Genomic DNA, 139,568 nt, shown 5'->3' with positions numbered 1-139,568 from the left:
TTGAGGAAATTACGGCCTAGAGAAGTTATCTTTCCCATCATCAATGAACCAGTAGCAGAGCAAGTATTAGAAAACCGGATTTGGGATGACTAAATTGGCTCTTTAGCATGTTGAGTGCCAAGGAATTATAATTCTTTAGGAATGTTTCCTTTTACCTTAGAAGATTGTATATTAATCTCATGAACTCCCTTGAGTGTTTAATATAGGTAAAATCTGAGGATTAACTAAACTTCAGTGGCTTCCTACTGCCATTGGGATGCATTAACTCTTTAGCTTTGATTTTTAGGACACTTCACAACATGGCCCAACCTAGCCTTGTCCCAACATCTTTCTGTCATAAACTCGCTCTAGCCCAAAGACTCTACTTTCATTTTTCAGATGCCTTGTGCCTTGTGCTTTTTTTTTTTTTTTAATGCTTACTTCCTTTATTTGTATAATTCACAATAAGGTTCTTGTACCTCAGTTTTTTCAGATTCAGCATTCCAGACATGGTAACTAATTCTTTTCATTTATGTGGAAAAAGAACAAACACAGAATTGACCTTAAATAGAGATATAAAATGGCGATTTGCCTACACACTCTGACTTGAGGGAAGTTATAAAAGCGAAAACAACTAAAACGTATTCTTTAACTCTTGGTTTTTGGCTCAAAATTTACCATTTTGAGTACTGTCTTCTCCCTGGGGTTCTGTTAAGATCACAAGTACGTGAAAGGCTCATATTATCCAGGTTCAATGTACATGAGCTCTATTGCATTACTTTTATTTTGACTAGTGGAATTGGTTAGCATTAAAATCTTTTTTTTTTTCATCTAGAAGGAAGAATGAACTTCAAGAGAAAACTGATCCCCATATACAAGCAAACCTCAGAGATAATGCGGGTTCAGTTCCAGACCACCACAATAAAGTGAATATCGCAATACAGCGAGTCACAGGAATTGTCCGATTTCCCAGTGCATATAAAAGTTATGTTTACACTACACTGTAGTCTATTAAGTGTGCAATAGCATTAGGTCTTTAAAAAATGAATATACCTTAATTAAAAAATACTTTATTGGGACTTCCCTGGTGGTCCAATGGCTAAGACTCTGAGCTCCCAATGCAGGTGGCCTGGGTTCAATCCCTGGTCAGGGAACTAGATCCCACATGCCTCAACTAAGAGTTCGCATGCCACAACTAAAGATCCCACGTGCCGCAACTAACACCCGGTGCAGCAAAATAAATAAGTAAATAAATAAATATTTTTTTAAAATGATAACAATCATCTAACAATGCAGGGTTGCCACAAAAACTCAATCTGTCTTTTAAAAAAAAAAAAAAAAAAGCAGACTTCCCTAGTGGTGCAGTGGTTAAGAATCTGCCTGCCAATATGCAGGGGACACGAGTTTGAGCCCTGGTCTGGGAAGATTCCACATGCCGTGGAGCAACTAAGTCTGTGCACCACAACTACTGAGCCTGCACTCTAGAGCCCACGAGCCACAACTACTGAGCCCGTGTGCCACTACTGAAGCCCACGCATCTACAGCCTGTGCTCCGCAACAAGAGAAGCCACCGCAATGAGAAGCCTGTGCACCACAACGAAGAGTAACCCCCATTCGCCTCGACTAGAGAAAGCCCACGTGCAGCAACGAAGACCCAACGCAGCCAAAAATAAATAAATAAATAAATTTGTTTTTTAAAAAAAGAAAGCAATATCTGCTTAGGCATATCTTACTTTATTGTGCTTCACAGATACTGCATTTTTTACAAATTAAAGGTTGCAGCAACCCAGTATCAACTATAAGCACCATTTTTCCAACAGCATTTGTTCACTTTACTAAGTGTTTTTTTTCTAGTTTCATTAAGATATAATTGACATATAGCACTGTGTAAGTTTAAGATGTAGAGCATAGTGATTTAACCTACATACATCATGAAATGATGACCACAGTAAGTTTAGTGATCATCCCATCTCATACAGATACAAAATTAAAGAAATAGAAAAAAAAATTGTCCTTGTGATGAGAACTCTTAGGATTTCCTCTCTTAACAACTTTCATATATAACATACAGCAGTGTTCATTATATTTATCAGGTTGTACATTACATCTAATACTTATTTTTCTTATAACTGGAAGTTGTACCTTTTGATTGCCTTCATCCAATTCCCCCTCCCCCCAGCTCCACCACTGCCTCAAATCTGATCTCTTTTTCTCTGAGTTAGTTAGTTGATTTGTTTTTGAAGTACAGTTGACCTACAACACTATGTCAGTTCCTGGTACCCAACATAGTGATTCAATATTTCTATACACTTCAAAATGATCATCATGATAAGTCTAGGTATGATCTGTCACCATACAAAGACATTACATAACCATTGACTATTTTCCCCACATTTCACCTCTGTGACTCATTTATTTTGCAGCTGGAATTTTGTACCACCTCACCTCTCACCTACTTCTCTCCTCCTCCTAGTCCCTTCCCCTCTGGCAACCACCTATTTGTTCTCTAGATAACCTGCACTTTAAGTGTTTTTGCTCATTTTTCCTACGTTACAATACTACACAGCCTTCAAAGTCTAGCTTAAATTTTACCTCCTCTGTGAAGTTTTCCCTTGCTATGGGAGTCAGAAACACTCTCTTTGGAACTGATGACTCTGGACCAGTTAGTGTTTATTATGTTCCCATGATTCTTAGTTTTGTTTCTTAGTTTCTCAGCTAGTGTATGCAGTCCTTAAGAACAAATGCCAGGGGCTTCCCTGGTGGTGCAGTGGTTAGGAATCCGCCCGCCAATGCAGGGGACACGGGTTCGAGCCCTGGCCTGGGAAGATCCCACATGCTGCAGAGCAACCAAACCCGTGCACCACAACTACTGAGCCTGTGCTCTAGAGCCCGTGAGCCACAACTACTGAGCCCACGTGCCACAACTACTGAAGCCTGCGTGCCTAGAGCCCGTGCTCCGCAACAAGAGAAGCCATGACAATGAAAAGCCTGCACACCGCAACGAAGAGTAGCCCCCGCTCGCCACAACTAGAGAAAAGCCCGCGCACAGCAACAAAGACCTAACGCAGCCAAAAATAAATAAATAAATATATTTAAAAAAAAAAAGAACAAATGCCATATCTTTCTTTTTCATTCTTTTTCCTTTACTCTCACCACCACAAAGGCTAGTGTGAAACTTTACACACATAGGGGGAGCTCAACATTTTATTTATTTATTTATTTTTAAATATTTATTTATCTATCTTTGGCTGCGTTCTTAATTGCGGCCCGAGGGATTTTTGATGCGGCCCAGGAGCTTCTCTCTAGCTGTGGCGCATGGGCTTCAGAGCAGGCGGGCTCATTAGTTGTGTCACTCAGGCTTAGTTGCCCGGCAGCATGTGGGATCTTAGTTCCCAGACCAGGGATCGAACCCACTTCCCCTGCATTGGAAGGTGGATCCTTAAACACTGGACCACCGGGGAAGTCCTGAGCCCAACATTTTAGTTGAGTGATAAAGTGAAGGAGAGCAATGAGAACGCTATTATATCAGAATCATCTTTAAAGTAAGAACGTGTCTTGTAAGATCATCTAACCCCAGAATAACATGCATCCCAGATACTTCCAATCCTGGCAACCTCTGCTTAATGGCTGGGCTCAGCATTAGAATTCAGACTACCTTAGAAACAAACTCTCCCAAGAGAAACTTGATATTTGGAAATATATCAATAGCCGTATTTGTCCTTTAGTCACATTTGAGAACCATTCATAATAATTGTAATTGAGAAAACCAAAAAATGCTTCACAAAGAAAGCTGATAACTTCACTATACCAGTCTGTCCAGTTATAAGGAAAGAGTCAAACCACCACACTTGCTGCTTAGGACAGGTGCCTATGGGCTGTCAGCTGCCCTCTGTCCCCAGCCCCATTCTAGGGCACAGGAAGGGGCAAGGATGCCACACTGGGACGCCCTTCTCCACACCAGACTGGGAACCCAGAATGGCTCTGTACACCCCCCCCCCCCCCCCCCACAAACCAGACCCAGTCCCTGGGAGAATAGCTGCTTCTCTTCACAGAGGAATTCCCTACAGCAAGGCCGTACCACATGCATTTAGGGTGTGGTGTGGTTACCAAATCAGATCTCATACTTTGGGCAGAGGAGACTCACAGGGCCCCTCTGGGTAAATGCCAGCCGTGCTCCCACTCAGGGCTCCTGAAGAGCACTTAGTTCCTGTCACCCAGGAGTGCTGGGGAACCAGGGTGAAGCACGAAGGTGCTGCAAGTTTGTTTTCTGTTTGACACACTGGGCATCAGTTAATAAACAATTGTAGATTCTAAGGTGGAAAGGCATCCAGGACTGAGACAGACTATGATTTCTGACAAAGCCTGAATCATAAAGATAAATAAACACTGGAAGTATCCAAGCATGATTCTGCCTAGCTCCAGTCTTGGTTACCCGTGCATGGCCCACCTATTAATTACAAATGGAGTACACAAAGAAGGAAGGGTGCCAGAGAGAATGAAAACATGAAATCTTAAAATCATTTCTGCTTGCTTGAGAACAACATCGGGATTTTTTCAAGGTGAGATCCCTCTCTTTTGGTAAACATTACGTTTAAATCCATCTGCACTGCGAAGGACAGACAGGGAAAGTGGACCAGGGGAGTTTAATATCCAGCCTGTGTCAATGGTCTAATCTCCCACTACTCAAGAGTGTGGCCAGGGGACCCACAGTAACCTGGAAACCTGTTAGGAATGCAGAATCTCGGGCCTCACCCGAGGCCCACTGAAACATAATTTGCATTTTCACAGGACCACCAGCTGATTTGTATGCAAATTAAACTTTGAGAAGTTTTGAAGAGGGCTCTGAGTTCTCCATCTATGGCCTTAAATCCCCCTAAGTTTCTTGGCCTAAGGAAAAGGAAACACTTACCCTCTTGTCACACGCAACTGTTATGAAACCTAATGATGGTAAAAGTACTTTGAAAAGTTAAAAATACTCTATGCAAATAACATTCCCCTACGTCGTGAACTGCAAAGCAAAGAGATCTCTGATAGGGTAAGGGGCCTGGCTCATCGAAAACAAAAAGAAGGCAGCCTCCATATTTAACGTGGCAGGAAGTCACCAGCTTTCTTTTTCTCAAAATTTGTAGGGCTGTAAAGAATGTGGATGTTTATACATTGTTTCCTTGTACAGATGTACATAGAATTTCTCTGGTCTAGAAGTGGAACTTCTGAGTATGAGGTATGTACATCTTCAAATGTATTAAGTATGGTGAAATCATTATCCAAAATAGGTTCTAAAAAATTAAATTTACACCAGCAATGTGTAAGAGTTCCTATATCCTCAAGTGCTCCCTAAAATGTCATTTTATCTGACATTAACTTTTGCGTTTCTAATAAGAAAATAGTCTCAGTGTTGTTGTAATATGCATTTCTCTGAGTCCTAGCAAGGTTGAGCAACTTTTCAAATGCTGGCTCTGAAGCCTGGGTTTGTATCTATTTTTTATCACTTTGTATCTGTGTGACCTTGGGCAATCTATTGAAAGTCTCAGTTTCGCAACTATAAAATGAAATTAAATGAGCTAATGCATGTTGCATGATCAGGCCACTCAAGATGGATATTCTCTTGCCCTCTGTACATCCCCTGCCCAACCAGTGCCTACTTCACCTCTGCCCTACCCATATGACTGACCTTCCTAGTACTCACCCCTGGCCCCAGATAGTGATAGCTTATCAGAGTCCTAACCACTGGTCCTCCACGGAATTCCCAGTGATAGCTGATCAAGGTGTGATAAGGGCTTGCTCCTCTGCTCGTTTCCCTGGTAACTAATGAGGCTACCTGATGTCAATTCCCCTATAACTGGTAATTTTGCTGCCACCCCCAACCCAGCGAAGACTGCCACCATGTCCCACTCACTGTCTGCCACACATGGTGGGACGTCACTCCAGGACCTTGCTTCAGACGTGTAAGCTCCCCCTTATCCATTAAACCATTGATGTCTCTGTTGCTGACTCCAGGCTCTAGGCCTGAGGGGTACAGCCCAACACATGTAAAGCACGTAGAAAAGAGACTGGCATAACAAGATGCCCAAGATTTACCTGAGATATTTCCTGCCCTAGATATGGAATTGGCCATTTTCTCAAAGAGTTCTCTGTACCAGGATACGGTTTTTAGAGATCACAACCTAAAGTCTGTGGAGGCTCCTTGCCCCTGTGTTTTCATTGCTTCTAAGACTTTTAGTGAACAGAGATAGAAAATACGTACTTTAAAGAGAAAATACAACATGAATTTATATCGATAATTCCAACTCAAATTTAAGATTACAGGCTTTCACGTATTTCTTAAATTTTATATTTGTATACTTTTTTTCTTAAATTGAAAACCTTGGCTCCTGAGAACATTAATGTAATTATTTAGTTACTTTATCCTACTAAATCTACACTAGCTTCAAAATACAGTAAGAATTTTATTAACACTATGATTACTGAAAACAGTGTTTTAAAAAATTTCTTTGCAAAAAAAAAATTTAAAAAAGAAAAAACAAAACAAACAAAAAAGAATAAAAAATTTCTTTGCAGTTCTTTTTGTCCTTGGGCAATATTTCATGAGGGAGATAGAGTCAATTGAGTTTTCAACAAGGACACCAAGGCAATTCAATAGGAAAACAATAGTCTTTTCAACAAATGGTGCTGGGACAACAATAGCCACAAACAAAGGGATAAAATTGGACCCTTGCCTCATATCATATATAAAAATAAACTCAAAATTGATAAATACCTAAATGCAAGAGCCAAAACTATAAAACCCTTAGAAGAAAACATGGGCATAAGTCTTCATGACCTTAGATTTGGCAATGAATTCTTAGATATGACACTAAAAGCACAAGCAACAAAAGAAGTAGATTAATTGGACTTCATCTAAATTTAAAACTTTTGTGCTTCAAAAGGCACTATCAAGAAAGTTAAAAACACAATTCACAGACTGGGAGAAAATATTTGCAAATCATATATCTGATAAAGGACTTGTATCTAGAATTATATCAAGATCTCTTACAAATCAATAATAAGAAATAAATATTTTTTTAAATGGGCAAAAAGAGATCTCATATTAAATGTTCTTTGACTGATGGTTACCAGAGTCAGGGGGTGATGGGTGGGGTGCGTGAAATGGGTGAACAGAGTCAAAAGGTACAAACCTCCAGTTATAAAATAAATTAGTCATGGGGATGCAATGCAGAGCATGGCCACTATAAATAATACTGTATTACATATTTGAAAGTTGCTAAGAAAGTAAATCTTAAAAGTTCCCATCGCAAAGAAAAAAACATCTGTAACTATGTATGGGGATGGATGTTAACTAGAATTATTGTGGTGATCATTTTGCAGCATATATACAAATATTGAATCATTATGTTGCACACCTGAACTAATATAATGTTGTATGTCAATTATACCTCAATTTCTAAAATGTTCTTACCAGAATAAAATAAAATAAAAATAAGCACAGGATCTGCATAGATATTTCACCAAAGTAGATACACACTCAGCCAATAAGCACATGAAAATCATTCGCCATCAGGGAAATTCAAATTTAAACCACAGTGAGATACCGCTTCACACCCACTAGGATGGCTGGAATCAAAAAGACAATAATAACAAATGTTGACAAGGATTTAGAGAAATTGGAACCCTCATACACTGGTGGGGATGTAAAGCCGCTTTGGAAAACAATCTGGCAGTCCTCAAAAAAGTTAAACAAAGACTTACAATTTGACCAAGCAATTCTACTCCTAGGAATATATCCAAGAGAAATGGAAACGTATGTCCACTCAAAAACTGGTACACAAATGTTTATAGCAGCATTACCCGCAATAGTCAAAGGTAGAAACAACCCAAATCTCCATCAGTTCATGAGTGGATTCACAAAGTATGTATATCCATATAATGGAATATTGTTCAGCTGTAAGAAGCAATGAAGTGTTTATAAATGCCACAACATGGATGAAGCCAGTCACAAAATATCACATATCAAATGATTCCATTTATACGCAATGTCCACAATAGGCAAGTATATAGAAACAGAAAGTATATTAGTGATTGCTTTAGGCTATAAAGTGAGGGGGGATAATTGAGTGGTAATTGCCAAAGGGTACTAGATTTCTTTTTGAGGTGATAAAAATGTTGTGATTGTGGTGATGGTTGCACAGCTCTGAATATCCTAAAAACCGCTTAATGTTTCACTTTAATAAAATGGGTGAATTGTATGATATGTGAATTATATCTCAATAAAGCTGTTAGGAAAAAAAAAAGAAAGAAAGAAAGAAAAGCCTGAAAATCAAAATCAAATGGAACAAATGAACCTAACTGTGTAACAAATTAGTGGCATAATCACAGAGAGGAATTTCAGGTGATTAATTGATTGATTGATTGATTACTTTTTTGGCCGCACCGTGGGCATGAGGGATCTTGGTCCCCAACCACGGATTGAACCCATGTCCCCTGCATTTGGTTAGGGTTAGGGTTAACCACTGGACTGCCAGGGAAGTCCCTCAGGTGGTTTATATATATATGTTTATTTCTGAACTTTCAGTTCTATTCCATTGATCTATACGACTAGCTTTACACCAGTCCCAGAATGTCTTGATTACTCTTGTTATGTAGTAAGTTTTGAAATCAGGAGGTGTGAGCCATTTAACCTTGTTCTTTTTCAAGATCATTTTGGCTATTCTGTGTTCCTTGAGTTTTTATATGAATTTTAGAATCTGGTTGTTAATTTCTACAAAGAAGTCAGCTGGCGTTCTAGTAGGGATAGTGTTGAATCTGTAGCTTGGGAAGCATTGCCATTTTAACAATATTAAGTCTTACAATCCATGAACATGAGATATCTTTTCATTTATTAGGTTTTCCTTCATTTCTTTCAACAATGTTTTGTAGTTTTCAACGTATATGTTTTGCACTTATGTTAAATTTATTCCTAAGCACTTTATTCTTTTTGATTCCATTATAAATGAAATTGTTTTCTTTTGTCTTTTTTTTTTTTTTTGGCCACACCCCAGGGCTTGCAGGATCTTAGTTCCCTGATGAGGGATTGAACCTGCACCCTTGGCAGTGAAAGTTCCGAGTCCTAACCACTAACCAGTCCTAACTAGGGAATTCCCAAAATTGTTTTCTTACTTTCGTTTTTTGTTTGCTCAGTGCTACTATATAGAAAAATGATTTGTTTCTGTATATTGCCCTGTGTCCTGCAAACTTACTAAGCTCATTTATTAGTTCTAACAGTTTTTTTTTTTTTGGATTCCTTAGGATTTTCCATGTACAAGATTGTTTTCTGCAAATAAAAATAATCTTAGTTCTTTCCTTTCCAATCTGAATGTCTTTTCTGTTTCTTGTCTAATTACTCTGGTTACAACCTTCAGTACAGTATTGACTAGAAGTGGCAACAGTGGACATCATTGTCTTGTTCCTGATCTTAGGAGAAAGGCATTAGCCTTTTACAATTAAGTATGATGTTAGCTGTGGGTTTTTGCAATGCATTTGTTGAGGATTTCTGCATTTAAATTCATAAGAGATCTGGGTGGAGTTTTCATTTCTTGAGATGTATTTGTCTGGTTTTGGTATAACCAGGATAGGATAATACTAGCTTCATAGAATGAAATGGGAAGAGTTCCTTCCTCTTCTATTTCCTGGAAGAGTTTATGAAGAACTGGTATTAATTCTTTAAATGTTTGGTAGAATTCACCAGTGAATGGTAATCCTTTTGCAATTTATACATATATGAAATCATTACATTGTACACCTTAAACTTACACCATGTTATATGTCAATTACATCTCAATAAAGCTGCAGGGAAGGGACTTCCCTGGTGGTGCAGTGGTTAAGAATCCGCCTGCCAATGCAGGGGACATGGGTTTGAGCCCTGGCCTGGGAAGATCCCACATGCCATGGAGCAACTAAGCCCGTGTGCCACAACTACTGAGCCAGCATGCCACAACTACTGAAGCCCGAGTGCCTAGAGCCTGTGCTCCGCAACAAGAGAAGCCACCGCAATGAGAAGCCTGCGCACCACAACAAAGAGTAGCCCCCGCTAGCCGCAATGAGAGAAAGCCCGCACACAAGGACCCAATGCAGCCAAAAATAAATAAATAAATAAATAAATAAATTAATTAATTAATTTAAAAAAAAAGCTGCAGGGAAAAAAGAATTCACCAGTGAGGCCATCTGGGTCTGGATTTTTCTTTATTGATAGTTTTTTAAAATTACAAATTCTATCTACTTACTTGTTAGCTTTTCTATCTTCTTGACTCAGTTTATGTCTTTTAAGAAATTTGTCCATTTTTTCTAAGTTACCTAATTTATTGGCATACAATTGTTCATAATATTCTTTCACAATCCTTTTTATTTCTGTAAGATGAGTAGTAATGTTCCTCTTACATTTGAGCCTTCTCTCTTTTTCTTGATCAATCTAGCTAAGGGTTGGTCAACTTTACTATTCTTTTCAAAGAAGCAACTTTAAAAAAAAAAAAAATTTATTTATTTATTTATTTTTGGCTGTGTTGGGTCTTCATTGCTTCTCTTGCTGCGGAGCATGGGCTCTAGTTGCGTGGGCTTCAGTAGTTGTGGCACACAGCCTCAGTAGTTGTGGCTTGCGGCCTCTAGAGCGCAGGCTCAGTAGTTGTGGTGCATGGGCTTAGTTGCTCCACAGCATGTGGGATCCTCCTGGACCAGGGATCAAACCCATGTCCCCTGTATTGGCAGGCAGATTCTTAACCACTTCACCACCAGGGAAGTCCCCAACTTTCAAGTTTATTTATTTTTGCTATTGTTTTTCTATTTTCTACTCCTTTAATTTCAGCTGTATAGCCACTGGTATTCTTGGCTTGCTTGTCTGAGCATGGAACCTTTGCTTTATGAATGAGCTGGAGCGAGGGGAATCAGACCTTAGTATTCTCAGTGTGCCAAACCCAAGGTAGAGCCTCTGTCCCATGAGTGGGGGGTGGGAGCCTTATGTCTTGGCAGCGTCCATCTGGAGTGAAGGTACCATCACCCTGAGTTGGGAGAAGGGAGGGAGTGGGTTCAGAGGCCACAGATTCTCATTGCTCTTACCAAATTTTAGTAAGTTTTCCTGAATAAATGTTTTTGCATTTGCTACATGGCCTAAAGACCATCTCTAGAGAATTGAATATTTTAAAGTGATTTTCACCAGTTTTACTGTGGAGTGGACCATGAAGATCCTCACATTACCATGCCAGAAATAGACCCCTGGGGGTTTCTTTCTAATTTTTTAGTTTGATTTTATAACTATGTGGCACATTTACATGATTCTAAAGTCAAATCTATTAAACAATGTATATTCAGAGAAATCCAGTGTCTATTCCTATCCTTTCTACTCTGTTGCCTCTTCCTACTGATAAGGTTGAAACATTTAAAAATATTAGATATAATTAATACACAATAACATTCACCCTTTAAAGTGTACAATTCAGTGGTTTTTAGTATATTTACAAAGTTGACAACTATTATCACTATCTAATTTCAGAATATTTTATCTTCCCCAAAAGAAATCCCATACCAGTTAGCAGTCACTCCCCATTTTCCCTTCCCCCTAACTCTGGGGGGGAAGAGTTTCTTTCTTCCTTCTACTTTCTTTCTCTCTGGATTTGCCTATTCTGGTCCTGGAAGATCCCACATGCCGCGGAGCAACTAAGCCCGTGCGCCACAAGTACTGAGCCTGTGCTCTAGAGCCTGTGAGCCACAACTACTGAGCCCATGTGCCACAACTACTGAAGCCCGTGCACCTAGAGCCCGAGCGCCACAACAAGAGAAGTCACCTTAATGAGAGGCCTGTGCACCGCAACAAACAGTAGCCCCCGCTCACCGCAACTAGAGAAAGCCCGCGCGCAGCAACAAAGACCCAATGCAACCCAAAATCAATTTATATATATAAAAAAAAAAAAAGTTTTTTTTTCTTTCTTTCTCTCTGGATTTGCCTATTCTGGACTTTTCATATCAATGGAATAATATAATATATGGCCTTTGTGACTGACTACTTTCACTTGCACAATGTATTCAAGGTTCATTTATTTTGTAGTATGAATCAATATGTCTTCTTTTTTTTTTTTTTAATTTTTTAATTTATTATTTATTTATTATGTTTATTTTTGGCTGTGTCGGGTCCTCGTTTCTGTGCGAGGGCTTTCTCCAGTTGCGGCGAGTGGGGGCCACTCTTCATCGCGGTGCGCAGGCCTCTCACTATCGTGGCCTCTCTCATTGCGGAGCACAGGCTCCAGACGCGCAGGCTCAGTAGTTGTGGCTCACGGGCCCAGCTGCTCCGCGGCATGTGGGATCCTCCCAGACCAGGGCTCGAACCCGTGTCCCCTGCATTGGCAGGCAGATCCTCAACCACTGCGTCACCAGGGAAGCCCTGTCTTCTTTTTTTAATGACTAAAAAATATTCCATTGTTTGGCTATAACACAATTTATTTAATCATTCATCAGTTGATGGGTTTTTTTCCATTTTTTGGCTATTATGAATAGTGCTGCTATGAACATTCATGTTGAAGTTTCTGTGTGGACATACGTATTTTCTTTTCTTTTGGGTATATGTCTAGGAGTGGAATTGCTCGGTTATAGATAACCTTTTTGCAAAAGTTTTTGTTTTGTTCTTCCATAGACAGAGGTAGAGATATAAATATTATACAGATATCATCACTTTCTTAGGCAAGCACTTTCTTATGGTAGCACTGCACACATATTTTTTTCCTCTCTTTGCTTTTTTCACTTAAAATACATCCTGCAAAACAAAATAAAAATTTGATATGCTAGGCATCAGTCCATTTCAGTATACAGATATTCCTTGCTTCTTTTTACAGTTGCATAATCAGAATGTGCCATGATTATTCAACCAGTAACCTATTCATGGACATTTGGGTTGTTTTACAGTCTCTTGCTCTTTCAAAGTGAACTGGAATAAATTGCCTTATGCATATATCTTTAATTAAAAAAAATTTTTTTTTGGCTACACTATGCAGCTTGTGGAATCTTAGTTCCCCGACCAGAGAACAAACCCATGCCCCAGCAGCGAAAGCACTGAGTCCTAACCACTGGACCACCAGGGAATTCCTTATTGTTTCATATTTTTGCGCATGTATTTTTGAGATAAATTCTTGGAACTGAGATTTTGGGGTTAAAGGATAAATGCAGTCTTCTCAAATTCCTTTCCACTGAGGTTGCTCTACATTATCTTCCTAGCCAGTATCCCTATGTGGTTACTTTTTATAATGTACTATATATGATTAAAAAAAAAATGTGTATTTTATAGTTTGTGGTGTCAGTTCTGTGTTTGTTACCTTGATCAAATTGTTAATTATGTTGTTTAAATCTAGATTCTTATTAATTTTTAAACTTCTTGATAGAAGTTTATGGGTTTGTAAGTTTCTAAGTTTCTTCTAATATTTCTGCATGTTTTTGCTTTAAATATTTTGAGACTATGTTTAGGTGTATTCAAATTATGCCTTTTTTTTTTTTTACTTTTTTTAACTTTAATTTTTTTTTTTACTTTATTTTGCTTTTTTTAAAATTGGAGTATAGTTGCTTTACAATATTGTGTTAGTTTCTGCTGTACAGCAAAGTATATAAGTTATACATATACATATTCAAATTATACCCTTTCTGATAACTTTTTTTCCACTATGTAGTATCTATTCTAATCTCTGATAATGCTTTCTGACTTTATTATATTTCATGTGGAATATATATTCATATATATATGTATTCACCTTTCTTTTGGGTGCTGTTTGTGCGGTGTCTTTTTTAAAAAAAAATTTATTTATTTATTTATTTATTTTTGTCTGCGTTGGGTCTTTGTTGCTGTGCGCGGGCTTTCTCTAGTTGTGGCGAGCAGGGCTACTCTTCGTTGCTGTATGCTGGCTTCTCATTGTGGTGGCTTCTCTAGTTGCGGAGCATGGGCTCTAGGTGTGAGGGCTTCAGCAGTTGTGACACGTGGGCTCTAGAGCACGGGCTCAGTGGTTGTGGTGCATGGGCTTAGTTGCTCTGAGGCACGTGGGATCTTCCTGGACCAGGGCTTGAACCCGTGTCCCCTGCATTGGCAGGTGGATTCTTAACCACTGCACCACCAGGGAATTCCTGGTATCTTTTTCTATCTCCTTATGTTCAATCTTTCTATGTTATTATGTTTCATGTATCTATTTTAAATACCATATACTTGAAATTTGAATATGTTTTTATGTAGTTAAAAAACTATGTTTAGTTCATTTATATATATTATTATTAGTGATGTTTTGGAATTTGTTTCTACTATCATATTTATTGTTTTCTGTTTACCACGTATTTTAACTTTTATCATTTTTTTATTATTTTATTTTGCTTATATTTAACTCCTATTCCTGCCTTCTACTGGACTGTTGGGTTATGAAATTTCTGAGCTTTTTTATGGAAAAAATCTATCTCAGCAGCATGATATTTTCTTTAGTATAATTTTTACCTTTTTTTTTCTTCAGAAATTGGAGACCATCTTTCCATTTAGTTTTTTTCCTCCCAGGTTAGGGATAATTTGAGAGGGGCTTATTTTGTAGAAGTTAGTATAAAACTATTTTTATTTCTAAATCATAATTTAAGTACATGTAAAGCACACACAACTGTAGCTTACAATGTATGAAGCTTTTGGAAAAAATTTTATCTTAATCTTTTGTACTGTAAAAATATTTTCTAAATACCATCAAAAGAGAGACTCTTTTGAATATCCCTATTATAAGGAAATATACACTAAAATATTTAGGGGTGAAGACTCCTTATGTATGTAACTTTTCTGCAAATGGTTCAGGAAAATAATTATAGATAGAAAGAGTTATTAGAAAGAAAGAGAGAAAGAATGATAAAAGTGAATGATATAAAATGTTCATACTAGGTAAATCAGGGTAAAGGGTATATGACTGTTTTGGTACTATTTTTATATTTGCAACATTTTTTAATTTTGAAATTATTTTAAAGAAAAAATACTTAAAACTCTATATTTGGAGAACTATAAATATAAAGAAAAAAAATTAAAACTCTATATTTAGCAAAATATTTAAAAGAAAGTTTCTTTTTGTGTGAAAATTTCCGTATTAAGTAAAAAAAGTGAATACATTCATATTTTTGATGATGATTTGGTGCCACCCAGTGTTCAATTTCTGCAACTGCTAATCTTACAAATTTAAACCCAACTGCATTTGGAAATGACTTTTTGTTGATTTCTTTATGCTGGCAACCTAAGACTATAAAAATAATGTATGTGATCAAAATTAGTAAAAAAAAAAATCTATTAAATATGAAAAAAGAGCCATGCGTTGTGATATCAAATGCAGATTTCTGCCTCCCTTGAACTTTAAAAATATATATATTTATTTATTTATTTGGCTGTGCCAGGTCTTAGTTAAGTCATGTGGGATCTACTTCCCAGACCAGGGACTGAACCCGGGCCCCCTGCATTGGGAGCTCGGCGTCTTAGACGCTGGACTACCAGAGAAGTCCCTGCCTCCCTTGAATTTTACCAAAACTGTGAGAGGACATCAAAGTAGCTGGAGCATACAAGAAGCCTCTGATCAGTTCACAGACTAGTCAAAACTAGGGATTTACACACAATCCATAATAATTACAGGGCATAAAATTTATTATTCAGAACATCCGCATACTGGAGTGAACTGGTCACACCAGAAAACTAGTAGCTTTTTTTTCTTTTTCTCTGAACAGCAGATGTAGTTTTTTTTTTTTTAAAGCAAAGTAAATTCCATTATAACAAAAGAACAAAGTGGATTTAACATTTGACTTAAGATAATTCAGTACCATACATTTTTTTAAAAAATTTTATTTTATGTTTATTTATTTATTTATTTTTGGCTGCGTTGGGCCTTTGTTGCTGCGCGCGGGCTGTCTCTAGTTGTGGCGAGCGAGGGCTACTCTTCGTTGCGGTGCTCGGGCTTCTCATTGCGGTGGCTTCTGTTATTGCGGAGCCCGGGCTCTAGGCACGTGGGCTTCAATAGTTGTGGCTCTCGGGCTCTATAGCGCAGGCTCAGTAGTTGTGGCTCACGGGCTTTGTTGCTCCGCGGCCTGTGTGATCTTCCGAGACCAGGGCTTGAACCCGTGTCTCCTACAATGGCAGACGAATTCTTAACCACTGCACCACCAGGGAAGTCCCTTAGTATCATACATTTTTAAAGAAATATAATACTTTAGGGACTTCCCTGGTGGTCCAGTGGTTAAGACTCCGTGCTCCCAATGCAGGGGGCCTGGGTTCAGTCTTGGTCAGGGAACTAGATCTTGCATGCCGCAACTAAAGAACCCACATGCTGCAATGAGGATCCTGTGTGCAGCAACTAAGATCCAGTGTAGCCAAATAAATAAATAAATATTATTTAAAAGGAGAAATATAATACTTTAAAACAAATATCAAAAATCTATCTGCTTTAACACACTTCACTCGTGCTAATGATGTTTTAGTCTTCTTCACGGATTGCGGCTAGATCCAAATTGTGCAAGAATCCTCAGAAAAATCAGAATGTTAAACGTTGAGTTCAATTTAGATATCCTCAGTGTCTTCATCATCATCTCCAACATTTAACTGGATTTTGGCATCATCTCTGGGAACAAATGTAACCTGCCTTCGACTGTAGCTTGTCTTGGAAGCTCAACATATGCCTGCAGATGCCTTTATGTATGAAATGTAATGAAAAATTATGTAGCTTTGCTGTCCAGTAGTCTTGCAAGCCCAACAATATAGTGTCTTAAGTTCTTATTGAAACTTTTTTTCCTCAATTTCTTCTGACCATCAAAACACATTGCTTCTAATTGTCCATTTCCCAGTATTTACTTACCTGGGCTACAGGCCCATTCTTGAACACTAGTTCTTTGTTTCAGATTCATTCTCATTCTTACCTCTGTACCTATTTTTACCTTTATTCTTGGGCATGGCTGCCATGGGGATCTGGGTTTGTGTTTCCTTCCCTGGTGCATGGGACACAGCAGTCCTGGGAGACTGGGTGCCGTGTGTGAGAGAGCATCCAACTGAGGCTTCTTTATCACCCCCTGCCCACCATTTTTTTTTCATAGTTATACATTCTATACCTATTCTCTCAATGAACACTTTTAAAACTTAACTAGGTATGTTTGATGAAGTCTAAAATTAATGTTTATTTCTACCTTCTTGAACAAAGACTTTAACATGCTTTGATTTCAATCATCTCTTCTTCCATAATGTATGTTAATGTTGTCTAGTATTTTTCTCTGCCCAAATTAGCTATTATTGTTGTATTTTATGAGCCTGTGTTGTTTTTACATTGCTCCCTGTTTACCAATGTATCTGCTCACCATTTCTTCTTGCATCTCATTCCTTCTGGGTTGCATTTCCTTCTTCCAGAAGTACATCCCTTAGTACTTCTTTCAGCAACTAACAGTGAGTGATAATTGCTCTTTTTGTTTGTTTGTATGAAAATGTTTTTATTCTGTCTTCTGTCTTGAATGGCTTGCATATTGATTTCCAGATTGACAGTTATTTCCCTTCAGCAATCAGATGTTATTCTATTACCTCCTGGTTTCTCTATTATTGCTGTTATAAAGTCAGCTATCAATTTACTGTCCTTTCTTTGTGCATTACATGTATTTTCTCTCAAGGTTCTTAAGTCTTAGAAGATTTTCTCTTTGTTTTTTGGTTTCACTAAGGTATTTGGGACAGTGAGTCTATCTTTACTTTTCCTGATTTCCAGATCATAGTGATCCTTGAATCTGGGGATTTATGTCTTTCACCAAGACTGAAAAATTTTATGCCAGTTATCTCTTCAAATTTCTCTCTCTTCACTCTTTCCTCCCAGAATTCCTATTCTAAGTACGGCTAACCTTCTCATACTGCCTTCTATGTCTCCTAACCTCTTGGCCATAACCCTTTCTCTTTATCTCTCTTTAGTATTTTGGATCATTTTCTCATATCTACTAGCCTGATAATTATCTTTAGTTTTGTTTAATGGGTTTTGACTCATTCATTGTGTGTGTGTGTGCTTATTTTAAGTTCAAATAACTCCTTTTTACTTCTAAAGTTTCTATTTAATTCTTTTTCAAATTTTCTCCTCAAATTTGCCTTTAAAAATAGGGTCTTGTTGGGCTTCCCTGGTGGCGCAGTGGTTGAGAATCTGCCTGCCGATGCAGGGGACACGGGTTTGAACCCTGGTCTGGGAAGATCCCACATGCCGTGGAGCAACTGGGCCCGTGAGTCACAATTACTGAGCCTGCACGTCTGGAGCCTGTGCTCCACAACAAGAGAGGCCGCGATAGTGAGAGGCCCATGCACCGCGATGAAGAGTGGCCTCCACTTGCCACAACTAGAGAAAGCTCTCACACAGAAATGAAGACCCAACACAGCCATAAATAAATAAATTAACTAATTTTAAAAAAATATAGGGTCTTGTGGTTTTCTTTGGTTGGTTTTGATTATTTTAAAAATATTTTAAATAATTTTAATAATTATTTTATTCCTTCAGTTTACCACTTTTTTTTTTTTTTAGCCACACCACGAAGCATGTGGGATCTTTAGTTCCCCGACCAGGGATTGAACCCACACCCTCTGTGGTGGAAGCGTGGAGTCCTAACCACTGGACTGCCAGGGAAGTCCTAGTTTATCTTTTTAATTACCTCAAGTTCTGGTACTTGTGTTCACTGAATCACTTATGGTGGAATATTTCCTCATGCTTTAACAATTTTTTAGAGTTAACTCACTTTAGTGGGGGTTGTGTTTTCTGTGAAAATAGTTAGTGGCCTGAGTTGTGGAAACGTTCTTCCACAGAAGAGCATTGGATTTTTCACAGAGCTGGAAGATATCACTAATCTCACAGTATTTTATATTAATTTATCAGCTGAGGGGGTGGGGATGGAGCTCCTGAATCATGAAATTCTTACACCAAAACTGAGTGAGGTATTAGGCCCAGGGTTTAAACCTTCTAAACAAACAAACAAAAACAAAAACAAAAAACAAAACCTGTTTTTAACCAGAGTCTAGAACAGAGATAGACAAGCTTCCTTGACATCTCCCTGACTTGGTGGACACATTTCATTCTGATCTACTCTGTTACTGAGGTCATAGACCTTCAAAGGGCTCAATTTATTCACTTCCACCTCCCCTAACCCTTGTGAAACCAAGGTTTGTCTCTAGTCCCTTTGTCACTTCTAGGACAGCCACAGGATTATCTTTTGTACTTACCACCTTGGTTTTCCATTCCTTCTTTACTCTGGCACTTGGGGATTCTCCTTTATAATCTGCGAGTTTAGCCACTCACTTAAGGAGATAATTGTTATACTTTATTTAGCAATTCTTTGACTGGAAGACTAGATTTTTCTAGTACTCTTATTGGAATTGGGAGGTTTGATCTTGTTAAAGGATGATTTTCAAAAAAGGCTAAAATCATAACTCTCAATTAGATATACGAGCATGTATTAAATATTTATTTAATTCATTATTAATGAAGGAACCTGTAAGATGTTAACCAGTTCAAACAGGAAGTCAAGAAACACAAACATATGAAATAAAGGAATGCTGAAATGCATTTACAAATGAATAGGGAAATTGGCTTTTCCATGGGGAGGAGAAAAGTCAATTAAACATCCATCAGACAATATATTTGCATGTTTATAGACAAGATTTCCCTTGCATTGCTATCATTTATCCATAGTTTACAGAGTTGTAAAATACCTAAAAAGCAATGAAAGGCTAGAATCAGGTAACCTGAAAAGGTGGGCTCTAAATAGTGCCAGTTTTGGGCTTCTCTGGTGGCACGGTGGTTGGGAGTCCACCTGGCAATGCAGGGGGCACAGGTTCGAGCCCTGGTCCGGGAAGATTCCACATGCCGCAGAGCAGCTAAGCCCATGCGCCACAACTATTGAGCCTGTGTTCTAGAGCCCGTCAGCCACAACTACTGAGCCCACGTGCCACAACTACTGAGGCCCACACGCCTAGAGCCCGTGCTCTGCAACAAGAGAAGACACCGCGGTGAGAGGCCTGTGACCACAACGAAGAGTAGCCCCTGCCCCGTGCGCAGCAATGAAGACCCAATGCAGCCTAAATAAATAAATAAATAGTGCCTAATTTGGGGGTGTGAGTAGGGGATAAAGAAAGAAAAGGAATTATTTTAGTATCGTCTCCCCCATTTCCTCCTTAAATTTTGAGAAACTATAAGGGGCCATAAATGAATATTCGATCCTAGTCCCCCTTGGGACCTTAGTCTAATCAGATTCTTTACTGGTAGAGGAGTGGGTGATGGGAGGAAGGGGGCCGTTGCTGATTTGTGGAATATGCACAGGGTATATAGATGCTTTAGATTCCAGGGATAGAAAATCCATTCTCCTTCCTCCTAGTACTCCAAACCATTACCTGTGAAGCATATTTTGAAAACCACTGCAGAAATTTGAAAGGTGAAGTTGCATTCAGGATTTTCCTTTAGCTTTCAGAGTTGCACCTTATCACTTTTGTTTCTAGGAAGGAAGACTGAGCAGATTTTGTTCATATATTATCATAGGTCTGAAAGCACTTTGGGGATAGCCCCGCGTGCCTAGCCTGGGGAACTCTAAGAGAGTTAGACAAAAAGTCTTTCTCGGGTGGGATAATAGGTAGGAAAGATGACCTCTTCCTCCAGCCATGGGTAAGCAGCTGGCTCTGCTTGTCACTCATTTTATGTCTTTCTCTGTGAGGCAACAACAGTGTCCTACACAGAGGCACTTGACTGAGGCAGTTGCTGTTTCATGTAGAAGAGATTAAGGGGATGGAGTAAACTGTGGAAGCATTCTATTTTGTCCCATGTGGGGAGGAATGAGAAATTTACAAGGAAGAAAAGATTGATAAGTTTGCTCTGAACACTTGTGTTAAGTAGAATTCGGAGGAGTGAAATTACTAGGTTGAAGGATTTAGGCATATTTTAATCAGTTTTACGTAGCTCCTATATATTCATTTAATAAAGTTTGTCTAGTAACATGGAAATCTTTAATAATAAGTGAGAAGGGCAGGATATAAAATAATAGGTGTACTGATATATGCAGGCGAAAATGGGAAAGGAATATGGGTAATATTAATTTGGTGTGTTTTTTTTTAACCATTGTAGGGTCATGTGTGTGTTTTTAAAATTGTCCATATTTTTATCATTGTGTCCAAAATACTTGGATAATTTTAAAAAGCAAAAGTCTGGGAACTCCCTGGCAGTCCAGTGATTAGGACTCTGCTTCCACTGCAGGGGGCAAGGGTTTGATCCCCGGTCAGGGGAATTAAGATCCTGCAAGCCCAGGGGCACGGCCAAAAAAAAAAAAAAGCAAAAGTAAAGCAAGAGGGAAAAACAATGCAATTGCTTATTGTTATTATGACTTAATTGCAAACGTTCACATTTTACCCTTATGTATAACCTTGAAGTGGAACAAATAATACATATCAGATTACTTAAGGGATATTGGGAAATACCTATGGCTAGATAACTTACGGAATTTAAAATTTGTGTTTGCTCTCCCTGCGTTTTAGGTCCTTAGGGCTTTGAGGCTTCAGGGATTCTTGCAGGATTAAACGCAGAAGCAACCAGAAGTCAAATGTTTTTTCCCCGCCGGCCTTAAAAGCCAGAGAAGAGATAAAGCCGGGCGTCGTGGAGTGTGAGAGAGCGGAGAGGCACAGCGGGTCCCCTGAGGCTGGAAGTGACTTGGGTAGGTGCTGGAAGGGACCTGAGGAGGAGATTCCCTGACCCCTTGCAGGGTGTGGAGGCTGAGAGCTCCACAGGTTCACGGCAAGCGAGGACCCCGAGGGAGTCAGCGGGGTCTGATGGACCAGAAGCGAGACCCATTTTCCTGTTCCATGCATGCCTCCCTGGAGCTGCATAGCTTGGGAGCGCAAAAGAGCACGTCACGACCGAAATGGGTCTCCCTCCACTCTGGGACGGGCTGTCCAAATTAAGGTGATAGAAAATAAAATAAGCTCCAGTCTGCGCCCTGAGATTCATACTGCTAAGCAAATACCCCCGTCAAAGAAGAGAAATGTGAGTTAAAATCGGAGTCTACATCCAGTGTTTGGGAGCTAAAGCCAGGTGTTTGAAATGTTAATCATCTGTAAAGCCCTTGCCTACACAAAGTACTTGGGCACAGCGGTAGCTCTCAAACTCAAGCGCACCCCAGAATCATACAAAGCCTCCCTGAACATGGCTTCCTGGGCCCCTGTCCCGTTGCTTCTGATCTGATTCCAGCAGGTCTGGGTTGGGGCCTGAGAATTTGCATTTCTAACAAATTACCAAGTGAGGCTGCTGCTGGTTCTCAGACAATACTTTGGTAATTGGCAGTATAATGTGTTTTTCAGATACTCTGTTATCAAGTGTCTTTTTTTTTTATATAAATTATTTTATTTTTGGCTGCATTGGGTCTTCGTTGCTGCGCGTGGGCTTTCTCTAGTTGTGGCAAGCGGGGGCTGCTCTTCGTTGTGGTGTGCGGGCTTCTCATAGCAGTGGCTTCTCTTGTTGCGGAGCACGGGCTCTAGGCGCGCGGGCTTCAGTAGTTGTGGTGCACGGGCTTCAGTAGTTGTGGCATGCGGGCTCTAGAGCGCAGGCTCAGTAGTTGTGGCGCACAGGCTTAGCTGCTCTGCGGCATGTGGGATCTTCCCGGACCAGGGCTCGAACCCGTGTCCCCTGCATTGGCAGGCGGATTCTTAACCACTGCGCCACCAGGGAAGCCCTATCAAGTGTCTTGATGCCCACTCCCCCCCATCTAATGTGGTGTGATGTCAGTTTCACCAACATTACCATCCCCTTGACTTTGGCTTCGTTTATTTTCAGATTTAGGAATGGAGCCTTTGGAATTTGTTAGGTTCATTTCAAAGGCCCCTTAGGCAGAAGTTGTCCCAGTGCTTTCACTTACTTTATAGAAGACTGTAATTTTTTAGGAGATTTCCATAATAGAAGTAAAAGGATCGTTTGTGTAACCTCTATCAGTATAGAAAGTTTTCACATATATTATCTGATCAGGGTACTTCTCTTAATGTAAATATTCAAAAATATGTCTTTGGATCTTTTAGCAGCAGTCCCGTGAGGTAAACAGGAATATTTTTTTCTGTTTTCTGTTAGTCACAGAACTGGGATTAACTCCACACTGCCTCCTAGCAGGTATGTGTAGGTGTAACACCTATGATGTTACAAAAGGGTGTGATTAGGGAATAATGAAGGGAAAACCCCTAAACAGCAAAGGAATGTTAATCATCTGACTCTGTAATGAGAACTCATCAATTGGAAAGAGACGGAGCCCTAAAGGACCTATATTCTGACACCTAAAGGACCATATTCCAAAACTGAGTGGGACCCACCACTATTTCTGTAATTCAGGGCATTCCCTGAGGCCACAGGGCACCCTATTTCCCGCCCCAGGTCTCTCATGTCTTAACTTTTGCCTCCTCACCGGCTTGAGTGGTAGAAACAGAAGCCTACACTCCAGTCCTGGAGTGGACAAAAACATACAATGTTGGGCCTTCTCTACAAGTGGAGGGAAAGAGCATATGTGGGGAAAGGGGGGCCAGCAAGTGTGAAAAAGTTGAGATTTGATTGACAGGAAACTGCATGTCTCAGCCTCAGGAGAAGGCAATTCTACAATTTCATGCACTGCCTGAGCTCTGAAATATGAAGAGAAATGACTTGAAAAGAAGGAAAAACAAAACTGGTGCCTAGAGAGCAGCTAGGCTCGGGGCATAGAGATATTTCAACTTCCAGGGTCTCTTCTTCCTTCTCTTCTCCTCCCCTCCTTTCCCTTCCCTTCCCCCTTCTCCCTATCACCTCTATTTTATGTACTTGAAATCAGTTTTAACTGACAATTAAGGCAGCCTTGAAGGGGGAAAAGTTAAAAATACACAGAGGAGAAAAGCATTATGACCCATTTTGATTTAGTGATGGGAAAGTTCTCAGGCTAAGTAGACTGGTGGGATTGTGCTGCCAATTTTATTTATCTAATTCTTTACAGCTTTTTAAAATTGTGGTTTAGGGGCTTCCCTGGTGGCGCAGTGGTTAAGAATCTGCCTGCCAATGCAAGGGACATGGGTTCGAGCCCTTGTCCAGGAAGATCACACATGCCGGGGAGCAACTAAGCCCGTGCGCCACAACTACTGAGCCTGTGCTCTAGAGCCCGTGCTCTGCAACAAGAGAAGCCACTGCAAGGAGAAGCCTGTGCACCGCAACGAAGAGTAGCCCCTGCTCGCCGCAACTAGAGAAAGCCCGTGCAGCAACAAAGACCCAACACAGCCAAAAATAAAAATAAATAGAATACATTTATATAAAAAAATTGTGATTTAACTTACATAAAGTGAACAAATATTTGTTGTACAGCTGAATGAGATTTCACATATATATCCATCCACACACACTCTTGTATCCATCTTTCAGATCAAGTAATGGAGCATTTCTTTTTTTTTTTTAATTAAATTAAATTTATTTCTTATACAGCACGTTCCTATTAGTTATCTATTTTATACATATTGTATATATATATGTATATCTGTCAATCCCAATCTCCCAGTTCATCCCACCACCCCGTGCCTCGCTACTTTCCCCCCTTGGTGTCCATAGGTTTGTTCTCAACATCTGTGTCTCTATTTCTGCCCTGCAAACTGGTTCATTTGTACCCTCTTTCTAGGTTCCACGTACATGTGTTAATATACGATATTTGTTTTTCTCTTTCTGACTTACTTCACTCTGTATAAGATATAGAGCATTTCTAATATCTCAGAAGTCTGCCTCATGCCTGCTCCCAGGAAATACCCCAAAGGCAACCACTGCTGACTTCTATTGCCACTGAATGGAATCATACAATATGTACTGTGTTTTTGTCTGGTTTCTTCTTCTTTCTTTTTTCTTGGCCGTGCCATGCAGCATGCAGGATCTTCCCTGACCAAAGGTCAAACCATGCCCCTGCACTGGGAGCATGGAGTCTTAACCACTGGACCACCAGGGAAGTCCTGCCTGGTTTCTTTTAAAAAAATTTTTATTGATGAGTTTGATCAGCCAAGATGGCAGAATAGAAAGACCCTGAGCTTACCTCTCACGAGCACACCAAAATCACAGTTATCTGCAGAACAACCATTGATGAAAAAGACTGGAACCTACCAGAAAAGATCTACAGCCAAAGATATAAAGAAGGAACCACAATGGGATGGGTAGGAGGGGCAGACTCACGATATAATCAAGTGTCACTCACAAACTGGAGAATAGAGGGCAGAGGTCCTCCCATAGGAATGAGAGTTCTGAGCCCCACATAGGGCTCCCCAGCCTGGGGGTCCTGCACTGGGAAGACAAGCCCTCAGAGCATTTGGCTTTGAAGGTCAGCAGGGCTTAATTTCAGGAGCCCTAAAGGACTATGGGAAACAGAGACTTCACTCTTACAGTGCACACACAAAATCTCATGTGCACTGGGACCCAGGGCAAAAGCAATAATTTAATAGGAGCCTTGGCCAGACCTACCTGCTGGTTTTGGAAAGACTCCCAGAGAGGAGGGGGTGAGGGGGTGGCCGAAATTCATGCTGGGGACATAGACTCTGGTGGCAGCCATATTTGGGAGCATTCTACCGTGTGGACACTGCTACTAGTGGCCACCATCTTGGAATCCTTCCTCTAGCTCATTAGTGCCAAGACCTGGCCCCACCCAACAGCCTGTAGGTACTAGTGCTGGGATGCTTCAGGCCAAACAACTAACTGGGTGGGGACAAAGCCCCACCCATCAGCAGAATGGCCGCCTAAAGACTTCCTGGACCCTCTACACACAGCTGTGCCCACCAGAGGGCCAAGAACAAGCTTTATCTACCAGCGGGCCGGCACCAGCCTGGCCCTCCAGGAAGCCTACACTAGCCTCTAGACTAGCCTCTCCCACCAGGGAGCAGACACCAGATGCAAGAAAACTACAATCCTGCAGCCTTCAGACCCAGACTGCCTACTGCAGGCCAGACTGCTGGTACCTTGGGACCAGCTGGGTCCCAGCCCTGCCCACTAGCAGGCCAACACAAGTTTCATGACACCCTGGACCCCATACCCTACTGCATCAGGATCTGCCACCACTCTTTCCGCCCCCCCCCCGCCCCCCCACAGAAATCTGAAACCGGCTCTGGGGTCCCTGGGTCCTGAATCCAGACTCCAGGACCTGGCTCTGCCTGCCAGGAGTCCAGCACCAACCCCAGGACCTGGCTTCACCCACCAGTGTGGAGGCAACAGCCCTGGAGTCTTTGGACCCTAACTCTGCCCACTGGTGAGCCAGCACTAGCCTCAGAATCCCCTGGGGTTCTGCAGTCAGCCACCTTGTGGCCAGGACACACTAACCAGCAGCCAGGGCCAGACAACCAACACACAAGCATTCGCACAAGGCAGGGCCAGACAACCAACTGGGCTAGGGGCCAACCAATTCTACCAGACCACCAACATAGTCAGCCAGCCACCACAGACGGGCCTGTGCAGCCCTCTTAGGGGGAACCCCTACAGCACATAGCTTGGGTGATGAGAAGGGAGTGTACTGCTGGGACACATAGGACATCTCCTGTGGAAGGCCACTTTTCCAAGGTTGAGAAATGTAACTAACCTACCACAAACATAAAAATACAAATAGCAACTTAGACAAAATGAAACAGCAGGGGAACATGTTTCAGACGAAGGAACAAGATAAAACCCCAGAAAAGGAACTAAGGGAAGTGGAGATAGGCAATCTACCTGATAAAGAGTTCAGAGTAATAATGGTAAAGATTATGAAAGAACTCAGGAGAAGAATGGATGCACAGAGCAAAAAGTAGAAGTTTTTAACAGAGTTAGAAAATATACAGAACAACCAAACAGAGATGGAGAATACAATAACTGAAATGAAAAATACACTAGAAGGAATCAATGGTGATTAAATGATACAGAGGAACAGATCAGTAATCTGGAAGACAGACTAGTGGAAATCACTGCCACTGAACAAAGAAGAAAAAAGAATGAAAAGAAATGAAGACAGTTTAAGAGATCTCTGGGACAACATTGAGTGCACTAATATTTGCATTACAGGGGTCTCAGGAGGAGAAGAGAGAGAGAGAAAGGAGCTGAGAACATATTTGAAAACATAATAGCTGAAAACTTCCCTAACATGGGAAAGGAAACAGTCACCCAAGTCCAGGAAGTGCAGAGAATCCCATACAGGATGAACCCAAAGAGGAACACACCAAGACACATTGTAATTAAAATGACAAAAATTAAAGATAAAGAAAGAATATTAAAAGCAGCAAGGGAAAAGCAACAAATAACGTCAAGGGAGCTCCCATAATACTATCAGTTAATTTTTCAGTGGAAACTCTGTAGGCCAGAAGGGAGTGGTACAATGTATTTAAAATGATGAACGGGAAAAACCTACAACCAAGAATACTCTACCAGCAAGGCTCTTGTTCAGATTTGTTGGAGAGATCAAAAGCTTAACGGGCAATCAAAAGCTAAAAGAGGGACTTCCTGGTGGCGCAGTGGCTGGGAATCTGCCTGCCAATGCAGGGGACACAGGTTTGATCCCTGGTCCAGAAAGATCCCACATGCCGCGGGGCAACTAAGCCCGTGTGTCACAACTACTGAGCCTGTGCTCTAGAGCCTGCAAGCCACAACTACTGAAGCCCGTGTGCCTAGAGCCTGTGCTCTGCAACAAGAGAAGCAACCGCCGTGAGAGGCCCATGCACTGCAGTGAAGAGTAGCCCCCACTCACCACGGCTAGAGAAAGCCCATGCGCAGCAACAAAGACCCAACGCAGCCAAAAAAATAAAAATTAAATTAAATTAATTAACTTCTCTAGTTTCCTTTAACGTTTGTTGTAAAGCTGGTTTAGTGGTGCTGAGCTCTTTTAAAGATTTAATTTAATTTTTATTTTTTTGGCTGCGTTGGGTCTTTGTTGCTGCACATGGGCTTTCTCTAGCCGTGGTGAGTGGGGGCTACTCTTCACTGCAGTGCATGGGCCTCTCATGGCAGGCCTCTCACTTCTCTAAGTTCCTTTAAAAGAGAAGGCCACAACTAGAAACAAGAAAACTACAAATGAAAAACTCACCAGTAAAGGCAAACATACAGTAAAGGTAGGAAATAATCCACACACAAAGCTAGTAGGGAGGTTAAAATACGAAAGTAATAAAATCATCTATTTATATCCACAATAAGCAGTTAAGGGATACACAAAACTAAATATAAAATATGATATCATAAACAGTAATCATGAGGGGAGGAGAGTACATATGCAGGGTTTTAAAATGCATTTGAAATTAAGAGATCAGCAACTTAAAACAATCATTTTTATATATAGGCTACTATACAAAAACGTCATGGTAACCACAAACCAAAAATTCATAATAGATATACACACAAAAAAGAAAAAGAGGACTTCCCTGGTGGCACAGTGGTTAAGGATCCACCTGCCAATGCAGGGAATACGGGTTCGATCCCTGGTCTTGGAAGATCCTGCATGCCGCGGAGTAACTAAGCCCGTGCACCACAACTACTGAGCCTGTACTCTCTCCCAAGACTGGACCAGGAAGAAATAGAAAATATGAACAGACCAACCACAAGCACTGAAATTGAAACTGTAATTTAAAAAACTTCCAACAGGGGCTTCCCTGGTGGCGCAGTGGTTGAGAGTCTGCCTGCTAATGCAGGGGACATGGGTTCGAGCCCTGGTCTGGGAAGATCCCACATGCCTCAGAGCAACTGGGCCCGTGAGCCACAACTACTGAGCCTGCGCGTCTGGAGCCTGTGCTCCGCAACAAGAGAGGCCACGATGGTGGGAGGCCCGTGCACCGCGATGAAGAGTGGCCCCCGCTTGCCGCAACTAGAGAAAGCCCTGGCACAGAAACGAAGACCCAACATAGCAATCAATCAATCAATCAATCAATCAATCTTTAAAAAAAAAAAAAAAAAAACTTCCAACAAACAAAAGTCCATGACCAGATGGTTTCAAGGGCAAATCCTATAAAATTTAGAGAAGAGTTAACATCTATCCTTTTGAAACTATTCCAAAAAATTTCAGAGAAGGAACACTCCCTAGCCCATTCTACAAGGCCACCGTCACCCTGATACCAAAACCAAAGATACCACACACAAAAAAGAAAATTACAGGCCAATATCATGATGAACATAGATGGAAAAATCCTCAGCAAAATGTTAGCAAACCAAATGCAACAATACATTAAAAGGATCATACACCATGATCAAGTGGGATTTATCCCAGGGATGCAAGGATTTCTCAATATCCACAAATCAATCAATGTGATACACCACATTGACAAATTGAAGAATAAAACCCACATGATCATCTCAGTAGAGGCAGAAAAATTTTTTGACAAAATTCAACATCCATTTATGATAAAAACTCTCCAGAAAGTAGGTGTAGAGGTAACATACCTCAACATAATAAAGGCCACATATGACAAACCCAAAGCTATCATACTCAATGTTGAAAAGCTGAAAGCATTTCCTCTAAGATCAGGAACAAGGTAAAGATGCCCACTCTCGCCACTTTTATTCAACATAGTTTTGGAAGCTTTAGCCACAGCAATCAGAAGAAAAAAGGAATCCAAATTGCAAAGGAAGAAGTAAAACTGTCACTATTTGCAGATGACATGATACTATACATAGAAAATCCTAAAGATGCCACCAGAAAGCTACTAGAGCTCATCAATAAATTAGGTAAAGGTTCAGGATACAAAATTAATATACAGAAATCTGCTGCATTTCTATACACTAACAACAAACTATCAGAAAGAGAAATAAAGGAGACAGTCCCATTTATCGTTACATCAAAAAGAATAAAATACTTAGGAGTAAACCTAGCTAAGGAGGTAAAATACCTGTACTTGGAAAACTATGACACTGATGAAAAAAATTGAAGGAATAGATGGAAAGATATACCATGTGGTTGAATTAATTTTGTTAAAATGACCATACTACCCAAGGCAATCTACAGATTCAATATAATTCCTATCAAAATACCAATGGCATTTTTCACAGAACTAGAACAAATAATCTTAAAATTTGGAAACACAAAACACATGGAAACACAAAAGACCTCAAATAGCCAAAACAATCTTGAGAAAGAAGAACAGAGCTAGAAGAATCATGCTGCCTGGCTTTAGACTCTACTATAAAGTTATAGTCATCAAAACAGTATGGCACAAAAAAACAGACATAGAGATGAATGGTATAGAATAGAGAGCCCAGATATAAACCCATACACTTATGGCCAATTAATCTGTGACAAAGCAGGCAAGAATAACAATGGAGAAAGACAGTCTCTTCAATAAGTGGTGCTGGGAAAACTGGACAGTTACATGTAAAAGAATGTATTCTGTACCACCGTATACAAAAATAAACTCAGAATGGATTAAAGACCTAAATGTAAGAGCAGAAACCACGGAGCTCCTAGAGGAAAACATAGGCAGAACACTATTTGACATAAATCGTAGCAATATTTTTTTGATCTGCTTCCTAAAACAAAGGAAATAAAAGCAAAAATAAACAAATGGGACCTAATTAAACTTCAAAGCTTTTGCACAGCAAAGGAAATCATTAACAAGACGAAAAGACAACTATGGACTGGGAGAAAAATATTTGCAAATGATATGACCGATAAGGGGTTAATATCCAACAGCTCAAACAACTCAACATCAAAGAAACAAACAACCCAATTAAAAAATGGGCAGACGTTTTGAATAGGCATTTTTCCAAAGAGGAAATGCAGGTGGCCAACAGGCACGTGAGAAGATGTTAAACATCAATAACTGTCAGGGAAAGGCAAATCAAAACCACAATGAGATATCACCTCACACCAGTTAGAATGGCTCTCATCAAGAAGAACACAAATAACAAATGTTGGCAAGAATGTGGAGAAAAGGGAACCCTCCTACACTGTTGGTGGGAATGTAAATTGGTGCAGCCACTGTGGAAAACAGTATGGAGGTTTCTCAAAAAACTAAAAGTAGAACTATGATGTGATCCAGCAATTCCACTCCTGGGTATATACCCCCAAAAAGTAGAAACACTAATTCAAAAAGATATATGAACCCCAATGTTCATAGCAGCATTATTTACAACTGCCAAGACATGGAAACAACCTAAGTGTCCATCAACAGATGAATGGATAAAGAAGCTGTGGTATGTATATCCAATGGAGTACTACTCAGCCATAAAAAGGAACAAAATTTTGCCACTTGCAGCAACATGGGTGGACTAGGAGGGCATTACACTAAGTAAAATAAGTCAGACAGAGAAAGACAAATACTGTATGATATCACTTACATGTGGAGTCTAAAAAATACAACAAACTAGTGAATATAACAAAAAAAGAAGCAGATTCACAGATACAGAGAATAGCCAAAACAAACTAGTGGTTGCCAGTAGGGAGAGGGAAGGGGGGAGGGGCAATAAAGGGGGTATGAGATTAAGAGGTACAAACTATTTGGTATAAAATAAGCTACAAGGATCTATTGTACAATACGGGGAATATAGCAATATTTTATAATAACTATAAATGGAATATAACCTTTAAAAATTGTGAATGACTATATTGTACACCTGTAACATATAATATTACTGTACATCAACTATACTTCAGTTAAGGAAAAGAAATTTAAAAAATTTTATTGCAGTAAAATTGGTATGTAACATCACATACATTTCAGGTGTACAACATTATGATTCGACATCTTGTGTTTAATACAAAGTGATCATCACTAAAAGTCTAGTTACCATCCGTCACTATACACTTGATCGCTTTCACCCTATGTCTGGCTTATTTCACTCAACTTTATGTCTGTTAAATTCACCTACATTGTTGCATATAGCAAGAGTTTATTCTTTTAAATTGTTATGTATTATTCTACTGTGTGAGTACAGTACAATTTCTATTTATCCATTGTACTGTCAGTAGACACTTGGGTTATTTCCAGTTTTTTGCTATTATGAATAAAGTTGCTATGAACATTCTTTTTAAAAAACAGTTTTACTGAGATATAATTCACATATCTTATACTTTACCCATTTAAAGTGTACAATTGTTTTTAGTATGTTCATACAGTTGTGCATATAGCACCACAATCAATTTAGAACATTTTCATTATCCCAAAAAGAAACTTTGACCTCTCAGCCATTACCCCCAGTCATTCCATTCTCCTAGCCCTAGGAAACCACTAATCTAATTTCAGTCTCTATAGCTTTGCCTATTTCAAACATTTCATCTAAATGAAGTCACATAATATGTAGTCCTTTGTGACTAGTTTCTTTCATGTTTTCAAGATTCATCTGTGTTGTAGCGTATATCAATAGTTCATTTCTTTTTATTGCCAAAAAATATTCGACTGTATCAATGTACCACATTTTATTTATCCGTTCATCAGTTGATGGACATTGGGTTGTTTTTATCTTTTGGCCATTGTGAATAACACTGCTATGAACATTTGTGTACAAGTTTTGTATGAACAGTGGACATAAGTTTTCATTTCTCTTGGGTGTATACCTAGGAGTGGAATTAACTGAACCATATGGTAACTCTACATTTAACTGTTTGAAGAATTGCCAGACTGTTTTCCAAAGCAACTGCACCATTTTACATGCCCACCAGCAGTGTATGAGGGTTCTAATTTCTCCACATCTTCACCAACCCTTGTTATTATTTGCCTTTTTGATTCTAGCCAACCTGGTGGGTGTGAAATGGTATCTCATTCTGGTTTTAACTGACATTTCTCTGATGGCTAAAAATGTTGAGCATTTTTTCATGTATTGGTTGGTCATTTATATATCTTCTTTGGAGAAATGTGTATTCAGATCCTTTGCTTATTTTAAAAACATGAGTTGTCTTTTTATTATTGAGTTGTAATAGTTCCTTTAATATTCTATGTATAGGTCCCTTGTCAGACATATGGTTTGTCAAAAATTTTCCAGAACCACTGTTTATCTTGGTGGTTTTTCATTTTTATGGATGTAGAGCTGCCAGTTGCTTTTATAGGATTTGGGCCATTGGTGTCATGTTAAGAAAGGCCTTTCTTATCTAGAGGTATACAGATATTCTATATTTTTCCTGGTATTCCTCTCTGTGTGTTTTTAAACATGTTTTCTTTAATGCAACTGAAACTGATTTTCATGCATGGAGTGAAGTGGAGATTTAATGTTATTTTTCTTTAATACGGTGCTAAAATAAAGTACATTTAGACAAGGGAAAGACTATACAAGCCTGTGACTCTTCATCCACTTTGACAGGGGCCGTGTTCATCTCTACTCTGTTATTACTTATAAGATTATTTGGAAGGGTTTTCTCTTTCCTGATTAAGGTGGTAATACTTGTTCATTGTGGGAAATTTGGAACCATAGTCATATCTAAAACCTAAAGTTAAAAGGGGGTATTATATTTGCCTTTACTTTAGCCTAGTCTCAGGCCTGGCTCCACTCCTGTGTGTTACACACACACACACACTGTGGTAAATTATCTTGACCACAACTTCACCTCTTCTTCCTTGTTCTCAGGTGAGTTGGTAACCACAGGGGTTCCTCTTGACCTCAGCTTCAACTCCTGAGAATGTGAATAATCTTAGCTTAAAGAATCACGGAGTTAAACGAGCCCTGGATGAGTGGTTTTCCCTCATCCTTTTACCTTGCACAGGATTGCGCCAACAACATTCCAGAAAATTCTACCATCTCCTTCCAGAACCCTCAATGTGTTAATTCTGCAGACAGAAATTTCTTGTATTTAGCCCAAATCCTTCTGATGAAATTCAAGCCCATCTCTCCTTGTCCCCTTCTCAGATCTAACAGGCAGCAGCTGCTTACCATGTCTCACAGGATAATCTTGCTCACACATCCAGACATTAGATGTACTCATGGGGACAGTGGCAGTGTCTCCCTTGATCTGCAGGACAGCAGTGGTGTCCCTGGATTGACAAGGAGATTTTCCTTCTTAAACTCCTCTCTTTCTGTTGAAAGAGAGCTGTTTAGTTCAGCATTTACAAAAGCAGATGCTGAGGCAGACTACCTAGTTTTTATTTTGGGTGATCTTGTAATCGAGCAAAACCCTACAGGGCTTTCCTTCCCAGGGCAGACCCCTTCCCCATATCCTCTGCTTTAGCTCCTCTCTGAAGTACCTAGATAATATATCTGATGCACATTTCCTGAGTTGTTTTACAGATGTGAAAACTTCCACCGAATGGAAGATGTTAAGTACTTGATGACCATGAGCACATTGCCCCCAGGCCTACTGGAGCCTAAGGATGGATAATGTTAACCCTTTTGACACCACCCTGTTACCTCACCATCAACCAATCAGAGAATTGTACAGGAGCTGATCACATACCCTGAGACACCCCCCCCCCCCACTCCTTCACCTGGCCTTTAAAAATGCTTTGCTGAAACCCCTCGGGGATTTGGGGGTTTTAGAGCATGAGCCACTGGTTCTCCTTGCATTGGCTCCTTTACAATAAACGCTGCACATTTCCTTACTACAACCCAGTGTTAGTAGATTGGCTTTCTGTGTGCAGGTGAGCGGACCCAAGTTTGGTTTGGTAACAACCTCAGGCAGGTCAACTACTCTTTCTGGGCTTCGTTTTTTTCTCAGCTAAATTAAAACAGTATTATTTCATTAATAGCCACTGTCCAACTTGTTTCAGGCACCAAGTATAAAGAAAAAAATGTAGGGTTCTTATGTGAGTGACACTTTAGCCTTTTGGATTGTTTCTATAATTTTTGCATTTCTTTTTTATTTTTAATTGTGGTAAATTGCACATAATAACATAATTTACCATTTAGCCGTTCAACATAAATTTACCATCTTTACCATTTTTAAGTGTACAGTTCAGTAAGTATATTCACATTGTTGTGAAAATTTTTCATCTTGCAAAACTGAAAATCTATCCTACTAAATAATAACTCCTCATTTCCCTCTCCCCCCCAGGTCCTGGCAACCACCATTCTACTTTCGGTTTCTATAAATTTGACAAATTTAGATACCTCATATAAGTGGAATCATTATAGCATTTGTCTTTTTGTAACTGGTTTATTTCACTTAACATAATGTCCTCAATGTTCATCTATGTAGTAGCATGTGCCAGAATTTCCTTCCTTTTTACGGATGAATAATATTCCACTGTGTATATATACCACATTTTTTTAATCCATTCATCCATTGATAGACACCTGGGTTGTTTCCACCTTTTGACTTTTTGGATTATTTTTGCTATATTAAATATTTTTGTGACTTGAAGACAACATATATTTTGAAGGAGAAGTAAATAGAAAAGGGATTATGGGCCACTTCAGGTATTTGTGTATTTATTCTAAGCAGCTATACAGTCTTAGAAGAAAGTCTTTCCTAGTACATTGTGTCAGATTTTGTAACCCTCTGATCACTTGCATTACCTCCTTGTATGGTCCCCAGTTCTTCTGTGCCTACTATCTAACAATATGAATTACTTGGCTAGTTCACATGAGAACAGAGTAGGGGGTTATGGGGTAGCATCAAATATAGCCACTTATCAGAGATACAATCTCTTTCTAGTTGAGATTTTATGGAACACTACATGTTTGCAAAGTATTGTGTGATCAATTTAATCAGGCAAGCATTTTAATAGTCCTCTGGGATTTATGTTTTAATCAGTGAAATCTCCAGATCTAATAGGAGATAAGGAAAGAGGGTTATTCCTGGCCTGGGGGCAGTGAGAGGGGAAGAGAGAAAAGGGGTGGGAGAGGCTTTTCACTTCTTTTAGTGAAACTGACATGCTACAAAGCAAAATTTTCTCTAAGACTACAAAAAATGAAAAAGCAGCATTTGGACATGTGACTTTGAGTTTCTAATCTACTCCTCAGCAATGTCTAAAGTTCGGTAAACCATACCTTACTGCTTTAAAGCACTTGTAGTGGTCATGCTTCATCATTGCCAAGAGGAGTAAATAAAGATCAGATGCATCAAAAGAATGGGAGCCAAGGCCTAGGCATCCCTGGTCAAATAGCCAAGAAAACTAGCTCCAAATTACCAGGAGGGAATTCAACCCCAGAAGGTAACAAATGCAGCTGGCCTTAGCACTTAGCTGCAGACCTTGTCAATATCTTGATTGTCAGTAACCTAGATTTTAAAGGCACCCGTCCCCAAGGAATAACTAGACAGAATTCACAGTAGCTCCCAGTGTCTCACTGCACCCGAGTGAAGGGTGATATTTTGCAACTCAGCCACCTTGTCATCTCTGGCCGTTTCATCTTTTCTCTGGCACAATTTCCCTTCTTGTTTCTAACTGATTATTTGCTGTAGCAGGTGCCCTATACTCATGTGTTAGAATCTTGCCATCCAAGCTTCTCCTCTAGCTGTGCTTTGAGTACCTTGTCTAGGATTTTGCTTTCCTGTTCATTTGGCTTCTCTTCTTTGTGTAGCCGGATCCTTACTACGACCTGTTCTTCAATCGCTCGCTCATTCCAATTTAAGTACAGTGTTACAAGCCTTCAGAGTGGACCTGCACAAGATTATAAATAGACTTGGTGCCTCCATTGGCTCTTTCCATAACAGCTAAAGAGTCAGGAACCCAAACTTCAGATCACTGCTACTAAAGAGCAGGTGTTCTCAAACTGTAGCCCACGTCAAATCACCTGAAGGGCATGTTGAAATGAAGTATTGCAGGCATGACTCCCAGAGTTTCTGATTAAGTAGGTCTGAGTTGGGCTAAGAATTTGCATTTCTAACAAATTCCCAGGTGATACCATTGCTGCTAGTCTAGGGACTACACTTTGAGAATTAAAGCTCAATGGTAATACTATTAATGTCAGAACCACATCTCATAATTATTGGCCATGTATTATATCCAACAAGACACTATTCTCAGTGCTTTACTCCTTATGTCTTTAAAGCAGCTTTTGTTTTTTCCTATTTTCAAATGAGGAAACTGAGTCCCAGAGAAATTAACTATCTTTCCCCAAGTCACACTGAGAGTAAGTGCTGGTGCTGGTATGAACCTTGATAGTTTCAGAGCCCATGCATTTAAGTTAACCTCTATAATATCAAGTAACATATTTAACGGCTTGAAATGAGTATATTGGCATACATTTTACAATTACTTATGTATGCACCTATAAAAGCTCAGAGATGCTTAAGAAAAACAATCCTTGTTGCTAACATTGAGCCAGTTGTTGCATTTCTCCCCAGTTCTATTCATTTTTACTTACTGTCCCCATTGTGGACCAGAATGATGAAGAATGAGTAATGTCAAAAATTTTTAGCTGAAAAGTATAAAGAAGATTTACCTCTCAAAATGAAGAGTATTCTTGCATATTATTTCTCTTCTAGCTCCCTTCCTTTTGAATCCCCGCATCAATCTCCAGCCATTGTAGTATTTTTTCACTCACTTTGATCACCTGTGAAGATGTGGCTTATTACTGTTCTTCTCCCCAAAGAAGGGCCCTTTGTCTCTCTCTCTCTGCTCCACTGATGCTTTAATCTGGGCTTTCCCAAGAGCTGAAACTGAAAAACATTATTGATTTGAGAGTTTGCTGCTAGAATGACTGTAAATTGTGACAAATTCGCTCCTCTTGGGTCTCCACACCCGTGACCATGATAATTTAGAGCAAAAGAAAGGTCTTGAACCAATACGACTGTATTTCATCAAGTCCAAGATGCCCCTAATTGTAGGAAGAACCATTACATTATGTATCACTAGGAACGAAAAAGAATGCTGCCAATTAAACTATGACACAGTGTCTCAGCTGAAGTCCTTATGCAATAATTGGTCACACTAATCTCTCATGTCTTTGGCAGTTCTTTCATCTCTTCTGAAGGTTTTGGCAAGGTCTCCAGATTCATGCAGGTGCCTTTCTTGGCATGTGATATGGCAGGCAGTGCTTCTCAAACTTGACTGGGCACATGAATCACCTGGGGGTCTTGTTAAAATGTAGAACCTGATTCAGTAGGTCTGCGATGGGGCTAACATTCTACATTTCTAAGAAGCTTCCAGGTGCTGCTGACACTGCTGGCTGCACACTACTTCTTGAGTAGCAAGGTGACAGGCAATCTTTTACATATATCAAAATGTAATTCCTCTTCATCTACTCTTGGCAGCAACATGGATGGACCTAGAGATTATCATACTAAGTGAAGTAGGTCAGACAAAGACAAATATCATATCACTTTTAGGTGGAATCTAAAAAAATGATACAAATGAACTTATTTACAAAACAGAAATAGACTCACAGACATAGAAAACAAACTTATGGTTATCAAAGGGGAAGGGGGGAGAGATAGCAGAGCGCTTGCTGCTTTGCAAAAAAAATTAATTGCAATAATTCTTTCAACAACATATATTTGCTTTACAAATATCAAACTTAAGTACCACACCTTTGCTACTAGGGCTTTCTTTGTATACGATGACTTTTTGTTTCAATATTGAATCATACTGTAAACACTTTGAAGACATTTTAAAGGGCAGTAAAGCTTAACACATCCAATAGGACATTGCACACAACTCAGCAGAAGAGAAGATCATATGGACAGCCATAACCAAGTACACGGACGCACAGGCAGTGACAAGCATGTCACAGCTGCCTCCTGGGTGACAGTGAACACAGGACACCAAGTTGAATGACTCATCTGGATTTCTCTGCAATATTAAAATATGAAAAAAGAATATACGAAAAGCATAATTATGGTCTATTAAAAGAACAAGAGCAACAGGAGGGCCAGTAAAGACATTGGAAGTTAAACTATATCAAGTGCTTTTCACTTATTGGTTTGTTCATGATCTATTTATTGCGGATTTACTGTAGGTAAGGCCCTGTGCCCTGAGGAAATAGCAGTGAACAGGCAGACCCACAGTTCTTGTCCTCGTGTAGCTTACAATTCATCAGGAAGACCGACACTGAAGAAACACAGTCAATGCTTATTATTTGTGGATTCTGTACTTGCAGGGAGGAACTGAAATGAGTACTTTTTTCCAGTTCCATTAAGGGTTTGTGTTCTGCTTTCCAACCACCAGGTGGAGACCACACAAAACTAATTAAAGTGTTCCCTAAGTCTGCTTTATACTGCATTTGCGCAATTCCTTAAGCTCAATCAGGGGCACGGAGAATTTTTTTTCTCTTGTGAGTGAACCACTGACCTTCTAGGGCATAAAACCATAGATCAAAGACCACATGCAAATTCAAAACAAACACAATTTTCACAAGAGAACCTACTGTGTTCAGATCAATGACTTTTAAAATTAATATTGGGAGACCTGTATATTTTATTTTATTTTATTCTAGCTGCACCGCTCAGCATGCGGAATCTTAGTTCCCTGACCAGGGATTGAACCCATGTCCCCTGCAGCAGAAGCGTGGAGTCTTAACCACTGGACTGCCAGGGAAGTTCCAAAACCTGTATATTTTAAATAAGTTTAACAAAAGTAAATATATTTTCCTGTCACCTTATGGCCAGTTAGAGGGTGAGTGAGATGAACTAGAGAAAAACAGCAGCCAAAAAAAGAATAAAAAAAAAAAGAGGAAGAAAGAAAAAGCAGACACAGACAGGCCTACGCAGAGTGAAACACCAGTGGTTGAAAGTTGGGCTGGAGTGTGAGAGAGAAACAAAGACGGAGCCTAGTCTGATTGTCTGTCCTGGGTCAAGCGCCCGTTTTATCCTCCTTCTTGTTCCTGGGCCCCGAGGCTAGCAATCCCACAGAGCTCTTTCCAAGGCTGATTAGCCTCCAAGCATCCCCCTTTCTGAACTAGGAACTGGGTCTGCTTTTATTTGCAAAATTCCAAGGTTAATATTAAAACGAAGATTTCTTTTTCCATCCAACTTGAAAATTTTTTCCACCCCATGTAAAGCAATCACTTGTGTTTTTAAAGTTTCTTTTTTGTAATTTTACAAGTGCTGACTTTGGGGGCGAGATATTTACTATTCAGAAGCAGTCAGCTAGCCTTATGTCTTTTTTTTAAGTTAGGGGTTTCTCATTCCATAATATTTGGAAGTTATAATCATTCTAGTGGCCATATAATTGTTCTGAACCTTGTTGCCAATCAAACCTCTGTCTATGTGTGTGTGAGAGCCATCGTGGGTCACAGGCCTGCTGCCTAACTGAGCCTTGTGAAGATGTTCTATGGTAGGAACAGAGACAAAATTGCCCTCTGGGGAACAGCAGACCCTGTTTCCTGCCTCTTTGGGGATCCAAAAATTTCAGTCACTACAGCTCACCACAAAGAGGGGGAAATAGCCCTGTGTCTGTAGCTCACTTCTCCTTATTTACCAGGAACTGGACGCAATGAAATTAGCAGCAGAACTTCTCCCTGAGGGTCTTGTTGTGCCGACTGTCTGGCATAGCTGTCATTGTAACTAGAAAGTCACGGGGATATTGGAACCCGTTTCCTTGTTCAAGAAAAGCCTGTCTCATAGGTACTGTGAATCACCATCGTTTTGAGGCTCCTGTGAAATTACATCACTGGAAAGTTGGTAGCCTTTTGACAAAAATGTGACAGTATTCATATTTCTTTCTTCTTCTTTCTTTTGGGGGGGGGGGCCGCACCGCGTGGCTTGTAGGATCTTAGTTCCCCAACCAAGGATCGAACCCAGGCTACGTCAGTGAAAGCGCTGAGTCCTAACCACTGGACCACCAGGGAACTCCCCATATTTCTTCCTATACCACTTGGGGATTAAAAAAAGTGGAGCACAAAAGAAGGCTAATGTTGTCCTGCTATTTAACAAGTATCTACTTACTTTTAAAGAACTTTAATCCGCCTGCCAATGCAGGGGACACGGGTTCGAGCCCTGGTCTGGGAAGATCCCACATGCCGCGGAGCAACTAAGCCCGTGCGCCACAGCTACTGAGCCTGAGCGCTAGAGCCCGTGCTCCTCTACAAGAGAAGCCACCGCAATGAGAAGCCCACGCACCGCAACAAAGAGCAGCCCCCGCTCGCCGCAACTAGAGAAAGCCCGTGTGCAACAACAAAGACCCAAAGCAGCCAAAATAAAACAAACAAACAAAAACCCCAAATTGCCTCACTGGAGCCAGCCTCGTGACCTTGGGCTGCTCATTCCACCTCTCGGGGTATCTGAGTCTTGAAGGTGGAGCGTGTCCTCCTGAAGCCTGGGTTAAGATGATCCATTAGGGAGCTGGAAGAAATGTTAGAAGCTTTATTTACATTTTTCCATCTGAAATGTAGGAAAAAATATGAAGCTTTACTAATATTTGATATATGGATCAAGAGAGCACAAGTATATAATTTACAAATATACAAAAGGGGGGAGTGCATGCTCAAAAATGTTTCGCTCAATAGCATATGAAGAAAGAAGTGTGGAGATTACTGACCTTCACCTTTCCGAGATGGGGCTACATTCAGTGCTTTTTCAAATTGCTGGTTGCAACCTGTCGTTGGACTGTACAATCCACTTAGGGAATTTCAAAAAAGTAAAATAAAATAAAGTGTAGAATATCAGAGTGCATTGCTTGTAGTAAGAATTAAGTATTGTTCCGTGAAACTCTTCAGATGAACACATGTGTGAGTCCTGGATTCGGATGTAAAATGTATGTCCTACTGTGTGGCTTGTGCTTAAAAGAAAATTGAAAGCAACTGGACTAGAATACTGACGTTTCATCCTCGGACCAGCAGCAGTATCATATGAGAACTTATTAGCAAGGCAATTTCTTCAATCCCACCCCAGATTTACTGTAGCAGAAAGTCGGGGTGGAGCCCGGCAATCGGGGTTTAACGAGTGTTCTAGGTGATTCTGCTGAACCCTAGAATTTAGAGCCACTGGCCTAGAACATCTCTAGGACTCCTCTGGTTACAAAACTTTAAGACTCTGCTGGAGTTATTCATTTAACTAAGGCAATGTTTTCCAAACTTACCTGGTCATAATACTCACTTGGTGATTTCAAAGTACCTCAGAGTAAGCAGGTCTGGGGTGGCGCCTTGGAGTCTTGTTTTTAACAAACATCTCTGGTGATTCTTGTGATCAGACAAGTTTGGGAGCTACTTTAGCAAGAGATATGGAGAAAGAGTCTGAAGGGGCTTCCCTGGTGGTGCAGTGGTTGGGAATCCACCTGCCAACGCAGGGGACACGGGTTCGAGCCCTGGTCCAGGAAGATCCCACATGCCGCAGAGCAACTAAGCCCATGCGCCACAACTACTGAGCCTGTGCTCTAGAGCCTGCGAGCCACAACTACTGAAGCCCGCGCGCCTAGAGCCCACGCTCCACAAGAGAAACCACCGCAATGAGAAGCCTGTGCACCGTAACGAAGAGTAGCCCCCGCTCGCCGCAACTAGAGAAAGTCCATGCACAGCAACGAAGACCCAATGCAGCCAAAAATAAATAAAAAAAAAAAAAAAAAAAAAAAAGAGTCTGGAGAAGATAACTATTTTACTGAGCAGAAACAGTGTTATAGAGAAACCAAGTCTAAGGCAAGGGAAATCAGCCCTTCAAACCGGAACCCAAAAGGCTAAAATTATTTAAACATTCATAAACTGAATGACCTTCCTTTCATTTTGCCTCAGCTGAGATTGTCTCTTCTGAAAACCTAGCTCTGGAGTCCTGCACGGCACTTCCACACTAGCACACAGTAGGTGCTCAAGAAGTGCTAATTGAATGAGCCTTGCATGCCTACAATAATTAGCCCTGGGGTGGGTGTGAAGGGCAGCTCCTGGATTCAGGGAGTTTGGGGCAGATGTTGGAGGAGATGTTCTCAAATTCCTTTACAGCTGGACCAGGCCAATTTCAAACACCTTGGTGGGGTAGAGACCCCACTTTCAAAAATTAACTATTGAATCTAAAAAAAAAAAAAAAAAAAAAAAAAGAAAATGGTCAGAAGAACCTAGGGGCAAGACGGGAATAAAGGTGCTGACCTACTAGAGAATGGACTTGAGGATACGGAGAGGGGGAAGGGTAAGCTGTGACAAAGTGAGAGAGTGGCATGGACATATATACACTACCAAATGTAAAATAGATAGCTAGTGGGAAGCAGCCACATAGCACAGGGAGATCAGCTCGGTGCTTTGTGACCACCTAGAGGGGTGGGATAGGGAGGGTGGGAGGGAGAGGCAAGAGGGAAGAGATATGGGGATATATGTATATGTATAGCTGATTCACTCTGTTATAAAGCAGAAGCTGACACACCATTGTAAAGCAATTATACTCTAATAAAGATGTTAAAAAAATAATTAACTATCAAAGTCGACTTAGTTTTGCTACTGCTAAAACTACATTCCCAGTTGATTGTAATTAAAAATAAAATATAAGTTAGAAAAATAATGTCTGCATATTGTAAATATATTCAATAAAAATGTGTATAAAAATCTGAAAATCCTCTGACACCCTCCTCCCATTCTCAGCCCTAAATGCCCCCGTCATCATTGCTAACAATTTGGAGAATATTTTCTGACTTTTTGATACACATGCATGCTTTTTGATATACATACATGTAACCTTTAAACAACAAAATTATTACTGATGTTATTCTGTAATTTTTCAGTAGACAATAGATCATGGCTATTTTTCTATGTCATTATATATCTAGCCAATTCTTTAGAACACAAGCAGGTTTTAAATGTTTAATCTTTATGAAACGTATTTGACCTTAGAACACTTAAAATTAGAATGTATTTTGACTGGGGGCTTCCCTGGTGGTCCAGTGGTAAAGAATCCGCCCCCCAATGCAGGGGACACGGGTTCGATCCCTGGTCAGGGAACTAAGATCCTACATGCCACGGGGCAACTAAGCCCGCACGCCACAACTACTGAGACAGCATGCCTCAACTAGAGAGCCAATGTGCCGCAAACTACAGAGCCCATGCACTCTGGAGCCCCGTATGCCACAACTACAGAGCCCAGACGTCCCAACTAGAGAGAGAAAACCCGCACTCCACAGCTAGAGAGCGCCACAACAAAAGATCCCGTGTACCTCAACTAAGACCTGATGCAGCCAAAAAATAAAAAAATTTAAAAAAAGAATGTATTTTGACTGAATATCCACAAGTACTCAAGGCAGACAATGTGTGCTTGGATTAAAGTAGACAGTAAAACAGTGTCTCCCGAACAGCTTATGCTGCAAGAAATGATATAAATTTAATTTATGGTGTTTAAAAATCTTTATAACAGGAAGAATAATGAGTGAAAAAATTAAATCATCATATTTTACAAAGAACAACTTATGTTGAGATTAAGTAAAATGTTTTCATTTTATATTTTGTTGTAAAATGTGACATAAAAGCAAACTCAAAATAAAAATAGCATTTTGGGGTTATTTTATCACATAGCTTAATAGCTGCAATACTCTTGTGGAGGTAAAAATCTTATATGTGGTAAAATATCAGATCTGTTGCTATATGTTGACTCATAGCACAATATTTTAGAAAATCCCATTTTTAATATAAGAACACTGTAACAAAAGAAAGACGTACACAAACCATACAAACATTTTATGGTCTTCATGTATTCTTGACTTAGATCCTCTAAAACTTAATTATATCCTGTTTGATAGCTCTCTGCTGATTTTTCTGGAAACTGACGGGCACGATCATTCATTTTTATGTTGACTTGTTCAATAATTCTGCTCTTTTAATTTGCACAAAGCTTTTGAACTACAGGACTGTTTTTCATTGGAAACTTTTTTCTTTCAGGCTTCAGTCTATGAGGAGCAAGTTTGTATATTATGTGTTTAATAATACTATAAACATCAAATAATAGCCTCAAATGTATGTGTCAGTTATGAGATAAGACACTTGGCATGAAGAGCAGTCATCATCCAAAAGAGGATGTGCGGTGAGGCGGTCAGAGAAGTGAGTTTCCCAGGCATAGACTTACACACTAGGTATTTTTCTCCTGCAATTTCCTCGCATTCTGAGGTAGGAAGCAACCTTAGAATTTGATGAAGCTTTATGGTTTAAGACCCAATTGTTATATTTAGCAAGGGAGTAAATAAATGCTAAAAGGATGCTATAGATTTAACTTTGGGGTCATTTTTTTCTAATATCAGAATAAAACTCCTGAATCTGAATTCTTCAGCCCAAGACTCAGGCCTAAGGGAGGATATCCCTCTAGTGAGACATCTGCCATTAATTCAATTAATATTGAGGGTGAGGAGGAAAGGAAACACCCTTCCATCACTTTCATCCAGGCTTTATAACTTTCTTTTATAGTCTACAAAGCATTGTGTATAGATTATTTCATTTAACCCTTAGAAACACACTGTGTTAAAGATGTTAAAAAAAAAAAAAAAGAAACACACTGTGAAACAGTGTATTATTGCCATTTTACAGATTAAGAAACTGAGGCTCAGAGTGGTAAGGCGACTTGTACAAGGTCCCTAGAAATCAAATTTGTGTTTGGTGTCAAAGCTTATGTTTTATCCACTGTGGCAAGATTCCCAATGCTTCAGTCATGTACCCACCATTAACATTTTTGCCCCCTGTACCGCTGCTTTACTTCTTAAGATTTATTTTTAAATTGACTCATTTTGGGGGTTTGCTTTTTACATCAGCATATTACAAAAGGAAATTTTATAATGGTGATCTTCAAAGTGGGGAGTGAAGACTTTATGAAAGGAACCAGGCAAAGATTTAAAAAAAAATCTTGGCCGTGCCGTGTGGCTTGCGAGATCTTAGTTCCTCAACAGGGATTGAACCCAGGCCATGGCAGTGAAAACAGACTCCTAACCACTGGACCATCGTTTTCAGATCCTCAACTTCAATGGGTCCTCTTTACTCTGCCTGAGAACTTGCACTTCCCTTGTCCCCTCCCCCATCCTGTTCTTACTGGGTGGCCTTACCCTGGGGGATAAAAATCTGTGGGGTCCAAACAAACAGATATTTTGAAATATCCTTTTGATTTCGGCAAAATTAAGAAAGACCTGATGGTGTTTTCAGCTTATTGATCAGTAAGAGTAATACGTGAGGAAAGATCACTCTTTGGATTTTGGGATAGAACTCAAATGAATTCAAAGATTGATGTTGCTGTAACAAAACTCCCTTTCCCATTTATTTATGTCAACAAGGTTTTTCAGAGCTGACATCCATAAAAATGAAAAACAGAAATAGAGTTGGAGCTAAATCTGTTTCATTCAACCGGTATGTAATATTCATCAGTTAACTTAAAAAATTATCGGCCATATTCATCTTATTAAGATGTGTTTTTTCAATTCAGCTTCTCTTTTTAAGTTTGAAATTCATCATGAATTTTAACATATTTAGGTTTTTTGATCAATGTGTACTGATATAATTATAACTTAATTGAGGGAAAAAAAGTTTAACACCTAGAACTTTATGGTCATGGGTAATGAAGATCGCTGTAGTCTGTTCAGGCTTCTATAACAAAAATACCTTAGATTAGACAGCTTACAAACAACAGAAATTTATTTCCCACAGTTCTGGAGGCTGGGAAGTCCAAGATCAATGTGTTGGCAGATTCAGAGTCTGCTGAAGACCCACTTCCTGGTTCATAGAGGGCCGTCTTCTTGCTGTGTCCTTACATGGTGGAAGGCGCGAGGGATCTCCCTGAAGTCTCTTTTATACGAACATGAGGCTCCACTCTCATGACCTAATCACTTCCCAAAGGCTTCACCCCCTAATAGCATCACATTGGAAGTTAGGATTTTAACATAGAAATTTTGGGGTGATTAAAAACATTCAGTCTATAGCAAAAATGTATGTTGGTTCTTTTTTTTTAAACAGTATTATTATTTTTTTAAAAAAATTAATTAATTAATTATTTTATTTTTGTCTGTGTTGGGTCTTCGTTGCTGCAGGCAGGCTTTTCTCTAGCTGCGGTGAGCGGGGGCTACTCTTCGTTGTGGTGAGCGGGTTTCTCATTGCGGTGGCTTCTCTTGTTGCAGAGCACGGGTTCTAGGCGCACGGGCTTCAGTAGCTGTGGCACGCGGGTTCAGTAGTTGTGGCACGCAGGCTCTAGAGCGCAGGCTCAGTAGTTGCGGCGCACGGGCTTAGTTGCTCCGCGGCATGTGGGATCTTCCCGGACTAGGGCTCGAACCCGTGTCCCCTGCATTGGCAGGTGGATTGTCAACCACTGCACCCCCAGGGAAGCCCTGTATGTTGGTTCTTATAAACATATTTTTATTGCAGTAGGTAGAATAGGGTTATAAAGGCTTTTAGGCTTAAGAATGTATTATATGGGGTCAGGATTTCTTAACCACAATACATTATGGGGCAGTTAATTCTCTGTTGTTTCAGGGAGTGCTTTCCTGTGTTCTTAAGAATAATTAGCAGCATTCCTGGCTTCTGTCAACTAGATACCAGTAGCACACTTACCCCCAGCCCCAAGTTATGACAACCAAAAATGATCTAGATATTGCCAAAGGTCTCTTGTGGTGCAAAATCACCTGCAGTTGAGAACCACTACATTAGGTTATAATTCTGTGGGGGAGTTAATAGAAAATGGAAATTCAAGGAGAAAAGGAATCGTGCAATCTCCGCTTGTTACAGAAGAGCCTGCTCAGTTTTAGTTGTAGTCACTAAGGGATTTTGATTCTACTGCTCTGTATCAGCATACAAATGGAAACGAAATTGTCTTTGCTGTTATGGGTTGAATTGTGTCCCCCCCCCAAAAGATATATTGAAATTCTAGTTCCTGCCACCCCAAAATATGGCACTAATTGGAAATAGAGTCATTACAGAGATGATCAAGTTAAAATGGGGGTTATTAGGGTGTGTCCTAATCCAGTCTGGCTTGTGTCCTTATAAAAAGGGGGAATTTGGACACAGATACAGACATGCACAAAAGGAAGACAGTGTGGACATGGCCACGTGTTGATGGAGGAAGAGATTGCACTGATGCTGCAGCAAATCAGGGAATGTCAAGGATCGCTGGTCACCACAGGAAGCTAGGAAGAGGCAAGGAAGGATTCTATCCAGAGTCCCAGAGGGATACGGCTCTGCCAACACCTTGATTGTGGACTTTTAGCCCCCAGAACTATAAGGTAATAATTTTTTTTTAAGTCATCCAGCTTGTTATGGCACCCCTCGTGAACTAGTGCACTTGCCATAAATATAAAACCATAAAAACAAATACAGTAAAAACAAGACGATGGGGCGTCCCTGGTGGCGCAGTGGTTGAGAATCTGCCTGCCAATGCAGGGGACATGGGTTCGAGCCCTGGTCTGGGAAGATCCCACATGCCGCACAGCAACTGGGGCCGTGAGCCACAACTACTGAGCCTGCGCGTCTGGAGCCTGTGCTCCGCAACAAGAGAGGCCGCGATGGCGAGAGGCCCGCGCACCGCGATGAAGAGTGGCCCCCGCTCGCCGCAACTGGAGAAAGCCCTCGCACAGAAACGAAGACCAACACAGACATAAATAAATAAATAATAAATAAATTTTAAAAAAAATTAAAAAAAAACAAAACAAAAAAGACGATGCTCTTAAATGTTATTAAATTCCAGCTAAATGCTTAGGAATCTACTAAAGACAGGCTTGAGCCTTACCATCTTTTTATTAAAAGGAAGAAGAGTCAATGTTAACACCCGTGTTCACAGCAGCATTTTTGGCAATAAACAAAAGGTGGAAGCAACCCGAGTGTCCATCGATAAATGAATGAACAAACAAAATATGGTGTATACACACAATGGAATATTATTCATACTTTAAAAGGAAGGAAATTCTGACACATGCTACAACACTGATGAACTTTGAGGGCATTATGCTGAGTGAAATAAGCCAGTCACAAAGAGACAAATACTGTAAATGATTTCAATTATATTATGCACTTAGAGTAGTCAAATTCATAGAGATAGACAGTAGAATGCTGGTTGCCAGGGGCTGGGGGGAAGGCAGAATGTGGAGTTACTGTTTCATGGGTATGGAGGTTTAGTCTTTCAATATGAAAAGAATTCTGTGGATGGATGGTGGTGGTGGTGGCATAGCAATGTGAATGTATTTAACGCAACTGAACCGTATACTTAAAAAACAGTTAAAATGGCCAATTTTATAATGTGTATTTTACCACACTTAAAAAGAAAAAAAGAATAGCTAATGTTAAAAGAGGTCGCAAAGGCACAATAACACAAAATCGAGGTGACCTATTCACACAAATTGGACATTAATTGAAATTCGAATAACTTTCTATGTGAGTCAATATAATTTTTTTGCTGGATAAATGTCTGCACAAGGTCATCTCACAGGGTGGGAAACTCTATCCTACAACATGTTAACTTCCCTAAAAAGATTTAAGACATACAGAGCCAGAGCCAGGGCTTGAACTCAGCCCTTTGACTCAGTCTAGCACACTTTCCTTGTAACACAAAGGAAGTTTATTTTGAAATAATAACACCTGGTCCTTAGGTGTTGGACCAGGGGATAAACTGTTAGCCTGGTGCGCTCTGTTAGGTTGGTGGTTGGCAGGGAAGCATTCGGAGGTGAAGGAGAGAGAAAGAAGAAACTCTTGGATGGTTGAGTTTCCAGGGGGAGGTCAGGGAGCTTTGAAGCAAAAGTAAAGAGCTGAGGAGAGAGAGACAGTGACCAGAAAAAATAAATACGGTCTCATTACAGTGCAATTGAGGGGGAAAAGTGAAGATCCATACTGGAAAATTGCATGATGTAGGCCTCCTGGAAAACTGCAGTTATTTGATAGTTGTCTATTTTATTCCTGTTTTGATTGATCCTTCTGGGGAACTGCAGCACGGGTGATTCAGTGATAACTGGAGACACAAGCTTAGAGGCGTTTAATCCAGAGTTAGAAGCAAGAAAGGTGAGAACAATTTTGTTAAGTGTGAATGGGAATAGTGGAATATTTTCAGACCAAATATTATTTGAAACACTGCTTTTATGGGTGGATTGGAAGACATTTTAAATGTGGGTTTAAAATTAGCTTGGAAATTGTCTTTAAGCAGGGATTGCATAAGTTATTTTAAAAGCTGGGCCTCATTACAAATGCATTAAGGAACAATCAGATACTGTGTGTCTGCCAATGTGATGTAGTCTGAGGCACAGAGCACCTCGTAGGAAGCTTCTAGCCAGGAACGAGGACTTGAGTCTAAGGAGGCCTCTGGAGGGGCACTCCTATTTACAGGAAATGGGGGAGGGGGGAGAAAAGAAAAGGTTAAATGATAACATTTGAGCTGAGATTTGCTGTAAAATACTTCAGTAAGGAAAAAAAGTGAAAGGAATGTGCATTAGTTTCCTGTGGCTGCCATAACAAATTATCACAAACTTGGTGGCTTTAAATAACAGAGATGCTTTCTCTGTAAGTTTGGAGGCCAAAAGTCCAAAATCAAGGTGTTGGGAAAGCTGCACTCCCCCCAAAGGCTCCCAGGGAGGAGTCATTCCCTGCCCCTTCCAGCTTCCACTGACTCCAGCTTTTCCTTGGCTTGTGCCTGCATCACTCCAATCTCGGCCTCCACGGTCATATTGCCTCCCCTTCTTCTATGTCAAAACTCCCTATATCTCTTTCTTATAAGGGTACATGCAGTTGCATTTAGAGCCCCCTGGATAATTCAAGATAAGTACCTCCTCTCAATATCCTTAACTTAATTACATCTTTTGCCATATAAGATAATATCCACTCCTTTGCCATGTAAGGCAATATTATCTTTTATGGCAAAAGATGTGATTAGGGCTTCCCTGGTGGCGCAGTGGTTAAGAATCCGCCTGCCAATGCAGGGGACATGGGTTCTAGCCCTGGTCTGGGAAGATCCCACATGCCACAGAGCAACTAAGCCGGTGTGCCACAACTACTGAGCCTGTGTGCCACAACTACTGAACCCACGTGCCACAACTACTGAAGTCCACGTGCCTAGAGCCTGTGCTCCACAACAAGAGAAGCCACTGCAATGAGAAGCCCGTGCAACATGACGAAGAGTAGTCCCTGCTCGCCACAACTAGAGAAAGTCTGCGTGCAGCAACAAAGACCCAACGCAGCCAAATATACATAAATTAAATAAATAAATTTAAGATGCACGCCCTTTCTTCTCTAGCTCAACAGACCAAACACAAAGTAGTTCTCTGAAAGTAGAATCAGAGGACTTTAGAATTAATTTTAAAAAAAAGAAAAGGTGATTAAGTTAAGGATATTAGAATGCGGGCATATCTTTTGCAGGGCCACCATTCAGCCGACAAAATCTTGATAATCACTAAATTTTATTTATTTATTTATCCAATGTTATTGAGGAAAAATTGATATAATTATACATATTTAAAGTGTAGAACATGATGATTTGATATACCTGTACATTGTGGAATGATTACAAGATCAAGAAAATGAACACATCCATTGCTTCACGTAGTTAACTCTTTTTTCTTTTTTTTTGTGGAGAGAATGCTAAAGATCTACTCTCATCAATTTTCAGTTTTAAGGTATATAATACTGTATTGTTAACTATAGTCACCATGCTGTACATTAGATTCTCAGAACTTATTCATCTTGACAATTGAGAAATTTGAGTAATGGGCCTACACAGGTTTTAGTTTCGGATAAACTTGTAAATTTTCAAAATTAAAAAAAATTGGATTTCTACCAATGGCAATGATGGAGTAACTGAGACCGGATTATGAAACAACTGTTTCCAAACACTGGACAAAAAACAATGCAAAACTGTGATCCCTGACAGGAGGGAAACAAATGAGATGAGCCCTACAATCACCCTAGATTTCTGCATAGAGGTCATTTCTAGGTCACTGCACAGGGAGGGAAAACTCAAATAGGGCACAGCAGTGTCACTGAATTGAGAAGACTGAGATGGGAGTTTGGGAAAGCCGAGGAGGTTGGAATTTACAGGGCAGAGTGCTGCAGAGGAAGGAGCTGAATGGAGACATAGCTCCAGAAAATTGCATAGGGTTCCCAGTGAGTATATTGCTCAATACCCAATTGTACATGTATGTGTAGGGCAAAATTATATGGGACTAGGCAAAGAACCACCAGAGGGTTGAAAGATGGACGTCTCAGAGCTTATTTGAATTCCGATCAGCCAGAGTGTGAAATCCTCAGTGAACACCCAGGCCTTCTGTAGAGTCCACACAGGAGTCATACCTTAAAAGCGGGGGCTAAACTAGCTCCAGAGGAAAAGCTACTCTTGGGCTGCCCTTTCAAAAGGTTAAAAATCAGCCTCAGAAAGATTAAGCTTATCCTCAGCTTGCTTAACTAACTGTCAGAATAAAGTCTGACACTCTTTTAAGGAAGTCAACAAAATTCAGTAATCAAGAATGTAAAATTTACAATGTCTAGCATCTAGTCAAATATTACTAGATGTGAAAAAGGAGGAAAATGTGACCCTTAATTAGGAGAAAAATAAGTAAATAGAAACAAACCCAGGGCTTCCCTGGTGGCACAGTGGTTAGGAATCCACCTGCCAATGCAGGGGACATGGGTTCGAGCCCTGGTCCGGGAAGATCCCACATGCTGTGGAGCAACTAAGCCCGAGTGCCACAACTACTGAGCCCGTGTGCCACAACTACTGAAGTCTGCGTGCCTAGAGCCCATGCTCCACAACAAGAGAAGCCACTGCCATGAGAAGACCACGCACCGCAATGAAGAGTAGCCCCGCTCGCACAACTAGAGAAAGCCCGCACGCAGCAACGAAGACCCAACGCAGCCAAAAATAAATTAATTATATTTCTATATAGTAGAGAGCAATCTGAAATTGATCTTGAAAAAAAATTCCATTCACAAAAGCCTCAGAAAAAGTAATTAGGAATAAATTTTTCAAGAGAAGCATAAGAACTGTACACTGAGAAGTACGAAAGATTGGTAAGATGAAGATTTAAGTAAGTGGAGAGGAATTCCATGTTCATAGATGGTATTTCTCCCTAACTTGATCTACATGTTTAATAAAGCCCATCAAAATCTCATCAGACTTTTTTTTTGGGTAGAAATTGACAAACTGAGTCTGAATTTTAAATGGAAATGTAAAGAACTCAGAATAGCCAAAATGATTTAAAAAAAAAAAAAGAAGAAATTTGAGAACGTAAATTATCCTATTTTAAAACTTGCAAACAACAAGCTCCTATTGTATAGCACAGAGAACTATATTTAATATCCTATGATAAACCATAATGGAAAAGAATATATATGTAAAAAGAATGTATACATATGCATAATTGAATCGTTTTGCTGTACATAGCAGTTAACACATTATAAATCAACAATACAAGGATGGCTTTTGGAAAAAAAAACTTGCTATAAAGCTACAGAAATCAAGAGTACAGTACTTGCACAAAGATAGACATATAGATCGATGGAACAGAATTAAGGGTTATATTTACATTGTAAGGGTTTTACATCTATAGTCAACCAATTTTTGACTAAGATGCTGAGATTCTATAGGGAAAGGATAATGTTTTCAATTGGAATCCATATGCAAAAGGGTAAATTCAAGCTCTTACCTCTTACTATATACAAAAATTAAATCAAAATGGATCACTGACCTAAATATAAAAGCTAAATATATAAAAATTCTAGAAGAGAACAAAGGAGAAAATCTTCATGACTATGGGGTAGGCAAAGATTTCTTAGATTAGACTGAAAGAACATGAACCATAAAAGAAAATTTTGATAAACTGTACTTCATCAAATTAAAATGTTCTGCTCAAAATGAAAAGACAAGTCACAGGCTGGGAGAAAGTATTTGCAATACCTATATCTAACAAAAGATTGTATACAGAATATACAAAGATATCTTACAACTTAAATGATAAGAAATCAAACAAACTAGTAAAAATGGGCAAAAGATTTGCAGAGATACTTCACAAAAGATACATTCATGGCCAATAAACACATGAAAAGATGCTCAGCATCATTAGTTATAAGGGAAATGCAAATTAAAATCATAATGAAATACCACTACGTACTTCTTTGAAGTCTAAAATTAAAGAGTGACAGTACTAAGTCCTCGCAAGGATGTGGAGAACTGGAATGCTCAGTGAGAAAGTAAAACATGTAAACACTTTGGAAAACATTTTGCCGTTTTAAAAATCAAGTGAACTATATATTCACCATATGAATCATTCCTGGGTATTTATCCAAGAGAAATGGAAACAATATATCCATACGAAGACTTGGACACAAATGTTCATGCAGCTTTATTCATAACAGCTCCAAATAGGAAGCAGCCCAATTGTTCATTATCACTGAATGGACGCACTGTGGTGTATGCACTCAGTGATGCGAAGGAATGAATTACTGATAGAGCAACACATATGAATTTCCAAAAATACTGCAATGAGCAAAAGAAGCCAGGTTCAAAAGATTAATTCTGCATAATTCCATTTATATGAAGTTTAACATAAGGGAAATCTAAAATTTCAAAAAACCAAAAACCAAACCAAACAACAACAACAAAAACAACCTTCCTAAAACCCAGACAGCAAGAAAGAGGCCAGGGGCAGGAGATGGGTGGGACTCAACTGCAAAGGGACAGGAAGGAATTTTTATGGTGAGAGAACCACTCTTCATCTTGACTGTGGTTGTAGTTACATGACGATGTATACTTGTCAAAACTCATCAAACTCTTTATTTAAAAGGGTGTATTTTATTGTACAGGTTACACTTCAGTATAGTTGGTTAAAAGGTGTTAAAGTTAGAACTATTTTAAATGCTTTGAGTAGTCTCTCGGGAGCACCGAGATTCCCGCTATTTGTGCTTTTTTATCCACTCAGATTTTCACCTGGAGGCAGGTGGTTGTGTAGCTAAGTGGAATAGAGGGGAAGGGGTTCAAATAAAAGAAATATAGCCTTTTGATATCTTATCATTAGAATATCAATATATTCGGAGCATAAAGGAAATCTGGGCTTTGGTGTTAAGGAACTGAGTTTCTGTTCTAATAACACATCTAATAGCTATAGTTAATAATACTGTACTGCATATTTGCAAGTTACTAAGAGAGTAGTAGATCTTAAAAGTCATCATCACAAGAATAAAAATTTTGTAACTATGTATGATGATGGGTGTTAACTGGACTTATTATGGTGGTAATTTTGCAATATATACAAATACTGAATCAGTGAAATATAATGTTATATATCAATTACAGCTCAATTAAAAACAAATAAATAAAAAGAATCACATAAAAAGGTATTTTATGATGTTTGACTCCCACCATAAATAAATGAAGATGACTATTTACCATATCTGTGCTAGGTTTGATAGTTACTACTTATAAAATGCTTCTTTGTTGAAGAAGAGTATATTTAGTATGATCCCATTTATGTTTAAAAAACCCCACAAAATGTGTGTATGCATATGTATCTTAATTATATGCAGAGAAAACTGTTAGCAGTTTCATAAGTTAAAATTTATCTTATTGTTTAATTCTGCATGATTATGTGTAGCATGAATATGTACAAGCCAAATAAGAAGAAATCAGAGCAAAAGGCAGTTTTCTCCCATTATCAGCCTCTAATAAGTCCCAGGCAAGTATTTCAACAGACTTTTTAGAAGGTCACATAAGGGAAAATTCCTCAGAAGTCAAAAAATGTGGAGTAGCACAAGTGTATACTTACTTAGTTGTAAAACAAAAACAGAAACAAAACTCTACATTTTACCCTTTTTGAACCTTAGTTTCCTACTTTTTTTTTTACAGTGAAATTACTTTATACCCACAGCTCAGACGTCCTCTTATCCACATGATGTGAAGGCAAAGGACTCAAGAAATGTTGGCCAATACCATTCCTTTTTTTTTAATTTGAATTTTTGAATTTTATTTTATTTATTTATATATATATATTTTATACAGCAGGTTGCCAATACCATTCTTTTTTTTTTTTTTAATTAATTAATTTATTTATTTTTGGCTGTGTTGGGTCTTCGTTTCTGTGCGAGGGCTTTCTCTAGTTGCGGCAAGCGGGGGCCACTCTTCATCGCGGTGCACGGGCCTCTCACCATCACGGCCTCTCTTGTTGCGGAGCACAGGCCCCAGAAGCACAGGCTCAGTAATTGTGGCTCACGGGCCCAGGTGCCCCGCGGCATGCGGGATCTTCCCAGACCAGGGCTCGAGCCCGTGTCCCCTGCATTGGCCGGCGGACTCTCAACCACTGCGCCACCAGGGAAGGCCCCTACCATTCTTATTCTGAAGAAATTTTCATGCAACTGGACAAAGATATGTGGAGAAACAATTTTGATTATAGGAAAAAATTGAGTGCCATCTAATTGTCCATTAATAGGGGAATGCCATGGTATGGCTTATTATACAATACTACGCAATCACTTAAAAGAATAAAGATGATCTCTGTGCTGTTATGGAAGGATGTCCGTGATTACTGTAGATTTGTAGAAAGCAAGTTGAAGAAGAGTATATTTAGTATGATCCCATTTACGTTAAAAAACCCCACAAGGGCGGAGGCTAGCACACCATTGTGGGGCAATTGTACTCCAGTAAAGATGTTAAAAAAAAAAAAAAAACCCACAAAATGTGTGTATGCATATGTATCTTAATTATATGCAGAGAAAACTGTTAGCAAAGATTAACTCTGCAGAGTGGGGTTGAGGATGAGTAGGGAGGGGATATTTTGGCTTTTTTTTTTTTTAAAGGTAAGCTTCTTCATTGGAATTTTTTTAATGAGTATGTGCTCCTTAAGAAAATTCACACTTCAGACAAATAAACAATAGTCAGCACCTCTCCGCTGCACTGAGGCTGAAGAAATCAGCTATCAGTAAGCCGACTGCAGAGTGGTTGGTATTCTATGGATGGTGACTTACCTTTCTTCATCCAAGGAGGATATATCGTCGTATATTGTTCAATTTACCCATCCCACATGGCCATCTTTTGAATCACAGATGCTGTGATCACAGACCTGCCTCAATGAAATCAAATAGATGAATCAATGAATAGGAATAATTTGTGTAAATCTTTAACATAAATCGTTCTAGAAAAGTTTTTTCTTCCTGTGACCTCTAACTCACTTGAGTACAATGGGGAGAAAAATATGGGATATGGTTTTGTTCCAGAGCCTGGAATCTAGTTCTACCACTAACCAGATCTGAGATCTTGGGCAGATTCCAACCTCTCTGGATTCTCTAAACCTGTTTCCCTATCTGTCAAATGAGAAAAATATTTGCTTTCCCAAAACTTACGAGGATAGTTGTGAGGATCTAACGAGATAAAGGGGGAAAAAGATTTTGGAGAAGGTGGTTTAACTTATCTAGGTGACCTCTATTATCATAGGTGCTATTCCCAGGTCCTAAAATTCACCCAATCTTTTCCTAGAGCTTTTGGTCAAGAAGTGATGAGGAAAGAGAGCATGGCTTAGAAGGAGGAAAAAATGAAAACGAGAGTAAGCATTTACTGTATACTCACTATGGGCCAGGTCCCAGTTAAGCGATGTACATATTTCATCTTGTTTTATCCTCACAACACACCTATGACTTGGTATCTCAGGTACATTTACAGATCAGAAAACTCAAGAAGAAAGAATGTGTAACCTAAGTGCGAACCCTCACTCATTCATCCATTTAGTAATAGTATTAGGTACCAGGAGTACAACTGTGAATAAAAAAGCAGGAGTCCCTGCTCTCGCAGATCTTACCTTTGAGGGCAACCGGGTTTGAAGGTCCCCAGCTATCAAAGGCAAAGGAGGAGTTCTCATTCAGTCAGCTTCTGGCTCTAAGCAATGGCACCCTCCTGCCCCACGTTTTTTGGACTATTTACTTTATGTCCCATATGTTGGTCCCAGAACCCTGATGTCTTTTCTCCTCCTCCCCCTGAGACTCCTCACCCTGTGCCAACATTCTTGAATATCCAGCGGTAGAAGCCTCTATTAACCAGTTTTTTTCTCCCAAGGTGTGATCATCTGAGCAGAGGAAACCTCCAGGAAAACTGCATTCCCAGATGAGTCAGCTGTCATCACAGCCGTTACCTAATGCTGAACTGGATGGGTTCAGGAAGCTGAAGGCAGAGAAAAAGCCAAGACTCACAGGTTTGGAACTCAAGGCTGCTGGAAGCCAGGGGCTGGCCGTGTTTCTGCAGCTGGTGCTGTTTTCACTTGTTCATTCTCTCTGGAGAGCAGGACAGGGTAGACTTCAAGAGTCCAATTTAAAACAAGGCTGATATTCCTGGGAAGAGGTTCCTTCTCAATCTTTCCCAATGAGTGTTTACCAAGGACAGTCAACAGGGGGCAAGGTGGGGTGGGGAGAGGGGAGAGGAAGGTGGGCTGAAGAAAGGTGGATGGGAGGAGTGGTTACTAGGAGGTTCTTAAGCTCAGGTCTCAACACTGAAGCCTTTTCTTGGGTCCGGGGCAAGACCATAAAAATGATAAAGAAGCTGATCTTCGAGAAGAGTCAAGACACGGTTAACAAAGGCGATAAATAGAGCACTTGGGTACCAGTGTTGCTGACCTTCATTGCCTTGCTTAGAAGTAGTGCTGCATAAGCTAAGTGTTACCCATCCCATGCTGTGTTTCTTAGGAAATTTCCTGGCTTGTTGTCAGCTTGTAAGAGGAGTATCTCCAGTCTGCATTTGGCAGAGACTAAGCACACAATAATCCACTGCTCGTTTGCGTAACTCTTTACCCCCTGGATCCTCAGGGCACCCTGACCTGCTTTTTCTGGCCACTGATGTTGCTTCTGAACCAGCCCCGACTCTGCCCAGATATGGGCTTCCTTCCCACATTCCCTCAAGGTACTCTTGACTCAGAAGTTACTTCCAGACTCAGCTGTAAACAGACAAGTCTTCAGGTTGCCATTTCCCATCCTCAACTTTTTGGGGTTATTATTTCCTGGTTTCTCCCTACCAACACCTGAAATATACCATCCCAAATCAACTCACTTTATTTTCTCTTCCTTCTTCTCAGAATAAAATATCTGAGGAAGTCTTCCTCAATCACTCCTTACTTATTTTTATTCCTTTCTAGACACTCAGCTTATTATTTTGAAAACTGAGAAATAAAAGGAAAGAATTAAGTCCCTGCATTCCTTATATGAACTGTACCTCAGGGTCACTGAATAACTGAAAAGGGCAATTTTCTCTTTAGAGAAGTGTTTTGCTAATGAGTGAGAAGGAATGAGAGAATTAATAGGCTAATGGGTCTAGGTAATGCTTATCAAGGCCACCAAAATCACAAAATAGAGACAGCCAGACATTATGTGATGGAAGTATACACCACCACTGATGAATTAATCTTGACAAAATGTGAACCCAAATCTGATTAAGCTCCTAGAGCTTACTAATTTACCGGAAATACGGGGGTAGATGTCTCTACAAGAATGCAATCAGGAAAACTCGGACTTGGGGAAAGCTATTGGACAAAAACCTCTGATTTTTAAAGAATTTCAAGAGTCTGTACATTAAAAGAGACTTAAAAGGCATGCCAACCAATTGCAATGTATGGACATTATTTTGATTAGAATTCAAACAAATGCACTATGAAAAAATTTAAGACAAGTGGGGAAAACATAGACATGAACTCTATTTTTAATGATATTAATGAATTATTGTTAATTTTGTAGTGGGATAATAGTATTATGGTTATTTCTTTTTAAAAAGAAACCTTATATTTTAGAAATGTTATATTTTAGAAATATGTTAAGTGTTATGATATCTTGAATTTCTTTCAATATAATCCAGAGGATCATGGGGGAAATGGGTGCAAGTGTAAATAATACAAGATTAGATAACTGTTTAAGCTGGGTGATAGGTACGTAGGAATTCATTATACTCTTTACTTTTGTACATAATTGAAAATTTCCACAACAAAATGATAAAAAAATGTAAGATAAACCACTGGAAGAATGGACACAGAATGTATAACTCCCAACCATTAGAGGAGATAAAAAATGAATAAGAAAACAATCAATTAAAAGACAGGAAAAGGGAAAAAAGAGGGGGGGAATCTAAAAAGCATTTCAAGGAGAAAACACAAAACAAGATGGCAGAAATATATCCAAATGCGCCAATAATGATAATAGATGGGATCACATAATTAATCTATTAAAAGATGGATTGGGGACTTCCCTGGTGGTCCAGTGGTTAGGACTCCACGCTTCCACTGCAGGGGGCCCCGGTTTGATCCCTGGTTGGGGAACTAAGATCCTGCAAGCTGCGCAGAGCAGGCCCTGCCTCCCCTGCCAAAAAAAAAAAACAAAAAAAAAAACAAAGATAGATTGGGTTAAAAAAAATACAGCCATATATATATATACAAGAGAAACCCCTAAAAAAATACAAAGGAGGAAAACGAAGAGGTAGAAAACTATCTGCTAGACTAAACAAGTGATAAGAAACTGAAATTAGGTCAAACAGTTCAATAAGATAAGAATGAAACGTATTGAATGGAATGACTGTAGTAGAAAAGTGACCATTGGTGACTATGACAAGAATGGTTGGGGTCACAATGGGGACCCCAACCAGATTGCATGTCACATGTGGTGAGCAGAAGAGAAGGAAGTAGAAAGGCAGAAGGAACAGAAAAAGCAAGTGGAGGGGGCACATTCCCAGCCTGCGTGCGTACTGATGCGATGAAGCCAGAAGAGAGAGCCAAGTAGAAGGAATGGGAGAGAGGAGGAAAGACAATCGTGGGGAGGAGAGAAGGCTGAAGATGATAAGATCCAGAGTACCACGGGAGACTTTAGCAACGACAAGAAGAAAACACCTTCTATTTGATTTTATTTCTAATTTATTAATTTGTCATTACACAAACAATACATGAATGCATACTCAAAAACATCAGACATTACAGGTAAAGCTAATGCACTCCACCAAACTACTGTGAACAGTTTGGTTAGTACCCTTCCAGAGCTTCTCTGTACATTTTTATAATACACAATTAGGTACTTAAGATGTACACTATACAGTATTTGTGTGTGTGAATGGATGTGGTATGTTTTTTAACATCAATGGTATCTCGTGGATTTCATGTATTGTCCTTCCATTTTCCCTTAAACTTTAAAAAAATTTAACATTGTATCTTAGAGATCATCTCATGTCAGTGCATGTAGGACTCTCCTTTTTCATTGATGCCTAGTATTTTATAACATGTACCATGCTCCGTCCCCTTGATGCATAGTTTGGTTTTTCCAGTTTTATATTATTACAACCAAAGGTGCAACAGTCATCATTATACAAGCCACCTTGTGAACAAAAATGTGTAAAGTGTGTTTCATTAAAAATTGGAATTATTGGGTCACAGGGCATGTGAATTTAAAATTGTAATGGATACCACTCAGCTGCCTTTAAAAGTGGCCATGCTAATTTATATGCTCACCAGCAATGTAGGATTCCTGTTTCCCCACACTCTTGATTCATATTTATTTTAAATACTTGCCAATTGGATCTGAGATAGTCTCTTGTGTTTTAATGTGCATTTCCCTTATTTTGCTAAAGTTGGGCATCTCTTCATAACCTATTTGTAAAACTTTTTGCTCACATGCGTTTTCACAAGGATATTTCTAAAAGGAGTATGTGACCAAAAAGCATAAGGCTCACTGCTAGTCTGGCTTGAATTTAATTTTTGTGAGTTAGAGATCTAAAATTGTTTTTCCCAAATGGTTATGTGGTCTTAATACTATTTGTTGAATAATCCATTCTTCCCTTATTGATTTGAAATGTCACTTTCATCATTTACTCAATATATACTTGTGTTTGTTTCTGGATTCTCAGCTTTATCAGATTTAATTTTGGCATCAGGTACCTGAGTTATTCTTAACTTGGTTCATTGAACGGTAGCTGATTTTATCAGCCAAGATAATGAATGTATTCCTTATGAGACAGTCGATGATGTAATTCATGACACACAAATTCTATTCAATTAAATCAGTTCTGTTATCTACAAACAGAGTATTAAGAAATGTGTAAACTTCTCTTTCAGATTAGTTCTTTTTTTTTAGGGGACACCTCACAGGCTAAATATAGAGATGGAATCCTTTTTACCAGCTCCCCTCTTTCTAGAAGTATTTGATGTTAAAGCTTTTTGGTGATTTAAAGTTTTTTCCTGGCAATGTCAAATGGTATCACGTGGCATGGCAATATTTACTGTTCATTTATAAGAACCTTTCATTCAATGAATGATCTGAGGTCCACAAACTGTGACATATACTTTGATAAAAACAATGTGACACTCTAGCTTTTACTTTCACATTGGACCATGAGCTCCTGGAGTGCACAAATCGTGTCTCATTCATCTTTCTATCCCCAAACATCCAGTACAGGGTGCAGCACCTGAATTGAAATAGAATTGAATTGCATTTCAACAATGTTTCTATAAAATAAAAAATAAATCTCAAGCTTCTCAAAAACAAAACCTTTACTTTAGGGGCATCACAAAATTATACATATTTATTTTTTTCTGTCCATCTGCCATCTGATTAAATTATATATATATATATATATATATATTTTTTTTTTTTTTCTTTTTTAGAAGGAGGAACGCTAGATTTAGACACTGACCTGATAATTCATGCCCAAGTGTGAGAAAAATGTTCCCTTGTTGTTCGTGGACTTCCTCAGGTATAATCTATGTATAGATATGTTGCTTGCCTGTTAAATGACAGTAAGAACTGTGATCTGGAAAACATTTTGGATTGCAGTGGGAAAGCATACTTTACAGTTGTTATACAGAAATATCTCAGGCATGCAAAAGAAGGAAATAAAGAAGGTAAACTCAACTTTTTTTATAGGAAAGTAGAAGTGTGACATTTGCCGTATTTTAAAATTCAGTTATTTTTATGATCTGAGTTAGCACACCTTTTCCTTCCTTCTTTCAAAGGGGTAGCTTTGGCTTTCATGGGTAATGCCTTAGCCCATAAACTTCACTGCTCTGTTTTACAGCTCAACACAAGACATTAGACCATGGGAAAATTCCCCAAACTACTTAAACTATCAGTTCCTCTGGTGAGAAGGAAAAATAAAGCTAACTCACCACCCAAGTATGTTGAACAAATTCTGTGACCAAGTAAATCGTGCCAGTGCAAAATACCAACTCCTTACCTTACCATTACCAATCCTGAAAGACTGTCTTACTTTTATTTTTGATGATTCTCTTAAAAAAAAAGGATGTCTCTGACCTTTAACTTACTTTGTATAGTGCCTCACTTAGCATTTTTATTTGTGAACACAGCATGTCAGTCTAATTGTAGACCACTAAGGAAATTGTTAAACTACACTTTACAGTAATCTCTCTACTGACGAAAGGAATACTTGCATTTAAAGAACAGATTTTACCATTAAAAATTCTGTGAACTGGTAGAGAAATATATGAAACAGGAATGCATACTGGAATGTCAAAAAGGGAAAAATAGGATGCAAATACACATCACTAAATAATACACTATTAGTATTGCTAGAAAATAAAAACATGGATTACTAGGCAGGAGGAAGTGGGAGAAAAGGTCCAGTTTTGCTTACGCAGGGGGCTTATAGGACAGAAAGAAACCTTCTGAATTGTGTCAAAGAATGAACGGTTAAAGCCTAGCAAAACCTGTTCTGACGGGCTGTCAATATCTGCAGTGGGGCTAGAACCCTTATTATCCTTTCTCGGGAGGAAGGGCTAGCTCTGAGGGGCAGACTTTGAATTCATGCTTCTGGGCCATTCTAACCCTAGTCCACTACAAAAGGACTAAATTTGGTTTACCTTTAGGGCTGGATTTACACAGAGGCATAAAGGGACAGCTAAGGCTCCTCTAGTCTACCCCTTTGCTAAATTCTTGAAATTCCTTTAACAGGAAACAAAGGCTTTCGTTTCATAGAGATATATGGCTGTTGGAAGGAAAAGTCTTGAACTTTCTAAGACTTGGAGCTCTCTGATCTTTCCTTGGAGCAAGAAATAACAGGCACCTGATGCTGGGAATGGAATGTTCACCGTGGAGAGAAAAATGGTACAGAAGAACTCAAGACACACTTCCTTCACGAACCAAGATTGCCTATATAATTTTGCCTAACCATCATTTCTGTTCTGGATTATTATTGTCTCTCCTAAATTATTTCTCAGTTTCTAGTTTTAGCTCTCCAACTACCTCTCATGTGCCACTGGAATGATTAATTTTTCTGAAATGCAATTCAGATTACAATCCCATTGCTTAAAATCATTCAATAAATCATTCCTGTTTTCCAAATTGATGCCAAACTACTCAGGTGAGTGAGACAGTCATTGCCTGCGTGCCTCCTGTGGAACAGTTCTGTGGCTTCTCAAGGAGCTTTGCTTATGCTCTCCTTTAAGCCTTTGAGCACTGTTCTACTTTTGTGACCTTCAAGACTCAGGTGTCACCTCCTTGAAGAAACCTTCCCTAACAAAGCCATCCTTGACTGTGTATAACAAGTCTTTATTATTGCATCATATCTATTAGTTTGTCTATATCCTTAATTAAACTCTGAAACTTGAGGGCTGGGCTTTGTCCTTTTAAAGGATTATTGAAGAGAATTGAGTCATGTCACTAAGTGCCTGCCACTGAGCTATAAAGCTTCCTTTAAAATATGTGACTTCAGATCATCTTAAAAATTTGTTTCCAGAAAATTAGGTGATATTTTATTTCTGGTTCTACAAGGATGAATTCTCATGAACAGGTATTTTGGTTACTCTAATCGGAAGGATACTGCGCCCACCCTCCCCACTTCCCATTTTTTTAAAGGTCCAGAAGTGACTATGGTTTGGATCTTGGAGAAATACCCTAATCTCTGACCTGTGACAATTCTTTGTGAATAATGGCAGTTTTAATTACCCATCGCTGAGGGCTTGATGGTAAAGCATTCCTGTTTTTATACTTATTTATGCTTAGCTCAGAACATTGGAAATATCCAGCTATTTTTGAACGAAAAATTATGAGTTAGAGTAACCATATATTTAATATCTCACAATCCCTCTATTTCTTGGGGGGAGGGAGGTGTATATCAAGCTATAAAATCACATTGTAGCCACTTGAAATGATTTTTCTTTGGGGAAAATTACGTTTGTACTGAAGACACATTGCCATATCAGAAACAACATTTTCTACCTATGATTTTGTGGTTGGTTGAAGTAAACCAACAGAACACTTATGGTCTATGAGCATTTCACTGAGAAAATTACAGATGGCATTCATACAAGACTGTACTCCCAAATTGGCATCTCAATAAATTAATATTCCAGCTAACTAGAGACCCTAAATATCCGAGGAAAAACTGAAATTTACTGAAGATCCTCAACTAATCATTTGGAGGAATGCTTGATGTTGTTTTCAAATATACAGTGTATCTGCTGCTGAAAAGCACATAGCTTTCCCACCCTTAAGTTTGTCCCTGACTTTGGATTGGGGGCATGCCTCATGAGAGTCGGTTTGGATATACAGGCTTCCTTTCACAGCTGTTTTCGGGGGTGTATGGGGGGAATGGGCCATACAAGAGAAGGGGGGGAGTTGGGAGAGCAGAGGACAGGCACGACTATAGTTCTGCATTTTTTGAACATGGCACCAGTAATTGAGTATCTTCTCATGTCATTAAGTTGAAAAGTTTATTATTTAAGGCTCGATACACTTTGCCATCTTACTTCCTAGAAGTTCACAGGAAAGCTTGCCTTTCTACATTAGGTCCTGCTATTTAAAGGACAAATAATTTGTTAAATATTAACTTATATTTCTTAGGTTACTAGAGGGTGAACCTTTAGAAACTGCCGTTTATTTCTTCTGTGAACTATTCATGTTCTCTCTTCTATCGTGATTTTTTTTAATGTAGAAGTAGTAATAATTGCTTTTAGTTACCATTTAAAGCATATTAATCATTTCCTTTGTGACTATTACTTTAGCATTTATAATGTGTTTTTCTACCCCCAACACCAAAATTTATATTTTCACGTAAACCCCAACCTTTTCTAATACGTTTTTTTCCACCTGTATTAAATATCACACTGTTCGCACTTGAGGGGTGCACCCGGCGAGCATTTTGGTTAACATTCCAACGTGGAAGTTTCACTTTCTAGCTCACCTGGGACGGCTCTATTAAAAAATCTTACTCCATATCTTTAGGTTGCTTCTTCAAGCCTAAGTACTTAGTTCCTTTAGTTATTTCTATTAACATTAAAATTGCGTTTTTAGTGAATATATCCTGCAGCATAACTAGAATATAAAATAATTGGAAATCCCATGTACACTCTGATTTTATGCATTTAGTTTGTGATTTAAGTTTTAATTTTAGATAGATAAAGAACACTTATTTATCTTCCTTTAATGCAAAGACCTAACTATTGATTCTTATTAACTCCTGATTAGCTAGTTGGCTATAGATACAGAGCATGTTAATTTCTACAGGCACCTTTCTGAATTCAAGTAAAAGTTCTGGTAGACAAGGATTTCCTACTTAAGTGTCATTGACATAATATGAATATTGAGTACAAATATTGCTCACCATTCTTGCATTCTTTAAATTATTTTACTTTGAAATTTTAAGAACCATCATTAAGTCATTAATAACATAGATTTTCACTGAAGGAATATTTGGAACTCTGAAAATACAAATCTAATCAAATTAAATTTTGAACACATATAGAGCCAAATATTTCAACAAAACTGCAGTTTAATTTCAGAAAATGTGTTAAAATATATATTTATACATCAATTTCTGACATATACTTAATGTGTTAGTATACACAAAATGATGCTTTCTCTTGAAACTGTATTTATGAAATGTACATTTTAATTTAAATACTCAGTATACACTGCACTTAATCTGCATGTTGCATTTATTAAATACATTAAAATCTGCAATGTAACAAAACGTTTTCTGCATACGAAATTCAAAACACCATTTTAAATGAACAAAAAGATGGCTCACTTCATTATTTTTTTTTTTTTTTTTTTTTTACAACTAGTGTATAGTACACTAGCTCAGCTCCACCATACTACCTGTTCGTTCTTTTTTATTTGACATTGTTCACAGACTAGTACATATTACAATAAGAGTGCTGGATAAAAACATGAGGTACGAAAGTGGTTCAAAGATTATAGGTCATGCAGATCATGCTAGACAGCAAAGAAAATTGTGACCGAGAGAACACTAAATAAAAATACATAAAGAATGTGCATTATAAAAAAAAAACAAAAACAAAAACAAAAAAAAAAAACCTCCATTACACAGCTTTGCTTCTTTGGTTACAAAGTAGGTTGAACAATTTCACAGCTTTTTATTCCCACCCGAAAAAAAAGTCATACGAAATGTCAAAAAGCAGAGGAATCGTGGCAATTTCTCTATTAGAAAGTAGAAACAAATGAACAAAGTTTTCTTCATCAAAATAGCCCAATTATTTATTATATCACAATAACTGGTGACTACCTGTACAGTTGCACTATGTTCTTCATACTTACACTATACAAAATTTACATTCAAGCTGGGTCTTTACTACTGAAAATAAATACCGAAGGTAAATTGCCATTAGTGTTAGAAATATGCCAGGATTCTTTTGTTCAATTATTGCCTAAACGTTTCATCTATTAAATGCAATCCTGTCTTTCAATTCCTTTACTGATACTTATAATTATTCAAAAAAATTAAAAAAGTTCTGTGACATTGTTCATGTACATTATGAAAATAGCAGCCCTGTAATAAATAAAACACAAATAAATGAAAACTTATGTAGGCAAATGTTACTGATATTGAAAGAAAAGTGGCTCTTTAGATGAACTGTTATTTATAATGCGATAGGAAGGCTCAGGGTAAATCCATGAATAGGAAACATGGGAGAGCCACCAAAGCTCTTAAAAGACCCCACTCGTGCGCACCAGGTAAAATGCTAACTTTGCTCTCTTTAATACAAGCCATCTATTATTCTCCTTGTGTACTGATGACATAAACTGGACATCAACAGCACTGCATGACATCTCAAAGAGAGGAAAAGCTCTTGCAGAATGATTGTCTAATACTGAAAAGGCCAAACACACAACTGAAGCATGGCTACTTGCTTTCGTATAAAGTGGAAAGAACACCAGTGGCACACAAGGATAGATTGCTTTCAGTTTTTTTCTTAATGAGGCAAGAAAGCTTTATGCTGAGGACACATTCGGCTGCTGCGGAGGCTGCGTTGGCTGCGGAGGCTGTGCTATCACTGCTTGCTGCTGAGAAGTGCTACCAGCATTGGCCTGTTGGGCTGGGAGTTGGGATAACTGATCATTGTTTGAAAGAGATTTTAACAGTGCATTTTCTCGTTCAAGTAAAGAGTTTCTTTCAACTAATTCTTTTATTTGTTCCTTTAGAACTTCCACTTCTTCTCTTACTGCATACATCAAATGGCTTTTCACCAGATCCTGTGAAGAACAAAATTAGGAATGTCAAAAAGAGTGAAAGGGAAAGGAGTTGCTATCTGGTTCTAGCCTACCTGGTGCCTTATAAACATTAGGCAGTTTTCTATTTATATAGTTTTACATAGTTTATATTTATACTATAAATATAGTTTATTTAAACTACATTTATATAGTTTTCCTGCTCTTGCTTTTCATGTTTCTACTGTTTCTTGACTGACACTAAGGAAGATGGGGTGGAAAAAATCTAGTTCCCAACTAGGGCAGCAAGCCCAGGATTTTATTTTCAAAGTTTGGAGCGATCTCAAAAAATACCAGCTCCTTAAATTGTCAATTAATATAAGCTTAGAATTAAAAAAAAAAGTTTAAAATCATATATTTAGACGTCAGATGAAGAGAACAAAGGATATTAAACTGTCTGATAATAAACTAGTTATAGTACTGCTTTAAGAGATGAAGTGACCTGCAATTTCCAACTTTAAAACCTCAGGATTAAAAAAAAAAATAGTTTGAGACCAATGGCCTTTATTTATAATCTATCTATGGTTTTAATAACTTGAATCAAAATATTTTAAATAATATGAGTAGAATATCTTTAAGAAAACCAAAAAATTGACAGTAATAGCAGAAATCAGAATCAACAGAAACAAGTCTATTAATTAAAGCTGAGTAAAACAGTCACTGTAAATAACCAAAGGATGGAAGAGATTCCAGCTGAAGTTTTCATTTTAATAGTCTTCTGTCTCTAAATTATTTTTGATGCTGAGATATTTAGGGGATCAAATGCATGTTGATTATGTATATTCCCCAAAATGGCATGAAATGTAACATGTTCAAGGGGAACAGGGGAAATATTTATTCCACTGGTATTTCTAGACTAAAAATTCTCAACATTCTAGCATTTTCAACCAAATCTCATTATCAAAATACACTCTGGTCAGCTTGGTTTAAAGAAATTAGGTATTTGTTTTTTAGAATTGATAAAACCCAACAATTTCTGAAATGAGAGGACTATAAAGTTTTACTTACCATTGCTTGTTCTATTTTGTTGTCAATGGCTACACCACCTCCCCCAGATGCACTGGAAAAAATTAGAATATTTCATTAAATTATTCTAAAAAATGTAAGCTCCCTTCCAACTCTTAAAATAATTAAAAACAATTGTGTTTTACTTAAAACCAAAAATAGTAATTTAAAGTAGATTATTAGTCTATTCTCACAATTTCATACTCAGAGCTCTCGTTTTGAAAATGATCTCAATAAACAGATGGCTTGTAAAAATCTTTGTAGTTTCAATATTTCTAATTTGCCAATGACATATATATGCTACTTTAAAAAGTAACTCCCAATTCTATTCAGGAGTTCTCAATTCAGTGAACTTAAGATACATTTTGAATGAACAGTACCCTCTCCACATCTCTTCATTTACCAACTATATATTCTAATTGCCTTCCACGTAGAAATTCCAGTGGTTACTTATTGCATTAAATTCAGATGATGATTTTTCTACTATAGATTTTATATTTTAATGTCTGGTTTTTAAATTTTAAAAACTGGCTTATAAAAACGATTCAGAGGGCTTTTGGGCAAGCAGTACTTGCAGGGTTGGTTAACAAGGAACTCAACATTCTGGCAGACCTGTATGCTTTGACTGTAGTTTACTAGCTGGCAAAAATCACCTACTAAGGTATGTGGTTTAGACCAATTTTTCCTAGAAAAAATTGGTAATAGTCTAGCTGGTAAGTACATCCCAAGTTTAAATATCACCTTAGCATTTCTGTGATAATGACACAGGAGGTTGAATAATTGTTCTCTTTGGCAGTTTATATTTTCCCATGTATATAGCGAGGATCTATATCCTTTTCTTGGTGTTTTTGTAAACTTTAAAGAATAGTTATTAGATTTTCTTGTAAATATAAATCGGATATGTTAATTTACTGTATCAATACAAAAAGAGGTCTTTAAACCATTTTTATACAAAACTTTTACTACATACTCTTCATTTAGTATGTAGTGCTAAATTTAGGTGCTAATATATCTGAAGACTATTTTGCTTTAGATGATGTGGACCCTCAATGTTCTATCAGACTGAGCCTCAGAAATATCTGTCTGATGTAGTGGTGCCTTTTTTTATTATAATCTAAGTAGATCTGGTTATAATCCTGGTTCTGCTACTCAGTACCTATATGACCACCAGTAATCAACTATTTAACTTCCCTGGACCTCAGTTTCCTCATCTGCAAAATGAAGGGGCTGGTGTCAATGCCTCAGTGGACTTTGAACTTTTAAATCCTGAGTCAATGTGTGGAAAACACTAAGCTTGTTTATCTGAGCATTAACCACATTAATTACAGATACTACTTCACTTCTTGCTGCTGTTGCTAAGATGAAAAGGGGCTTCTGTATACCTAATAACTGGAAAGGATATATAGATCATTAATAAATACTTATATATGTTAGGCTTTAAATGCTTGTAGAGAGCAAAGTATGGCTTCATGTAACTATAAACTACAGAACTATATAAACTTTAATGTAAAGTTCAGTTCAGACACCATATAGATAAATTCACCAAACACTGGTCATAATTTGGCAAAAAAGATAGTGATAGGCATTTAGATTAGAATTTGCCTGAGAATCCTAGATTATACTTTATTTTTTTACTTCTTTGTCAAGGAAAAAATGCAATAGTTTTAGTCATTTCACGACTTAAATACATTCAATTCTTTTAACACATCAGTTTTAAATAGAATCTCTTAAATGCTAACTTTAACACCAGTTTTACATATTAATGAGCAAATGAAACAAAAAACCCAAATAAACCTCAAAAACCTTAAAAAAAGGTTTATTTCTTCTTCTTCTTTTTTGATAATTAAAACAAAACCTAGTCAGTTTCCAAACCATTCCCTCAGCTAAGGAACAATAATTAGCATCCTATTCTTTGCTGATATAATAACCTCTAGTCCTGACTCAGATCTCTTTTACTGCTACGGAGGAACAGGTTTGCAAAGTATAAATGGATCATGTTGAAGATATGTGTCTCTTAAAAGGTACTACTATTCCAATTTTGTTAAACACTGTACTTTAACAGAATCAAATCAGTCACAGATACAATTACTATCACTACAGTCACCTTTGGCCACTCTGAAGGCTGTTATCAAGAATCCTACAACCTACTGCAGAGGTTCTCAAACTTTAGCATGTACCAGAGTCATCTAGATGTTTTATTAAAACACAGATTGCTGGGCTCCACCTTTCAGATTCAGTAGGTCTGGGGTCGGGCCCAGGAACCTGCATTTCTAACAAATTTCCAGGTGATGCCAATTCTGCTGCCAGACAAATCATACTTGGAGAACCACTGGCTTAGAGATGAAAATTAGAAGAGAAATAATAAAAAAAACCTAACTCTACTTAAAAAATTTCTTAGCCTTGTATGCAAAACCCTTTATGACCTTGACCTCAGCCTTCTATGGTCTCCTTTCCTCTCATACCCCAGCTGGTATACTGTGTTATGGTCTTTCATAGCTATTTGCAGTCTGTGGAACATATGTCCTCTCAGGTTTCCATGGCTTTGCAGAAACTGCTCCCTCAGCTGGAAATGCTCACAGTTCCAATTCACCTGGCTATCTTTAACTTGTTCCTTAAGATGCTCAGTGCCGCCTCTTCTGCAACACCTTCTGATTTCCTAAGGTAGAACCAAATATTCCATCCCTTTTGTGGTCCACTAAAATCATCACAAACTTTTTATAGTGCATAACCAGGAAATTCTGGCTCCTCCATATACCCACTGTGAATTCTAGGAAATTATTTAACCTTTCTAGACCTCTTTTTTTTTTTTTTTTAAATCTAAAATAAGGATTATATATCCGAATCCACAAAACTCCTGTGAGGATTAAGTGAGTTTAAATAATACTACCACTGTTAACTCTATTAGACTGAGCTCCTTTGAGGGAGGTGGATTATCTTATTCACCTCTGTGAAGAAGTGAAAAGTGCTTGGCACATAGGAGCTCAAATGCATACTGAAAGAGTCAATATGATAGTAATTGGATTAGAAACGATTACTGGTTCATGTTAGGAAGCCATTACATTTTTTTGAGTTTGAATAAATCAGTAGCTCTCCATGTGTGGTCCCTGGACCAGGAGCCATCAGCCTCATCTGGGTACTTGTTAGAAATGTAAGTATTCAGGGTCCACTCAGACCTACTGAATTAGATACTTTTGAGGTGGGACCCAAGAAATCTATTTTAATAACTCCTCCAGGTAATTTGAAAGAAACTAAAGTTTGAGAACCACTGCTTTAAATAGCCTGATTTTTAATAAAGATACCAATATGGTAGTTTTAAATATAAACAAATAAGAGTGTATTCTATTTCAAGATCCCAGAACATGGTTTAAGATTACTGTTTCAATGAGGGAAACAAGTTTTCCGTTGTGTTCAAAGTCAACATAGTGGTTTGGGCTTTATGCTCTTTTAAAATGAGAACGATCAGCCAAAGCAGAATGAATAATTTTCTTTCATTTGTTTCCCTGACCTAATGTTATAGTATTAGGCCTTGTTTTCTTTCTTATTATTGTATTCACCACACTATAACTAGATGCTTAATCTGTTTCCACACTTAAGTTCCTTAAGGGAAGGCTTCCTAAGACTTTGTAACTATTCTGTTAAACTACAGAGTGCTATATAAAAAGGGATAATTTTTAAAAAGAAAGAAACTTTCTGTTACTATGGGTCTCTCTTTTAGAATAAAATCGTAACTGGATTAGCATTTACTAGATGAATAAAAAACTGTGGGTATGGAGGGAACGGACAGAAATACAGAACTATGGGAAAAAAAAGAATGACTAAATGACTTTTTATATAATGAATTTTCATTTACTGGAACTGCGGCTCCTGAAAGAACCAAATGAGCTTGAATTTAGTGTTTAAATAAAGTAAATTACAATCACATTCCTAAGAAAAGTAAAACTTAAAAGTATCAATGGTACACCAAGCTAGATTGGATTTCCATGCTGTTCATCTTTTAGTTCATCCCAACTGGCTCCCCACCACAGCTTTTCTTCCCAGGCCTGCTTACTCTCATCACAATAGATTACTTGCAATCTCACTGAGAAGACAAGAGGCCAGATAGGAACCTCTGCTCCGGCATCACAAGTTTCTTACATTTGCCTCCTTCTTAAAAGGCTAACTGTTTCATCCATGCTCTCAGCTCAGTGACTCTGCAAATCATCCCGTCTTGCCTCTCTAAAAATTAAAACCAGTGAGGGCACAGTTAGGCTAACTTGATCTCACATTTAAGAAAAATTTTTTATGAGAAATCAACTTTTTTCTTTATTAATGTGGACAGAGACATCATGGCTACTGTTTAAGATAAAAATAGTGCAAATTTCTTCTCTATTACATTTTGGCTACGTTGTCTTTCTTCTCCTTTCTCAATACAAATGCTTATTAAAAAAAATTATTTATTTACTTATTGGCCACAACCGCACAGCATGTGGGATCTTAGTTCCCTGAGCAGGGATCCAACCTGTGCCCCCTGCAGTGGAAGCGCTGAGTCTTAACCACTGGACCACCAGGGAAATCCCACAAATGCTTATTAACAGAGCAACAGGGTAGAGGGAAAGAACACAAACGACTGCCCACTTCATGGCAGCACACACCGCTTAAGTGAGTCTTTACTACAAGCCTGAGCAACACTCTCACTTTACAGTTGAGGAAACTGAAGCCAAGTAACTTATTCAGACACAACCCTAGGGAGAGGATTAAAACCTAACCTAATTAATGGCAAAACATATGCTTTTCCTATCATAACAGTCAGATTGTGAAAGGAAGAAAGCAACTATCTATAATGACCTCAAAGAAATCCAGCGTTGTGTACATTGTGAAAAGTGCTTTAACCAAGCACCAAATGTTAGTTATCAAACCATAACCGTGGATCCAAAGATTAAACTATGTTCATAATATGCCATTTACCTTATCTAGCATATTCCTAGAAGAGGTTCAGCTCTGAGAAAAGACTTCTTAGAAAAGGGACTTGCTCAGTGATCTTTAGACAGTCAGTATAGTTCACCTATTGGCTAAGGACTAAAACGTTCTTTTGGTTTGTTAGAAAGATGAAGATATCTTAAGATGATATGGATCTATATGCAGAATATTATAAAAAAAAATTTACCTTGCTTTACTCCAAGACCCTCCTAACTTTCTCTGTTGAATCACAACATAATTAAAAATCCACTACAGGAATTCCCCAAATTACAAAATAAAATGTTTTGTGATGATAACTTATTTGAGTTGGCAAATCTCGTATATCAATACTTATGTTAAAGCTCCCTTACCCAAACCAGGTAAAATCAATTCTTCTTAAACTTACAAGTTGAAGCTACAATCTTTCTTGGAGGCCAGTCCTCAGGAATCAGGTACTGTTTCCAGTAAATCATCTACAACCTTAATCCCCTTGCCCTGCTGCAATAAGCTCTATAACATCATTAGTGTTAAAAATGCTTTAATTCTAATCTGGGCAACATTTTGCCTCTTCTCTAAGAAATGTATGTTTTGCTTTTTAGAAAGAAACTGTTAAGTCACTGATTGCAAAAAAATAAATCTAATGAATCTACAGCTCAGCAAGCCTATCAAGGTTAAAAAGAAAAAAATCCATCACCCTTCTGTAAGACAAATTTAAAAAACATTTACACTTTAACACAATTTAAGAGCAAATAACAATCCTCCTTCCAAAAAAGAGCCTAAATAGATAAAAATCATGTAGACAATCTCTGGCCAAATGCAAACCTCTGTGGTTAAGAATAAAACTATTAGACAAAGTTAACAGTAAATTAAGCTAAGAACTCAAAATTGTACATATTCTAATTATTAACCGTAAGTTCTACTAATGTAAAAACAACCTGTTTAATTTCATGATTTAAAAACTCACAAAAAGGCCCCATGGAGATTTTTATTATCAGTAACACAAAATAAGTGATTTTTGTGGATGATAAAAGCTATTATTCATGCTAAACAAGCAGGGAAAATGGCTACTCACAAAACTAAATGTTATTATCTTCTCAAGTAACCAATCTTACTGTGAAAAAAGCTTTTTACCAAGGAACTACTAAAAACTGAGCTAAATACTTATATAAAGATTGATATTTGTTTTTATCATCTATAAAAACTTTGCTCACCAATGCCCTCAGCATATTTCACATTCATCTAATTAATTTCACGTCAAAATCCTGACCAGAAAAGAATATTTAAAAAGAGGAAAAAAGGACACATGCTGTGGATTATACCAATGTCAATTTCCTGGCTTCAGGTATTATACTATAGCCATGCAAGATGTTATCACTGGGGGAGAACTGGGTAAAGGGGTACATGAGACCTCTCTGCACTTTTTTTTATTTTGCAACTTATTAATCTATAATTACTCAAAATAAAACTTTTAAAAAATATACATATACATGGTAAAGAATAAATTCAGAGAGTATACACAAAAAAGTATACCATCAATACAAAGTCCCTCTCCTACCTCAGACCCCCTCTGTCCAGAGTCAACCATATCATCTGTATTAATGACCTTAAAAAAGCCTATTTAGGAAGAATTTCTTTACTATTTTGGAGAGGAGTAGGAGAGGACTTTCTAACTATATGCCTCAAAATATATATATAAATATATTTTTAAAAAAGCATCTTTAATAATTTCCCTAAAATATAAAGTACTTCTAGGAATCTGTAAGACAAGAAGCCCAAATAGAAACACGGGTAGAATTCACATGAACATTCACAAGACATGAAAAAATACTCAACATCTCATTCATAATAAAAATAGAGATTAAAACTATAATGTGATATTATTTCCCTAAACAGACTGGCAAACATACTAAAATTTAATACATAGTTAGTGAGGCTGTGGGAAAATGGGCCTTCTCTTCAGTGCTGGTGCAAAGTGGTATAATGGTATAACCCTTATAGAGAGCAATTTGGTTATATCTAATAAATTTTACACACAACACACCATTCACTCTTTGAGCCAGCAATCCTAAAAGTGGGAATTTATCCTATAGATATTTTTGCATACATAGGAAACAATGTATCTTGAAGATCCTTAAAGGTAAAGGTACAGATGTGTGTATATTATCATTTGTGTGAAGAGGGAGATAATATACATTGTATTTGCTTGTATATACAATAAAGAGACTAGAAGGACACATACACTAAGAAAGTGCTTATCTGTTTAGTTAAGTGCTTATCTGGAAGGCAGGCAGAAGGGGAACAGGGATAGAAGACTACTTTCTCTACACTTTGAAGAATACTGAAAAACACATTCCAAAATGAAAATGACTCATGAAGGAGTTATTTCCCTGTACAGTGTGAACTCAAGACATGAACAAATGGCCGACAGGAAACAAGAAAGGAAGAAAGGGAAGAGGATCAACAACTCCACTTGTATTTGGAACTATTTCCTTCTGAAAGATTAGGTACTATGTTTAACATACAAAATAACAATCAATATAAATAACATTTCTGATTTGTAAAATTTATTTCCTTAGCTTAGGGTGAATTAAAATCACTTAAAAATATGGTGTAAATAATGTTTATAACTCCCAGTATAGTTATTTCTGTTCAAAGTGACGCTAGTAAGTAAATAGTAAAAGTCTCTCCAATAAATATCTAAGATACAATAGGCTACATAACCTTACACAATGTTGCATTAAAAATGAATTCCAAAGAAGGTACAGATAAGATTAATACTAAGTTTACCTTATTCTTCCAGATCTCTTTACACTTCAAAGTTATGATATTTTGGCAGAATTATTTTAGTATTTGGTAGTAAAATTCTGATATAATTATGTTTTTTTTTTTTTCTTGAAGAGCTACTCTAAGGAAGCAACTTAAAAACTAGCCAAACTAAACATTTTTTTTCTGTTAAAACAGTCAAGATGGAAGATGTAAAAATTTAGTCTGGAAAAACTGGAGACTTACACAAAAGTAAAATAGCACAGCAATTTTACCATTACAGGCCAAACAGTCCAATAAACTCAGGAAGTTTGTTTAATATTCTATTACCTCAAGTTAAATACTTAAATGTAATAAAAACATGGAATCATATCTACTTAAGAAAAATGAGCTTATACACTAGTTAGTTATTTCTTATTAGACTAACATTAGGCAAGCTTTGACACAATGAAAAAGTTATTTCCTTCCTCTGAGTCAGATTGAAAAACAAAAGGGTGTGAGAAAGGGGTAGGAGGAGGGGGTGGCATTTTCCCCAATGTTGGAGTGCTTACATTTAGAGCAGACTCTCTTGAAAGAGATTTCATTTTACTGTTTACACAGCAGCAACAGGTAATTTGATGATAGCATAATTATGGGGGAGTGAAGGATACATAACCAAGGGGCTTAAGTCCAAATTAAAAATTTGACACTATAGTCTTGGCTACTTTAATTTACTTCCTGGAGACTGGGAAAACAGTATTATGATTGACAATTATCTAGACTGAGATGTACACTGGTACCTGAGAGTAAAAAAAAGGAGAGGGATTAGAAAGGAATTTTGCCAACTGATGTCTAGTTCAGAATAACTGACAAAAACCTAAATAACATAGTTATATTGAAAAGTAATATAGTGGGTGTATTGATAGTTTCATATATTCATTCTAGATATTCTAAAACCACTCCTTTAGTCTGCTGGGATAGAAGCTGATGGTTAACCAACTTCTAAAAACATCAGAATTTATGGGACCTCCCTGATGGTACAGTGGTTAAGACTCCACCCTTCCAATGCAGGGGGCGAGGGTTCGATTCCTGGTCAGGGAATTAAGAACTCACATGCCACACGGCACAGCCAAAAAATAAAATTAAAAATAAATAAATAAAACATCAGAATTTAGTGATTAAAGTACTGTATACTTTAGTAAAAGATCTATGGTTTTCAATACTATTTTAAGGACTATCTGTCCTACGAACTACAAAAGTTTAATAGAAGAGAAAAATTCAATGAAAATTCTTAATATGAATGAAGACATTAAAAACACATGAGTTCAAATTTCTCCAGCTGTGTTAGGAAAAGGATAAAGATTAAGAAAAAGCCTTCCAGGGAAAGGACTATGCTTAACAGCCATTTTGTAGTTAAGATCAGTTCTCCTTTAAAAGGTTAACAATATAGTATTCCTTCCCTTTGACTATGAGGAAATCACAGCACTTTCACCACCTAAGGAAATGTTCATGGTGTAAGTATATAAAAATGAACAAAACTGGAGAAAGAACATAATAAAATAGAATGTCAAGGGACACCAAGGGGGGAAAGTGGCGGGGGGTGGTGGTGGTGGTGGGATGAATTGGGAGATTGGGATTGACATGTATACACTCCTGTGCATAAAATGGATAACTAATAAGAACCTGCTGCATAAAAAAATACGTAAAATAAAATTCAAAGAGAAAAAAAAAAGAATGTCAAGGGAAATAAAAACAAAAACGTAAAGCTCTTAAGATTTGCATTTCATTTCAGAGACCAACAAGCATTGAATAAATTTTCACTTGGCAGTGGGCCTATTATAAAAACAACCTATGTAGCTAAATTCATCTAACATTTCTAAAGTAACGCAGAATTCTTCAGCAATGACATACAAATGGGCCAAAGGGGGGAAAAATCAGGAACTAGTTTACTATAAATTTCTAATGCTAACCTTTACATTATCCCACCCCACTTCCTCCCAGTTCCAAATGCCTGCTCAACTTTTGAACTGGGTAGCCTAAACTCCTTTACGACCCTCCATGGTTTACTTTTACTCTCTTTTTTTTTTTTTTAATTTTTTTTTTTTAATTTACGTTCTTTGATTTATTTATTATTTATTTATTTATTTATTTATGGCTGTGTTGGGTCTTCGTTTCTGTGCGAGGGCTTTCTCTAGTTGTGGCAAGCGGGGGCCACTCTTCATCGCGGTGCGCGGGCCTCTCACTATCGCGGCCTCTCTTCTTGCGGAGCACAGGCTCCAGACGCGCAGGCTCAGTAATTGTGGCTCACGGGCCCAGTTGCTCCGCGGCATGTGGGATCTTCCCAGACCAGGGCTCGAACCCGTGTCCCCTGCATTGGCAGGCAGATTCTCAACCACTGCGCCACCAGGGAAGCCCAACTTTTACTCTCTTTGTTCATACTGTTTCTCACTCTCTAAGTACTTCTGTGGAAACTCTACCATTCTTTTATAGATTTCAGCTCAAATATTTTCTCTTCTGTAAAGGCTTCTCTAACCCTTCCAGAAGTAGTATAGTAAGTCATGCTCCACACTACACTTATGGCACTAACCACATAGGCTATGTTTTAACAGTTGCATCTGTCTCCTACCAGACAAAGCTCTACTGGCTGTACAAAAATCTACCATGAGGCTGGCAGCCATTTAATAAAGAATGCCACAGATACTTGGACTCAAAAACTGTATACTTCGAATTTGAGTCCTAAATATATACTTGCTACTCTGGGCCCCCCCTCCCCTTTTTTTTTTTAGCTATAACATGAGGTAGCTGTATTAGATCAAAGCCACTTCCTACACTTAATGGCAAAACTGACTTTTTCCAAGCACTCCTTGGTATTTAATAAACATGGGTAATGCTATTATTTTAACTAAACTCAATAAATAATTGGGGAAACATTCCTTAATCTCATTCTTCATTTTCAGTCTGAAACTACACTTGCCATATGTTCTTGCTGCCTAATATTAACATCTAATCCATATATCTAGGTAATCCAAATTCCTTTGGAAGTAACAGGTCATAAATCCTGAACAAACTTTTGCCTTTTATTTCCTAATAGCCAAATCTCAGTAACATTTACCTTTCTAGGTGACACTTTTGCTAAAAAAAAAAAAAGTTCCAATCTGTCGCCTCTGCACACGCCCAATACTCAACAAATACTGGGTGGAAGAACATGAAGTTAGATAGTGTCCACCAGTGGGAAGATCACTAGATGTGGAATTAGCAAATACACATTGCAACTTGGCCTCACCTCAGATTTGCTGTGTCCAGAGGTAAGTTATTCTCATTGGGCTTTTTTTCTTTCATCATTAGTTTTAGAGACTTTTTATGAAACTTAGTGTAACCACTCAAATGTGGTGTTTTGTGTATGTGTGTGTGTTGGGGGGGGCAGGGTTAGTGAGAAGGAAGGATAGTAACACTCAAGACAGGTCTTAAAAAAGTTACCTAAGCAAGCAAAGGGGAATAAGGGATAGCAGGACACTGCCAAATGCTTGGTCACAGGGATTAAGCAAGGGAAAATGAAAGTTTTTATAACTGAAGCACAGAGAGTCTGTGAGAAATCAGAGGGATGATAAATGAAAGAGACTCATCTATAACAAAGAAAATGCCAAGGATGACTGCAGTTTTTAGCATGGAGCAACTAAGGAGTGGGGAAATGGTTAATGTGTCACAGGAAGATGGTTAGATTTCTTGAGGGATGGGGAGTGAGTGGCAGAGAAACCTGAGATGAAAATGAGAAATTTGAAGTTACATTTGGGACTTTTGAATTTTGAGACATCTGGGCTATAGATCATGGTGGAGAAATAAAGAAAGAAGGTTGAGAAATAAGGAATGGTTGCTAGCAATAGGCATCTAGAACTCTAATCGCTGGTGACGAGTCTACATTTGAGAGTTATCAGAATGTGGTAGGTAGCTCAAATTGTGAGAGATGAGTTTGGTTAAAGAGTAAAGACAAATAAGGGCCAAAACACTGGAGGAGACTAGCAGGTAAAGAGTTGTAGAAGATGGGATGGGAAGAAACTACTACCCTTTCTTGGGAAAGCTAATTATTTCTTTTGCTGAATGGCCTCACATTTGCCTCTTCTTTCTCAAGCATTCCACGTTCTATTTTTTTTCAACTCAGCAGCTATTCTTGAACAAATCCTCTCAATCCCATTTCCATGATGAGGCCTAACCAAATGAGTCAAAATGAGACTATCTCCTTGAATATTAAATGCCAAATACCAGTGAAGAGCACACAGATAATTTTTGCTCATGTTATAGCTAATCTCTTCATTTATGTCCATTTCTTGAAGATGCAGAGATATTATTTAAAATAGCTTTACAGAAAAAACATAATTCTATGGACAATATACTTGACAAAGCAAAATTAGCCACTAGAGTTATCTGACTAAAACCCAGCTTTTGTTCCTAGGTTAATAATTAATCTTTCTTTGCCACCTTATGTCCCTTCCTAATCTGTCCCCAAAGTCCAAGGAGAGTAATAAATGAAAATGGAGGTTATCAAGGAACTGTTTCAAAGTAGGGATAAACCCAGAAGAATAAAAGTATCATGAGGTTTTTTTAAAGAGATAGTTGCTTCATTAAGGGACAGCACCAAAGCATGGTCATTACCCTTCAATAAAATGAAGAGAATATTCTATCAGGGAAAAAATCTGGTCTATTTTACTTTTAATAAATCAATGAATGTTTTGCATTTGCGATGTTTTAAAAATTTAGGTTGGTTTGGGTTTGAGCAAAGAATTAAATTGCTGATCTTCAACAAATACAAGAAAAGTATTGTGAAGAAATGCCCTAAAGAGTTAAAACTGTCTAGGTTATCACTTTACTACCACTTGGCCTAACTCTCTTTTGCTCTCTACTTCACTGTGGGGGTGAGACAGCTTACATCTCAGCAGCTGCCGAAACAAAAGGCTGAATTCTAAAAGAGTAATAAAGTGGTTTAAGAATACAGGCTTTAGAATTAGACAAGCTGGTTTTAAAATCCCAACTCCACTACCTACTAATGAAGTGATCCTACCAAGTTAACATACTGAAACCAGTTTCCTCATCTGTAAAATGGGGTCATGGTTGTACTACTTTAAAGGATTACTGTGAGGATTATATGAGACTTTTTACAATAGTAGACACTTAAAAAATTTTTGTTCCTTCTATTGTTTGGATCAATTTGGATTTTGACACTATATAAGGTCTACTATCCCAGTGTATCTTGGATTACAAATGAAGCAGTGACGTACAAATAAAAATTATGATTAGTATTAAGAAACAACCTTTGTATTTATGTCTCACCCAAATAAAGAAATAATCCTAGTTATGCTTTAAATTTACTTGATTTCTTTGTACTCAATCAAATGTTAAAGATTCAATGCAGTCACAAAATATATGCTAATAAAAACTGTTTGACTTGAGATTTAAACTTACATCTATTTATTAAGCACAGCATTCTGTGGATTGAACATTAGTAAAATTCTTATTGATCCTCGATAGAATCTCAAAATTTCATTGTTCAGAATATAAATAATCTTAACCTACTGGGGGAAATTTTTCCAAAGGCCACTGAGATATAACTGAATTGGTTTAATTCAACATAAAAACTTCCAAAAAACTGTTTAGCTAAAACTATCTCATGCCTTTCTTTAGTGTTACATGACATTACAACAATAAATATTACTAAAAACAACTCAAAGGAGTGGGATAAAGTGTTGTTTTGCTTCTAAACCACATTTACTCTAGTTGAGAATCACTGCTTTAGAATTACCTAACTCAAAAAGGAATTCTGGTATAGGACAATAAAGAAAAGTATAAAGTAGTAGTATTATAAAATCAAAAGGGTTATAAGGTTTTTTTTACTCAAGGAGAACTGTACTCAGATACGTACATTTTCAGTGGCAAAAAGTTTTTAACAGCTAACTACTTTTTCTCACTTCTTTCTTTCTTTATTTTGTTTTTTGGCCGCTCGGCTTGAGGGATCTTAGTTCCCTAACCAGGGATTGAACCCGGGCCCCCCGGCAGTGAAAGCACCAAGTCCTAACTACTGGACCACCAAGGAATTCCCTACTTTTTCTCATTTCAATCTAAATCCACATCCTTGAATTATTCTAGGCAATAACAATTCTGTAAGATAGACATGGTTAATGGCAGAACTTTACAATAGTTTGTAGGCATCAATTTACATAAAAATTTTATGATGATTTCTAGACTTACATCATGACTTGAAATTTGTTAAATCAATTTAGATTCTAGAGATAAGAATGAAATGAAATGGGATGCTTTACCAACATAATCTTTGCTCTCTTCCTTTCTTGCCAACAGGCCCCATCCCTCTGACTCTTCCATAAATAATTCTGTTTTTGTTGTTTTCACTGAATGTTCTTCTCCCTTGAATTAAACCTTAAAGGCAGGAGTTGTGTCCATCTCAAGGGTCTACTTATTGCAACACTCTGCATATAATTGATACTGAACATTTAATTGAAGAAAAAGATGGAATAAAACATACAGTATTTAATATATTATCTAATTATATTTTGTAAATTCAACATGAACTTATGTCAAGTTGAGCTTACTGTGGCCAGGAAAAAGAGTTCAGAAATTAACCGGCTACTTAAACTATTAGAAACTAATTAAGGGTATCACTGGAACACAGTGAAAATGGGAAGACTTCCTGAGAATTTGTTTTTTTCCTCTCCCTGACAAACTCAGCTTAAATAAAAAGCTGATAAATCTTTTTGTGATGAAAGCATCTGACTGATTGTTTCTCACTGAGAAGGAAGAAAGTATAACATTTTTAAATATAATATAGGCAACTGAAGTAAGTAGAGAAACTAAGTTTGAGGAAAAGAAAAGTCAGAGCTCTATGGATTTTCAGGTTACTTCTGACAAAATTATGCCACTGAAACTTAGCAGTTCCATGTATGGAACATGGTGATGACAAAGTCATAGTAGACTCTGTGGAAAATAAAGTGGACTTTAAAACCTCAATGATCTTTTGGATAAAAATCTTGACAAACGTCTTTTTACATTAGAATCATGGATTCAGGGGAAAATCTTTTTGTAAACCTAGTGAAGGCTTAATTGTATAATCACACTTCATAAATATCCATCTATGGGGTATTCCCCAATATCATTCTCTATAGACAGACAGAACTGAATCTAAAGGGAAAAAGTAAAAGAAACCAACAGCTATCCTGAAAGTGGAAAGAGGAGGCCAAAGACTTGCTGGTTTGGTCAAGTCACAGAAAGAAGACAACTCAAACTGTCATGTCTTTAAGCATGTGTCATGAACAAGTAAAACTTCTAAGTGAACTAGATCCAGGATTCTGAAGAAATTCAGATGTACTTCACTCTTTTTACACTGGTGGATCAAAGCACATATAAAGGAGTCCCATGAAACTCCTACATCATCACTAGAATCAATAATTTCGAAGAGGGGAAACATCCTTGAGATCTCTAAGATGTTAAGCAATGTCTCCTTATCCATTTTGAAAAAGAGCTTTAGAACTAAAACCGATGACTTAAGGCCATGAACTAGAACCCATATTCTTGATTATAGCAGATATGAAAACTAACAGAACTAACTAGAGAATATGCTCGGTTCAATGTTTCCATAGACTGTACTGCAGCTTACATTTTTACATGAACCTCATCTCTTTCCTAAATCTTTAAGTGATGGCAAGATATTTTTCTGCTTTACATTTTAGATTCTCTGCTGTACAGGAAGGGTTTATAAAAGGTTTAAACATGAAATGGAAAAACAAAGAAGACCAAGATGCTAAGATAAACATCACTGGAGGTGTTCAAAGGCTAGATGACAACTTGGAAGGTGTGTTGCAGACATGATTCAAGTATGAGACAAGTGGTTGGAATAAATGACCATTAAATTCCCCTCCAACTCAGATTTATAATTCTAGACTCAGAAGATAAACTCGGAGGTGGTATCAAATAAAAGGGCTTTGGCTCTGGAGTCATACCCAGGTTTGAATCCCAACTCCATCATTTTTACGATATGACCTCACACAAGTTATCTAGCCTCTCCAAAGGATAATAATAGGACCAGATGCTAGGATTCAGTGAGATAACACATGAATGTCTGGCACATGGTAAGCACTTAATACGTTAACTATGTCATCTGTATTAGTAAGGTATAGCAGCCTAAATCTAAGTGTCATAAAATACTCAAAGAATATTGCCTTAGGAGTTAGGTGATTTACTTTTTACAGCTGACTCTTGCTTTTTAAGGAAATACACTATCAAATAAACATAATCCCAGAGTTTACAGTTTAATGAAAGAGACAGACAAGTTAGAGGTGTGATAAATGCTCAGACAGGGCAAGATTATAGAGGGTGTTTTGGGAGCATATAATCAAGATCTAGGGTCAAGGAAAAATGTTTAGTAGAGGAAGTGCCACAGTTGGGTGGAGAAGAAAAGGATACACACACACAAATGTTCCAAGTAAAAAGAACAGCAGGTACAGTTAGCCACGTTAGAAAACTCAAATAATGAACGCCAGTTAAGAAGTTTGTTGCAATTCCAATTAAGAAAGGACTGTGCCCTGAATAGATGATGAGAGAGATGAATATGCTGAAGAAATACTCAGGAGGTAGACATGGCAGCACTTTGTCATTAACTGGTTATGAAAGATCAGACAGCTATGGAAGTTGGCTGTGAAAAATCAGGGAAATTTGAACGTAAGGACAGATGCACAGGTAATGAGTTTGAGTGCCAAGTGCATATACATGGCTTCCTACAGCATATAGAGGACATCCAAAGCCATCTATATGCTCTTAGCATGATGAAGAATGGGTCTGGACACCATCCTGAGTATACCAATAATACTTAAAAGGACAAAAAGAAAGGAAAAGTCTGCCAAGGGGACTGAGAAGAAACAACCAGAGAGGTAGGAAGAAAAACTGGAAAGGACGGTTTCACAGATGTCGAAGTATCAGTCCAAAATTCAAAGCTTATATATATCAGTATAAGCTTTGTACAAATGGACAAATATTTGGAACACTAAAAACTATTTAAAAGCTACTTAACCATGATTGCAACTATTAATATCCATGCATATGTGCTCAAAGTCTGGAAGGGAATATGTAAACACTGAGACAGCAATTGTGTTAAAACATGGATTAGGTGTAATTGTTCTTATTCTATTTCCCAAACTTCCATAGCTTAATTTTCAAAGGGTACATATATTACTACTAAAAAAGCTGGGGTGCAAATATATTATCTGAAAGGGGACTTTTAATATAGGATTCTCATATTCTGATGACCTATTATGTTGTTTGTATATTTTCAATCAAGTTTATACTTGACCTGCAGTCTATTTCAATTTAACTGAAGAAAAAAAATTCTTATAGTTTTACTTGTCTTTGTTTTAAGCAGTACTATTATCGTAGATTTACCTTTAAGCCATATTTAGACTCAGGAACTCTATTATAAACACTTAAAAATAGGGAAAAGGTTATAAGGTTTGGAGCTCATCTGAGGATAAAAATTCAACCAATGAAAAGGATTTGCACAAAGTAGGTGCTCAATAAAAAAATCCATTTCCCCCCCCCCCCAAATAAATTTTGCTGCAAAAATGTTTTAAAAGTAGGCATAAAAGAGGTTTCTTTATAGAATTATTCACAACTAAGGGCAAATGTGATGTGGCTTAGTAGGGGGTTTTACATGTGATTCATGTCCCTATCCCAAGAAACATTCGCGGCTTGAAGTAGCTTTTTAAAATGCTTCCAGTGTTTGCTATTTATAAATCCTAAATATTAAAGGGTGAATTCCTTAATGGTTACACTTAGTACAATACTATTCTAGTAAGTACTAAAACTTTTCTAATACATATATACTTGTTTATAATTATAAGCATTAAATTTTTTTTAAGCATTAAATTTGAATGGAGGTTATTTTATAATACAATAAATGATTTTAGGTAGTAAGCAACTTACCAAATTTATTTTTTGGCAAGTGATTTAAAAGATGGTTTTATAATGAGGATGACCCATTGCTATTAATACTTAAGTTCAATGGAAATCAAATTTATGTATTCACATCTTCATACAACATGAAATTTTCCCTTATCTTATCCTTCAAGTTTTCCAGGGTTACTCTCTATACCTGCATACCAATTGAGAGCCCAGGCTCCACTTAGAAAGCTAGATCTGAATCCTAGTTCTACTACTTAATGGCTATGTGACCCGAGAAAGTTACTTAATCTCTCTAGGCTTTCAATATTCTTCTCTATAAACTGAGGCTATTGATAGTATCTATACTACTGCTGTGAACATTAAATGAGATAACATGTCAAAAATACTTACTATGGTATCATGCTAAGTATTTTTACTTAGCAGTCACTGACACACAGTAACCACTAAGTAGCAAAAAAAAACAACTACTCTGTGGAGCAATCCAATCAACATTTGAGCACAGAGACAGACAGAAGAATGCAATTTCTAAACTAAAAGCAATTAGGCTCTGATTTGTTCTATCAGTCTAATGATCACTTACAATAAACTAGCCTTGGAAAAATTTCAGTAGGAGTTAACAGATCAGTGTATTCATTAAAAACTTTCTTCATAAGTCACATACTTGGGTGTCTAACAACGCTTGTCCCTTAGACACAAACATTCACTAGCAATGTTACTCAACTGTTTTTGAAAACCTGGCAAATGCTCTGAACTTTTCACTGAAAACATACATAAAGTTCTATCCAAAATTCCACAGGCTTCAGGATCCCCTGAAGGCCACCCACTGACTACTAAATATGGATATCCTACTAAAGAAATTAGAACATACTTTCCTAACTACCAAAGTTATACAGATATATTGTAGAAAATAAAAAAATAAAAATGAAAAATATATATAGAATATGGGACAACAGTTTTGTTGTATTTCCTTCCAGACTACCATTGATTGTTATTACTGGTTTAAGAACCTTAAGTTTATATACAGAATATGATCAACACGAAGTCATGGAATACTATTATCTGAAACAATTTAGAATATTATTTAAAAGATAGAACAGGTATGTGTGTGTGTATAAGAGAATAACATATCTCTGGTTAAGAATAAGGTCAGAAATAGATATTGTAGCCTATTTAGATTATACTTTCAAATAACTTTGATAGACTTGTAGGATATGTGCACCATATTTTAATGAAAATATTAATTCTAATATTTTCTGTATAACCTTGGAAGTATAACTTAACCCAGATTCTTTTTCTTCATACACAAAATATGATGATCATCAGATTAAAGATTATGATATCCTAATCTAAACTGTATTATTCTGAGAGTCCCCCTACAAAATACAGCTGTGTAAAACAAAGCAAAATAAGAAAGTATACAAAACAAATTTGAAAATTTTTGCTTTCTAAGCAGAATACAGTTCTGAAAGGAAATGTTTTTTCAGGGCACACAAAAAATGTATATTGACTTCAAATATATCATTTTCATTTGATATTGTCATCTTAGGTGTTCTCAACTAGGAATTGAGAACATTTCTTTGGCTTTTATTTTTAGAGACAGCAGGAAAAATGCCTTTTATTGAGAAAAATAAAATCCCACAAGTAATAAAACTATTTAAATTATATTTCATGGAGAAAATGGATGAAAATTTTTTTATAAAAATAAAAGATTAATATATTATTTCTCAAATATCTCTTGGGATATTAACTAGAAGGTATATGGGGCCCCTAACTATATTGTAAGCATCTACAGCAGATGCAATAGCAATATTTAAATAATCTTACTATAATATAGGATGTCACTTTATTTTTTAAACTGATTATTAAACACCACTGCAAAGACAGGGTCTTGAGCCTCATGAGACTCTGAAAGAATTACATACTCCAAGTATTTAAAATTCCAAGTTTTAACTTATATATTTAATACTATACTCTTAAGTTATACAATGTGCTCAGTTTGTTCATAAATATTCATCTCAATACAATAACATCAGGTATAATACATAAAATCTAATCCATTAAGTCTTACCAATTTATGACCTGATGAGACACTCTTGTGGACAACATTCAGTCCTTAGAAGCTAGAATAACCCTCCAACCATGTGAGGGCATCACAACTTTTAAACTTTCGGCTTTCGATCATTATTATGTCACATTCCTCCTCCGATGCTGAATTCTAAAAAAAATTCTAGCAAAGAGTTTAAGTAAATAAGTGTTTTAATCAAATAGCCTTTAGAAATCTTTTATAGCAAAGTTGTATGTTTTACCATGATTACACAACTGATATTTTGTACTTATTTTTTTTAATGTAAAATAATTTCATATTTGATATGGATACTTCAAACTTTAAATAACATGGACTTTCAGGCCATCAGAATACTTGTTAGTAGAGAGTCAAGTAGAAATGGAACCAATCAAAGGTTTAAGATCATGATCCAGAAATTATGATTTAACACCATAACTTGGTATAGACAGCTTTGTAGTCCTGCAGAATGGCACTTGAGTTCTACTGTTTGGTCCACATCCATATATGAATTTCTAGACTTATACAGCACAGGTGGCTGGATCAGTAATAATCTATATCATTCATTTAAATGCTCAAGACAGCATTCAATTTTTATACCTAAATCCTAGTCTATCTCTATCATCCCTGATTTTAAAATTACAGAACATGATGGAAAGAATGAAATTTTATTATGTGTTTTATATAATAGATATAACAATGTATCCTATTCAGGAGTAATCCTACTGCTCATCTGCATATGGGCATGGAAGAAAATTGGGGGTGGGAGGATTTAATAATGGTAAAACTTACTTCCTTAAGAATATAATCTTACATTTATTAAATTTTTTAAAAAAGCTTTCAATTGGGCACCTATTTTAATCGCTGGAAGGTAATATTAATAACATTTTCTGTTTGATAAGAATGCTGATTTATATTTTTCGTTGCCAGTAATCCACAGAAAAGGCAACCCACATATTTATGGGCATATTTTTACCTACATTAACCCCCTAAATAAAATGGCATAATGGGGTAAGGGGGAGGGGGAAAGGAGGAGGCCCTTATTCAAGAAGATTAACATGCGCAAAGCTATAGAAAACTCAAAGACAGCATTGTAAAGGAAACTGCAGCCATCTCTCCAGAGATATTTGACCCAAATACAGGGGGATGGAGTTACGTTGTTATAGATTTTAACTTTTAATGGAAATTTTCTATTAAATACACACGGTCATTTAAAAGTCTTCTATACAATCTGAAGATCTATTAGAATTTTTCCAAATTACAAATATAATCTTTCCAAACGTAATCTCACAACACATTTGACTTCAATAAAACCACACAACTACATTATAAGGCTGTGCTTTGAAAAGACAGTAATCACCTGGTGAAGGTAAAAATCCATATTTATTAGGATAAATAATAGTTTGAGGTTGTGGTCGTTTCATCAACATTATTACCAAAATGTTTTTAGAAAGTTTTTATGCAACTCGTCTCCTATCAACCAAAATACTACCATAATTTAAAAAACAAAAGAAGTTACTTTAATGATTTACTCTTTTGAGGGACAAGTCTCACGAGAAGATACAATACTTATTTAGCAAAGTAAATGCTTCCTGAGATATATCTATCAGTAATGCTGGTAATTTGCTTGTCTGTAAGGCTTTGATGAACTGGTCATTTAAAAGGCAGACTACTCGGTCCTTTGTTAAAGGACCTGCCAACAACAAGCACTGTTATGATAAATGCCTGGAAAAAGAAATCTTTGGAAGACAGAATTAAACCAGCCATATAAAGCAGACTTAGTTATTTTACTGTGAAGCTTATAAAAAAGATAATTTTAAGGGTGTGTGCACCATACAAATGTATAGGAAATTTAGGACGTAAGAGCTGTATACACTGAAAGTATGTAAAACTTCTGTACCAAATTTTTCCCGAGCATGCATTTTCAAAATTAGCTGTTACCGAGTAAAAGGCTCACAACTGAAGAGTTTCAATCACTAAATTCCAACATGTAGGAAATCCTTATTAAAAATCTGAAATAAAACTGAGTAACTGAAGTGCATGTGGATGAGTAACAGAGTTAAGATTAATTAGATATCCTTTAAAATTTAACTTAAAATTAGAATTCTCCTAAAAATGAATATTTATTTAGAAAGCTGTTCTACTATATAAATCATAATCTTGAATCTCTGGCAAGATTGATATCAAAAACAAATCTTGAACATTTCCTATAGATATCATTTCATTCTTCTTTAATTGCTGAGGGAAAAAAAATCCCATTTAACTGAGAATGTGCTATTGAAAGTTCTTATAGTATAGTCCAGCAAGAACTAGGCTTAAGTTTACCATTATTTAGCTTATTTTACGGCAAACTTATATTAATAGAACAAAAGAGTGAGCACAGGGGCAAAGAGGTAGATGACTTGCAATTTCCAAGTCATTATTTGAAAACTGATATGTGAAATCAGACAAACCTATACCTACGAGTTCCTAAAGGAACTTGCTATTTGAATGAATGTGCTTAGTTTCTTTTGGTACAAAGTTTACACTTTTGTACCAAATGTGTAAAACACATTTCTCTAAAAAGTTTACTACACTGTTTTGAGAATTCTTAGACATTATACAGATCAATGTTTGCTTCTGTAAAGGTCAGAAATGCTTATTTTTTAATGGTGAAAAGGGGAAAATGGGGCAACCCTGCATGCCCCTGATAATTACATATAGTCTTTCCATATGTATTGGAGAAATGAGGCTAGAAATATCAAAGATAAACTTATAGAAAAAAATTAGCCCAAACGTACCTAACAGAATAAGAACACTGACAAACAGTGTTCCAAGAAATTCACATATAAAAAGACATACACAATTACAGGAAACTTGTACCTGTGGTTCAGCCAAGATATAATTCAAGACAATGATCAGTTATGTTAAAAACTTAAAAAAAAGATGTTTAGCATTTTATGTATTGTATCAAATGCACCTACTGGTGGAAGATATGCAAGAATTTCATTAATGCAGCTTTGAAAACGAGCTCTAACAAGATAGTGATAGATATTTTTAACAGATCATGTTTATTCACAAATGATTCATACTCTTCTTTCTTTCAAAAGGAGTAGAAACAGCTTATAGAGAGGATACCAAAAAAAAAAAAAAAAAAAGGAAATTGAAATTGGGGGTGGGAGAAGATAAAAATGGAAAAACAAAGTAAGCAGAAGCAAGTTGTGTGTTACTCAAATATATGCAATAAGGTCCTGCAGGCTTTGTTAACACAGAGCTATATATTTGACTTTGAGCTCTTGTTAATAACAGTTAACATAAATGTAAATGTTCGTAAAATTTAAAATATCATCACGTGTCACACCTAAGAGTTAACATCTAATTTCTTGAAACAAACTATGTTATGACCATCCCAGACATACATTTAGCAACATTTTCTGGACTAAGTTAGCAATATCTAAGAAACAGCTGCTGTAAATAAAGACAGAAATTTTCTGAAGATTAATGGTTAATAGTCACTGTGAATATGAGTGGGATTAGTCAGACACAATAACTCTTTTTCCCTTCCTGTTCTCCTTCTAACAGTGTGTAGGTCTAGAAAGAGAATACCTTCTTTATCTTTATTTATCTTGATATTACCACTAGTAGACATGTATTAATAGAAAGATGTTTTTGGCTTCCAGGACACAGGTTACAGCACCACTATTTCTGGGCCAAATATCACAATTAAAAACCAAAAAAAATACAATGAGCACCTTCCAAATTTTTTAGTATTTATAACCAAGGATCTTCAAACTTTGACAATAACCGGGAAACAAAACAGCATAAAAATGCTATTTCTTGAGGATATTTATCAATGAATACACATTCTAAATTATTACCACCTATTTAAATTTACTTGTCAAATGTGGAAAATATTTTAGAAGTTGTCAAGTGAAGCCTAAACACAGAAGCTAATTTCTGGTAAGCAAATGCATTTAAATGCTCTATATCCATCACAAAAATCTAATACATTTCCTGACTTGCGTGATTTAGAATATTAGTACAAGTGCACGCATACACACAAAGAATGTCAGCTAGAATAGAATCAGTCATTTCTCTCATCTAACTACCTACCAACCCAAATATTAATGAAAACAAAATATTAAAATAATTCCACTTAGTATTTCTTTCTTCTCAATAGGCTGCCAAAACTATCTGCAGGTTTAAATACATAGAAGAGGTATGAGTTCATACTTTTAAATTGTTGAAGAACTAGAATGGAAAAAACCCCCAAACAGATGTTATATGTTTGTTCTGGTTCAATAATTTCAGGCTATATTTAAATTTCCTTCGCATCTGAACAAGTTCAGTAAGAGTCTTTTCTTAAAAAGCTTTGCTACAGAGTTCTAGATTCTTCAGGAAAAAAATAAGATGGGTTTAGCAAATTATACACACACGTTTCTGTTCTGTTCAAAGGCTTGGTTTAGTTAAAACCCATCTGGTGAAAAGTTAAAATACAACAATAACAGAGACCTTACCAACTATTTCCGCGTTTTTTAATTGTTTCTCATATTTCATCCTGAAAATAATTATCAAGACCTCTCAGAGTAGGGAGGCTGTGGTGACTTATGTAGAGAAAATTTACTAACTAAAGAAGAAGGTGGTAAGCACACGAACAGAAGCATGTAACAGTGGATGAGCAGTTAATAATTTCTCATCACCAATTCTGAAGCCCCGTCATGTGCTGAAAATAATATCAGCACGTCAGGTGTCCCATTTCAGCTAGCCAAAGAAAAGCTAAGAGAAGAAATGCTTAGGATCCACTGAAACACCACTTCAAACAATGAGATACAGATCTATGGTTAAAAATCTGGCAGCAGACAATCCACCTTAGGCAACTATCACAATAAAACTAGGAGGATACAACAGACCATAAAGGATAGCAGTCACATACTTTGTGAACCCAACTGGTGAGTAAAAATGTCTTCAAATTACACTACTTTTTCTCAACTCAAGATAATTAAAATCCCAATTTAATACATATGTATAAAAATCACAGTACAGAAAAAACTAGTACAAGAATACACCTCAATTTCTGTTCTAAGGGATATACCCACATTAATATCCACATGTTCTTCTTCTCTTGCCACCCCCTACTAAACTTTGAGAAATAAGACTCCTCTTAAAAATTTCTCTAATCCCAGTAGTTGTTTTAGCTGGATTTTAGGCAGTGCTCCCTTTCCTCTCTCTTCTCCCCAGCCCCTATAATACAGATTAGTTAAGCAGATGCATTTTTTCCCAGTATTTCATCCAGAACATTAGCCCTTCCTTTTCTGGTGACTATTTAAACAATCTTAAAGGAGGCTAATAGAAGTGAAGTACTTATTTATTTATATAAGACAGTAGGAAAAAAAGACAGGTGTTTCATAATTAAATGTAATCTGTGATCTTGTTTAGGCTCTTGGATCAGGTAAAAAATGGTCATGAATGACATTATTGGGACAACTGGCAAAAATGTGAATATGAACTGTATGTTACGTATTAGATAATAGTCTAACAAATCTGAATTTGGTAATTATACTATTTTTTACATAATAGGAAACATATGTTAAAGTATTTTGGGGTTAATAGACATGCTATCTGCAAGTTACTCTTAAATGGTTCCTAAATAATATGTTAGGATGATAAAGCAAGTATGACTAAATGTTAACAAATGTTGAACTTGGTAAGATTATTGAAAATATAAAATTTTTTCAAAACAGAGATTCAAAGATTTTCCCTTCTTTTTGGTTAGGAAATAATATTCTTAGAATCTTCTAGTCTCTAAGACCACTTATCTTCTTCAAAGTTTCTGTTGTTCTCTAAATGTAGGTAGTGCTGCCCAAGGTCCTGGCTTGACCCTTTTTCCCTACTCCGTTCCTAGGAAATGTTAGCCTTTCCTAAAGCTTGAACTCTAAAATAAAATAATAATAACATAAACAAAGAAACAAATAAATAAAAGATTCTTCGATCTCTTCTAGCCTTAACTTCTCTACCAAGCTGCAAGACTGCAGCTAAAGCTGTACCCTGAGTATTCACTTCCACCTTGACTTTCCACTGGCTCTCCGACTCAAAACAAAATCTCATCACTATTTTCTCCTTCCCAAACCAACTATTTCACTAATACTTCCTAATGGTACCACCATTCCCTCAATTAGGTCTGACATGTTGGAGTCAAATTTGACTGCTTCCCTATCATATCCAATCACGTTGGAGTCAAATTTGACTGCTTCCCTATCATATCCAATCAGCAGCAAAATTCTTTAATTCTAACCTTCTGATAACCATTCTTTCCTCATCTCCATTGCCTAATTCAGGCCTTCATTACCTTTCTAATATCTTTGATCTCTATCCAATCCACCATTTCTTCTCTGTTGTCTTCAAATGTTTTATGCACCAATCAAATTTAACCATCCTTATCACATATGCCCTGTGCTTCCACAGTGGTTCACAGTATTTCCTCTAACTGGAAGGTGCCTTTTCCCTCGGTCCTTTCACTCTGCATGACCAAATTCTAACCAATCATTGGTTTCCCCATTTGTGGCCACCACTTAATTGTCTCTGACATGGGAATTCTTTCCTAATAGAGAACAGTTTGTTAGCCTTCCATTCCTTAAGCAAATTCACAGCTCTTTGAGGTTTTCTGAAAATCATGGGCAACAAAGACAAAACAGAAGTAAAGCAGCTCAATTTCAAAACTTTTCTTACCTCCTTTTCTTTTTCCTTTAGAATTAAGTGGTGGGGCAATAAAACTCCACAAGGTAGGGATTTTGAAAGTAATTGGCTCTAAACCTCGAAGTCAAACATTCCTGATTAATAGGATGACAGCTTTATTATTTCTAGTGATTGGCAAGACTGTTTCCCTGGGGGCCCATCTCCTTTCAGAAAGTAAGCTCAAGCCTGTCTGTTGAAACACCCACCTGGCTGTCCAGGTGGAATATAAAGAAAGAAGATTTTCTAGCTAGCTTTGTATTTAGAGTAACTATCTTACAGAAATGGAGTACAATAGGTCTGTCACCATCTTTTCCTATTCATTCTAGTTAGATAAATATTGCCTCAAATTACATTAGCTTTTGTGGCAGGCTTGTCACTTGCTAACCAATTACTAAAAAATGCAGCCAACTAGTATCTAGGTACTTTTTACTCTACCTATTCAACTGAAGTTTCAACCTCCCTGAATTTACATACACATTCTTTCACTTTCTCAACTGCTGCACATACTTTAGACTGTTAAATTCACAAATGCTATCATCCAGTAATAGCTATGACTTCCTGCTTTAACGTCATCTGAACATTTTATAAGCATGTTCTTAGGTTTTCATCTAAATCTGAGATCCAGTCCTAAAAAGATGACAGGCCATTAAAAACTTTTCCTCTAATTTTTAGCATCTCTGATTATCCTCTACTAGATACCCTTAACTGAAATTGGTCAAAATATAATCAGATAATAAATTATGTAAGTACTAGGTACAAATTATTAGGAAATGTATTTGGTGTGGTTACATAACAGTTGGGCTTATATCCTCAAGGTACTTAGAGTATAATTATTAGGAGAGAACATTTAACCAGTAACCATCTCTAACAAGTAACCCACCATGGTGATTCTTTAAAATTATGTAGTTCAGATCCACTATGCAGAAACATATAGATGAACCTCAAACATAATACTGGGTAAAAGAGGACAGACACAAAATACATAGTGTATGATTCCACTTACTGCAAGTTAAGATAGAGGAGGGAAATAATAGGAAGGGGGCACGAAGGGGTCATGAAGAGCTTATACTACTGTATCTTGATCTGGGTGCTAGTCACGCAGATGTGTTCAGTTTGAGCTGTACATTTATGAATGGTGGACTTTTCTGATACAAAATATACTTCAATAAAAAGATTTTTAAAAAGTCATTAGCACCGAGCATTCAAAAACTAGATTATCCAAATTCTGAAACCTGAGTTTTTAGCATCTGGGTTAACAAGTGGGTGTTAATGATGTATCCAAGCTTCCTGGAGTATGAGTGAAACAAAACAAATTGCGTCATAGGAGTAGTTTAGTTCTGATTTACTCCTAACTTCAAAAATGAAATCTCACAATGACAGGAAATATTGGATGCCTTTTCTAACACAAAATACTTGAGGTTATTTAACAAGAACATTTTAATGCAACAATTGTGAAACTAGATGTAAATAGATGTAAGTAATCCCTATAAAGACTTAATTTAACTGAAATCATCAAGTATCCAGAAAAAGACATAAACTTACTCAGACATTCATTTTAAGTTAATAATTCATGTGTACTACTTTCCTTATTCATTTCTCTTTAAATATTGGTGCTACCATGAGGAAGGACAAGCTGACTCAAGGGGATGGTGCACCTAGCAACTGTTACTCTCATTTGTTAACTACATTCAAGTATTTTCTTCATTGAGGCAGAAACACTTTTAAGTGTTTATCAATAAGGATAAATCCTTACAAGCTACGTGATTTCTTCCTTTAGTCTACCTGAGGTAAAGTTTCTTCGCTCTAGTACTCCTTTACCTTACTGACCTGATATTTACAAGAGGGTAAAGTTGTTTGCTATAAATTCTTACCCTTAGCTTTTACAGACAAAGGACTCCCAATGAGAGCCTGCTCCCCAGTGATCATCAGGATAGGTTTCTAAACTAACTGTCGATTTAACAAAGTAATGCCAATAATGATTAAGTCTGGAAAGCTGTTTTTTAAAGAAGAAAAAACAGGAAGTCAAATTTTCAAGTTACTATTCTGAAATGCCAATAGGCTAGGCTATCACTAAAAATTGGCACAGGGCTTAACAGCTTTCTGGAGAGTAAGATAATCTCCAGAAAGCTACATTATTCATTTTAATAAACAGTCAATGCAAATAATCTGGGCTCCCTGTATTACTTTAGCTATCAGTATCTATTATTCTTATATTTGGTGACGATGTCAGCTGACTGATTCCCTGATGACTCTGCAGATGACAAATGCGGAAGACAGAAAATGATGGCACCTACAGGAAAAGGGAAAGGAAGGCTTGACAGGAGCTTCGACTTTAGTATAATAACTGAATAAGACATTGGGTACCAATGGAAAGAGAGAATATCTAAATATAGGCAGAAGCAGACTGAGGGAAAGCTTCTCAACTTGCTAACTCTAATTTAAATAGTGGAGAAAACAAAGGGGCCATTAGAGAGCTCTAAGTCAATGTGAGGAAGGTATATTAGTTACTTATATTTTGATTAAAAGATAGTCTGCTGAAAGAATTCTGGGAAAAAAAGATACCCATCTTTCAAGTAAGGCAAAAACCAAGAATCTTCAGCTATCTAGGGCAGGTTTAATAAAAATTGGCACAGGGCTTAAAAGCTGCCCCTACTGAAAATGATTTCTAAGATTTCATAAACAGGAGCCTGAAATATGGTATATATCCACATTGATAGGCAAATTTATACCTCTTAAGTAGATAATGTAAGGAATTTATAGTCCCTTAAATCTCTGAATGGTTCTATTTAATAGAATCATCCTTGAAAAATACTGATAATTGCCAAATTATTAATAATATTAAAAAAATCTTAAATTTATAATAGTCAAAAATGAACAAGGCATCTTGGTGAGATATTTTTCAAAGCTTAACACACATTAATCTTCAAACCCTGTCTGTGAAGAAAAAGAATAAACAGTCCCACAATACTTTATTAGCTCATAACCTATTAAAAAGTTTGCAAATACCTGCCAACTGAAGTTGTAGATGGTTAGAACTAAAAAGGCCAGCCACTACTGCTATTCTCAACTGAAAATTAATTAAGCTAGTTGAAAAGCTAAAAGGAAGCCACTAGTCAGTTTCTACTGCGTTGGGCTTGTCACCTTGGTACCAACATGCCAACTTACAGTGAAGAATGGCTGATATAGAATATAAGTTCTGATTATATTTTGGCACTAACACACTATAGACAAGTATCCAAGTATCTGTTAAAATTCTTTGGTTCTGGACAAGAGGCTCCAAGGAGAAGAGAAAATATTTTCAACCCATGAGAAACTATAGATAAAGCAGCTTGCCTGATTTCTGATACCTTAAACGTTTCTGGTATCTAAAAAAAGAAAACAGATAAGGAGTATTTAGCTGTAACAAATGATGAGCAGGCAACTTCTACGGCTGCTTTATAATGAAAAGAAATCTTTTAATTAGATCCAAATTATAAAAAATAAAGCTCAAAACTTTCTGCATTGTTTTGATGAAAATAATAGGTATTATTCATATTGATGTCATGGTAGCTCATGAAAGTTAGCTATTTGAAATAAATTACCATATATCTAAAAACTATTTTATAACATTTCTAAAGAGTGCTATTTTTCCTTTTTATAAGGGAAAAGTATAAAGTACACCCCAAAGTACTCACCCTGGCTACATCTGGTAAGCCATTTGAATGATTAAAACTTCATGCTTGTTTCATGCCACAATTTACATTTATGTCTCAATTTATATTGCTACAGCTATACAATTTAAAAATTGAATTTATAAACATAGCACTATACATTTTAAAACTTCTTGTTCTACAAGTAACCATTTAAAAACATTTTTAAGTTAAGTAAGGAACACATCACCAAAAAAAAGTTTGTTAGAAAATTTCTTGAGTGATACAGTAAATCAAGCCTAAGAATTAAAACACTGTTATCATTTCTGAGTAATGTAGACCATGTCTTCACATGACATGTACATGCACATAGCAATACGCTATTCTAATGAAAGAGATGCAGTTGAGTCCAGGAGTGTTATCCAAAATATGCCAAAGGACACAAATGCGCTGCCAGGCAGAGTTAAAAGAATCTAACAAAGCTTTGTGTAAGTTTTAAAAACATTGTTTGCACTCAACTTCTATTAATTAGACACAGAATGATGGAGTGCTAATAATATTCAGCAAAATAAGTGAACAGAGCATATACTACTTAAAATGTGTATTAAGCAGAAAGATAAACCAAAGTATCTGTTGCCATACATGAACTCCAAGACTTCAGTCTATATTTTAAAAAATTAAAAATAAAATTTATACAACATTTCTGTGAGAAAACAAACTGTTTTAGGGGTTTATAAAACAGTAATGCAGATCTGGTGAATTCTAGCAAACAAGCCTAAGGTTAAATTTTCTTGCCGAGAATTAAACAATGACTACTACTTTGATACCTTAGTCTTTTCCCTCCTCCAATTTCTTAATATGAAATAACATTTTGCTTTGAGTCACTACGGCTTTTACAGAGAAATCATATAAAATGGCACAAAATTAAAATAACTGTAGGTAGTTTATTTTATAAAATATGTTTTTACATTAAATACACATGGGTAAGGGGATATTTCATGTAATAAAATCCAATAGAAAAAGTCCTTCAAAAAATACACTTTTAAGTGCAGTAAAAAGGAAAGTATGTCTATATTCTATTTAAAATATAGTTTGTCCTTTTGGTTTATTTTGCTGCTTTGTCCCATGCTAGATACCATGTGATTTTCCCCCCTCCTAAAATAATAAAGATCAGTTTTAATGATGAGAAACCATTACAGTGCAAAGCAGTTCATGCATACACTTTTGCATGTATGCATTCCATATGAAAGTATTCATACCTATCCCAGAGGTTCTTTGATTCCTGAATCGTGTTCAAATGGAACGCTTGGAAGAAAGCAGTTGAAGGATTCCTGTGAGATCCAAGAATCAAATGGAAAAGCAGTTGAGAAAGTACAGTAAAATCACTACTTTTCAAAAAAAGATGGAAAACTAATGAGAACCTACTGTATGGCACAGGGAACTCTACTCAATGCTCTGTGGTGACCTAAACGGGAAGGAAATCCAAAAAAGAGGGGATATATGTACACGTATAGCTGATTCACTTTGCTGTACAGCAGAAACTAACACAACATTGTAAAGCAACTATACTCCAATAAAAATTAAAAAAATAAAATAAACTCATTTCCCAAAAAATTAAAAAAAGACTTTAGATTTCTAATACAATGCAACTGCTTTAATAAAAAGAAAAATAAACCCACATAAGCTTGATTAAAAACATTTCAAAAGAAATTTAAAAACTGGACAAAATCCAGCAGACCCTAACAACAATTCAGGATCACAGCTCTAAAAAAAAGGCGTAATACAGATAAAATGAAATATTAACTAGCACCCAGTTGTGTGTGTGTATATACATTTACATACATACGAATGTGACCAGTTCATAGCCTAAATCAACAACTACTCTGTATCAATGCCTTTATAAATTTAACAAAGCTGTTCTCAGGTACAGTATTCATGTAAAATTAGTTAAACAATAGCTTCATGATATGAAAATTCTTCATAGGACCTATTTGACAGGATTTGATGGTGACCAATGAGTCCTTTTCTGGGTTGGACTTGACACAATTTCCACCTTCAGAATTCATTTATTTATGGGTGGTTTCTCTGGGTTAAGGCAAAAAATGGTGCTGCAATTGCAGGGCCGCCTTCTAACTTCTTGCATTTGTACAGTGCCCCTTTAAGGGGTAAGAGCTTAAACACCATTACCACCATCCATTTCTACTCTTCCCTGGAGACACATTCCCTAGGGCTATAACTATAGAATCTTAATGGGGCAAGCTCTCAGCATGCTGGTTTCTCCTCACATCTCAGAAGTTCTCAGGAGACCAACCTTTTGACAAATCTGCTCTCTAACAGTTCTGTCTCCACCTCAGCATATTTCCATGGTCTCCGCCACTCCCAACCCATACAATAGGGAGTCAACAAAAACTTGCCACATCACTTCTAAAATTCCTGACTGGTGCTGTAGCAGAATAACAGTAGCAAGCTAAGAATATAAGTGCTTATTATATACCAGACACTATTCTAAGTGCTTTACATTTATTAACTCAATACTACAACAACCCTAAGAGCTAGGTGCTATTATTATTCCCATCTCACAGATAAGGAAACTGGGTCAGACAGAAGTAACTTGCCCAATGTCACAGAGCTAGTTAAGTGGCAATCTGGTCCCAGGGTTTATGCTCTTAAACCACTATGCTAAGCATATAACAGAGTTAAATTTTAACCTCTCTAGGTCTGTCTCCATCAGTTAAATGGTGATATTACCATCTAGCCTTGCAGGGTAATAGGTAACTAGTGCTCCTGGCATTTAGTCAATGCTCAATAAATGACATTATCTTTATCGTCAAAATGAGGTTCAGATACAACATGGCAATTCTGAGACCCTAACTAGTGCCTTAGGAGAGTCTGCAGTATTATTAGTACAATAAGAAAACTATTTCCAACTTCAACTGGAATAGCAATCAAGTATCAATGATCATCAAATAAAATACTCACTCAATAGAATTCCATGATTTCAAAACTCATAGGACATCAAGACATATATTATCAGGACTTCCCTGGTGGCGCAGTGGTTAAGAATCCGCCTGCCAATGCAGGGGACACGGGTTCGAGCCCTGGTCTCGGAAGATCCCACATGCTGCAGAGCAACTAAGCCCGTGCGCCACAACTACTGAGCCTGCGCTCTAGAGCCCACGAGCCACAACTACTGAGCCCGAGTTCAACTACTGAAGCCCACGCGCCTAGAGACCATGCTCAGCAACAAGAGAAGACACTGCAATGAGAAGGCCATGCACCGCAATGAAGAGTAGCCCTGGCTCGCCACAATTAGACAAAGCCCGCGCACAGCAATGAAGACACAACACAACCAAAAATAAATAAATACATAAACAAACAAACAAAACTTAAAAGACACATACTGGGGACTTCCCTGGTGGCGCAGTGGTTAAGAATCCGCCTGTCAATGCAGGGGACACGGGTTTGAGCCCTGGTCTGGCAAGATCCCACATGCCACGGAGCAACTAAGCCCGTGCACCACAACTACGGAAGCCTGCGTGCCTAGAGCCTGTGCTCCGCAACAAAGAGTAGCCCCCACTCGCCACAACTAGAGAAAGCCTGCATGGAGCAATGAAGACCCAACAAAGCCAAAAATAAATAAATAAATAAAATTTTAAGAAGACATATATTAATCTACTGAATTGTAAAAAAAAATATTTTCTAGAAGGCATTTTAAATTTTAACCAGTAGGGTATCTTTTAGACGATCCAAATCTGGGAAAGGCAGATAGACACTAGATGCCAGTATGTCACCAAAGCAACTGTTTGATTAATTAGGAGTCTTCAGTGTGTGTACTTCTTTTTGCTTCCCCTACTTCAACTCCTTTCTGTTCTTTTAACTGTTTCTCTACTTTTCTCCTGACTAGGTCTAAGGCAATTAAAGGCACTGATTGGACCTACTAATATCAAGAAAGAATTAAGAGGTTGCTAACTATGGTTTATTTAACAGCTTGTATCCTCTCAAGATATATTTGCCAGGCCCCTTTTTTTCACTGTACTTAGAAAATCAGTCTGTCGAATTAAATGAAAGCCAACTAAACCAACTGAAAACTCAATTTGGCTTTTTTACCAGGCTCACCCAAGACCATATGGGAATAAGTCTGCTATTCACACAGGTCTGTTTGGAGACTTTGGGTTTAAAATAAACAGAGTGACACAAAGAGGAAGATAGTAAATACAAGAAAATAACAAAGAGTAAACTTGGAAGTTATTCTGCAAGTCTAGAATTCAAAATTCATTAAAGAACATTTACAATATATTTTTAAGGGAGATATTCTTTAGAAGAACTTCAGATCCCCTGATTTTGGAAAAATATATACATATATATTTAATTTGAATCAAATTCAAATGCCAAATAAATTGGTTTTAAATAAAGTCACATGACTTTAGTTATGAAACCCCAGAATTTTTACAGCATAGATACTAATAACGAAATGTTTCTCATAGGTCAAATGTAGAAGTGAAAAGAGAACATATCTGCAGTTAGTCGTGTATCTTCGGGGTGAGAAAAATAACTGTGAAATAAAATACAGTACTATAAATGGACTTAAAGTCTTTAGAACATGTCAACAAATACACTTAGGTTGCAAAAGCTGGCAGTTAACAATTCCTTTTTACATATATATTCAAAATGAATAAGCCATATGGAGTTATACAATCTATGTAGTATAAAAAATTTTAAATACTTGAGATTCCAAGGATAAACATTTAGATAGTCTTATTATAAAATATGAAATTTTTCGTTTCTGGAATACTTAAGCTGGGATGTTATCCATAAACTGATTTTTCGCAAATAGCAACAATTAGTCTCAAAACATTGATTAGCAGCACAGATTAAAGGAGTCACGTCTGTGAAACCTAGTTGATCAAGAACTTCAAAAGAGCCATCTGTAAATACTGAAGGGCCTGATCATCAAAGACTTCTCTGTTTTGGAATGGCATAAAATTGAGGAAATTAAGAGTTCATGGAAAACACTGTTAATGGGGATAATTTCAAGTTTACAGTCTATGAAATCTGAAGGCACCAAGAGGCAAATGATATTAAAAATGTGTTAGAAATATTGAATTTTATGCAGCTTTGGTCACAAATTCTCTTCTGCTCAAGAAATAAAATTTAAAATTTGAAACCGTTCTCTAACAACATATTTGATGTCAATGTAAGCTACTAAACTAAAGCCAATCAAGCACTTCTTAGGAAGACTCACCTAAAACACTGTTTTCCTATTTGTAGAAAATTTTCAAAACCAACAAACAAAATACTTCTTTTCTCTCTGACTTTATATACTGAACAGTCTGTCATGATAATCACCAAGTACATGAAAGTAGTACATGAGAAAGTAACTTAAATGTGACATATGTCTACCTGCTAAACTAAGATACTATCTGTGTAGGGTGACTAACTATAATAGCGAGGAAACACACACGTATATATTCTACCTCAAAACTAAGCTAAAAAACTGTTGAAGCTTAAGGAATGAGGTACATGAGCCCTCTCCTCAGCAAATACCTTCTCCTTCTCTTATGTCAAAACTCAACTTCAGAAATCTCTAAATAGAAACCAGGGAAATACAGTAAGCCGAGGAACAAGGGCCATCTCCAACATTATCATCTACGGATTTTAAATGATTTAAAAAATATCCTTTAGGTAAAGGGTTACAACACAACAGATCAGGGCAACAGAAGCTTTTCCTGCATCCTATCTTACAGTCAGGAAAGTAATAAAACAAAACTAACTCCGGGAATATCCAAGAGCACTGGCTTTGGAGTCAGAAGGGGCCTGAATCTGACCTTAGGCCTTGTGTGACTTAATAGCTGTGTGACTCAAATCCTCAGCGCCTCAGTTTCCTTAATCCATAAAAAAAGGGGAGAAAAACACTCATTACAGTTACTGAAAAGATAAAATGAGATTATGTATACATACGGTCTGAAACAATTAAGCCTGGTCTGTGTTTAACATAGGGTTATGATTTCCAAATATGCTGTATAAAGATCAACTTTTGGTACAGTATCTTAACATATACCAAATATTTCATCATTATTAAGGTACTACTGAGGCAAACAGAACACTTAAGGCAAACAGAATTCATAAACTTAGAGCCAGGTATATACCAAGCTACTTAGTACATTCCATTGGAGAATTCCACCTCTGGGATTCAGAGCTCCCCCAGGATTTCCTTATACACAACTGTACCACAAGATTTTAATTAAAAATACAATAATCACTAAAAAGCGTATTGAAACGGTTCCAAGATACATACTACTTTAACAATAAAAGCTTCAAGAAACACCTTAACAGCAACCATAGACTTAAATGATAAAAATTTCCATTTCTCTCCGTGACATTTAAACCCTTCACTCTGATCACTGTCAAATTAATCACATCATGTTCCAAATCTGACATATTCTCACCCTTCCATATTGTTACACAAAACTGCCTTCTCCTTCTACTTGGAGAATCATCTGCTTCTCTCATCAGTGACCTAATCTGAATGACTCTTAAGATTCAACTCTAGAGTTAGCTTCAGAAGAAAGCAAAAGTAATAATGGGTTGCTTCTGAGGACAGAAATTGGGTGGCTGGAGGACAGAGGTAGCAGAATGGCTTTCAATTTATATTCATATATTTTGAATTTTGAACTGTATAAATGTATTGCCTATGCAGAGAGTAAGTTAATTTTAAACAGAAATCAGTCTAATTACTTCCTCCCCACACAAATCTGACCTGATGTCCTAAATTGCTCCCATTAATAACTTAAATTTACTCCATCACAGCCTGTAATGTATATCAAAGTATGCAACTTCAAATCGTAATTATTTTCATATAGCCGGAGATCTTGGAGGGAAGGATAGTTTTATTTCTGTATCCCAGTACTTACTACTCAGAAACCACAAAGAAAGTTGAATGATTCACATATTGCCACTTGAAATGTTTTCCTGGGCATTCAACCTACTTAAGGAGTATTTGCAAACTTCATTTTTTGTCACACAATAGTCTGGGGGCAGGAAAAGGGTTTGACCAAGAGGAAGGTTTAAGTTGGCAGCTCTCTCATGAAACATGTCTGTGTATGGACTCATACTCAGGGAATCTTAAAATCTGACCAAAGGCTCAAATTCTAATTTTACCAATGAGGAAAACCAAAAAAGTTAAATGACTTGACCAAAGAAATCAGCTAAATGGTGGAAGAGCCAGGATTAGAACACAATTTGCTGTACCACTTAACTACATCACGAGTTTTCTGGCCTGAAACAATGTCTCCTTTTCTGTGATTATATCCATGCTATCCAATTACATTTTTGGATCAAAACTAAACACTCTTGGTATGGTTTCTAGCATGTCAAGAGTTGATCTGGGAAAACAGTGTAGACACTGAAACATTGATGTTTCTGTGATGTATGTTTGCCATACATACTGTTTTAGGTTATGCATGATTGTTCACAAATCACTTGCATACCTCATTTAATCTTCTCAAACTCTCCAAGGTAGGTATTATCCCCATTTTTCATATGGGAAAACAAGGCTTAGAGGGCTAAATAACTAGCTCAAGGTCAAATGTCTCAAGTATGAGGCACAGTTGAATTTCAGCCCAGGCATGCCTGACTCCACTGTCTATAATGGTTACTCATATGATATGCTATAGTACATAATTAAACACACTATTGATTTATTTGATCAGGAGCCCCCTCTCCTTTTTTTGCTTTTGTTTTGTTTTCAAAAGTTAGGTAGACCATATAACATGGATTTGTTTTGGTTTAACTTACAAAACCTGTTAGTAAAACTGAATTCTAATTCTACTTAAGAAATTAGTCGGCCTTAAACTTTGTTTTGGGTATCTTTCATGCACAGATTAAACAATTTACTTGTGTAATAATGAAGATGGATAGCCTAAACCTTTACAAAGAACATTTAAAACACACCAGCATTATTTATAATAATTGACACATTAATCGTAGTTTCTCTTCTATACGTCAATACTCTTTAGTCAAATTATAGTGAGAGCTTATAGGAAAGGAGGCTTTAAGTAATTTAACATTCAGACTTCACTTATTTGTCTTGCCTACTCTGATGAGTATAAATTATCAAGACATTTACTAATCGTCTATGTCCGAGGTGAACACTATTAAAATTATTAACTCAATCATCTACAGAATTTTCACGTAACTGTCCATATATAAATGTACAACTTAGAGAATGTGAGTTCATTCTTTTTAACAAAGGGTAGCTTGAGTACAAAGATATAAAACTAAATACTTTAATCTGATTTGGGGCTTTAAATTTGAGAGATAAGCAATCTAGAGTAGCATGTATGAAACTGAACTCACCTGATTTAAAAGTAGAAATTATGCACATACTTTTTAGAGGTAAAGCAGATAATCAATATACCTTTAATATTACCAGCCAAGTTTGAAGTGTATACATTATATTATGAAAGTCACCTAATGATGTATAGGAATGATACAAATTGGTTACTGTTCCTAAATCTTTATGGAGGAGTCCCAATTTTTACCCTAAGCAATGCCAGATTAAGAATATAACAAATATTGAGTAATCTCAATCTGGTATGTTCAAGAATTGCTGTGGGAGGGCTTCCCTGGTGGTGCAGTGGTTGGGAGTCCACCTGCCAATGCAGGGGACGCGGGTTCGAGCCCTGGTCTGGGAGGATTGCACATGCCGCGGAGCAGCTGGGCCCGTGCGCCACAGCTGCTGAGGCTGCGCTCTGGAGCCCTCAGGCCACAGCTACTGAGTCCGTGTGTCGCAACTGCTGAGGCCCGCTCACCTGGAGCCCGTGTTCTGCGACGGGACAGGCCACCGCGGTGCACCGTGGTGAGGAGTGGCCTCTGCTCGCAGCAGCTGGAGAGGGCCCCAGCGCAGCAACGAAGACCCAATGCAGCCAAAAAAAACCAACAGAATTGCTGTGGGAAAGGCCTAAATTATACCAATGATTCAGGCATGCATATTCTTTGTGATGCGGTAATTTGTGTTACACCATTTAAAAGAACAGCTTCAAATCACAAGTCTACTGGTTTAGTATAAAGAAAAAACAAACTTAAAGGATTTATTCCAATTCAGGAAATTCGCTACACAGACCCCTTAAATACTGTCATCAATTAAGATTTATTAAAAATCTGCTCTTCCCATTAATAAAAAATTACTTAGAAACATCATGGTTCAGGTTACATTTAACCAGACATACCTGTTTTTGTAAAGCCTCTCTTCTATTTCGAGAGTAATGCAATTAAGAAATAAACGGTATCTGTTTGGAAGAGGAAATACATACTGGTCTAAAACAATTATTAAAAGAAGGAATTAGACCACTATTTCTCACTAGTAGCATGTGTTCCTATTCCGTCTGAGACCATATTTCATGTCATTTCACTACCTTTACTTCTGTGTTGGTTACCTGCCATTACTCCCTACTCCCACAACCCCCCAGCTTCTACCATTTCGGGAGAGAAAAGTCAAGATCCTTTTACACTCCCCTATCAACCATTCCTCAGGGAAGAGATTCACTGGTTTCTTTACCATCTGATTGGTGGGGCTGCTCTTTGTTACTAGAGGACTCTATAGAGCATGACTGCTTCCAACCTCCTTTGGTGCTGAGAAAGACTAAACTCTATTCTAAATTACCAAGTACCAGATCCATAAATCCAGTATCATGTTTTATCATTTCCAAATTAGTGCTATCAGAATTCTCAAAGAACAAATAGATTGGTATTACATTTATTCTCATAAAGAAGAAAGCATATATCCCACTACCAATACTGTGAAAAAACAAAAATGACTTCTCATAAAGGCAGTTTAGTTCAAGATACCCTCCAGCCCTTACAAGAAAAAGACAGTATTAATAAATTAGTTACTTGGAGTGTGTCTTATCCACACACATAAAAACCCTTATATTTTCTAAAAAGTTAACCAATGTTCGGCCTATACAATTTAGTTCACACAAAATTTTAAACAAACGTGTATCACTGTGAATAAAAAAGGCCATGCTCCCACTTATACAACTCTTGGTTTTAGGAATTTCAGGCTCTTTTGGATCATCGGCCTTTCTGGAAATCTATGATAATTTCCTTAACTTAGAGCCAGGTTTATGACTAAAGCATATCAACATGGCACTCTGATGAATGCATCAGTATCATTTTTATACTAAATAATGATGTCACTCATACACAGGAGATACTACACTTTGATTACAAAATCCTTACTAACTTAGATAGGCCTAAGATGGTACCTGGCGTGTGATTTAAGCATCAACTGTAAGGCTGCAAGACAAAATTACCTCCACACTTCAATACTGATAAAGAACCATAAGCTCCCAAAGAAATACAGATTCAAGTTAAGGAGCTTTCATTTTTAAAGACTAAATGCAGTAAGACTTTTTCAGAGTTCTAAGAAGTTCCCTATAGATTTTTGAAACAAAGTAAGAGTGACAGTTCTGCCTCCTGATATACATTTACATAATCCTCTCTTAAACGTCAAGTTAAAAGAAAAAAAACTCCATTAAAAGAAGTGTGTATATATGTATATCTCATACATATGTCTATATAGATATATATAAAGTGTACAAGCACAATCTATATTTATAGCACATACCATGACACACCACTTAACACTCACAATTTATAATATTTTATCAGCAATCATTAGCAAACTACACAAATAAAACTATTAACAAGATATAAAGATATCTGCCACTAGAGGATCCTTACAATCAGGTTTTCAACAGTCTTTTGGTTGCAGTTGACAGTCCACAATTGCAGCCATTCATAAGAGTTCCTGGCATGTGGCCTACAGAGTTCACATTGGTCAGCTATCTATGGAAAATGATCTGTACCGTGTTCCTTTTCCAAAAGGGCCAGTAATATTTTGCACCTCCCCCTATTTACCAAATAGGAGTCTGTTAAGTGTGTAGGTAGTTTAAACAAATTTTGTAACGTTCACTGTAAAAGTGTCTATGCATTTTTTTATGAACTATATCTTCAACCATTATTATATCCTCCAGTTTACACAAAATCAATTTGAAGAATCTCAACAACTGACCATAAACTAGAATGATATATAAACTTCATGCTAATTAATACCATATGGTCAATTGGCAATGTTAACTCAGAAATTTAACACTTTAATTATTTTGTATACATAACCATCAGCCCTTTTAAAGGTATGATAGTATATGTCTGATTCTTTAAAATAAATGGTCTCAGAATGAGCCAATACAGATCCTTGTATTAAGTGACGGAAACAAAATCACAAGATAGAGTGCTTAATATATCAACTTAAACCACCCGATCTTTTTGTTAATCTTCCATTTTCCTTCCTTTTCTCAACAAAATAGACTGTGTTTACTAATGTCTTAATGGTTTTTTAAAAGGCAAACATCTTTTTTTACAAATATTTTCTAAGGATCTGAAATTTGTCAGCCTATTAATAATTACTCAAGACCTCTCACTCCAATATGCCTTATTTTACATCTGAATGACTGCAAATAAAATTGTATGAAGATTTTAATTTAAGAAGGCAACCTAAAATCACATTAAAATCATGATTTTGTTAGTACTATCTCCTCAAAAGTAGTCATCTCAGTAATTTAAACATACGCCTGGAAAAACTGTTACTTAATTTCAAGAATACAACTTTAAAAATGCCCTCTCTTTTACAAAGGCTTTCCATTAAAAAGCAAATTTAAAAAGACCCCAAAATGATTTCTACTTAATGGATTTATTCCTTCACCAGGTGTGTTGGTCCAGTGACAAAAACAGTCAAATGTGTAAGAGTACAACTTGGAAACTGGCATGTTAAATTAGAAACCAATGAAAAAGTTATAACAAAAATTAGAAATGCACATTTGATAAGCAATGAAGATTTTAAAAGACTGGGTGGGGGAGGGAAGCGCCACATTTAAAATAGGACTATACACACATGAAAACCCCTGCACTGGATTAACTGTTACAATTGATAAGAACACTGATACAGTAGTATCTGTAGTTCAAATAGTCACAAATTTGGAAATGAGATTCTTGAAATTCAACTCTTTTAATAAAGTAAGAGAAGAAATAAATGCATCTTTGAGGTCATACCCTAAAGAATACATCCCAGAGTTTACATTTATCAACAGATCTCTCTGCTTCATACCATATCGTCACCAAAAAGTTCTGGGGAATGTAATTACAAATGCTGTAAACTGAGAGGTGTGAAGAGGAGAGAAAACACATCCTTCATTCATAGGTGCATGTGTTTTTGGGGTAGTGAGGGGTTGAGAAAACCAGTCATCATTTCTTGAAGAGATACAGTGTGAACAGGAACAGAGAGGTAGTAAGCAAATGGTTATTTACGAACCCATCACAAAAAACTGGCTTCTGGCAGCTAGAAACGGGAAGATGCCTGTTGACTATTACCATGTTGACTATTACCAAAGGTGAACAAATAAACTCAAGTGGCATTTCAGGTGTGCCCCTACGTGTGAGAAGTGAAATATGGCAGAAAATGTAAAGAGGGATTTTTGAGTGGCTTGTGGAATCAGTGTCTTTACTTGGTAGTCCCATCCATATAAAATTTCTCCATGACTAGCTAGCTGAGCTCACTCATGGACACGTGGTACTCTCTAAGAGTTCTCAAATGGAAGAAAGACTCCCCACAAACAAGTCACCTACAAAAAAAAGATGAACTTTGAATTACAAAAGGCAAAGAAGATGAATTTCAGTGAGCATTTTCCAAACCAACAGAAGTATATAACAAAAATACAAGGCTAATTCGAAATGAAAAAGAAAAGAATGTGAAGGAACTCAGAAGAAAATAGAAAGAAAAAGCTTTAACAGCTCTCATTGTAGTCTACATACCAATTATTCAAGAAATCTATAAAAATAGTTCTGCTCTTTCAACACATCTAAAATTAACCTCTCTCAAAACAAAAACCTCAGAAAATAAATTTCTAACTGTAAAGTACCTGAAACTTTCTCTGTAATTTTTAAATGTAATATCTGGTAATAAGTCAGTTTTTAAACATTTGTATTATACACACTACATCAAATTTTCATGTGACATTTCCTCAAAACCACTTAAAATCCTCATTAAACCATAACCAAACATCAACTGTACTGGAACTGGTATAGCAATACACCAATTTTCCCTTAAACTATTTAAAAGCATCCCCCCTAAATACAGGGAGCCAATTGTTAACATTTATACTTTTACTATAAAATTACTCTAATTTCAAGAACTACAGCTTTCACTACTGTCAAGAGTCTCCTACCTCCCTTGCCTGTAGTAAAAAGATTGATGGAAGATAAGAACATCTTTCCAATACACTTTTTGCTTTAAAAAAAAAAAGCATCTTAAAGAAGTCACTGGGACGCCTCCTGACCTTCTATCCTCTTTTACTAAAGGGCTGAAGAAGATACGATCTTCAAAGCCGGATCTGACATTGCACCATTACCTCTCCAGCCTTTCCAGATACACTGGAGGAGATACCTTATGTGGTTCTTTCTCTACTAGAGGGCTTTCTGGTTTTCCAGAATGGGAAATGTTTAATTTTATCTCTCAGTCTCAAAACTCACACTGACAAAACACTCTGCCATTAAGTGTTCAAGTGTGATTGATATCTAATAAAGGGACAACCCTACACGGCATAACCTACTAGCCACCACTTCTAAATTGAGAGGATTAAACTAAAATCCGCCCTTCTGAATCAACGATGTTGCATTCCTATCCAATTTAGTGCTTCTAAACAACTGTGACGCCAATTCTCTCCTTACACATCTTTTTTAACATCAGTAATCTAAAATTAATGTCTTTTCAAGAACCGATGAATCAATTTTACTAAACACAAACTAACTTTTATATTTAGAAACATTAAGGGCCTCAAATTGAGAAAAGAATCTCCCACAGTTGTATCCTAAACTACAATGTCCGGTCAAGCATTCCCATCAAATATTTCAAATAAAATTTCCATACCTGTCTTCATCACCATCAACAGGAATAGCTATGCTGAATACAGAGGTGGAGAGACTGTTCATAGGTGTTAACTGAAGGGGGTTTGCCAGGGCATCTGCAACAGGAGGCTTCACAACAGGCTTAGTTTCAGCAATGAGAGAAAGTGGTGGTTGAGGTAGGGGTTCGGATTTTCTTCTAGTATCGTCAACTTGCCCGACTAAAGGCTGGGTCTGAGTCTGAAACTGGCTTAGGTCAGACTGCGGTAGACTCGTCGGTGCACTGGCCGTGCCTGGCGCTAAGGGCAGCCCCACGTGCTGGATGATGCTGCCGCTCCTGCTGACCGGAGGATGGCTGCTCAGCTGCTGCGCCTGGGCCAAGGGCGCGGGTACATTTGGCATAGTAACAGAAGTGGTAGACACACTAGGCACGCTGGGAGCGGGCGCGGCTGCAGGCACGTTCGGAACTCCGGGCACCACGGCGTGAGGGCCGCCGGGCACTGCCGATGGCGTGCCGCTGCCGCCCATCTGCGGCGGAGGCGCGGGCTGCGGCTGCCCGGCCCCGGCGGGAACCAGGCCCGACTGCGCCGCGCCTCCCACGGCAGCCGGGGGCACTCCGGCCGGCTGACCGGGGGCGGCCGGTCCGCCCTGCGCGAGGCCCGGCCCCGGGGCCACGGCTTCGCCAGGCAGGGAGGCCGCGCCCATAATCTGCGCGCCCGTGGAGGAGGCGTTCTGGCCGGGGCCCGCGGGGAGGCCGGCCGACGCGGCGGGGCCCGCTCCGGCGCCCGCGGACGAGGGCTGCGCCGGGCTGGGCGGCTGCAGGCCGGCCATGTGCGGCTGCAGGTACTCACTCTGGCCGGCGGGCTGGACGGGCAGCAGATGGCCCGGCGGAATCTGAGCCTGGGGATACGCGAACTGCTGGGGCGGCGGCGCGGCAGAAGCGCCCACGGCCGGGCCGGGCTGCGGAGGCAGGGCCAGGCCGGGCTGCGCCAGGGTTACATTCGTCAGCGGCAGGCCCTGTCCGTTGGGCCCCGGGGGGACGGAGCCAGGCGCGGCGCCCTGGGGCTGGCTGGGCGGCGGGGCTGCCATCATCTGCGGCGGCCCGGCCGCGGCTCCCGGGAACGGCGGCAGCGGAGCCGAGCTCGGAGCCACAGCCCCACCTACGGGCGGCGGCTGCGGCTGCGGCTGCCCAACGCCAAAACTCTGCGGCGGGGCCGGGGCGGGCTGGCTCATTTTCTCCGACGGGGGTAGCTGTGACACAGCAGTCAAGGAACTGTCAGTTCCCGAGTCGGGTCCGTGCGCCCCCGGCATGGAGGCCACCACCACCACCACGGACCCTCCGGTGGCGCCCAGGCCGCTGTCCCGATCCGCAGTCTGATCAAAAGTATTGCTGTGCCTAATGCAATCCCCGGACCGCGTCAGGACGCTGCTGTCGGAATCCCGCTCATAGTATTCCATGCACGTCCATCGGCCGCGTCTATACGGCTCCCCGCTGCCGTGGTCCAGCTTGATCACGCGGAAACGGGAACTACAAGTGGTGGGGGGCTGCGAGGGGGCGGCAGTCCCTGGCCCGGCGGAGGGGCCCGCGACCGGGGGGGGTCCGGGGGCCCCCGGGGAGGGGGCCGAGGTGGCGGCCGCCGCTAGGGTACTGGCCAGCGCCCCAGCCACGCTGCGGGCCGAAGCGGCTCCTCCTCCGTTGGCGGGAGTGGCCGCCGCAGCCGCCAGCTGTCCGTCCAGGACGAGGTTGGGGGAGACGGTACCGGGAGTCTCCGCATCCCCAACATTGTTGAGCGTCTCTTCGGAGGAGCTGCGCTCGCAGACCTCCTCGGGGCCGTAATCCGTGGCCCGAGAAACGTCGAATATCTCGGAGGAGACGTCCTCTGTGCGTGACTCGTCCGGATCGTCCAGGCTCTCGGTGTCCTCGGTGATGCTAGTGGCCACCTGGGCCGTGGTGACACTGGTGATCTGGAAGCAGCTCTTCTTCTTGGCCGGCATCTTGGACATGGTGAGGAAGGCTGGAGGGCAGAGAGGCACGCCGGCTCCTCTGCGATCTTGCCGGAAACCAGGAAGGGCAGAGCAGGGCCCCCAAAGACAAAGTCCGCGTCCGCGCTGGGGTCTGAGGCCCGCCGCTGTAAGAGTCACGGGTTGATCCGTGCGTCGGCCGCTCCGCGAGACATCCTCCTCCCGTTTCCTTCTCCGTGTCGGTCTCTTCAGCTCTGCCCCCGTCTCACTCGCGCGGCGGCTCCTCCTTCCTTCTCGCCTCCCGCAGTCGCGGCACCTCAATTCAATCCCCCCAGTGGCGGCGAAAGCGCGATCCCAGGGGCGGGCCGGCTGCTTCCTCCTCGCGTCTCCAGGCCGCCGTGGTCAGTCCAGCTCGGCGCTCCGCGCGGTCAGCAGGCCTAGGCTGGGGGGTGGGAGTGGGAGGGCGAAAGGGAGGAGGCGGCGGCGGCGGCGTGAGGGGCGGTGCTGTCCCGCTCCTCGAGCCAGTGCCGGCGTCAGCTCCGGGCTCTCGGACGCCGAGAGGGAAGAAGGAGGAGTGGCGAGTCCGGAGCCAGGGATTCCTGATTCAGCCGGGAGCCGCGGGCGGGCGGCGGAGCTTCGGTGCGGCCGGGCGGCCCTCCCTCCCCGGCTCTAGCCGGAGCTCAGCCCCAGGGACATGTCGACTGTCTCTGGCGGAAACCCGCTCCGGGGGAGGGGAAAGCCGGCTCGGTCCTCCCCTCACAGGGGGAGCCACCCCCGCGGGCGGGCGGCGGCGGCGGTCTCGGCCTCCCCTCGCGGCTCTTGAGAGAATGAGGGGCGGCGGCCGGCGGGCCGGCAAGCGGCGGCGCTCTGGCTGTGTGAGGTAGCGGCGGTAGCTTCTTCGGCTCCTCCTCGGTGCGACCGGTTCGCAGGCTCTGGAGAAACTGAAATTCAAACTGCTGAAGCGGCGGCTGCAGCTCCCTCCCCTCAGCCAAGATGGGGCTGAAATGGCCGCGCCAGGGATGCTGGGAGGAGTAGCAGCCGCGCTACCGCCGCCGCTGCCGACTAAAATGCCGCCGCTGCCGCAGCCACCGCCAGCGCCGCAGCCGCCGCCGTTCCGTGACGCACCGGCGTCGTGACGTCACCGCCCCGCCCCCTCCGGTTTCCTGCGGAGTTTCGCGTGGAGGCTGGGGGGGGCGATGGGCGGGGCTAAAGGTTAAAAAAGGGGAGCGGTTTTTTTTTTTAATTTAAAAATTTTTTAAATTTAAATTTTGCGCTATAGGTCTTTAGAGTTGAAGAACTAAAGACTCTTAAATTCCAAGGCTAGAAAAACTTACAGCCGCGCCAATCGAATGGTTTTATATCGGTTTATTCCGAGACACTGGAAGACTGGAGGTCATGTGCTTGCTGTGTCTAATGTTTAGCAAAATCTTAGTGAAACAAGGCGATAGGAATGGGGGTTGGGGGGGTTTAGCTAGGATAAGGAGGGAGACGGCTGGAGGAACCGAATCACTTAAAAAAGTCTTTCCTGATAATAAATGTTATCCACTATAGTCAGAGGAGTGAAACGTTGAGAGAAATGGGGATGATTAACCAAGAATAGCAAGCCAGATTGAGTCAGAAAAAGGATCTTATAGCCAGAAATTCTGTCTCCAACAATGGCATCAGGAGATGGTTTCTTGCCCAGGGTGAGGTCAGTTTAAAAAAAGATTGGAGGTTACCAACATATTCCTAATTTTCCTGAGTTTGTTGTGATTCCAGCATCGAAGAGTTCATTTAAACATCTTGAGATTGTTTTTACTTTCAGCATGAAATCAACTTATGGGCTCCATAAATGTAGAACCTACTGCGTTAAATAGTTGTAGCTCTTTCTTTTGTTTATTCTGAAACTCCTAGTTGGAGCCAGAGTGTTAGATGTTTTGGATTGGGCCATGAACAATCAGAACAAGTTAGAAAGCACCCTTTCCTGTCCAGAAAGCAGCTATGAAAGTACTGGAGAATTTATCATTTAGTTGCCTTCTGGTGAAAGAAAATGGTAAGGCCATTCTTTTAAACAGTTAAAAAAAAAAAAAGAGGAAGGCAGCTCTTGAACTTTGACATACTAATACATCATTTAGGTAAAATCTAAAATGTCTTGATGGAATTCAAAATTTCATATCTATTACAGCTTTAGCTGTCATACCATGATGACTGACATAAATCAGTTAATCACTGTACTCAGTTCTCTAATCTTTGAAGAATAGAAATACTTTTTATCCCAAAGGATGTTTTGGTAATTAAAATTTACAGAGAATTTTTTAGGTCCTTAGTTGTAAATAATATACAGAGATTTGTCGTTTAACTTTAGTAGAACCCATGTCCTCCATACCCAAGTGACTGAGGTCAGGATGTGAAATAAGACCACATAATAACATCCCTGTTTCTTAAGGGGGTGGAAGAGAGTAACATTATGCTGCTATTGTGGCAGAGATAGCTAATGGAATGTTTCAGTTCTAAATCTGTAATTTCAGTAATTGTTAGAGACAGTTTTCCATCAGTAAGTTAGATCAACTGGTTACATCCAATATGAATTTATAAAAACTTAATTTCATTTTGGATTGATTTCCCAGATTGTTAAAAGGGGTGACCATTGGGTGACGTTGACTGTGCGGCTTTTGGAAAAACAAGTATTGTATGCCTGCTTGTCCCATTACATTATTTTATAACATCAACTTCTTGATTACTTGTTATGATACTCTTAAATCCCACATTTAAAGGAATCATCTTAAAGTAATCTGTAAGACTGTTTCTCCTTAAAGAACATGTAAAGTATTTATTATGAAATGAAAATGATGGCAAAGATAATTTAGAACACATAAGTAATGGGCTATATTTCTGGTAATGATGGGGTTAAAGATGTTAAAAGACATCTAGCAAAAAAATAAGATTTATAAAGTCAAAATGTTTTATTTATCTGTTTAAGGATTTGTGTGTGTTTCAACTAATAAAATAGTTCTCTTGAAAGTAAGTTTTCCAAACGCTTTAAAGGCCCTAACTTCTTTTATACATTTGCTCTTTAAAAACGTTAGGAACTTATTGCATAAAACTTCTATTAAGAAATGATAAGAATTCTGGTTGTTGCAAGTAAGTTTGAAATCATTTTATAGAGAGCAAAAAATCATATAACTACAAAAAACTATGTAATTTCTGGTTGGTCCACAAAAAATTAAAAGCTGTCACATAACTAATTAAAATGATAGAAAGCAGGATGTACATGCAAGTATGTGTGTGTGTGGAGAGTTCATAATAAGTAACTCGGTAGTCTAACACACTGGAACTGGGGAGATCCCTGGAGTTCCATACCTCAAGACTAGGGGTCTTACTGCAACTATCCTGGCTTCCTGCCTGCACCCAGAAACTGTAGGTGGAAACTGTGGGAATCCTTGGTTACTGCTCAAGGACCTCCAACTTGACTGTTCTACACTTTGTTCTTCCCTCAAAGACTTAATTTGAAGCAATGTATGGGAAGCATATTTAGGAAGAACAATGCAGGGGGAAAAATGACTTAGAAACTAAGGACTATTTCTGCCGATTGGAAAAAGACAAAACAAAACAAAGCAAGAAACAACTATGGCAGCAAGATCTTTTCATCATTTGAGAGCATCCTATCCCCAAAGTCTGCTAGGTTATCATCTAACCATATCAGTTACCAGATGGAAAACTGTTTCATAGTCACAAGATCCTGGAATGTAAACTACAGAAATACTCAAGAAAACCTGACTTTTTTTTTTTTCAATGAATGCGTATCATACTTAAATTAGTAATGGTACATTAATCCAAACACTCTGGAATAGAGTAAAGAAAATCATATTTTCAGTAGAAATGAAGCAACTGTCTAGGTTAAGAGAAGTAACCTTTAGAATTAGTACTGTCAGTCAGACAGTGACATTTATTGAGCATTCCCTTGTGTGCATTAGGAATTGGACAGCTTGTATCCCAGCCAACAAATTTTTCTGGGATTTAGAAATAACATGTTTATTTTCTATATTTTTATCACTAAATTGTTAGAAAAATACAAAGTGGAGGACTAGTTTTCAGGTTCCAAAAAGCGTTTGCTGGAAATAAATATCAGTTGTCTGAACAAGTAGTACTGGACTTATTACTATGATTTACCTGGGGTTCCATTTCTGGAACAATATCTTATTAATAACCCCCTGTAGTGAAGCTGTTGTGTAATATTATCCAAAAAGGGGGAAAAAAAGGTAACAAAAGAGGACTAAGGCTAATGAAATTCCATGAATCCTCTTATAAAGAAAAACATAATCTGATTGAGATGTACAAACTTTGAGAATGAAGTGTGTAAAATTTTCACATGTAAGAAAAGTTCTATAGCTACTCTTCTAGAGTTCAATATACTATCAAACAATGATGTCTTTTTTTAATAGTGAAGATTTCCTTGAGTTCCAAAGACCTTTGAACTTCAGGCAAAATAGAGCAATTTGGTGGAAGAAAAGGGTGAATTTTGAACTAATAATAAATACAATGTCCTATTAAAGCTTGTTTTCTTTTATTATGGAACTTAACTTAGAATCTAAAACATTAGTTCTGTGGTTTTGAAATCTAGCTTAAATGCTGCAGTGTAGGGCAACTTCAATAGAAAATCTATTAATGACTATATTCCTTTTTTTTTTTTTTAACATTATATGTTACCATTTGGGATAAAAGAAATCTGCGTTGCCTAATTGGAGAGAACTTGAGATCAAGAGTAAGCTCCAGTTTTGCTATAGACTTGTTTTCTGACTGCTGACAAGTCTATATTAATCCCTCAGTTTCCCCATTACTAAAAAGAAGCAACATTGTGGTAAAGAGGCCGTTAAACTACCAACCCCAGAGACAGAATGGATGGAAAAAAATAACATATGGCAGTGTTTTGGCATCTTTGGAAAGATAGAACTCAATGTGATGCTATTGGCAGTAATGTTTTCAATACAATTTGTTAATTAAAGAAAGTTACAAAGTGTACATGATTTTAGGAAGAAGCCATATTCTGTCATAGATGAACTAGTTATTTACAGACATTTAATGGCCTATCACTGGTAATGTGAAATCATCACCATCTATTCTGTCCTTCTTGTGTATATGAATTTGGTATATGCACAGATGTGATTATGTATCATTTCAAGTGATGACATACCTTTACTTTTAAGTTGTAACTTTAACACTCACAAAAGAGCATTGAGGGCTTCCCTGGTGGCGCAGTGGTTGAGAATCTGCCTGCCAATGCAGGGGACACGGGTTCGAGCCCTGGTCTGGGAGGATCCCACATGCCGCAGAGCAACTGGGCCCGTGAGCCACAACTTCTGAGCCTGCGTGTCTGGAGCCTGTGCTCCACAACAAGAGAGGCCTCGATAGTGAGAGGCCCGCGCACCGCGATGAAGAGTGGCCCCCACTTGCCGCTACTAGAGAAAGCCCTCGCACAGAAACGAAGACCCAACACAGCCAAAAATAAAAAAATAAACAATAAAAGAGCATTGAAAGACATTGCCAATTTCTAGACTTCTGGGTTATAGTTCCCTATGTATGTTACTATTATCATCTTACAAAGTTTTTAAAAAGTGTGTTTGAGTGTAGAAACTTGTATAAGCTTTATATGGACACGAAGGTGGTCTAAGTGTTGTTGACTGATAATCTGTTGGTCATTCTAACCTGGTTAATTGGACTACTTTTAATTCATAGGAACAAAGGGTTGAAAGGCACAGATAGAATCTTGACTACTTTGTATTTGAAGTTAGATTTTAATTCAAAACTAACTAGTTCTTTCCTCACTGGAAACAAAACACTTTTAGCTTTAACTTTAGAATACTTGAAATCCTACTTTGACAGCATTCATTCTCATTAAAATCTCAACTCATGATCCATGTTTGCACAAGGATTTGGGTATTACTTAAAATGTCCATGTAATGAGCTGCTTCTCTGCAAATTAATACTCACTTCCCTTCCCCATCTGTTGCCTGGGATCTTTGGAAAAGAAGGGAAATAAAGGAAAAATGCAAAATCAAGGTGAAATGTTAACCATAGGGTCGTTCCAGTTGCGGCCGTCAAATCCCTAAGGAATAATCATAATAGTATTACTATGACATCCATTTTGTGGCACTTACCTATTTTTAACATAAATTGACTAGATAAAAATGTATTTTCATCTTCAAATATTTAGAATATTTTCTCCATCTTCACCCTGTCTTTTCTGGATTTTGATACTAATTTTTCTTTTTTTGCATACTGCAAATGTTTACTCACTGACTGATCTAATTCTAGATTTTTTGTTTATAAAAATTGCATTCTTACTTGCTGTATAGGTACTCCATCAATACAACGGTTCTACCCTCGAAGGAAAAAATAATCAACCCTTTCCACAGAAATGCATATTTTCAAGAAAGAAATTATGTGGTAATGATTCATTCACATTATCCAAATATTCTCTACTGAATTTCTTTCAGCTTAACTACTGTGTTTAAAATAATTTTGCTTTTTAATATTTCATTTGAAATATTATATTTTGGTGAAAGAAAAAAATCTCCTAGTAGCACCAGCCTTATATTTTGAGCAAACAGCTTTAAATATCTACTTGTTCCTTCATTCAAAACATATTTAGAAGCCCACTATATGTTGGCTTCTTTGCTAGACTTGGGGAAAACACTTATACCTCTTGTTCTAATAGGTCTTATGTTTTAGTAGGGAAACAGACACCAAATAAAAAAGTTGTAATTTCAAATATTCATAACTGTTAAGAAGAAACAAAGCAATCATGGAAGGTGGGAGCCAGGGCACCTTAGGTGTGTGCCAGGTGGGCCCTAGGAAAGGCTCTTTGAGCCCAGGGCAAGCTCGTTGTCAATAGCCAGCATTTAAGGAGGAGAGACAGGTGCAGACAATGACCCTGAGGTTGAAACCAGTGTGTGGTGGGGAGGGAGCTGGAGGCATCTGGAGAGAGCAGGGCCAAGTGAAAAAACCTGTATTTTATTTTAAGTATAATGGGAAGCCACAGGAGGGTTATAAGGAGAGGATTAACATGATCTGATTTACATTTAAAAAGAAACCTTTTTGTTTTCTTAGTCTCTCATAGTTTAGACTATGTTGTGTATTATGTTTAGACAGATCTAAACTTCTCATTATATAGTCAAAGATAAGTTTATAGGGCTATAATTTTGTCATACCAAAGTGGTAGAAATATCTAAGAATCCACATGACAGTTCTTATATAGACATTTAATAACTTTATAGCAAAACAAAAGCTTAATACCTGTAAGAGAGAAATCTTTTTCTCAATGAAACCCTAAACTAAGTTAATGGCAGTGATTTTGATTACTCAAGACGAATGTGAAATGCCCCATTTAAAAAAAAAAAGAAAGAGAAAAAACAGCTCTGAACAACAGCGAAAAAAGAAACCGTTTTGCTTAAATGCAATTATTAGATAAGTGTGATAGAACCACCTGACAAGAAGAACTTCTAACAAGTAGAGCTAATTTTAGGGAGGCTCAGAGCTGAGCCTCATTTTTCCAGTGAGATAAAAATATACATAGATAAATCTAGGGACACTTGGAAGCATTCAGTGAGTCGTAAAAGAGCCACAGAGGAGGAACCTTTATGGAAGAGGTAGGAGGCAAGGCCATACAGTTTGGTACTGGTGGGTTAAGTTTCTTTTAGAGATTACTACTTCGTATTTCCCTTTAAGGGAATTTTACTCGGTTTCATGGGCTATTTCTCTGTTAGCAAAAGAATGCTAAGATAGCATTATTTAATTGAGGCTATGCCCTGGTAGACTGGTGGTGACAACTGTCCTGGCCACTTTCTTCACCCCTTCCTTTATCTTCTCCCAATTCCAGGCCTTTGTATACGAAGGTTAAATTAGTTCTTACCGAGGTAAACTCCAAAGCAGGGCCATCAAGTCTGATAGCTTCAGGAGAGATAGATGCATAGGCCATTATTACTTTCTCTGGAGCACACAAAATTCATTTATCTTCCTAGCTGAACAGGGGAGAAGAAACACCTAGATGTTTTGTACCATAGGACTTTATGTAAATGTGAACGGACTGGTATAAATTCCAAACAAAAAGGAAAAAGGTTTGCTTACCTTATCCAATACTTTTGAAATATATCGTTTATTATTTGATGGCAGTTTTTGTTTTGTTTTTTAAATTTAAGGTGTAGAGCATAACGATTTGACTTACAAACATCATGAAATGATTACCACAATAAGTTTTGTGATCATCCATCATCTCATATAGAATTTGGTGGGGTTTTTAAAAAATTAATTAATTTATTTTTGGCTGCGTTGGGTCTTCTTTGCTGTGTGTGGGCTTTCTCTAGTTGTGCTGAGCGGGGGCTACTCTTCGTTACGGTGTGCGGGCTTCTCATTGGGGTGGCGTCTCTTGTTGCAGAGCATGGGCTCTAGGGACGTGGGCTCAGTAGTTGTGGCTCGCAGGCTCTAGAGCACGGGCTCAGTAGTTGTGGCTCACGGGCTTAGTTGCTCCACGGCATGTGGGATCTCCCTGGACCAGGGCTCGAACCCGTGTCCCCTGCATTGGCAGGCGGATTCTTAACCACTGTGCCACCAGGGAAGTCCCTAGAATTTGGTGTTTTAGAAAGTATGATTATAAAGCCTTAAGACTAAAAGGAGGGAACTATAGTCAATATTTTGTAATAGCTTATAAGGGAAAAGAATCTGAAAAATAAAATAAAAAATTAAAAAATGTTTAAGTGATGAAAAAGAAGACTGAGAAAAGAGTAGCATGCCAAGGTTATTGTGTAAATTCTTTTTTTTTTAATTTTTAAAATTTTTATTTATTTATTTATTTATGGCTGTGTTGGGTCTTCGTTTCTGTGCGAGGGCTTTCTCTAGTTGCGGCAAGCGGGGGCCACTCTTCATCGCGATGCGCGGGCCTCTCACTATTGCGGCCTCTCACTATTGCGCCTCTCACTATTGCGGTCTCTCTTGTTGCGAAGCACAGGCTCAGACGCGCAGGCTCAGTAATTGTGGCTCACGGGCTTAGTTGCTCCGCGGCATGTGGGATCTTCCCAGACCAGGGCTCAAACCTGTGTCCCCTGCATTGGCAGGCAGATTCTCAACCACTGAGCCACCAGGGAAGCCCATATTGTGTAAATTCTTTAAAAGTGTTTCACATGTTTCAGTGTCGCATTTTTGTTAAGTATTATTCTAAAACTCTTAAATTATTTCACAACTTAATTATGAAGCTTGTGAATATTGATCATATTACTTTACAATAGCACTTTGCTATGAGTAGAAAAATATCACCCAGACTTTTTAGGCTACTCTATTAATGAACTTTATTTCTGGTTGGCTACTGTTTTCAAAAATTAAAACCATTTTAAAGATGAACGTTCATCATCATTTGATGATATTTTAAAAAAATGTTATATATGGTAGAATATCAAGTTAAAGACCATTAAACAAAATTGTATCTCATCTTTGGGAGAAAATTACATGTACACATAGGAGAAGAATTTGCGGGAAAATATATCAGCACTTAAATGGTGGCTATCTCTGGGTGATGAGATTATAGGCTTTTTTTGTTTAATTTTAAAAACTATTTTCCAATTTTTCTACAATGATCACATATAATTATTATTTGAATGCATTACTATTATATTTTAAAAATGTACTCACATACACCACCTAAACCAAAAGTAACTTCGTAAAGGTATAACAACAGATGAGACTACAATTTTAGTTATGTGATATGTGACACTTCATAACTGCTGTCCAAAGACAAATTGCCTCTCAGGATCAGTATATATTTGAATGCCATCAGGAGATAATATTAGGAATGTTTAGTGCTTTTTCAGTTGACTCAAATTAATGCAGAGACATTTTAAAGAATAAATTTATGAAATAAAAGAGGAATTTGTAAAGGAATTAAAAGGACATGAGGAACAGAAAAATAATTAAAATATGAGAAGTAAAGCTGAAAGAAAGTGGTGTGTTAGGAAACCTTTGTTCTGTTGTACACACTGCAGCATTCTATCTAGCTATGTATCCTTGCACAGGTCATAACCTCTCTGGGTCTCATATTCTTTATCTGTAAAATAAGGAGGTTGAATGAAAGAATGACTATTTTTGGTTTTAAGATTTTATAAATCTAGATTTCCAAAGGACAAGATTGGAGTCTTGGTTTTGTGTGCAACAGCCAACATATAAATGGGTCCACAAAACGTTTTAGCTTTAGCTTTGGTAAGACTCAAATATGCTAGTTGTTGCCTGATTCCCCCAAGGAAGCCTCCTGCCTCAGGACCTTTGCACTTACTGTACCTGCTGCTCATTACCTGAGATATTTGCATGCCTAATTCCCTCACCTTCTTCAAATCTTTGCTCAAATGTCACGTTTTCAATGTGACTACCCTGACTACACTATTTAAAACTACAAGCTCCTCCCACACCCATCCCTCTTTCCTGCTTTGTTTTTCTCAATCGCACTTATTACCCTCTAATATATTATGTATTTACTTCTTTTATTTGTTGTCTACCTTCCCACACTAAAATGGATTGTTCCAAAGAGGTCAAGGGCTTTTTACCTGTCTTGTTCATTCTTGTATTTCCAAGATCTGTAATAGAGCCTGGCATATTAGATTCTCAATAGATATTGTATAAATGAATGAATTTTCCATTTTTTACAACATCTTATATTTTCATTCAATATTATGAAAGTAAAACAATAAATATGCCTAAAATCATGGAACAGTGGGAAATTCCCTGCAAAAACATGTATCTATAAAAGGAAAAAGAAATTATTTAAATTATTAGGCAAAGATTTTAAAAACATTTTTATTGAAGCAATTTTATTTTTTGCAGAAATTTCAGAAAATATGCAAGATGTATATTGGATCATACGCAGAAGTCCTTGAGAATACAGTATCTTTAGTATTCTGTAGAAACCATAAGATTGAAATTTTGATTAAGAATACGCACTCTTTGACACTAGCCATTCTTAATCATATTTAATTCAAGGCACATTGAAATATTTTTAATATTTGGTATAATAGTCTAGTTTAAATAACACTTCCTTTACACAGGAAAATTTAATAAATAGAGCCACTCTAGGGGTTAAAAAGTCCTTATCATTTGTTTTTTTAAAATGTAGGTCTTATAGATATGTCACTATAGTAACAAACTTTGGAAAAAAGGCTCTGTTTTGAATTCACAGAGTCTAAGTGCTATGGATTAATGAATACCTAGGCTGAAAAAATGTCTTTTATAGAATACTTGGGCTTTGTTTTCTTCATGTTTGGTTTGGCTGCTCTCATTTACATACTTGTTCTCATTAGGGTTTGAATTTCAGAGCTGGCCTCACTCTGCAATGGGAACAAATGTCTTGCCATGTGATACCAAGTTTCCATTACATCCTGAAGCACTTGCAGTCCCAGAGGCAAAGAATTTATGGTTGGTACATGAGAGATGGAACCATCACATAAAAGAAGCCAAATTTGAAAACATATTTTTTTCTTGGTGCCAATATAGTTTCAAGATGATGAGAATTCAGAATAATCATCTAATGACTAAAAATGAATCATTGTTAAAACACTGTTTTTGGCATAAAATAGCTAATGTTTCTAGTTGGCTGATAATTTTCATAGCAACCATGGTATTTGGCATGTCCTAAACACCTTTCATTAGAAGCTTTCGGACCCCTTTGAAGCAGCTCATTATACTCTGAAACAGTTTTGAGAATAAGGGAGAATAATACACAAGTTTTGCTGATATTCTGTAGCTGTGTAGAGAGCATCGTGTAGCAAATACTGAAAATGCACTACAAGATTTCTCAGTAATTCTCTAATCAATTAGGAAATTGAGTAGATGCAGCAAGAGACATTCAGAAGTACTGAAAGTCAAGCCCCAAGTTAGAGTTTGGTCAGAATTCCAAACTTAATTGTTTTATTCTTTTTTTAAAAAATTGAAGTATATTAATTGTTTTATTCTTAAAAAATAAATAGATGAATCATGGAGGCTATTTCAATAGCAGGGTCACTATTTTTTTTTTTTTTTAATTTATTTATTTTATGGCTGTGTTGGGTCTTCGTTTCTGTGCGAGGGCTTTCTCTAGTTGCGGCAAGCGGGGGCCACTGTTCATCGCGGTGCGCGGGCCTCTCACTATCGCGGCCTCTCTTGTTGCGGAGCACAGGCTCCAGACGCGCAGGCTCAGTAACTGTGGCTCACGGGCCTAGTTGCTCCGCGGCATGTGGGATCTTCCCAGACCAGGGCGCGAACCCGCGTCCCCTGCATTGGCAGGCAGATTCTCAACCACTGCGCCACCAGGGAAGCCCAGGGTCACTATTAATATACGTAAAAACAACATGGCACCATATTTCCACGGAGTTCTATATACTTCCCTGTTTCTCCTTATTCCTCACTATGTTTTAGAGATTTTTTGGTGGCAAGTATTATTTTAGTTTTGGCTAGAAAATCAAGGGAAAAGAGTATTGAGAATGGCAGTCAATAACTGTAAGAACTCATTACGAATCTGTTCATATCTCTGATCATAACTTGCATTCATGTAACACTTTATGGTTGTCAAACTCTTGCCATGTGTCATATCATTCGACCCTTATAACCCTATATCTGTGTGACCCTGGACAAGTCACTCAGCCCATGACCATGGTTCCTATTTGGTAAGCTGCATTTAATAGATGCCCTTAACTAAGTCTACAGGAATGTTCCAGAATTAAAAATAGAGTAGTCCTATGCATTATGAACTCTTTAAAAGAAAGGTATTGTTATAAATGTAAGGTATTATTATTTATCTAACTTGGGAAACTGAAATTTAGAAAGAACAAGTGAGTTGGCCCTAAGTATTTAACCACATTGTTCCCAAGAAACGCATAGAACCATGGATTAAAATGTTTATATTTTATAGCTTAGATAAAAGGCATGAGCTTTTATCACAAAGGGCAAAATATTGCCTCTTAAGTGGAGAATAGTACTTTCCAAAAAATAAAAACAAATATTTATTCTGAACCATGAACCCACTAATTTTATTTAAATGTATCAAACTGAATATGATTTCATCAATTATTGATCAACATTCAGGCTACATACATATGACAACTAATGACAAAACCAATTTGTTTGAAAAGATACCCAACTTGGGGGTAATTAATCCCATAATTATTCTGAATTACATAAACTGAAAGGAGAAATAGGTAATATTTTTGATAAAAATATTTTCCAAATATGTATACACATAATCAGAATAATATTTCACACGTAATAGTTAACTTGGTTGGCTAATATAGCCTTACCATATAGCTTACATATTAGAATGAAACCTCCTTAAGAACATCAGATATTTCATGTCTCAGTTTGAATGACATGATATTCTCTAGCTTCTACATTATTGTTCTTTTTAAAATGTATTATTACCCAAATGTACGTGACTGAAAGAGTATTTGTATTTACTAAACATTGCTAACCTCCAAAAAAGATCATTTTAAATTATTTCATTAAAAACTTTTTTATAATGGAAAATTCCGATATACGTAAAAGTAGAAAGAATTGTATAACGATTGACAATACTTGCGTATTCAGCGGGGTTCCTTGAAAATGGAGAAGTGAGCAACAGAGAGAGATGGAAAAGAATGAGTGTTTAACATGTGCCAGGCAGTGCGGTAGACGCTTAAATGTGTCTTCATTGAATCTCTACAACAACGCTATGGTATAAGTATTATCACCTCTAGTTTGGAGATGAAGGCAGTGAACCTGAGAGAGACTGAGGGCTTCCTCAAGAGTTTAGAATCAGAGCCTTGTTTGAACTGAATCTGAGTATTCCCCAGGTCCATGTTCCCACCATGACTCCATCTGATAATTTATGAACCACCAAGATTAGATGTTCCCAAACTCGTGAAGAGGAACTACTTTCTGGGTTTTTGTTTTGTTTTGAGATCCCATGACAGTGGAAGGAGAGGCCAAGAGAAAGGGGTTAAACCTGTTATGGGTGAATTTGAGGAGAAGGGTTGCTGTTAGTGAGGTTCTTGAGTGGGGAAGAAAGCGGGCAGGAGGTAGTTCCTTGCCATGTGAAAGAAGCAGTGGACCAGCGCAGGCTTTGGGTTACACCGGTCAATTAGGCTAATGTGTTGAGAACCTCTGCTGTGGTTGAATAAGGCTTCCTGGAGGACTTTCTGTGCACTTATATTAAGGAGTAGAGCTTTCATGATACGAGATAAAGAATTTTATTTTTCTATTCTTGAACAAAACAACTGGAGGTGTTGGGTCTCTCATTCTATTTCAATTAAAATGAAGATGCATCTTTAGCTGGAATGTATGTGTAACTGTCTTGGAATTAGACTCTCCAGGGTCAGACTATCTCCACACAGCAGACAAGCAGATTCCCTGGATACCAGGCAATGTTTTCAGCTACTTCCTGTCCCAGAGAAGAGGAGACTTTGGTTCTAATCCCAGCTGTGCAACTGGCAAATCATCTTACCTCTCTGGGCCTCTGTTTTTCCTCCTCTGAAAAATAAGTAGGCTGAACCGGACAATTCCTAGACCCCCTTCCAGCCCTTCCACTGTGTGGTTGCATGAGAAGAACAGAAATCACAGTTTATCCCTTAGGCCTTTTGGGGGAATAAAGCCAATATGGAAGGAATTACCTTCCATGGTAAAACTCTCTGTCTGCTATACAAATTTTAGTATCCAAAGATTTAAAGTCCATTAATCCTGAAGACTTGCTGGGAAGCAGGTCAGTTGACATTTCCATACACTTATTTGAATGTGTTTTAGTGAAGTTAAAATTTTTTTCTGTAAGCTGAAACTTTGCTTGAGAGTCAAATTAAAAATTTTTTTCTAGCATTTCATTTTGAAATTTAAAGTAATTGACTTGTTTTGAGTGTCCTATTTAGGTGCTTTTAAAATCTCAAATAATTTTGTCAAACACCCCCGAAATTGCACTACGCCCTCAGAAATTATTTTAGGGAAAATTGCCTGCTATATGAAATGGAATAGATGAAAATTTAAATGTTATATTATTTCAGTTATTCAAACATACATACATTAATGATGAATACATGCTAAGTGGAAACATTTTACTATAAAATTACCTTGTGCTTTTGAACTACACAAAGTTCGTTAGTTCACGAATGGGTGGATAACCTTGGTGAGAAAATGAAAAGACCTGTAACTGCGTGAAAATATAGATTCATCTTCTTTCGGAGTTGTTGTTTGCTCTGTACACGTGTTGAGTTCCTGCTAACTTGACAAGCGCTGCCTACTTGCTGAGGTTACAAAGATGAGTAAGATATGCTCCCTGCCCCTAGGAAATCATAGCTAGTAGATGTTTGTAGTTTGTCTGGAAAAAAAAGAGAGCTAATAAAGTTGTTCTATTGCATTACCTCATTTGAACTGATGAGGTGGTACTATTATTTTCTTTATTTTACTCACGAGGAAACTGAGCCTCATAGAGGTTAAGTTATTGTAATGGTCAACTTGTTATTATTTGCTCAGTATCTGTGGCTCTATTTAGCAAAGGCTGGGACCATGTCTGTCCTTTTCACTCTGTAGCCCCAGTGCCTACCACAGTACCTGAACATAATGGGTGCTCAATACACATTTGATGGATTAATAGATATTGGATTATTAGTACATCCAACAAATATTGGATCATAGAGAAACACTAGTAACATTAGTCCTCTCACTCTTCAAGTAAGCGCTCTTTTACTATGCCTTGCTGCCTCTTTAATTATATCTGTTTAGTATTAACAGAATGAATGCTTCAGGTCTGGAAAAAGAATTATGTACCACCTAGTTTTTTAAACAAGGGAAGAGATTGCCTTTGAAAAGCAGAAGCTGAACACCATTGCAAAAATACCAGGATAAGATCCCCAGATTTAAAACTCAACCATCAAATATTCTTTTCTTTATGAAGAAACAATTATGTCACATGTATCAAGCTTTGCCATTGTTTAATGGTTTGGAATCTTTTGGAATTAGCCATTAGAAGAGAAGGCAGCAAGTTTGAGGGTCTAGAAGTACCGTGTGTACTTTATTAGTATTTTGGATGATATTTATGAAGCTCAGTTTATGGCTGATGCTAAGTATCAGGGTTATTAACACTTCAGAATATAAGAATGGAATTCAAAATGACCTTGGCAAAATTGAGAGTTGATAATCCTAAATAGGAACACATGTAGGCAGGAAAGACAAATGTACGATAACTGCGATGTGCAACTGTGGCAGAAAGGAATTTAGAGTACAAATTCAGGAATCACAAAGTAATTCTTGCATTACATTCTCCAGACTGTTACTGGAATACTCCTGTCAGTCTTGGGCCTACCAGTTGAAGAGATTTTTTAACAAAGTGGATGAGATTCAGAGGATATAGAAAATAATTAAAGGTTAGAAATTTGGGAATGTAACAGAAAACAAGTTGAATTTTGGTCATGTAAGTTCCAAAAAATATTTACCACTCTTACACCCATTCTCCGAAGCTACTCCAAATGTGCTCCACCAAAATGAGAGGATGAAGCAAGATAGGATAAGACAATGGATCCAGCATCCAGGCAAAGGGAGTTCCCAGGAGATAGGGAAGGGACAACCTGGGTGGCCAGTGTGCACCTGGTCCAGGACCATCCATCTCGCTGATGCAGGTTACAAGGTTCAAGGAAAGTCTTCTTTAAAAAGGTGAAAATGAAAAAATTTCTAATGCATTTGAACATTTTCAGAAAAAAGGCTCAACAACTTGATGGAGAGTTTGAGGTTCAGTTTATGATAGTATACAGAATATTTGACAAAACAAACAAAAACCAACTGCAAGGAAACAAGTTGGAGCCAAAAAGAAAGGAAGAAGAATGATAGTATATAAATGGTAGAACTTACCAATAAATAACCCTTATATACCGACTCTAACATAAACACTAAGTATTAATCTAACCAAAATTATGATCTGGTGATATGGAATGATGAAGAGACGAGGAGGGGGAAGTGTGTGATGCGAAGGGAGAGGGTGGTGGAAGAAAGCTATGTATTATATTCCACAGTGAGAAGTCTTAGCATATGCCTGTACTTCAAAAAATCAAATTAGCAATATAGGCAAATATAGCATACTTAAAGTTCTGGGAGTAAACACCAAAAACAGCAACCAACCAACTAATCAAACGAATAAAATAAAATAGCTAAAAACACTGAATATGGGTGCCTTTGATGTAGGGAGAAAGGTGCTGATGGGAGGCACAAGGGGCTGCTATTTGTTGCAGCAAACTGTATAAATTGGATTCTTCAAACTGTGTGCATGTATCACTTTGATTAAAACAAGCAAACAAAAAAGAAATCAAATTAACTATCAATACATAAAAATATAGTTAGGAGGTTACCTAATAATATCCAAACATGGGGAAATTTGTCTTTTCTTATAGTGATAACTAACTCCTTGTTGTATTTGTGAGGTCAGGATTTTGGCTAATGCTGTGTTCTAGTAAAAGTTGATCTAAAGGAGCTTCTGAACAAACGAGGTGTTTCCTTTCCGGGAGCTGCGTGGGACTAACAATCCACGCTCAGCAGTCTGGCATGGCTTATATGCAGTGATGGAGTAAGGCCTGAGTTGCATTGCCCTGGCTCATCTTCTGGGTTCCTTAGAACTCTGTGAGCCTCTGGCAGAGGTGTGGTGTGAAGGACAGAGCAATAATAATTCGAAACATATTATGATGACACCTATTCAACTCTAATACAATCAAGTATAGAATTAAAAAAAATATATATATATACACACAAATATTCAAATTATCATTCCTCTGCACCTGTGAGGAGATTACTACCTCTGAGGGGAAGGAACTGACATGTTTTGAATATCTGCCAAGTGCTTCACAAACATAATTTCATTTAGTCACTCAGTACTGCTATGAGGTGGGTATCACATAGCCCCATTTTACAGATGAGAAATTACAGTTCAGAGAGGGTAGGTAACTTTTCTGAGGCCACATAAGTAGCATATGATTGAGCTGGAGTTGACCTTAGGTCTGTGTGTCTACAAAGCCAGTGCTTTGCCCTTCATATCGCACCTCTGCCAGAGACCCATAGAGCAATACGGAACCCAGAAGATGAGCCAGGGCAATGCAACTCGGGCCTTACTCCATCACTGCATATAAGCCATGCCAGACTGTTGAATGTAGATTATTAGTCCCATGTATACACACACACACACACATGCTTGTTTTAACTTTCAAATGATGCAAAACAACCAGTTCTCCCATTCTAAATGGATATGCTTTGAAAATAACTGATTTGTTCAAATTATATAGCTATTTTGATGTCTTGTAGATACAACTTGAGTGTTTACGTGTTACATGTGACCTGGTACCGTGAGAAGACTTCAGAAATGCTCAAGGCCTGTAGGTGATGGAATAGTCAAAACTTGTCCCATCCAACCAGTCTCCCAAATTGCTACATAACCCCTGGAGAACCTGTGAATCATAGTTTATATACAACTATTCATAGATACAGGTATTTCCCTGAGGGTATTATTTATGTGAGGTAGCTAAAGAGCAACTTTCTTTTTTTTTGCCTTGTTAAGTATTAACTCTAGCACCTGCCTCACAAGGGCAGCGGGGTGGAATGGTGGAGAAGAATCCACTTGGGAAGAGAAGCTGAAGAGGCCCCTTATAGAGAGAGGATGGCAAAGAAAAGTCAGCCTTTGAAGAAAAGTCCTCCTAAGGAATAAGGACCACACAGTCCTGTGGTCCTCCTAATCCAGATGCCAAGAATAAATGATCCTGGCTGATGAAGAGCCACTTGCCACTTCCTCAGCTTTGTGATTCTGCCTGAAATGGATTTCCAGTTGAAAGATTAAACAACAATAACAACAACCATCTCTGTGTTGCTGTCTCTCAAATATGCTCTTAACAGGTATTAACAGTTCACTGCCTATGACAGTAGTGCCTATTTTCACACTGCAGTTCTTTCAGTCAATAAAAATATTTTCATCTTATATACATTTTTAAAAAAGCAGCCAGTAACCATTTTAATCTTTCCAGAATTGGTTCACAGTAAAATAGGTTTCTCACCTTTGAGCTGGGTGAAAGAGCATTGAGTTTCTACTTTGTATTATTCCATTTGTCTCTACCTCAAACAGGAACAAAAATCCTTTCAATAATTTATCAACTAGATTCATTGGTTCCTTGAATTGAGAACCTGCTGCAATCTGGGGACACCCGATGACTGTGACAGGGTAGCTGGCCTGGAGGATCTCATTTTCTATTTAGGGATGATGGTGGAGGCAGAGGAACCTAGATTTGGAAATAGACAATGATGATAAGATGACAATAAAACAGTGTACAAAGGTTAAGACAGCATAAAAACTAGTAAGACTAACCCTGGGGCTCTTCAGAAAGGCTCCCACAGACGAAGTGAAGCTTTGTCTTGGTCTTGAAAGCCTTGCGAGAGTTTGCGAGTCAGGCAAAGGGGACCTTGAAGACATTTGTGAAGGATGACAGAAGAATGATATATGGTAAAGGAATAGAGTTAAGAACCAAACAGTGTGTTTGGGGAATGGCATGAAGCTCCATGTGGCTAGGGTAAGGAGTAAAAATGGGAGGGTGGTGGAGATAAGAAACAAGATGTAGGACCTCCTATAGGTAAGTAACATGAGTGACAGGCTCCAAGATGGATTGTCAAGAAAACACTGATGAGAATGAGAATGGGCTAGAGTGAGGTGCGAGAATAGGTAGTAGTCCAAGAGAGAGCTATGGAGTTCTTTAACTGTGGCAATAAGCATTTCAAGGAGGGGATGCTAAGGAATCAGAAGTCATTAAAAAATGTAAAGCACTATATCATATTATATAAAGGTATTAATTATTGGAATGATTATCTGTCATAACTTGGGGTGTGTTGTGACAAGCTATCCCTAGTTAAATGAAGATTCCCTGTGGCCAGTCTAATGCACAATACCACCTACAGTAGGTATGTGCTATCATCAGGCGGTCCTCTCGCGACTCCCCAGAATTGATCGTGTCAGCAATTTGTGGAACCGGCTTGTTTTAGTCTCTTTTAACATCATAAGATAAACTTAGATCGCCCATTTGATTTTAAGTATCCTGCAGACAACAATTAACTTTACTTCTAGCGTGTACAATCATGTCTACATAACTTTTGTGGAATTGGTAAAATGGTGACATTTAAGGATGTGAACATTAAGGCCTGTGATTTTACAGGCTTTTCACTCAGATGAATGAATTGATAGCTTTGTCACAGCATTTCAGCATTCCAGACTTGTGATAAAATGGAATCCAGTTCAAGTTTCTTTTAACCTCCATTTTAAGGAACCAAGTGACCCTTGTGATTAGATATATAAACATTGGTAAATATGCATGTTCGGATTTGACCATGATTTAACATTTTGACCAAACACCTATGCTAAATCCATCAATGAGACAGCTGAGGAAATAATTTCTGGAAGAATTTTTACCGTTCTTCAGTGTTCCTCAGGCAGGAAGCCACAGGAAATAATGTATTGTGGGGCATATTTCCCTGCAGGATTTGGTGTGTCATTCATTGTACACAATTTTGCTTTCCAGCTGCCTGTAGTTCACATTTTTGTACTTGCTTTTCCCTTCAGGATAATTTGATGAAGTCAGTTCCTCAGAGATAGAAAATGTCTTTTTATTTTTTTAAGGTCAGGTTTTTTTTTTTTTCCTTCCCAATTGAGAGATAAACTTGATTAAACAGAAAAGATTTAAGTAGCCAGAATTAATTATTTTGACATATGAAATAACCATGATTGCAATTTGAAATAGTCATTAGATAATTGTATTAATCTAATAGGATGACTGTTTTGGGTTAAATGAAAATAAGGTCTGTCAAAATTGGAGCAGTTTAAGATGTAATAAATTAGAATCTGGGATACGGAAATGGAAACCACCCTTTTCTGAGAGAACCTCACTATTATTTTATTAGGTATGCTTTTTTACTTAAAAGTTTCTCTGCATTTCTTTTCTTCTCACTATCCCGTACCCTTTCTTTAATGTACAGTAAAATATTTTCCCCACTCTTAAATGAGAAGTAGTGAATAGAATGCTTTAAAATCAGAGCTAATATTCTCACATTAAGCAACCGTTTTTTTTTTAAACACCGATAGCAGTGGTTTTTCCAACACTGCCTGTGCGTTAGAATCACTTGGAGTACCTAAAAAACAAAAAAACCCAAAACAAACAAACAAACAAACAAAAACCAAGCAAACCAACCTACAAACAAAAAACACAGACTGCACTCCAGAATTACTGATTTGCTAGGTATGGGGTTGGGCCTGGGTGTCCACATTTCTTAAAATCTCCCAGGCTCACTCTAATGTACTGCAGGGTTGAGACCACTGACCTCTACTGTTCTCTGTACAGGTATTTTCAGTCTGCTAACCTTGACTTCCCTATCACCCACTCAAGGACTGCTCTTGGGAAGACTGACAGCCAAGTGCAGTGGTCTAAAAGGGAGAGGCCTAAGATGATTTGTTAGGCTATGGGAAAAAATATGAGAACTTCTATCTTTATTTTTGAATCTCATCCTCTAACGATATCTGTTTTTAAAATATTTTATGGTGCACATGCTATTTTAATACAGTAGACATTTTTTTTTTTTTTTTTAGGTTGGGGATGCATCATCAAAATCTTCACAACGTTTGAGATAGGCAGAACAGAAAAGACCCTTTTTCCCATTACTCCGGTCTCTTGATTCTTTATGGTCATCAAAACAGCTCAAATGTTGGCTTTTCATTTCTACTGATTTGCTGCAGAGTTTTCTAGAGCGAGGTATGAAGTCCTGCAAGATGTTTGTCCCCCATTTCACAGCCCCAGAAAGAGCAGTATTATATGAAAAACCATCAAATACAGTCTCTTTTGCTGGATCTTTGCTGTTCCCAGAGTTCCTGCTGCAGCTTCATCTCCTGGCGCCTTCTCTTGGTAAAATTTGTTCTCACTCTTCTAAGCTCTTCTGAAATGCACAAGTGCTTTTGCGTACAGCAACAGGAGAGAAGACTTTAATGTAGAAATGCCTTAGAAATATCTTCTGGTATTGAGACTTCCCTGGTGGCGCAGTGGTTAATAATCCACCTGCCAGTGCAGGGGATATGGATGGATTGTAGCCCTGGTCCGGGAAGATCCCACATGCCACGGAGCAACTAAGCCCGTGTGCCACAACTACTGAAGCCTGCGCGCCTAGAGCTCATGCTCCGCAACAAGAGAAGCCACTGCAGTGAGAAGCCCACGCACCGCAAGGAAGAGTAGCCCCTGCATGCCGCAAGTAGAGAAAGCCCGTGCACAGCAACGAAGACCCAATGCAGCCAAAAATAAATAAATAAAGAAAGAAAGAAAAAAAAGAAACATCTCCTGGTATTAAGAAATTGTTTTTAAGGTATAATATTGATATTGTGGTTATTTTAAAAGAATAAAAGGAATCCTTGTTTTTTACGGATACATAATGTAATATTTGTGGAATGTGCTTTAAACTAATATGTCAGTATATTTAACCACAATAATTTAAAAAAAACCTATGTGAAGGGGGGAAATGGATGGAAGTAGATGAGGCACGATTGGCCAGGATTTGATAATTATTGATTCAGAGTAATGGGTACATGAAAGTCATTATTATATTCTGCTTGCTTTTTTCGCACGTTCAATTTTCTATAAGAAAAAGTTTACAAAAATCCTTTGGGTCATTTCTGGTTCATTTATTTAAAAAGAAAACTCTCTGCCCAGTATAACAAGGGCATCTCAAACCACAGCTCTGGGGCCTGAACAATTTCAGATACGGGCCTCAGATTGTGTTCTGCAATGAATTCTGTTCCTTCCGGGGAGGTTTTCCTCCTTCCCCTCTATCCATCCACTCTTTTCCTTTACCCCTCAAAGTCTGTCTCTCAACCTGTTGACCATCACCTCCCTGCAGCTGGCATCCCCTCTTCCACCTTGTCATTTTCATCTGCCTTCGTGGTTTTCCTATCAAATTGCTTTGTTTTCTCCCTCACACCAAAACCCCCTCAGACATCAAATGCTCCAACCTAGTCAGTGTCTCAGGCCATTTTCCCACCCCACCACCTAGTTCTGCCAGGCAGACTGGCCACAGCACAATCCTAGTCTACTGTGTTTCTGTTCCAGGGGGCTGGGGTACCAGCAGAGCCAAAAAAGCAGCTTCCCTCGCTTCTTCTGTGAGCAGATTCTTGATCTCCTGGCTCTAGCCTGAAGTCTCATCCTGTGTGCTCTGCGTCTTCTAGCCTCATATCACAATCCTGAGTGGGGGGATTTCAGATATTTGCAGATTGAGAGGAGGTGACCTTTCTGTTCCTTTCTCTGAGGCCCAGCGGAAACCACCGTACCTCCTTGTCTCTGTGAAATGGAAAGTCTAGATGCAGCTTTCAGAGTTTCTGTTCGGGGAATTTCTGGGATGCCTATTTATTTTCCTGAGTTTTTACACTCTTTTTAAATATATGAGTTGCTCTGAAAGTCCCTAAAGCATTTATATTCATCATTGTAATGAATCCCTGATATTTGGAGAATTTCAGGGTTTTCAGATAACTTAGATATATGTAATCTCACTTGTACAAGCATTTATTGTTTTTCTTTTTTCTTTTTGGAACGTGCAGGGCACCTGCTTTTGCACCTTCTGTTGCTGTAGTGGGAAGGGCCACTCTCAGCCACTTGGGTACAAGCCCCATCCCACTGTCTGCATCTTGTTTTCTTCTTAACTTTCTAGACCCCCACCCCTAGCATGGCCATTAGATATTGCATCACCACTTCCCTTTCCCCTACTGCTCTGTGACCTACCACATGAAAAGTGTTGGGCCGTGTGAACAGCTAGCATCTCAGCGCTAGCAGCTGCATTCATCTCGCCCTATAGCAGGGCCTGGGTTGGGGAACTGAGGGGGAGGGGCTGGAGCTGGGAGAGCGGGAAGAAACCGATAATTGTTCACTTTCTGTTATCTCTTTGCACTTTCAATTTTAGAGTGACAGAGGCAAATCTCTCACTCAGCTGGTGTTTCAAGGACACTAGGAGAACTAAGCTTAGGACCTGTCAGTCCCATCTGCACCCACAGGACTGAGACCAAACTGGGCAAGGGAGGAAAAAGAGGAGGCACCAGGGCAGAGCAAATCAGTCCTAGGAGGATGAGAGGAGAGGGAGGGAGCCGTGAGAGAAGAGACAGCAGAGGGGGAGGAGGAGGACCGTGAGGAGGGGGAAACATTTACTCTTTCATCTAGTTCTTCTGTTAAAAGGCAGCTGGATTATCCTGTGCCTTTTTGCAATAAAAATGCATTTCACTGGACCTCTGATGAGATATCTGAAATGCCCAAATGGTAGGGGAGGTATTGATGTGCTAGGATTTTATGGGCAAAATGAGGCAATTTTTCAGATACTTCCTAAAGAGAGAAGTTCCTGATGTTGAAGAGACAGTCATTTCTTGACCATGTTTATCCAAGTTTACTTCCCAGCTTCTCAATAATATATTTCATATAATACATATTGCCCATCAGGTTGATGTTTTGACTCAATTTTCCAGGCCATTAA

The 139,568-nt window shown here is 38.0% G+C and overlaps 1 protein-coding gene across 3 annotated transcripts; it reads right to left on the bottom strand.

Annotated features, from left to right (window-relative positions):
* Positions 1-60,476: 60,476 nt before the first annotated feature.
* Positions 60,477-115,970, bottom strand: TSC22D2 (TSC22 domain family member 2). 3 transcript variants are annotated; one of them, XM_057545037.1, is made up of 4 exons: positions 113,122-115,970; positions 100,397-100,468; positions 69,108-69,159; positions 60,477-68,084 (listed from the first exon to the last, which is right to left on the bottom strand). In XM_057545037.1, the coding sequence occupies exons 1-4, from the start codon at positions 115,098-115,100 to the stop codon at positions 67,824-67,826; spliced, it is 2,364 nt and encodes a 787-aa protein (XP_057401020.1). In that variant the 5' UTR covers positions 115,101-115,970; the 3' UTR covers positions 60,477-67,823. The 3 variants fall into 3 exon arrangements, 2 of the variants coding, with proteins under 2 accessions (XP_057401020.1, XP_057401021.1); XM_057545038.1 differs by lacking the exon at positions 100,397-100,468; XR_009008103.1 differs by lacking the exons at positions 60,477-68,084; positions 100,397-100,468 and adding an exon at positions 88,804-88,962 and having other exon boundaries at positions 69,112-69,159.
* Between the last annotated feature and the right edge of the window lie 23,598 nt (positions 115,971-139,568).

Source organism: Balaenoptera acutorostrata, chromosome 4 (assembly GCF_949987535.1).
Source record: "Balaenoptera acutorostrata chromosome 4, mBalAcu1.1, whole genome shotgun sequence".
NCBI lineage: Eukaryota > Metazoa > Chordata > Mammalia > Artiodactyla > Balaenopteridae > Balaenoptera > Balaenoptera acutorostrata.
Note: the sequence above shows the minus strand (reverse complement) of the source record. Positions and strands in the feature narration are given on the sequence as shown.

What these genes read in the sequence shown, in the direction of transcription:
- TSC22D2 (XM_057545037.1), bottom strand. Translation starts at nt 115,100, where the DNA reads ATGTCCAAGATGCCGGCCAAGAAGAAGAGCTGCTTCCAGATCACCAGT. An exon ending in GTTGATGGTGATGAAGACAG is followed by an intron (nt 100,469 to 113,121) that starts GTATGGAAATTT and finishes TGGATCTCACAG; the next exon opens with GAATCCTTCAACTGCTTTCT. An exon ending in ACAAAATAGAACAAGCAATG is followed by an intron (nt 68,085 to 69,107) that starts GTAAGTAAAACT and finishes TGTTCTTCACAG; the next exon opens with GATCTGGTGAAAAGCCATTT.